Source organism: Scyliorhinus canicula, chromosome 17 (assembly GCF_902713615.1).
Source record: "Scyliorhinus canicula chromosome 17, sScyCan1.1, whole genome shotgun sequence".
In the NCBI taxonomy this organism is placed as follows: Eukaryota; Metazoa; Chordata; class Chondrichthyes; order Carcharhiniformes; family Scyliorhinidae; genus Scyliorhinus; species Scyliorhinus canicula.
In genome coordinates this window covers 120,074,792-120,218,970 of record NC_052162.1, presented here as the reverse complement: position 1 = coordinate 120,218,970, position 144,179 = coordinate 120,074,792, and the positions used below count along the sequence as shown (strand labels likewise).

Genomic DNA, 144,179 nt, shown 5'->3' with positions numbered 1-144,179 from the left:
GGTAAACTTTTTAGGACTAAGATGGAGAGAAATTTCTTCATCCAGCGAGTGGCGGGATGAAGCTATTGGGTTGGGTGATCAGCCATGTTCACAGAGCTGGCTGAAGGGCCGAATGGCCTGCACCTGCTTCTACTTTCTATGTTTCTATTAATCACAACAACTCATTTTGAAACAGATAATTTCCCGATATACTGTGTTTGGATTTTCACAGGGGACTGGGAAATGGAATGAAACACATTGTTGTTACACAAAATCACAAAGGCACCGTCTTTATTCCTGATATTCATCAGCATATCAAGTGTGATCTATCCAAGTTTAGGGACTATTTCTAAAAATAAATTACATTTCTGTAGCACCTTTCATGGCCACAGGATCTCCTGAAGCATTTTACATCCAGTGAAGTATTTTTGAAATGTAGTCACTGTTGTAATGTCAGACATTCTGGGTATGCTTCGTCATAAGGTTTAGTTTTTAAATCAATCACTTGTCCATCTTCACTGTTGGAGGTAAGAAGGTGAAGGAAGCCATGTTAAACTCTAATATGTGATGCGATCTTTATTTCAGAAATTAATACTGTGTAAACGTGAATCTTCAACACTGCTGAGTGAGCATTAATTGTTGAAACAAAGAAATTCTTCAATAATTTTGACAAGAAAGAGAAAATTAAATTGTGCCAATGTCTGGCTCAACCACAAGGCTGTTTGTTGAATCCAATCAAGATGAGTAAGAAATAAAGCTATTGTCTTTCACAAATTGTCTTTTTGAACCAGTGTACCTGGAATAACTAAATGTATTAATTAAAGATTACTGTTTTATTTAGCCAATCAGTAACAGATGATTGATCCTTAGTTCAGTTACAATGAATGAATCAATAATGAATCAGTAGGATTCGACTTCCGGGTGGCGAGCGAGGAGGTCGCAGGGAGAGGGGCTCCCGCAAGCGCCAGACAAGGAACCCCCCCGACAGGCCGGACGGCGGAGGAGAAGGAGCGAGCGGAGGAGAAGGAGCGAGCGGAGGAGAAGCGGCAGCGGAGGAGAAGCGGCAGCGGAGGAGAAGGAGCGAGCGGAGGAGAAGGAGCGAGCGGAGGAGAAGCGGCAGCGGAGGAGGAGCGGCGGCGACACCCCCAGCCCAACAGCGGCAGGTCCAACCCCTCTCCCTCCCCCCCCCTCACGCGGGCCGGGAGCAGTGCGGCAGCGGCGGGCCCTCTTCTCTCCCCCCCCCCCCCCCCCCCCGACGCGGGCCGGGAGCAGTGCGGCAGCGGCGGGCCCTCTTTTCTCCCCCCCCCCCCAACCAGCAGCGGGGACCCCCCCCCCCCAACCAGCAGCGGGGACCTCCCCCCCCCAACCAGCAGCGGGGACCCCCCCCAACCAGCAGCGGGGACCCCCCCCCCCCCAGACGCGGGCCGGGAGCAGTGCGGCAGCGGCGGGCCCTCTTTCTCCCCCCCCCCAACCAGCAGCGGGGACCCCCCCCCCAACCAGCAGCGGGGACCCCCCCCCAACCAGCAGCGGGGACCCCCCCCCAACCAGCAGCAGGGACCCCCCCCAACCAGCAGCGGGGACCCCCCCCCAACCAGCAGCGGGGACCCCCCCCCAACCAGCAGCGGGGACCCCCCGCCCCCCCCCAACCAACCAGCAGCGGGGACCCCCCCCCAACCAGCAGCGGGGACACCCCCCCCAACCAGCAGCGGGGACACCCCCCCCAACCAGCAGCGGGGACACCCCCCCCAACCAGCAGCGGGGACACCCCCCCCCCAACCAGCAGCGGGGACACCCCCCCCCAACCAGCAGCGGGGACACCCCCCCCCAACCAGCAGCGGGGACACCCCCCCCCCCAAATAGCAGCGGGGACACCCCCCCCCAACCAGCAGCGGGGACACCCCCCCCCCAACCAGCAGCGGGGACCCCCCCCCCAACCAGCAGCGGGGACACCCCCCCCCCAACCAGCAGCGGGGACACCCCCCCCCCCAACCAGCAGCGGGGACACCCCCCCCCAACCAGCAGCGGGGACACCCCCCCCCCCAACCAGCAGCAGCGGGGACACCCCCCCCCCAACCAGCAGCGGGGACACCCCCCCCCCAACCAGCAGCGGGGACCCCCCCCCCCCCAACCAGCAGCGGGGACACCCCCCCCCCCAACCAGCAGCGGGGACACCCCCCCCCCCTTACCGGCAGCGACCACCGGCCCACTCGCCCCTCCCCCCCAACTGCAGTGACCACCACGTGGCAAGGACAAAGGGACTCTCTCTCTCTCTCTCTCTCCTGGGCGAGTGGGGAGAGAAAACAAAAGAAAAAAAAGAGACTTATATTTCTGTTTTTAAAAAAAAAACCCCAAAAGAAAACTGGTAAAGAGAAAAGGGGTAAAATAAAGGGGTAAAGGAAAGAAGGGGGGAAATAAATTTTTATTTAAAAAAAAAAAAATTATATATATATAAAATAATAAATAAAATAAAAATAGGGTGCGGAAAAGGGGGAAAAGAAGAACAAGGAGAGAAGAAAAGATGAAGGGGAAGGGGGAGAAAAAAATGCCAGAAGGGAGCCAAGAGAAAGGGGGCACCGGAAGTAGACGGGGCAAAGGGCAAACCAGCTTGGGCGAACGAGTCAACACGCGAAGCAGCGGGAAGGATGTATCGCCGCATCCAAAAGAGCTGGACGGGCGGGCAACCTCTCCCCTGGGGTTAGAGGGGGGCGTGAATTGGAAGGAAGCCATTGCCGAGGTGGTAAGGGAGCAGCTGCAGGCAATCAAGGCAGAGTTAAAAGCAGACGCAGAGGCCGCAGCACAGGCAGCAGTGACCAGGGCCATGTCAGGGGTGCAGCAGACTCTGACCAGATTGGAGGAGAAAGTGGATGCCCAAGGGAAGATACTGGAAGCCCAGGGGGCAACCATTAAAGAGCTGGAGAAGGCAGCGACTGACGTGAGCGACCGGGTCATGTCCCTGGAGAGGGAAATGGCGAAACTGAGTGCAACACAGGGGAGCCTGAAGGGCAGGGTAGACGATCAGGAGAACAGCTCGAGAAGGCAAAATATTAGGATAGTGGGCCTGCCAGAGGGGATCGAGGGTAGAAATCCCACAACATTCGTGGCTGCGATGCTGGGCTCCTTAGTGGGGCGGGAAACTTTTCCCACCCCACCGGAAATGGACAGAGCTCATCGGTCACTGCGCCCGAAGCCCAAGGAAGGGGAAAAACCGAGAGCAGTTATAACCAAACTGCACCGGTACCGGGATAGGGAGACAATCCTGCGCTGGGCCAAGGAGAATAGAGCCTGTGAATGGAACGGGCACGCCATCCGAATCTACGAGGATCTTGGAGCGGGCATAGCTAAGAGACGGGCGGAGTTCAACAGAGCGAAAGCAGCTCTCTACAAGAACAAAGTACGTTTTGGTATGCTGTACCCAGCAAAACTCTGGGTCACATACCAAAACAAGGAATATTTCTTTACAGCCCCTGCCGAGGCGAATAGATTCGTCGAGGAGCACGGGCTGGAAAAACGCCATGGGAAGTAGGGACGAGGGGCCCATGGCAAGGAGAAACGTCATGCCGATGGGGGGGTGGGGAGAGGCGAGGCAAAGCCAGCCCCCTCCCCCCTGGCAGGAACACCCAGAACGAAAAACAACCCAATGCCCACGGGCCCGCTCCAGGTGGGAGGCCAGGCCCCGGCACGAGGGAATGGGAGTACTGGAGAGGGGAGAGGAGAAGCGGGACAGCAACCTCCGAGAGGGGAGCCACCGTGCTAGCAGGAAAGCTAGCGACGGGGGCGCGCAACAGAGCAGGGCCGCAGCGCACCCCCAACAGGGGGGAAGGCGCCAGGCAGGGGAGGGGGGGGGATCACCCATCAAAGGTGGGAGAGCAAAAGGGGACAGGAATGGGGGAGAGAGGGGCAATGGAGGGGTATACAGGGGAGGGGGGAAAAGGGATAGAGCGGTGGGGGGGGGGCACTCGGGGGGCGAGAGACCAGGGAGGGGAAATGCAGGGACGAAGGGACAAAAGAGGCCAGAAAGGGAATAGGGCCACAAAGTGCCACGGACAAGGGCCCGAAACAGGGAACCGCTGCAAGCACCCACCCAGTACGGTCTGTGGGTGAAGGGGCCCCCCGGAGTGCAGGGGACTACCCGCGTGGCGGACACACAGTGGACGGCCATGGCGGGTGTCCCCGGGACAAGGGGGAACCCCGGAGCGCAGGGACCCGACCGCATGGGGAGAGCAGTGATAGTGGACATCCTGGGCGGCCCCCTAACAAAGGGAAACCCCAGAGGGCAGGGGCGCGTCCACCGGACAAATATGGTTAACCCCACAGGAGCAAGGGGGCAGAAGCCCCCCACCAGAATAGTCACCTGGAACGTAAGGGGACTTAACGGCCCAGTGAAGAGATCTAGAGTCCTCACCCACCTTAGAAACATGAGGGCCGACATAGTCTTCCTCCAAGAGACGCACCTGAGGGAGCAGGACCAACTGCGGGTAAGAAAGGGCTGGGTGGGACAAACCTATCATTCCTGTTATGGGGCAAGGGCCAGGGGGGTGGCGATCCTGATTGGCAAGAGGACAATGTTTAGGGCGACAAAGACGGTTACGGACCCAGGGGGACGGTATGTCATGGTCAGCGGGGCCCTGGATGGGGCGCCGGTAGTTCTAGTTAACGTGTACGCGCCCAACTGGGACGACACGAGCTTCATCCAAAAGACCATGGCAGAAATCCCGGACATAGCGACGCACCGACTAATCATGAGGGGGGACTTCAACTGTGTACAGGACCCAAAGACGGACAGATCAAACCCCAGAACGGGGAAAACTTCAAACATGGCAAGGGAACTCAGTCACTATATGGAGCAGATGGGAGCAGTGGACCCCTGGAGATTCGCCCACCCGGGGGAGAAAGAATTCTCTTTCTTCTCCCCAGTACACAATGTGTACACCAGAATTGACTTCTTTGTGGTGGGGAAAACGGTGCTTCCAGGGATAGACAAGGTGGAATATTCCGCAATTGTGATATCAGACCACGCCCCACACTACATGGACGTGCGGCTGGAGACGGGAAGGGCCCAGCGCCCCACATGGAGGCTGGACGGTGCCTTACTAGCTGACAAGGCCTTCAGCGAAAGGATAGCGCGGGCCATAGCGGAATACACGGAGAACAACCAAAACGGGGAGGTCTCATCCTCCACGTTCTGGGAAGCGCTTAAGGCCGTACTAAGAGGGGAAATCATTGCCTACAAAGCGCAAAGAGATAGGGAGGAAAGGGTGGCTAGGCAGAAGCTGGTCGACTCCATACTGGAGGTAGACCGTAAATACTCCGAGGCCCCGACCATAGAGCTCCTGGCGGAGAGAAAAGAATTACAAAGGAACTTTGACCTGCTCTCCACCAGGAAAGCAGTACACCAACTCCGCCAGGCACGCGGGGCCCTGTACGAACACGGAGACAAAGCCAGCCGCCTGTTGGCACACCAGCTGAGAAAGCAGGCAGCCAGCAGGGAAATCGCGCAAATCAGAGGTACCAGAGGCACGTGGGAAACAGAACCAGAGAGGATTAACGAAACCTTCAAGGCCTTCTACCAAGAGCTATACACCTCGGAGCCCCCAACGGGGAAGGCTGGGATGAACCGGTTTCTTGATGGACTGGACATACCAGTCGTGGGAGAGGGCAGAAAACGGGATCTGGAAGCACCACTAGCACTGGGAGAGATCATGGAGAGCATTAGCTCCATGCAGACGGGGAAGGCGCCGGGACCGGACGGATTCCCGGCGGACTTCTACAAAAAATTCGCGACAGCGCTGGCCCCGCACCTGCGGGAGATGTTCACAGACTCGCTAGCTAGGGGCACACTGCCACCCACGTTAGCACAGGCCTCAATCTCGCTGATACCTAAGAAAGACAAAGACCCAACGGAATGTGGGTCATACAGACCCATATCTCTGCTGAACGCAGACGCCAAAATACTGCCCAAAATCCTAGCCAAAAGGCTAGAAGACTGTGTACCTGAGGTGGTCACAGAGGACCAGACGGGCTTCGTCAAAGGTAGACAGCTTACCGCGAACATCAGGCGCCTGCTGAACGTGATAATGACCCCCTCCGGGGAGAGAACACAAGAGGTGATCGTCTCCCTGGACGCAGAAAAGGCCTTCGACAGAGTCGAATGGAAATACCTCATAGAGGTACTGGAGCGGTTCGGGCTTGGAACAGGGTTCACCGCTTGGGTAAAGCTCCTATACAACGCCCCCATGGCGAGTGTACGGACCAACAATACCAACTCCCAATACTTCCAGCTGCACAGGGGCACCAGACAAGGATGCCCACTGTCCCCGCTGCTGTTCGCACTAGCAATCGAACCGCTAGCAATCGCGCTCAGGGCAGCAAAAAATTGGAGGGGGATCCGAAGGGGAGGTAGAGAGCACAGAGTCTCACTCTATGCGGATGATCTGCTCCTCTATATCTCGGACCCACAAAGCAGCATGGACGGAATCATAGCGCTCCTGAAAGAGTTTGGAGCCTTCTCGGGCTACAAACTCAACATGAGCAAAAGTGAGATCTTCCCAGTACACCCGCAAGGGGGGGGGGGGGGGGCAGCACTAAAGGGCCTGCCGTTCAAACAAGCCCGAAATAAATTCCGCTACCTGGGGATCCAAATAGCCCATGACTGGAAAGGGATCCACAAATGGAACCTCACCAGCCTGACGGAGGAAGTAAAAAAGGACCTGCAAAGATGGAACACACTCCCACTCTCCCTCGCGGGGAGAGTCCAGACGATCAAAATGAACGTACTGCCCAGGTTCCTTTTCCTGTTTAGATCCATTCCGATCTACATCCCCAAGGCCTTTTTCAAAGCGCTGGACAAACATATCATGGCGTTCGTATGGGGGGGTAAAAATGCTAGGATCCCAAAGAAGGTCATACAAAAAACAAAATCCAGGGGGGGGCTAGCCCTCCCGAATCTACAATTCTACCACTGGGCGGCAACAGCCGAGCGAGTAAGGGGATGGATCCAGGAGCCAGAAGCCGAGTGGGTGCGTGCGGAGGAGGCCTCCTGCATGGGAACCTCCCTCCGGGCCCTCGCCACGGCAGCACTCCCATCCCCACCCAAAAAACACTCCACCAGCCCAGTGGTGACGGCCACCCTCCAATCCTGGAACCAACTGCGGCAGCAATTTGGCCTGTACAAAATGTCGGACAAGGCTCCCATCTGCAACAACCATAGGTTCACACCAGCACTGACTGACGCCACCTTCAAAAGGTGGAGGCAGGACGGGGGGACACTGACAGTCAAGGACCTATACACGGACGACAGGATCGCAACACTGGACGAACTGACAGAGAAATTTCAGCTAGCTGGGGGGAACGAGCTACGGTACCTGCAGCTCAATAACTTCCTACGAAAGGAGACAAGGACATACCCACAACCGCCACGACAGACACTACTGGAAGACCTACTGGACGCAAGTATCCTACAGAAAGGGAACTGTAGTGACATGTATGACCGACTGGTAGATAGGGACGACACCGTACTGGACGCAACAAGAAGGAAATGGGAGGACGACCTGGGGATGGAGATAGGGTGGGGACTCTGGAGCGAAGCACTGCATAGGGTCAACTCCACCTCCACGTGCGCAAGGCTCAGCCTGACGCAACTAAAAGTGGTACATAGAGCCCACTTAACGAGAAACCGTATGAGTAGGTTCTTCCCGGAGGTGGAGGACAAATGTGAGCGGTGCCAGAGAGGCCCGGCCAACCACGCCCACATGTTCTGGCCTTGCCCCAGACTTGTGGAGTACTGGACAGCCTTCTTCGAGGCTATGTCCAAAGTGGTGGGGGTGAGGGTGGAGCCATGCCCGATAGTGGCGGTCTTCGGGGTTTCAGACCAGCCAGATCTATTCCTGGGGAGGAGGGCGGACGCCCTTGCCTTTGCCTCCCTGATTGCCCGCCGTAGAATCCTGTTTGGCTGGCGGTCAGCAGCACCACCCAGAGCTGCAGACTGGCTGTCCGACCTCTCGGAATCTCTCCAAATGGAGAAAATCAAATTCGCCATCCGAGGGTCGGACGACGGCTTCCACAGAACGTGGGAGCCATTCATGCAACTGTTCCGGGACCTGTTTGTGGCCAACGTACAGGAGGAAGAATAGTCGGGTGGCCAAGAACCAGGGGAAAATGGACGGGAATCGGGGGAAGGTAGCCGGGGGGAGGGAGGGGGGGGGGGGGGCTATGGGCTCGGTATGGGGGTTTGATGGCAAGCCAAGGCCCAAAACCAAACTATAAATAAATGCCTATAAACATGTGTTTGCACATTCTCCCCAGGTTCGCGTGGGTTTCGTTCCACAACCCAAAGATGTGCAGGGTAGGTGGATTGGCCACACTAAATTGCCCCTTTATTGGAAAAAAATGAATTGGGTACTCTAAATTTCTTAAAAAGCTTAATTGTATATGTAAATGTTTTGGGCTGTATGGTTGTGCAGTGGTTAGCACTGCCACCTCACGGCGCCGAGAACCCGGGTTAGATTCCGGCCCAGGGTCACTGTCCGTGTGGAGTTTACACATTCTCCCCGTGTCTGCGTGTGTCACACTTCCACAACCAAACAGATATGCAGGATAGATGGAATGGCCAAGCCAAATTGCCTCATAAATGGAGAAAAATAATTGGGTTGTCTAAATTTTAAAAAAGGAATGTGTAATGAAGATAAATGTACTGGCAAGCGAGGCAGTCAAGGTCAGATTAACCTCATCATTTGAAGTTGTAAAATAAGGGATTCTATAGAAGCAGATAAAGGGATAGAAATGAAATGAAAATAAACAGTTCTATTGTATTCCTGCCTAAATTAATGAGAGAAGGTGGTGTCAGTAATTGGGGATCCAGTTCAATTAATCTAGTGACCAAATTGACCAATGGTCATGTTACAACAGGCCCAACTCTGACGTGAGGTAATGGTCACTTTGGGAATAAAAGTAGAGGTTTCGAAGGTTTTCCTTGCTGGCCAAGTACTGTAAGACCCCTGGGGCCAAGTTCCAAGGAAATTACTGTCAAATAAGGAGATAGACTCCTGAGGCTGAATTTCACAAGAATTACTGTCAAAGATGGAGCCAGAGAGGGTTATGCTTCTACAGACTGATCACCTGCATGAAGTTGGAAAAGTCAATGCCTTAAAGTTCATTAAATCTTTTTCTTTCCATAAACTTATTTTTGAATTTACTATCCAGAGAATTCTGCCTTTCTCTTAATTGATTCAAGTCCTGTCCAAACCAAAGTGAATTTATTAAATGGTAAGTTGGGGGTAGCTGAAATCAATGACGTTCTCGAAAACAAGATCAGCATCTTCAATTAAAAACCTTGCATTTCAATCGCACCTTTCACAACAACAGGGCATCCTAAAGTGCTTTACAGCCAATGAAGTACTTTTGAAGTGTCATCACGTTTGTAATGTAGGCAACACGGCACTCAATTTACACACAGCAAGATCCCACACACAGCAATGTGATAATGAGCAGATGAACACCAGGTTAAAGTCCAACAGGTTTGTTTCAAACACGAGCTATCGGAGCACTGCTCCTTCCTCATTTCACCTAAGGAGCAGTGCTCCGAAAGCTTGTGTTTGAAACAAACCTGTTGGACTTTAACCTGGTGTTGTATGACTTCTTACTGTGCTCACCCCAGTCCAACGCCGGCATCTCCACATCATGGCTACGATCTGTTTTTAGTGATGTTGACTGAGGGATAAATATTGACCAGAGCAGCACGGTAGCACAAGTGGATAGCACTGTGGCTTCGCAGCGCCACAGTCCCAGGTTCGATTCCCCGCTGGGTCACTGTCTGTGCGGAGTCTGCACGTTCTCCCCGTGTCTGCGTGGGTTTCCTCCGGGCACTCCAGTTTCCTCCCACAGTCCAAAGACGTGCAGGTTAGGTGGATTGGCCATGATAATTTGCCCTTAGTGACCAAAAAGGTTAGGAGGGGTTATTGGGTTATAGGGATAGGGTGGAAGTGAGAGCTTAAGTAGGTCGGTGCATACTCGATGGGCCGAATGGCCTCCTTCTGCACTGTATTTTCTATGTTCTAATAGGACACCAGGGATAACTCCCCTGCTCTTCTTCAAAATAGTGGCTGTGGGATTTTTAACATCCACCTGAGAGGGTCAGGGTCCCAGGTTCGATTCCCCGCTGGGTCACTGTCTGTGTGGAGTCTGCACGTTCTCCCCATGTCTGCGTGGGTTTCCTCCGGGCACTCCAGTTTCCTCCCACAGTCCAAAGACGTACAGGTTAGGTGGATTAGCCATGATAAACAGGGCCTCAGTTTAACATCTTATTTGAAAGAAGGCTGTTTTAACAGGGCAACACTCCCTCAGTGCTGAGGAGGAATGTTGGATGTAATTTTTGTCTTCTAGTCCCTGGACTGGGTCTTGAACCCACAACCATCTGACTCTGAGGTGAGAGAGCTGCCCACTGAGCCAGGACTAATACTATAGACAATACAAAGTTAGAAAGTGAAAGTCATCCTTTAAACCCCCCACCCTTTGGCTTCAGTGCCTAAATATAACATTTAGTATAAATACTACTATAAATAACATGGATTTGACTGACAAATGTTCGTTTCGAGTTACAAGTTTTGTCTTCCCATTTGAGCCTCGGGCACCTTTCTGTCTATCGCTCATGCTAATGACAGGCAGGAGATGGAGGCGAGGGCTGAGTTTAGCTGTAAATAATGCTCCTTAAATGTCACACAATTTATGTAAAGGGCTAAATCGAGATTTAGAGAAGACATTTTTAATCGGTAAAGGGTTGAAGTGTTATGGAGAACTCTCAAGAAGCCAGGATGAGATCAGCCATGATCGAATGGTGGAGCAGACCCGATGGGCCAAATGGCCTAACTCTGCTCCTTTATCTGATGACCTTCTGAAAGGGGGAGACATTGATTTGCTCCCAGATGTTGCCCAGAGGAAGTTTTAGTCTGAAACTCATTGTCCAACCTCCACATTGTGACATCACAAAGGAGCTCATCCTCTAAATCAGCCAATAGGAATAAATCCGTTCCGCGGTGACGTCACTGCATTTGAGCGCACCTGCCCGGCACGAGGACACGGGAGCCCCACCCCCGTACATTGTTCCCTCTCCACCAGACAAGGTTTCCAGGCAACCGGCTGACAGTTCCGTATATTTTAATGTGATCACAACTGAATAGTTACAAAAGACAAATACATGGCACAAAGGCCTGAACACATTTCAAAGTAACAAACTCAATCTCATAACACAACATGAACAGTCGCGGGGCACAAGGCCTCGATACAATACGACCGTTTCAGAGCCAAGTAACCACAAGGCACAAAGGCCTAGATACATGTTTTAACAGTAACGTGCCAAATATAGAAACTATCACAGGGCACGAAGGCCTCAATACACCTTTAAAATTCACAAATTGAAATCAATCACAAGGCATAGAGGCATAACATAATATTACAATAATATGGCAAAAGGAAACAGTGACAATACAATAACAACAAAAGTTCATCAACATTTAAATAGAGAAACACAGAAAGAGAACGAATCGAAGGAAAATTCAGCTAAATGCAAACAGCTGCTCATGTTCGCACTCAGCACCCTCTGTCCGTCACCCCCCCGAAAGGGGGGACCCCAGTTTACCCAGACATCGGTCCCAAGCCACTAGCCAGAAAAGCGGCTACCATTCGTACCCCTCCCCTCCCTGTCCCCCCCTCTCGGCAGACATTACATCGGAGGAAAGGCTCCTCCCGCAAGGAGCACAGACCGCCGGAAAGAGTCACCTCCGGGCGTGGTAGAGGAGAGAGGGTGTCTCCATCATGGAACCATGGAAAACCTACTCAACTGGCAAGGGGCTAATGATAACAGGCCAGCTCACTGTATTCATTAGTAAAAGTAACAGCACAGTCACAAACAACAATGTAATATCAAAGACACCAACTAAACACAAAAAACATCGGGAATTATGTATAATCACCCCGTTTCTCAATCAAACAGAAACAACCATCCTGAACCACTTGCCAGAAATCCAGCAAGCAGCCAGTTCATTCATCACCCGCCCACCCCCCTCCACCCAGCCTAGCAGTCTACACACCGGAGGAAAGGCCCCCCCTCGCTGGGAGCATAGACCAACGGAGAGAGTCACATCCGGGCGTGGCAGGGGAGAGAGGGTTCCTCCATCATGGAACCCGCCGAAAGGCACGGGACCATCAGGAGGCAGAGCAATTTAACATTGTAAAACAAAACAGTAAGGAAGCAAAAAACCACGGGAAGTGAAGTTGTCTGTCGTAGGCAAAAAAGAAAATTCTAATCCAACACCAAAACTCATAATCACACCGTGCAGTATTCAAAGAAAAGTTCACTAAAAGTCCACATTTCATAACGTGAGCTTTGGCCACGAAACTTAACAGCCGAAGCTCACGAAAAATCCACAAAATCCACAAAGTCCACAAATGTCGACGGCTCGGAGAAAACCCCAGGTAGTCCCTCCAAAGTAGGCAACAGTCAGTAAAAGGCACGAAAGTCCCAGAGTCAATCCCGACGGTCCAAGGGGCCATAAGAATTCCAACCAGGACCCGAATCCGACCTGCGACCTCTGGGAACGTATCCAGCTGACCTCCTTCCTCCATTCCGCAAGCCACGACCATCGAGCCTGCCTTCCGAGAGCTTGCGTTTGATGGAACAGCGCAGAGGGAGCCCCACTCCTCTCTCTCTCTCACGGGGTCAGTGCTCCGACAGGCTTTGCAGTTCAATGAAGCGTCCATGAAACGCCGCCCGAACCGCACCCCTTCCTCCGTACTGCCTGATTTGGAAGAAGGAAAGTGGGAGGAAATGCCGGCTGGGAGGCAGGGGCTCCAGTTTAAACAGTCTCCGGCACCGAGCGCTCGGCACAGCAGCTTCCCCAGGAAAGGTGCACCCTCGGGGCCGGTCCTCTCCCCTTCCCTCGGGGACCGGGAGCGATGGGGACCGAGCCGCCACTCCACCCCATCCAGAGGTTTCCAGGCAACCGGCTGACAGCTCCGGCCAGAGCGAGAAGCCGCTCGGTGATCTCCCCTCCCCCGGTCCGGGACTGCGCATGTCCAAGAGAGAGGAGAGGCTGTGCATGTGCAAGGGAAAGCCCACCCCCTGACCTTCCTGCTGAGGTGTGGACCAATGGGAAGACTTAGGACCAGAAGGACTCTGGTCCTCCATCCAATCAACGCGGGTTTTGTGTGGATGAAGATTCAGCTTCACACAGACTGAAACTTCCTTCTGTCTCCAACATCTGGGAATAAAACACTTTCTTTTCCTTTCCTCATTCTCACCTTCAATTGGTCACTTGCAGCAACTGAAGGGAAAGGAAGTGAATCCAGGGAGGGTGCAGACTCTGGAAAGCTTGGCCCAGCTCTCTCTCCCTCTCTGAAAGACATTGACATAATTTGCTCCCTCAGCTTGACACATTTATTTGTCTGGCTAAAGGAATGGTCTCTTTCATAATATCCACAATCCCACTATCCCCTGACGCTCTCAGTGCCATCACCAACGGTTCTATAGCCAGGGAAAACAGCAGTGGGGAGAGTGGGTGCCCGTGCCTCGTCCCCCAGTGCAACCTGAACTCAACCGGGTTGTCCGTATAAATGCCACCGGTGCCTGGTATAACACCCGGACCCAGTCCACAAAACCTGCCCAAATCCAAACCGCCCCAGGACCTCCCACAAATAGTCGCACTCCACTCGATCAAAAGCCTTCTCTGCATCCATTGCAACCACTACCTCTACCTATCGTCCCTCTGGAGGTATCATGATCACATTGAGTAGCCTCCTGATGTTGGCCGCCAAATGTCCGCCTTCAAAAACCCCGTCTCGTCCTCCCCTATCACTCCTGGGATACAATCCTCTATTCTCGAGGCCAAGATCTTAGCCAACATTTAGCAGGGAGATCGGTCTCTAAGACCCACATTGTTCCGGGTCCTTTTCCTACTTCACAAATGAGGGATATCGAATCCTGCGTCAAAGTCGGGGGGCCACTGCCCGCTCCCTTGCCTCGTTAAAATCCCTTGCGTCAATACCCCAATACCCCCGAGAATTTCCTATAAAATTCCACCGGGTACCTGTCCGGACCCTTGCCCAATTGCATCGCCTCCAGCCCCTCCACCGCTTCTGCAGCCCAATTGGGTCCCCAGGGCCTTCACCAGCTCCTTATCCACCTTTAGGAACTCCAACCCCTCTATAAACCGCCTCATCGCCTCCGCCCTGCAGGGGGTTCCGACTCGTACAGCTTGCTATAGAAGTCCCTAAACAACCCATTCACCCCCGCCAGGTCCAAGATCATATTCCCTCCTGCGTCCTTCACTTTCCCGATCTCCCTCGCAGCCTCCTGTTTCCTCAACTGGTGCGCTCGCATCCTGCTTGCCTTCTCCCCCATACTCATACACCGCCCCTCTCACCCTTATCAACTGCCCCGCCGCCGCTGTTCTGTTCCAGGGACAGGGTCTCTCTCTGATTAAAGGGACAGGATCTGTGTTCTATTCCAGGGACAGGGTCTCTCTCTAATTAAAGGGACAGGATCTCTATTCTGTTCCAGGGACCGGGTCACTTTCTGATTAAAGGGACAGGATCTCTGTTCTGTTCCAGGGACAGGGTCTCTCTCTGATTAAAGGGACAGGATCTCTGTTCTGTTCCAGGGACAGGGTCACTTTCTGATTAAAGGGACAGGATCTCTGTTCTGTTCCAGGGACAGGGTCACTTTCTGATTAAAGGGACAGGATCTCTGTTCTGTTCCAGGGACAGGGTCACTTTCTGATTAAAGGGACAGGATCTCTGTTCTGTTCCAGGGACAGGATCACTTTCTGATTAAAGGGACAGGATCTCTGTTCTGTTCCAGGGACAGGGTCACTTTCTGATTAAAGGGACAGGATCTCTGTTCTGTTCCAGGGACAGGGTCACTTTCTGATTAAAGGGACAGGATCTCTGTTCTGGCGAGGGTGTGACCAGGGGGGGGGGAACAGACCCGGCCATTTATTTTATAGAGACCGGGGGTTTTACGTGGCGTGGCAGCCAACCCCTCAGCGGTCGCAACATCGGTGAGGGGGCTGCGCCGATTTTTTTTCCATGTAAAACTGCACAGATCCTCCGCACTCAGCCTCGGAATTGGAGAATTTGGCTCAGGATCTCTCACTGATTAAAGGGACAGGGGGCGGGATTCTCCTCTTGCCGACGGCAATTTTGTAATCAGCGATCAGGCAGAGAATTCCATTTTCCGACCGAATCGGGGGTGGCACCTGTTTTTGGACGATCCGCACCCTCCAAAACGGCATCATTGAGGAGTACGGCGCATGCCATTGGGACGGCCTCAGGATGTTAGCTGAAGGCCCTCCCCCGATGCTCCGCCCCTGATGGGCCGAGTGCCCGACCGCGCAGTTGACGTGTGGGCCCAGCCGTGCGGGAACCCGCGTGGCGGCTGCGGACTGTGTCCTGCGGCTCCACAGTCGGCGAGGGGGGGGGGTTCAGCGAGGGCCCAGGGGTGGCGAGGGGAGGTCCAGAGGGGCACTATCTGGCAGGTCATATTTACTTGCTATAAATATGGCACCTAATAAGGTTGCCTTTCTTAATCTGAATATGAATAGGATATGCTTTCAGAGTCGCCGGGCATCAAATGATACCGCCACAAGGTTCAACCGGATATCGATCAAAGAACCAAACAACCAGTTTGTTAGTTCAAGATCAATAATACTTTATTTACACACAAGATTAACTTACACATGCAACATAAACACTACGAGCTAAATTACATCCATCACCATGACAACCTATACTTAACTTCAGGCACCCGGCTTATGTCAGAGGAACAGTGGCCTTTGTTCGAATCTGAATCTGCTGGGTCTGGAGAAGTAACTGTGGTTCAGCTGGGCTCACCCGTTGGTAGCGAGCGTTGAACTTGAACTTGCTTCTGGTCGTGGTGCTGAAGATGGAGTCAGACGTTGATGGAGAGCCAGGTCCAACAGAGACCGAACACATGGCAGTGTCTCTCTTTATCCTTGGGGGGGGGGGTTTCACGCTCTTTTGGGCGGTCCTTGGGTTTGGACCCAATAGTTGGGCAGTCCTCGATCACTGCCTTCGATCTGAGCCAATAAAGGGGCGGGTGCCATGATGGCTGGGCGTGTCCTAAGCGGTCATTGACCTTGGTTGTTTATGCTTCCTGAGTAAAGGGAGTGGCGCCGATGTGTCTGGAATTGTATCGGATACCTGAGTACCAGTTCCGTTGTCTGAGGAAAATAGGTCATTAGCATCCAAATCGGCTGGGGGTTTCCATCCTGTCTGGTTCTGCTACAAATATCCATTTAGGCTGTGAGCCTGCCTGAATCTCACATAGGCCATATTTCCATTGAGGTTTTGCAAATGTCCATGTTTCTTTGTAAGTTGCCATCCCAGGTGGCGACACCACCAAACACCCTTTCGCTCTGTGATCCTCGTGAAAGTTGAAGCCGGGAATTCACAACATGGCTCAATGATCATCAGCCCACTGGAGGCACATTTGTGAGACCAACCAGTCCAGCAGGAAGAAACCCTGCGCCCATCCCTATTGATCAACTGACAGAATTAACAAAATGCAGTCCTGGATGCAATTGAGAGCAGAACAACGGAATCCAACCCATGTAATCAATTGTGAACTTGGTGTGTGAGCATTTGCGATGAAACACAAAATCTCTCCCACACGGAGAGCAGGTGAACAGCCTCTCCCCAGTGAGTACCCGGCAGTGTCTCAATAGTTGGGATGGATCACTGAATATCTCACTTACTCAGAGCAGGTGAACGGCCTCTCTCCAGTGTGAACTCGCTGGTGTGTCCGCAGGTTGGATAACCAAGCAAATCTCTTCCCACACTGAGAGCAGGTGAATGGCCTCTCCCCAGTATGAACTCGCTGGTGTGTCCGCAGGTTGGATAACCAAGCAAATCTCTTCCCACACTGAGAGCAGGTGAATGGCCTCTCCCCAGTGTGAACTCGCTGGTGGCTCCGCAGGTGGGATAACTGAGTGAATCCCTTCCTACACTGAGAGCAGGTGTACGGCCTCTCCCCAGTGTGAACTCGCTGGTGGCTCCACAGGTGGGATAACTGAGCAAATGCCTTCTCACACTGAGAGCAGGTGAATGGCCTCTCCCCAGTGTGAACTCGCTGGTGGCTCCACAGGTGGGATAACTGAGCAAATGCCTTCTCACACTGAGAGCAGGTGAATGGCCTCTCCCCAGTGTGAAGACGCTGGTGTTTCTGCAGGCCGGATAACCGAGTGAATCCCTACCCACACTGAGAGCAGGTGAACGGCCTTTCCCCAGTGTGAACTCGCTGGTGTGTCTGCAGGCTGGATAACCGAGTGAATCCCTTTCCACACTGAGAGCAGGTGAACGGCCTCTCCCCAGTGTGAACTTGCCGATGTTTCTGCAGGCCGGATGAATGTTTGAATCCCTTCCCACACTGAGGGCAAGTGAACGGTCTTTCCCCAGTGTGAACTCGCTGGTGTGCCTGCAGTTCGGACAACTGAGTGAATCTCTTCCCACATTGAGAGCAGGTGAATGGCTTCTCCCCAGTGTGAACTCTCTGGTGTGTCTTCAGGGTAGATGAATGACTGAAACTCTTCCCACACTGAGAGCAGGTGAATGGCTTCTCCCCAGTGTGAACTCTCTGGTGTGTCCGCAGGGTGGATAACCGAGTGAATCCCTTCCCACACTGAGAGCAGATGAACAGCCTCTCCCCAATATGAACTCGCTGGTGTCTCTGCAGGTCAGATAATTGAGTGAATCCTTTTGCACACTGAGAGCAGGTGAACGGCCTCTCCCCAGTGTGAATGCGCCGATGAATTTCCAGCACAGACGGTGCTGTGAATCCCCTCCCACAGTCCTCACATTTCCATGGTTTCTCCATGTTTTGGGTCTCCTCGTATCTGTCCAGTTCGGACAATCAGTTAAGGCTTCGTCCACACACAGAACATGTGTACTTGTAAATAGGGCAATGTTGTTTCAGGCTGTGTAACTGGTTGAAGCTCTTTCCACAGTCAGTGCTCTGGAACACTCTCACTCGGGTGTTTTTCCAGTCACAATGATGTTTAAAATCTTTTGAAGTTGACAGATCAGGCAAACATTTCTCCTTTACATTCGAAGGCCAATGATATTCCAAGGAATTGAGGGACTGTCAGATCCAGACGACATGTATTAGATTTCTGCCTGTAATTTGTCCTCTTCGAATCTCCTGTTATATCAATTTACAAAAGACATCACTGTCAGTACTGGATAGAAATTCAGAACAAACCATTCTAGTTTCTTTTTTTTTAATAAACAATTTTATTGAGGTAGTTTTTGGCTTTATAAACAGTTACAGACATCATCAGAAAGGAAGCAAAAAAGGCAAAAATGTGCAAACATCCATGTACTTTCAATACTTCCATCATAACATATTGCACAAGCCCGCTCCTCTCCCACCGGTACTACCCGTCATATTTTCTCTCCAACTCTACTCTTTCCCCCCCCCCCCCCCAACACCCCTGCTGACGCTCACTCTCCCGTAAAGAAGTCAATAAATGGTTGCCACCTCCGGGTGAACCCCTGCACAGATCCCCTCAAGGCAAACTTAATTTTTTCCATCCCCAGGAAACTTGACATTTCCGCAAGCCACCACTCAGTCTTCGGGGGCTTTGAGTCCCTCCACGCCAATAATATTCGTCGCCGGGCTATCAGGGAAGCAAAGGCCAACACATCGGCCTCTTTCTCCCCCTGGACGCCCGGGTCTTCCGAAACCCCAAAGATTGGCACCCCTGGTCTCATCACCACCCTTGTTTTTAGCACCTGGGACATGACTCCCGCAAATCCCTCCCAGTACCCCCTCAGCTCAGGGCATGCCCAAAACATGTGAACATGATTCGCTGGTCCTCCCGCGCACCTAGCGCATTTGTCCTCTATCCCGAAAAATTTGCTCATCCTAGCCACCGTCATATGGGCCCGGTGAACGACCTTAAATTGGATCAGCCCGAGCCTAGCACATGTCACGGTCGAATTTACCCGACTCAGGGCCTCTGCCCACAGCCCATCCTCCATTTCCCCGCCTAGCTCCTCCTCCCATTTAAGTTTCAGTTCCTCTATCTGGGACCCTTCCTCCCTCATGAGCACCTTATATATACCCGAGACTCTGCCCTCCCCTTCTTCCCTCCCAGAGACTATTCTGTCGAGGATCCCCATTGGCGGGAGGCGTGGGAAAGATGGGACCTGTCTACGAACCAAGTCCCACAACTGTAGGTATCTAAAATCATTTCTCCTTACCAACCCAAATTTCTCCTCCAAGCTCCTCAAACTCGCGAAGCTCCCTTCCAGGACCATTCTAGTTTCTATGGAACTTTCTTTTCTCTTGCATTCCGCAACATCTGTAAGTCTCCTTCCCACACACTCTCCCTCCATTCTCACTCTGCTGTAACTAATATTCACCCTCCCAATTCTCCTGAAGGTGCTGATTCAGGCTGATTGACAGATCCCTGCTCACTGCTTCCTGTCCTGGACACAGGGACCATAACAAATTGGAGCTGCAGTCGGCCATTCAAACCTTCTCAACCATTCAATGGGATCATTGGCTGATCTACCTCAGCACCATTTTCCAACACTATTCCCCATATCCCTCAATACCTTCACTCCCTTGAAACGTTATCAATCTCTGCCTTGAAAATACTTGATGACTTAAGTTCCACAGTCCTCTGGGGTAGAGAATTCCAAATGCTGACAGGGGGAGTGAGGGGAAGATGTGTTTGGTGGTGGAATCATGCTGGAATTGGCAGAACTGGCGGAGGATGATTTCTTCAATGCGGAGGCTGGTGGGGTGAAAAGTGAGGACAGTGGGGATTCTATCCTGGTTCTGGGAGAGAGGAGTGAGGGGGAGGGCAGAGGTGTGGGAGATGGGTCGGACACGGTTGAGAGCCCCGTCGACCACAGTGGGTGGGAAGCCACGGTTAAGGAAGAATGAAGACATGTCAGCAGCACCGTTTTGGAAAGTGGCATCATCAGAACAGATGCAACGGAGGTGAAGGAACTGAGAGAATGGGATGGAGTCCTTACAGGATGTAGGGTGTGAAGTGCTGTAGTCGACGTAGCTGTGGGAGTCGGTAGGTTTGTAATGGATATTAGTGAACTGTCTATCTCAGAAATTGAAATAGAAAGGTCAATGAAGGAAAGGGAAGTGTTGGAGATAGACCATGTGGAGGTGATAGAGGGGTGCAAACCGGAAGCAAAATTAATATATTTTTCCAGGCTTTGCAGAACACCTCCGGTCCATCCGCAAGCAGTTCCCAGACCTTCCTGTCGCTTGCCATTTCAACTCAGCATCCTGCTCTCAGTCCACATGTCCGTCCTTGGCCTGCTGCAATGTTCAGGTGAAGCCCAGCGCAAACTGGAGGAACAGCACCTCATCTTCCGATTAGGCATGTTACACCCTTCCGGACTTAACATTGAGTTCAACAACCTAAGACTCTCCGCCACCTTTACCCCATTTTTATCTATCAATTTATTTTTGTTTCAATTTCTTCCATTGATCATTTTTTCCCCCATCACCATTTTTCTCCTCCCATCCCCCCATTCCAACTATTTCAAGTTGCCATTTACACACTGTTCACCCTTATTCTGCCATTCACACATTCTAACCTTTTTATGTATCACTATCAGCACCCTTCTTAGCCTTAATTACCACCATTTGCATTCCTTTTATCTTCGGGAACCCTCCCTGGATTCACTTCCTTTCCCTTCAGTTGCTGCAAGTGACCAATTGAAGGTGAGAATGAGAAAAGAAATGGAAAGTGGGAGAAAAGAAAGTGTTTTACTCACACATGTTGGAGACAGGGGGCGGTTTCCCTCCAAGTTCCGCTTTGTGACGTCCAAATGAAGCCCCGACTGAAACAGCCAATAGAAATCAGCTTCTCCCCGGTGACGTCTCTGGGTTCCAGTTCACAGGCCCTTCACTTCCTCCAGACAAGGTTTCCAGGCAGCCGGCTGACGGGTCCAGCCAGAGCTGGAAGCCGCTCGGTGATCGCCCCCAGCCCGGGATTGCGCAAGTCCAATTGAGAGGGGAAGCTGCGCATGTGCGAAGGAGAGCCCGCCTCCTGACCTGCCTGCTGAGGTGTTGACCAATGGGAAGAGTGGGAGGACCGGAAGGACTCGTCCTCCAGCCAATCCGGTCATTGTGTGACTCAAGATTGAGCTTCACAAAAACTGAACCTTCCTCCTGTCTCCAACATCTGTGAGTAAAACACTTTCTTTTCTCCCCCTTTCTATTTATTTTCTCATTCTCACCTTCAATTGGTCACTTGCAGCAACTGAAGGGAAAATAAGTGAATCCAGGGAGGGTGCAGACTCTGGAAAGCTTGGCCCAGGTCTCTCTCTCTCTGAAAGACATTGGCATCCTTTGCTCCCTCAGCTTGACACATTTGTTTGTCTTGATCCTCGCTGAAGCTCAAATACGATGACCATAAACCATCCCTGAGCCCTGCCCCTGGCCAGCCTGTAATATAACAGCTCAGTTGGCTGGACAGCTGGTTTGTGATGCAGAGCGAGGGCAGCAGTGAGGCTTCAATTTCTGGCTGAGGTTATTCATAAAGGCACCACCTTCTCAACCTTGTCCCTCACCTGAGATGTGTTGATCCCTGGGTTAAATCACCACCAGTCAGCTCTGCCCCTCAAAAGGGGAAAGCAGCCTGTGGTCATCTGGGACGCTGGGGACTTTACCTTTAACATAACAATTGAATCTATTTGGTATAATCCTCACCCAATCCAAAGCCTCGCACCATGTTGTCATGGGAGTGTCCCTTTAAGAAATGTTTTTGTCTTGTCACATGGCTTCAGTGATGTAATTGTGTGGGTGGAGCTGGGCTGTGGCTCTGACTTTTACTTTCGCTTTTAGTTTGAACTGGTTTGTACAGCACAGTTTGAAAAACTGTTTAAAAGCTGTTTCCAAGACTGCTTGATAACTTGAAAAGAAATTACTGTTTTCTGGAAGGAATTCAAACCTGCTAATTTGGAAAGCACACAAGAGCATCCATACCAGGTCTTGAGTGCTGTGTGCTGGGCCACACATTTGAGAAAGGTTTCTGGTTTATGGAATCTTGTTACTAAATTGGAACAGTTAAAGGGGGAATTTATTAAGGGTTATACATAGATTACTGTAGCTGTGTGGGGTATTTATGTTTGTAATTTATAAAAATGCTTACTGTGTGTGTTCATAAAAATGTTAACTAAATTCGTAGAATAAAGCTTGTTTTGATTAAAAGTGCTTAAGGCCTCTGTTGCATAACACCTGAAAGACAGGCCCTTGTGCTCATCATAACCAAAATCAATAAACAGTTGTAGGTCAGGTGAACTCCATGATATACTTTGGAGTTTTCTAAACCCTGGCCTATAACAGTATACACCAGATAATTTGACTCGAGCAAAAGCTTTCTCTCATCGAAAGAGATCACCAGCCCATCCAATGCATATTTCTGAAAAGCCTGAATCACTTTCAGCGATCTTCCAACATTGTTACTGGAAAATCTTCCCCTTATAAACCCAGTCTAGTCCTCTCACACAATTGATGGAAGGATGTCCTCCAGCCTTTTCGCCAAAACTTTAGATAGCAGTTTCAAATCAAGATTCAAAAGAGAGTTTGGCCAGGAAGAGGCCCACTCTTCTGGAGTCTTGACCACCTTCAGAATCAAAGAGATATTAGCCTCACAAAGAGTCGGGGCAGCATCCTCAAGTCAAAAGAATGACAACAATAAATCCTCAAACCCCCGATAAAACTCACACCTACAGTAAAACTCACACCTACAGACATCCGATCCTGGGACTTTAACCGGCTGCAGCTCCTTCATGGCCTTTGACACCTCTGCCCTAGAAAGGAGAACTTTAAGAGCCTCACACTGGCTTTCTGAGACCTCCAGAAACTTCAAGGAAGAGAATAAATACTCCATATCCACCAGACCATCATCAGAATTCTCAGACTTGTATAATCCTGCAGAGAATTCCCCAAATCCCTGTTTATCTCCTCTGTCCTCACAACACTTTTCCCTCCCCCAAGACACACAAAGGGAATCACTCCAAGTTAACCTTTTTCTTTGTCAAGCAGGCCAAGTATTTGCTCGGTTTATTCCCAAACTCATACAGCCTCTACCTTGCAAACTGTTCACAGTCTGCTGAGTCAATAGGGAGTCCAAAGTCACTCTTGCCGCGTTAACATCTTTCAGCAAAAGCTTACTCGAGACCTCCTTATAATTCTGCTTGGCCTTTGCAAAACAAACCCCAAGACGCTACTGGTTCTTCAGAATCCTGTGCTTTTTATTAGCAGTGTAAGAAATTATCATCGCCAAAGCAGAAACTTTACATGTCTCCCATAAAATGGAGCAGGAAATACCAGGGGCTGAGTTAATCAAAAGGAATAACTCAAACTCTTTCTTAAAATGTGTAGTAAATGAAGTATCTCTTCTCAGGGAGGCATCAAACCTTCATGTTCCCGACCTGGGGGTGAGCCCTCGAGTAGAAATTCCAGAGAAACAAGGGATGGTCCACAATCGATGTTCACTATGGTGCAAGAGGACACCAGGTGTAGGATCGTCCTTGACACAAAAAAGTTGTGCAAAGTTCTCCAAACATCCACATAACCCACCTCCTCATAAGCCAAGGCCAACGCCCTTTGTTTTCAGCGTGGGGGGTTCCTGGTAACCGGGAGCGTATCTACCAGAGGATTTAAGTGGCAGTTGAAGTCACCAACCACAAAAGAGTTAGTTGAAGCTAACTCTGCAAAATCCAGAAACACCTTCATAATGAACTTCAGGGAGTAACTCGGGATCCATAAACATTCATTATTGAAACAACATCGCCATGCACCGAACCTCTAATGATCACATATCTACCTCCTGTGTCCTTGATAGACATTTAAATCTTAAAAGGGATATTTTATCAATATTTATTGTCACACCCCTGCTACTTGATGAAAAGGAGGAGGAAAAAACTTATTAACTCAATTTAAAGTATTCCTCATCATCCAGATGGGTTTCCTGTAAGAAAGCTATGTCGACTTTCTCCTTAAGAAGGGAGAGGATCTTTTTCCTTCTGATAGGGTGATGGATGCCCCATACATTCCCTGAGAAAATTTGCAGATTAACTGCCGCCATTAGTTAGGTGACAGAGAGAACAGGAACAGATTTTCACACCACAATCGGGCGTGCGCCATTACCCCCTTCCTCCAACTCACTTTACATCAGAGGCACCAAAGTTTCCCCAAACTGCTCCTTTCACAGTAAAAGCCCCGTCTGTACCAGAGTAGGATAAAGTCAACAACACATAATAACAAAAATACAGAAGAATCACCACCACAATAGATCCAAGGGGACAGTCCTCAATAAGACTAAGGACCCGAAAGATTAACCCCATGGCCAGACTGTCGTTACCCTCAGGATACCTTCTCCAAAATGGGGAGAAGAAGAGAAGGGCCAACAAGGGAATGGGGATCGAATGTCCCTCCCACATTTTAGACCCACCCGTGAAGACCTGCATCCACCACCACCCACCCTTCGGCAATGGCGCCACTCGGTTCTGCCATTATTAACGCTCAGATAATAGAAGAAAGACAACAGATAATAGGCACTCGGCACATCTACCATAACTGAGATAAGATAATACGAGTCCCTGGAACACCCGAGGAGAAGAAGACATTCAATCGGTACTCACAAAATAACAACTCCCTTCAACAGGATAAAATATAACAAACGAAAGGGAAAACGCTGGAAAATCTCAGCAAGTCTGGCAGCATCTGTAGGGAGAGAAAAGAGCTAACGTTTCGAGTCCGATGACTCTTTGTCAAAGCTGGACATCGGACTCGAAACATTAGCTCCTTTCTCTCCCTACAGATGCTGCCAGACTTGCTGAGATTTTCCAGCATTTTCCCTTTCATTTCAGATTCCAGCATCCGCAGTAATTTGCTTTTAAAATATAACGAATTCAGACAACAACACCATGATAGGGAAAGAGTCCACATTAGAGCCTGAGTTAGCCTGAGCTGTAAGCCATCCCTCCAAATCCTTGCCCTTCATAGATTTAGCGAAGGCCAAGGCAGATGTCGGATTATCGAAAGACTTGACGGAATTGTCGGATACAATTTTCAGGGTCACAGGGTAAAGCGACATAATTCACTCCCACAACCCTGAGTTCCCTTCGAACTTCATCGAAGCCTCGATGCTTCATTTTCTTCGCTGCTGAAAAGTCCTGGAGGAAGGAAATCCTCACTCCCTCATGGAGCCAGGTCCCACCTCACCTTACCCGTGTCCAGGACCTTCTGCTGATCTTTCAAGTTGTGGAAGTGAATGATTACAGGCCTGGGATGAAAACTATCCCTCAGCCTCAAAGACAGGATCCGATGCCCTTTCTGATTTGAAACGCCCAGGCTTCACATCCAGCTTGAGAAAACATGGCAGCCGGTCCTCCAGGAACCTAACGGGAGCCTTACCCTCCACACCTTCCTGGCAGGCTGACAACTCCGATGTTCTTTCTCTGACTCTCGGTTCTCCAAGTCCTCCGGGACTTCTGCCACTGGCCAGTTTTCCAAGGATTGAATTCTTGCCTCCGTCGAGGAGTCATTTTGCTCAATGTTCAGGATCATCGAATCTCTTCATGGCGTTTTGCAGCTCAGCCTCATAAGTTCACAAATGTTGAGTCAGCACACTCAGCTTCTGGTCAATAACACGGCTTATAGTAATAATAATCTTTATTGCCACAAGTAGGCTTACATTAACACTGCAATTAAGTTAATGTGAAAATCCGCTAGTCGCCACACTCCGGCACCTGTTCGTGTACACAGAGGGCAGAATTCAGTATGTCCAAATTACCTAATAGCACGTCTTTCGGGACTTGTGGGAGTAAATAGGAGCACCCAGAGGAAACCTACGCAGACACAGGGAGAACGAGCAGACTCCGCACAGTCACTGACCCAATCTGGGAATCGAACCCGGATCCTTGGCGTTGTGAAGCAACAGTGCTAAACACTGTGCTACATTGCCTCAGTCGTCAATTATTTTCAGGACCAACATCTATACATTTCTTGATATTGAAGATATCGAGGGCTAAGGGGATTAGTTTGCGAAAATGGTGCTGAGGTAGATCGTCCATTGAGCTCATTGAATGGTTGAGCAGGTTCGATGGGCTGAATGGCCGACTGCACAGCCGACTGGGGCAGCACGGTAGCATGGTGGTTAGCATAAATGCTTCACAGCTCCAGGGTCCCAGGTTCGATTCCCGGCTGGGTCACTGTCTGTGCGGAGTCTGCACGTCCTCCCCGTGTGTGCGTGGGTTTCCTCCGGGTGCTCTGGTTTCCTCCCACAGTCCAAAGATGTGCGGGTTAGGTGGATTGGCCATGCTAAATTGCCCGTAGTGTCGTAAAAAGTAAGGTTGGCGGGGGGGGGGGGGGGTTGTTGGGTTACGGGTATAGGGTGGATACGTGGGTTTGAGTAGGGTGATCATGGCTCGGCACAACATCGAGGGCCGAAGGGCCTGTTCTGTGCTGTACTGTTCTATGTTCTATGCAGCTGCTATTTGTTATTGTCTCTGTATCCAGGACAGGAAGCAGTGAGCATGGATCCATCAATTAGCATGAATCAGCACCTTCAGGAGAATTGGGAGGGTGAATATTAGATACAGCAGAGTGAGAATGGAGGGAGAGTGTGTGGGATGGAGATTTACAGCTTTTGGGGAATGAGAGAGGGAAGAATGTTCCAGAGAAACTACAATTGTCTGTTCTGAATTGCTATCCTGTGCTGACCGTGATGTGTTTTGTAAATTGTTTTACAGGATATTAGAAAAGGAGGAATTACAGACAGAAATTTCAATGATCATATTCCAATCTCACAGAATCAGTCAATTTATTGGGGCCTGAATATCATCGGCCTTTGAATTTAGAAGGAGAAATGTTTCCCTGATCTGTCCATTTTAAAAGATTTTAAACATCAGTGTGACTGGAGTGAGAGTGAGAGTGTTCCAGAGCACTAACTGTGGAAAGAGCTTTAACCAGTTACACAGCACTGAAAACACATCACACCATTCACAGCGGGGAGAGACCATACACGTGTTCTGTGTGTGGACAAGGCTTCAACTGATCGTCAAAGCTGGAGAGACACGAAGAGACACAAAACATGGAGAAACCATGGAAATGTGGGGACAGTGGGAAGGGATACAAGGCCCATATAAGCTGGAAATTGATCGACGCATTCACACTGGGGAGAGACCATTCACCTGCCCTCCATGTGAGAAGGGATTCACTCAATTATCCAGCATGCGACGTCACCAGCGAGTTCACACTGGAGAGAAGTAATTTGGCTGCTTTCATTGTGGGAAGGGATTTGCTCAGTTATCGAACCTGCTGACACACCAACAAGTTCACAAGTGATTACAGGGGTTGGATTCTGCTGTTATTGCTGCTGTGAATCACATCCAGGACTGAACCACATTCATTCTGACATTTGGTGAAGTGCGAGGGTGAGAGGGTTTCTTTCTGCTGGACTGGCCGGTCTCACAACTTTGCTTCCAGTGGGCTGATGCTCTTTGAGCCTGGGAGAGCACATTTCCACTGGAATGATCCACAAAAGCTGATGAAGGACATTCATGTTATCCTGGACGACAAATGGTGGTCTTACCACTACTACAGATAGATCTAAAGTAAAAACAGGAAGTGCTGACAAATGGGATTAGGTAGGCAGGTCAGGTGTTTTCCATGTGTTGGTGCAGACACGATGGGCTGAAGGGCCTCTTCTGCTCTGTATTATTCTGTGATTCTGAGGTGGTAGAAACACCATCTTTACTTCCAGATGAGGCTCCAGCACCGGATGCATCCAGAGATACTGAGGGAAGTGAGTGAAAATTACACAAACACCAGTGATCATTTTCCAGTCTTCCTTAGACACAAGGCTGGGGCCAGAGGACAAGAGAATTATGAAAGTCACACCCTTGTTCAGAAAGGGATGTGAGGATAAAGCTGGCAACTACAGACCAGTCAGTCTGACTTCAGGGCAGCACAGTAGCACAAGTGGATAGCACTGTGGCTTCACAGCGCCAGGGTCCCAGGTTCGATTCCCCACTGGGTCACTGTCTGTGCGGAGTCTGCACATTCTCCCCGTGTCTGCATGGGTTTCCTCCATGTGCTCAGGTTTCCTCCCACAGTCCAAAGATGTGCAGGTTAGGTGGATTGTAAATGATATATTGTCCCTTCGTGTCCAAAAGGTTAGGAGGGGTCATTGGGTTACGGGGATAGGGTGGAATTCAGGGCTTAAGTGGGTTGGTGCAGACTCGATGGGCTGAATGGCCTCCTTCTGCACTGTATGTATGTTCTATGAAACTTCTGTAAACTATAGTTTGGGGCTGAATCAATAGTCATTTAAACAAGTGTAGGATAATTAAGGAAAACCAGACTGGATTCATTCGGAGAAAATTCTGTTTAATTAACTTGCTGGAGTGTTTTGAGAAGGTAGCAGAGAAGGTTGATAAGGGCAGCATTGTTGATTGGTGTATACAATTCTCAAATGACATTTGACACAGAATCACACAGCAGACTTGTTAGAGAATATCTAATTCATGGAATGAAATGGAAAGTTGGCACTTGGAGAGGGAATTGGCTGAGTGACAGGAACAGAGAGTAGTGATAAATGGTTGTGTTTCAGACTGGAGGAAGGTTTGTAGTGGAATTCCCCAGGGGTCCGTGTTGGGACCCTTGCTCTTCCTGATATATATTCATGACCCAGACTGTGGTGTTCAGGGTTTGGTGGTAAAATTTGCCAATGATACGAAGATTGGAAACACTGTCAACTGTGATGAGGATAGTCATGAACTTCAAAGGGACATTGACAGGTTTATGGATTTGGCAGACAGGTGGAAGATGAAGTTCAGTACACAGAAGTGTGAGAGGTGATTTATTTTGGCAGGAAGAATATGGAGAGACAGTATAAAATAAAGGGAAAAACTTTAAAGGAGGTGCAGGAACAAAGCGACCTCGGTGTATATGTACATAAGTCATTAAAGGTGGTAAGGCATGTTGAGAGAGCAGTTAATAAAGCAGATAGCATCTTAGACTTTATTAATTGGAGAGGCGGTGGCATAATGGTATTGTCACTGGATGAGTAATCCAGAGACCCAGGGTGATGATCTGGGAACTCGGGTTCGAATCCCACTACCTGGTGCTGGATTTAAACTCAATAAAATGTCTGGAATTAAAAGTCTAATGATGACCATGATGCCATTGCCGATTGTCATTAAAAGCCATCTGATTCACTAAGGTTAGCACTGTTGCTTCATAGTGCTAGGGTGCCTCCAGGTTCGATTCCCAGCTTGGGTCACTGTCTGTGCGGAGTCTGCACGTTCTCCCTGTGTCTGCGGTGTTTCCTTCGGGTGCTTCAGTTTCGTCCCACAAGTCCCGAAAGATGTGCTGTTCGGTAAATTGGAAATTCTGAATTCTCCCTCTGAGTACCCGAACAGGCGCCGGAATGTGGTGATGAGGGACTTTTCACAGTAACTTCACTGCAGTGCTAATGTTAGCCTACTTGTGACAATAAAGATTATTATTATAAGATTGATTTCTCCCTTCATACGTTGGAATAAAACTTTGAAACCTGATCCTGAGTCTCTCCTGGTGAGGACTGGGTTGTCCCACATCATCATTCTCAGCCTCAGGAGATTATGTTTGATGAGTTATTCGAAAAACACGATTCTTTTGCTGGGAACAATTCATTACATAATGATACTGAGAATCAATGTTGAAAACACCGATTAATCACCCTGTGTATTTCCGGGGTTCAAGTGCCTACAGTTACCATCCAAGACCCATATTATCATTTTCACATCACTTGTCAGCAGACATACCTTTGCTGTGGTATCTGCCCCTAATATTTAGTCTATTTGAAACTTGGTACAATGGAATCCTTTGCCTCACTGTGAGTTGTCTGTATTTGATACGGAAGTACCTGAAATTAGTGTTTTCCGCAATATTCAAATCATCCTTGACCGAGTCTGAAAATACTGATAACCTTGCATTTTGCTGTTAATGATAAAGCCATACCTAGCTTCTTTCAGGGGAAGGAAGTAACCTGTGTCCACATCAGCTTCACTGTTACATTTCTGATATTGTTCTCCCTCCGAGAAAATTGATGGATAATCAATGCCTGAGATGTTGCAATGTCGTCTGCCATTCTGTACCTAAAATTGGCAGCAGCAATGTGCTTCTTCTCAGAGAGTATAGAGAATAAAACTTCTTACAGAAGGAACCAAAGTTTCTGCCAACATGCTGCCATGTTAATTCTAAATTATGTCTGCAGACGAAGCATCGGTCTCAAGCTGAACTGTACCTTCAACACGTTTATTTCCAAATCCAACAAAGGAAACACAGTCTCCCAGTTTCTCGAATACCCCCAACCCCATTCCCACCCCTCAGTGCCCAATTCTCCTCCTCTGAAGGTGCTGACTCTTGGGTTCAGGTTCACACTCACCTATTGCCCTCCCCAATATGTCACCCAGGTGTCTAAATCTTTACACCTGAAGTTAACACACTGTTTTGTTAAGAGGGACGTCACAATTCAATCCAGTGACCACCCAGATCTACTTTGTGTCAGGCTGACGTTACTCCTCCCTCCCCATTTTCCATCCCAGTGCCAGGAGTTTGGAGACTGGGCTCCGGATGGGTAATGGCGGCCGCAGCTCCCACAGTTCCGTGCGCGTTGGAGAAACCGCTCTATCCGCTCAGCGGGTATGGTGGCCGCGGACTGCGCATGCCCGAGGTAGAGGGAAGTCTGCGCATGTGCGAGCTAGAGCCCGCCTGAACCTTCCGAATGCAGTGTGGACCAATGGGAAGGTCGGAGGACCGGAAGGACTCTGGTCCACCAGCCAATCAGAGCGCGGTCTTTGTGCGAATGAAGACTTAAGCTTCCTCCTGTCTCTAACATCTGTGAGTAAAACACTTTCTTTTCTTCCCCTTTCTTTTCTCACCCTTTCCATTTCTTTTCTCATTCTCATCTTCAATTGGTCACTTGCAGCAACTGAAGGGAAAGGAAGTGAATCCAGGGAGGGTGCAGACTCTGGAAAGCTTGGCCCAGCTCTCTCTCTCTCTTAAACCTCGCCATTCACCTGAGGAAGGAGCTGCGCTCCGAAAGCTCGTGTTTGAAACAAACCTGTTGGACTTTAACCTGGTGTTGTAAGACTTCTTACTGTGCTCTCTCTTAAAGACATTGACATCCTTTGCTCTCTCAGCTTGACACATTTATTTGTCTGGCTAAAAGGATGGTCTCTTTCCTAATGTTCACAATTAAAGGGCTGGTTTCCCCAGGAGATGGCTGATATTTAAGGGGACAGTAAATTAATATCAGACTTAGTGTTATATGGTAAAGATTTGATATATTATTGATGGTTCTGTAATAAATACATTTTTATTATTTCTAGTCTTGTAATATAGTACTGTAGCTACATTATGTATTTCCAGTTATAGAGCCATTATGGCACAGAAGGAGTCCATTCGGTCACTCGACTCCATGCCGACTCTGTGGAACAATCCATCAGTCTCATCTTTCATTCTCACTCCACAGTATCAATATTTCCCACTTTCTCTATCTTAGCTTTGACAAAGAGTCATTGGACTCGAAACGTTGGCTCTTTTCTCTCCCTACAGATGCTGCCAGACCTGCTGAGATTTTCCAGCATTTTCTCTTTAGTCTCATTCTTCCTCGATATTAGATACAGCAGAGTGGGAATGAAGGGCGAGTGTGTTGGATGGTCATTTCCAGGCTTTGGAGAATGAGAGAAAAATAATGTTCCGTCGGAAACTAGAATTTCTGTTCTGAATTTTTATTCTGTACAGACAGTTGAGTTTTAACTCCTTTTACAGGATTTAGAAGAGGAGAATTTACAGACGGTAATCTCAAACCAAACCTCACGCCAAGATCCGACAGAGTCACTTCATTCATCATGACCTGAATATTGTTGGTTTTTGAATCTAGAATAAGAAATGCTCGTCTGCTTTTTAAAAAATAAATTTAGAGTACCCCAATTATAGTTTTCCAATTAAGGGGCAACTTAGTGTGGCCAATCCACCTAACCTGCGCATCTTTGGGTTGTGGGGTGAAACCCACGCAGACATGTGGAGAATCTCCAAATTCCACAGACAGTGACCCGGGGCCGGGATCGAACCCGGGTCCTCAGTGCCGTGGGCAGCAGTGCTAACCACAGCGCCACCAGTGCAGCCCATTTTAAAAATCAGTATCACTGGAACAGCTTCAATACCCACACACCCGAGTGAGAGTTTTCCAGTGCAGTGACTGTCGAAGGATCTTTATCCAACTGCACTTCCAAAAGGTGTCACATCATTCACAGCGAGAACCCTTACACGTGTTCTTCAACTGATTGTGAAACCTAGAGAGACACAAGGACAGAGGGCAACATGGAGAAACCATGGAAATGTGGGGACTGTGGGAAGGGATTCAGACGCCCATCTCAGCTGGAAATTCATCGACACAGTCACACTGGGGATAGGCCGTTCATCTGCTCTGAGTGTGAGAAGGGATTCAGGAATTCATCCAACTTAGCATCACACAAGCTAGTTCACTCCGGAGAGAAACCATTCAGCTGCTCTGAGTGTGAGAAAGGATTCAGATCCTCATCTAAACTGGCGATTCACCAACGCATTCACACTGGGGAGAAGCCGTTCACCTGCGCTGAATGTAAGAAGAGATTCACTCAGTTATCAAACCTGCAGACACACCAGCGAGTTCACACCGGGGCGAGGCCATTCACCTGCTCTGTGTGTGGGAAGGGATTTCGTGAGTCATCTGCTCAGCGGAAACACCAGCGAGTTCACACCGGGGAGAGGCCATTCACCTGCTTGACGTGTGGGAAGCGATTCAGTGATTCATCTGCCCTGTTGACACACCAGCGAGTTCACACCGGGAAGAGACCATTCACCTGCTCTGTGTGTGGGAAGGGTTTCACTCAGTCATCTAACCTGCTGAGACACCAGCGAGTTCACAAGTGATTACAGGGGTTGGATTCTGCTGTTATTGCTGCTGCTAATCACATCCAGGACTGGCTGGATTTGCGACTTTGCTTCCAGTGGGCTGATGCTTTTTGAGCCTCGGCAGGAGCATTTCCACCGAAATGATCCACAAAAGCTGATGAAGGACATTTATTTCACCCTAGATAGTAAATAGTGTTTTTCCCCCACTACTGGTAGATATAAAATAAATACATTTGTCTCTGTTCCATTGAGTCTACAGCACAGGGCCAGGCCAGACGGCTCAATTGGTCTCTGTCAGTGTTAATGCTCCACATGAGCATCCACCCACCCCTCTTAATCTCCACCATCAGCATATCCTTCTATTCCTTTCTCCCTCATGTATGTATCTAGCTTCCCCTTCAATGTATTCATGCTGTTCACCTCAACCACTCGCTGTGGGAGTGAGTTCCACATTCTCACCACTCGCTGGGTAAAGAGGTTTCTCGTGAAATTGCTATTGGATTATTGAACCCCTTCATCATCTTAAAGACTTCCATCAGGTCACCCTTCAGTCTAGGGCGGCACAGTGGCGCAGTGGTTAGCACTGCTGCCTCACGACGCTGAGGACCCGGGTTCGATCCCAGCTCCGGGTCACTGTCCATGTGCCATGTGGAGTTTGCACATTCTCCCCATGTTTGCATAGTTCTCACACCCTCACAACCCAAAGATGTGCAGGGTAGGTGAATTGGCCACGTTAAATTGCCCCTTAATTGGAAAAACAATTGGATACTCTAAATTTAAGAAAGAAAATTAAAAACATTTGTTTGAAATATATGTTGAAAAAGATTACCCTTCAATCTTTTCTCTGGAGAAAAGCAGCCCCAGCCTTTCCTGAGGGTGAAATGCTCTCAGGTCTGGTATTGTTCTTGTGAATCTTCGTTGCATCTTCTCCAGTTCCTCAATTTCCTTTTTCTAAATGGAGATCACAAATGTTGACAGTGCTCCCAGTGTAGTCTAACCCTGGCTCGAAACAAGTTGAACATAACCTCCCTGCTTTTCAATTCTATCCCTCTAGAATAGAATCCTATATATGGACCCCACACTTTAGGAAATATGTGAAGTTCTCCGAGAGGGTGCAGAGGAGATTTACGAGAATGGCACCAGGGATGAGGGAGTTATGAGTTGGGGAGACTGGAGCAGCTGAAATGTCTCTCTTTAGATCATAGTCATTACGGCAGGCAAGGAGGCCAATCAGCTCATTGAATCCATGAGTAAAACTTTAAATGTGTTCCCCCTTTCATTCGTCTACCATCAGCTAATGGGAACAGCTTTTCTTTAACCGCCATATCTAAACCTGTTGCAATCACATCCACCTCTATCAAACCTCCCCTCAACCTCCTTTGCACCAAGGAGAACAACCCCAGCTTCTCCAGCCGAACCTCGTGGTTAAAATCCCTCATTCCTGGAACCATTCTGATAAATCTCCTCTCCACCTTCTCGAGGAGCCTCACATCCTCCCTAAAGTGTGGTGACCCAGAACTGGACTCAATACTCTAGTTGTGGCCTAACCAGAGCTTTAGAAAGGTTCAACATAACTTCCCTGCTTTTGTTCTCAATCCCTCTCTTTCTGAAGTCCAAGATCCCATTTTCTCCAAACAGGAATATCAGAACCTTTTGTGCTGGAACATAAAAAGCATTTGAATGACCTTCTTAAAGTTGCTGAAGAAGATTTTGACCAATGAAGGAAGGAGTTGTTGACACAGAAAGAAGCCATTTTGAACTTGCTGTCTCCAAAAGAGAATCCAAAATGTTGGAGTCTGGGAAATGAACTGAGAAATGAAGCTCCACTGACAACTGAGCCAGAAGAAGAGAGTTTAAATGTGGGATTGACCGGGACATTCCCTTTGGATTGAAACAATGGGCAAACTACAAACAGTGAAGAAGATAAAGTTCAAAAGGTGAACTCTGAACAGACTGTTTTCAAAACTGAACTGGAAAACTCATGTCTGAACAGCAATGAGGACTCTTCTCTCGCAGAAGGAACTTTGGACGATAATTATCGGAAGAAGGAAAGTTTCAGAAAACACAGCAAGCAGTAACGTTTTCCATCTTCAGTGGACTGTGATTCCTGGACATGGAATTCAGCAGTGTGCTGATAGCAAGATAGACTGGTGAAAGTGAAGGGGACAATAGAGGGATTATTCTGCCTATTGCAGGTTATCAGATATTTAAACACAGGAAAACTTGCAATGTTTAAATTAGGAGCAGGAGTCGGCCATTCAGCCCTTCGAGCCTGCTCCACCATTCACTAAGATCATGGCTGTTGTGAATATATAAGCGCGTTGTAAGTTGTAATATTCTAAATAGGATATTACGAGGGTGATACATTTTTATTTTTGCTGGGAAAATGTTGCAAATACCTCATTTCTTAATTCATGTTTCAGAAATAAAACTTTTAGTTTGGGAATTAGATTTTTTTTAAAAGGAAGATAAATGGAAAATTTGGGTTGAGAATCTTACAGAAACCCTCTCGGGGAATTCACGTTCTCAAAGTGTGGCCCATGTTGACTTGAAGTCAAAGCTGGAAGGGTAAGATCTGTAAAAGGGCAGCTGGGCTCTATTAGCTGGAGACCTGGAGACATCGGATCTGACAATTACTGTCCTGTCTTTGTTACAGAGGTGAATTCTTCATGCAGACCTCAGGGTCAGGTTTGGTTTTGAAGCTCAAAGTCCATTAATTTAAGCATCTGTTGGACATCCCAATGAGTCTGTGTTACCATGGGGATAAGTGATTCAGGGTGGGACCTTGGTTGGAATTCTGGGTGTTTCTCACAGAAGCAGGCAGTCCGCAGTTAGCTTGGAAGCAGTCAGCAGTGGGAGCAGGAGCTGTGAACCAGCAGCGGGAGCAGGAGCTGTGAACCAGCTGTGGGACCAGGAGCTGGGAACCAGCTGTGGGACCAGGAGCTGTGAACCAGCTGTGGGAGCAGGAGCTGGGAACCAGCTGCGGGAGCAGGAGCTGTGAACCAGCTGCGGGAGCAGGAGCTGGGAACCAGCTGTGGGAGCAGGAGCTGGGAACCAGCTGTGGGAGCAGGAGCTGTGAACCAGCTGCGGGAGCAGGAGCTGTGAACCAGCTGTGGGAGCAGGAGCTGGGAACCAGCTGTGGGAGCAGGAGCTGTGTACCAGCTGTGGGAGCAGGAGCTGGGAACCAGCTGTGGGAGCAGGAGCTGTGAACCAGCTGCGGGAGCAGGAGCTGGGAACCAGCTGTGGGAGCAGGAGCTGGGAACCAGCTGCGGGAGCAGGAGCTGTGAACCAGCTGCGGGAGCAGGAGCTGGGAACCGGCTGCGGGAGCAGGAGCTGGGAACCAGCTGCGGGAGCAGGAGCTGTGAACCGGCTGCGGGTCCAGGAGCTGTGAACCGGCTGTGGGAGCAGGAGCTGGGAACCAGCTGTGGGTCCAGGAGCTGTGAACCAGCTGTGGGTCCAGGAACTGCGACCCGGCTGGGGGAGCAGGAGCTGTGAACCAGCTGTGGGAGCAGGAGCTGTGAACCAGCTGTGGGAGCAGGAGCTGGGAACCAGCTGTGGGAGCAGGAGCTGTGAACCAGCTGCGGGAGCAGGAGCTGTGAACCAGCTGTGGGAGCAGGAGCTGGGAACCGGCTGTGGGAGCAGGAGCTGGGAACCAGCTGTGGGAGCAGGAGCTGGGAACCAGCTGTGGGAACAGGAGCTGGGAACCAGCTGTGGGAGCAGGAGCTGGGAACCAGCTGTGGGAGCAGGAGCTGGGAACCAGCTGCGGGAGCAGCAGCTGTGAACCAGCTGGGGGAGCAGGAACCTAGAGGGTCATGAGGAACCCGGGGTGTTTCTAATGTTTAAATCCCTCAGGAGGAAGGCAGTGAAGCTCACGCTCGGACTGAGGAGTCAATAATTTTGAGGTCTTGAAGGAAAGTTGGAGGGTTGTTCAGCCAAAAGCTAATGGACGGATCCCCATCAAATCTTGGAGCTTGGGGAATAGCTGGAATACTGAGGGGAATTAAAGGGAATTGTGTGAAACTGAGGTTACAGCAGGAATCTTTATAAACTACAGTGTGAAGTTCATAGTGCTGGTTTTTAATTTTTTGTTTGATATATATGCTTTGAAGTTTATTTTTGTTTAAAAATATGAAATCCTGCGATGTAATTCTTTCACTGGGAATTTGAAATTCTTTGGAGATGTTACTGATTTTTACAGAAATCTTAACAGATGTTTCGGGCACAAGTTTCGGCTTCCTATCTCAGCCTTGGACATTTCCCTGTCTCTCTGTTGCTCGTGTCAGTGACAGCCAGGCGATGGAGCTGAGGGCCTGTGCCCCAGTTGGGAAACTGGCCTGTGCATCCCACTAGAGACAGGAAGGTGATTGAGGAATGAATGGGAAATGAGCCGCCAACCAATCGGTGCCCAGGCGGGGAGACACCGGTGCTGATGGTGACATGATCCCCGGAGCTCAGTTTCCCCGTGTCCAAAGCGGGGAGGCACGGAAACAGGGCACAGAGGAGCAGCAGAGAAACCATTTGTGTCCAGAACATTGTGAACATCCTTTTACTCTGGTTGTCTTTGATTAGCAAGTTATTTTCTGTTTTTTTAAAACCATCTTCTGTTTCATCAATAAAACTTTATCAGTAAAATTATTAGATTTTTCTGGACTTTTCATGATTGATTAAAGTTTTTTTTTAAGAGTACCCAATTCTTTTTCCAATTAAGGGGCAATTTGGCTTGGCCAATCCACCTACTCTGTACATCTTTGGGTTGTGGGGGCGAAACCCATGCAGACACGCGGAGAATGTGCAAACTCCACACGGACAGTGACCCAGGGCCGTGATTGAACCCGGGGCCTCAGCGCCATGAGACAGCAGTGCTAACCACTGTGTCACTCCCTTTTCATGTTACATTGATGTACTTTAGGGAAAGTGGGTGAGAGGAGTTGACAGGTTCTGTAACAGAAAGTGAGTCCCTCTGAGGTAATTGGCAAAGGAACCAGAGGGGGAGATGAGATTTTATTTTATTTTTGACACAGTGAGTTGTTCTGATCTGCCTGAAAACAGATTCAATGGTATCATTCCAAATAGTAATTACATGAAAGGGAAGAATTTGCAGGGATGTGGGGAAAGAGCAGAGCAGTTGGATGAATGGGAGAGTCCTCTCAAAGAGATAGCAGGGACACAATGGACCAAATGGTCTCCTCCTGCAACCTGTGAATCTGAGCCTCCTGCTTTTGTGCAGGTTTAAAGGGACAGATTTCATTGCAGCCTCTTCCCAGTATATGTATTTAAAGAGACGGGTTTCTCTTTAGCTCTGAGTGACCAATATAACAATTGGCTGGAGACCCATTTCCCAGTCAGTCCTCCAGCACCTTCCTGTTTCTCTATTAGTGCGATGCCCATGGCAGTTTCCCAACTGGGGCCCAGACCCCGTTATTCTCAGCTAAATTCAGCCTCAGCTCTGTCTCCTGGCTGTCACTGACACCAGCAACAGAGACAGAAAGGTGCCCGAGGCTCAAATGGGAAGCCAAAACTTGTGGCTCTAAACCAAGACTTCAACCTTTGTCAATGTTGCCAAATCCATATTATTTATACTGGGGTTTCTATTATTACCGTGCCACCCCTTTTCATGTTACATTGATGTACTTTAGGGAAAGTGGGTGAGAAGGAAGACAAAGGGTGGGAGTTTTAACGGGTAACTTTCCCTTTCTAACTTTGCATTGTCGATAGTGTCAGCCGTGGCTCAGTGGGCAGCTCCCTCACCTCTGAGTCAGAAGATTGTGGATTCAAATCCCAGTCCAGGGACCCGAGAACAAGAATCATGTCCAACTTTCCTGGTCCCACCACTGAGGGAATGCTGCACTGTCAGAACAGCCTTCTTTCAAATAAGATGTTAAACTGAGGCCCTGTCTGCCCTTCTCAGGTGGGTGTAAAAGTTCCCACAGCCACTATTTTGAAGAAGAGCAGGGGAGTTATCCCCAGTATCCTGGTCAATATTTATCCCTCAATCAACATCACTAAAAACAGATCATCTGCTCATTATCACATTGCTGTGTGTGGGATCTTGCTGTGTGTAAATTGGCTGCTGTTTTTCCTACATTCAACAGTGACTACACTTCAAAGGTACTTCATTGGTTGAAAAACACTTTGGGACGTCCTGTGGTTGTGAAAGGCGCTATAGAAATGCAAGTTTTTAAATTGAAGATTTAGGTTTTCTGATCTTGTTTTCTGGAACTTTGTTGATTTTAGCCACCCCCAACTTACCATTTAATAAATTCACTTTGGTTCAGACAAGGCAATAAAGACAAAGACAGAATTATCTTAAAAGTTTATTCAAAGAAACTTTAAGACATTGACTTTTCCAACTTCATGCAGGTGATCAGTCTGTAGAAGCGTACCCCTCTCTGGCTCCTTTTTTGACAGTAATTCTTGTGGAATTCAGCCTCGGGAGTCTGGCTCCTTCTTTGGCAGTAATTTCCTTGGAACTCGGCCTTGGGAATCTTCAGTACTTGGCCAGCAAGGAAGATCTTCAGAACCTCTGCTTTTATCCCCAAAGTGACCATTACCTCACGTCAGAGTTGGGTCTGTTGTAACATGACAATTGGTCAATTTGGTCACTGGATTAATTTAATTGGATCCCCAATTACTGACACCACCTTCTCTCATTATCTCAGACAGGAATACAATAGAACTGTTTCATACTATCCCTTTATCTGATTCTGCATAATCCCTTATTTATACAGTTTCAAATGTTGAGGCTAATCAGAGCTTGAAGGTCTCTCTTGCCAGAACATTTATCCTCATCACATTCTTTACATACACAACAATTAAGCTTTTACATTTTTACAGCAAATAAAACTCAGTCTCTTACTGTAACTACTGATTCATTGTTGATTATTTAATTGTCACAATTAAGGCTCATTATTTATTCAGCCATCTGTTACTGACTGGTAGCTCATTAATACAGTAATCTTTAATTAATATATTTGGTTAATACAATATCCACTGGTTGAAAAAGATTGTTTTATGGAAGACAATCACTTTCTTACTGACTTTGATTGGATTGAACAATGAGTCTTAGACTTGAGCCAGACTTTGGCAGGATATGATACCCTGTAGCTTTCCAAAATTCTGGAACAATTTGTTACTTTAAATAATTTCACCTCTTTCAGCAGTTTCTAGAAAGTTTGGTTTATACAGAATGAATTTTTAAAATAAAGGTCCAGTCACGTTTCAGAGTTTAACATGACTTCCTTAACCTTGTTACTTATAACGGTGAAGATGACGAGTGATTGATTTTTCTAAAGAAATATTATTAATGAGGCAGACCCAGAATTTCCGACATTACAACAGTGACTACACTTCAAAAGTACTTCAAAGGCTGTAAAAAGCTTTAGGAGATTGTGTGGTCATGAAAGGTGTTATAGAAATAGATATAGAATCCCTCGAGTGCAGAAGGAGGCCATTCAGCCCATCGAGTCGGCACCAACCCTTCAAAAGAGCACTCTACCCATAGCCACTCACCCGTAACCCCATAACCTAACCTGCACATCCCTGGACACTGAGGGGCAATTTATCAGGGCCAATCCCCCTAACCCTTACATCTTAGGACTGTGGGAGGAAACCAGGGCACTCAGTGGAAACCCACACAGACACGGGGAGAACGTACAAACCCCACACAGACAGTGACCAAGGCCAGAATTGAACATGGATCCCTGGTGCTGTGAGGCAACAGTGCTAACTGCTAATCCATTGTGCCGCTCAAATAAATGTAATTTATTTTTAGAACTAGTCCCCAAACTTGGATATATCACACTCGGCCCACTCACCAAGATCACTCATAAAGACTGAGACTTGATTTTATGTAACAACCATGTCTTTCACTGCATTTCAAATACTCCTGTGAAAATCTAAACACAGTATCTCATGAAAGTATTTGATTTAAAACAGAATGACTTGTTGTGATTTGGGATTCACTGCCTGACAATGGTGCAGGAAGTAAATTCTACTGTAACTTTCAAAAGGGAACTGGACAGATTCTGCAGGAAAATAAACTTGCAGGGTGATGGGACCAATTAGATTGTTCATTCAAAGAGCTAGCATGGGAATGGTGGGCTTAATGGCCTCCTTCTTTGCCCCATGATTCTCGTTTACATTTGAAGAAAATCTTAGACTTGAACCAGAGTTTGGCAGTATTTAGGAAATACCTGAAATCCACTTCCTACGAGGGGGGTAGAAGCGGAGATGATGAAATGTTTCCAAAAGGAAATTGGGTGGGCTTTTGAGGGAAATAAACGGACAGGGAATACGGGAATAGAACAGGGCAATCATTTGATCAATAGAAATCTACAAGTTGTGAATCTTTGGAATTCTCTATCCCAGAGGGATGTGGAAGCTCAGTCATTGAGTGTGTTTAAAGCAGAGACTGACAGATTTCTAAATACCAATAACACAAAGGGATATGGGGATAGTGTGGGGAAAAAGGCATTGACGTGGATGATCAGCCATGATTGTATTGAATGGTGGAGCAGGCTCGACGGGCTGAATGGCCAACTCCTGCTCCTCTGTTCTAATGGTACAAAGATGCGAGAAACACCCAGATAAATTAGACAAAAGAACCCTGTAACCACCATAGCCCATCTTCATGGCAATGTGGCTGCTTTGGGAACTAAATATCTTCCAACATGCAAACACCTTTTCATTCTGTGCCCCTCGTCAAACTTGGAACCAGGTAATCGCAACGAGGCTCAAAAATGGTCAGCCCACCGGAGGGAGAGGTGTTAGACCGGCCAGTCCAGCAGAAAGAAACCCTCCAATCATCACCATTCACCAGATGTCAGAATGAACAAAATGCAGTCCTGGATGTCAGTGAGAGCAGAAACAATAACAACGGAGCCAACATCTGGAATTTGTGAACTTGTTGGAGTCACAACAGGTGTGATAAATCACAAAACTCCGCCCCACATTGAGAGCAGATGAATGGTCTCTTCCCAGAATTAACTCGCTAGTGCCTCCGGATCATTGAATGTCTCCCGTGGTCAGAGCAGGTGAATGGCTTCTTCCATGTGTGAACTCGCTAGTGTTCCTGCAGGGTGTATAGATATCTGAATCCCTTCTCTCACCGAGCAGGTTAACGGCTTCTCCACTGTGTGAGCTCGCTGGTGTCTCTGCAGGTGGGAGAACCGAGTGAATCCCTTCCCACACTGAGAGCAGGTGAAAGGCTTCTCCCCAGTGTGAACTCGCTGGTGTATCCGCAGTTCGGATGATTGAGTGAATCCCTTCTCACACTGAGAACAGGTGAATGGCCTCTCCCCAGTGTGAACTAGCTGGTGTCTCCGCAGGCTCGATGAAGTAGTGAATCCCTTCTCACACTGAGAGCAGGTGAACGGCCTCGTCCCAGTGTGAACTCGCTGGTGTGACTGCAGGGCGGATAACTGAGCGAATCCCTTCTCACACTGAGAGCAAATGAACGGCCTCTCCCCAGTGTGAAGTCGCTGGTGTGTCCGCAGATCAGATGATTGAGTGAATCCCTTCTCACACTGAGAGCAGGTGAACGGCTTCTCCCCAGTGTGAGCTAGCTGATGTCTCCGCAGTCTCCTTAAAGTAGTGAATCCCTTTTCACACTCAGAGCAGATGAACGGCCTCTCCCCAGTGTGAACCCGCTGGTGTGTGCGCAGGTCGGATGATTGAATGAATCCCTTCCCACACACAGAGCAAGTGAACGGCCTCTCCCCTGTGTGAACTCGCTGGTGTGTCCGCAGGTGGGATGATTGAGTGAATCTCTTCTCACACTGAGAGCAGGTGAACGGCCTCTCCCCAGTGTGAACTCGCTGGTGTTTCTGCAGGGCAGATAACTGAATGAATCCCTTCCGACACACAGAGCAGGTGAACGGCCTCTCCCCAGTGTGAATGCGCCAATGAGCTTCCAGTGAAGATGGAACCCTGAATCCCTTCCCACAGTCCTCACATTTCCACCGTTTCTCCAGGGTGGGGGTGTCCTCGTGTCTCTCCAGGTTTGTCGATCAGTTGAAGCCTCGTCCACACAAAGAACACGTGTGCAGTCTCTCCCCACTGTGAATGGTGCGATGTTTTTTCAGGCTGTGTAACTGGTTCAAACTCTTTCCACAGTCAGTGCTCTGGAACACTCTCACTCTGGTGTCTGTGTCTCGGTGCTTTTCCAGTCACACTGATGTTTTGAAGCCAACAGAAAAGACAAACATTTCTCCTTCTAGATTCAAAGTCCGGTGATATTCAGTGCCAAGGAACTGAGAGACTCAGTCAGATTGAGACGTGACGTTTGAGATTTCTGTCTGTAATTCCTCCTCTTCTAATTTCCTGTAAAAACAATTTACAAAAGTTACTTTTCTTCTCCTCATTTTGGAGAAGGTATCCTGAGGGTAACGACAGTCTGGCCGTGGGGTTAATCCTCCGGGTCCTCAGTTTTATTGAGGAATGTCCCCTTGGACCTATTGTGGTGGTGATTCTTTTGTATTTTTTTATTATGGGAGGGTTTATGTGTTGTTGACTTTATCCTACTCTGGTACAGACGGGGCTTTTATCCGTGAAAGGAGCAGTTTGGGGAAACTTTGGTGCCTCTGGTGTAAAGTGAGTTGGAGGAGGGGGTAATGGCGCACGCCCGATTGTGGTGTGAAAATCTGTTCCTGTTCTCTCGGTCACCTAACTAATGGCGCCAGTTAATCGGCACATTTTCTCAGGGAATGTACGAGGCATCCATCACCCTATCAGAAGGAAAAAGATCCTCTCCTTTCTTAAGGAGAAAGTCGACATGGCTTTATTACAGGAAACCCATCTGGATGATGAGGAACACTTTAAATTGAAGCGGGATTGCGTGGGGCAGTTTGTCTCAGCTCTTTTTCATCCAGTCGCAGGGTTGTGGCGATGCTTATTATACACTATCCAAGCAGTCAGGGTAACCCTGCCGATTACAATGTGCATGTCAATTTCCTTTGTGCCAGTCCCCCCATCTCCCTCCCCTCCGCCCCCTTTCACTTGTCGTTTCTGTGTCCTTTCCTGGGCCCTTCACTGTACAATGGGAGTTATCTGTTATTTACAAGTGGACGGTGCCTGGGTGGTCCGATACCCCGAAGACTGCCATTTGTGGGCACGGCCCGACCCTCATAACCATGGACACTGCCTCTAAATAGGCTGTGCAGAATTCAACAAGTCTGGGGCATACCCAGAACATGTGGGCATGGTTTGCCAGGCCCCGCTGGCACCATTCACATTTGCCCTCCATGTTCGGGAAGAACCTGTTCATTCGGGTTCTTGTCAGGTGCGCTCTATGCACAACATTCAGCTGCATGAAGCTTAGCCTTGTGTAGGAGAAGGTGGAGTTGGTCCCGTTCAGTGCTTCGCTCCAGATTCCCCACCCTATTCCCGTCCCTCGCTCTTCCTCCCATTTTTCCTGGGTTTCGTCAAGTAAGGAGCGCATCCTTATTAAGAGTTGTCCATACAGGTCCCCACAGTTTCCCTTCCCCAGACTGTCTGTGCCCAGTAACTCCTCTTGCATTGTGCTTTTCAGGGTTCCTGGGTATGATGGTGTCTCCTTGTGGATAAAGTTTTTGACCTGGAGCTCATCCCGGTTTGGTTGGTCCAGTCTCTCCGTCAGCTCCTCTAAGGTCGCTAGTCTATTTCCTGTGTAAATGTCCCTGACCATCAGTGTTCCCCCGTCCTGTCTCCACCCCTTGAAGGTGGCGTCGAGAATGGCTGGTGCAAACCTATGGTTGCCACAGATGGGGGCCATGATGGACACATCGGTCAGACTGAAATGCTGCCACATCTGGTTCCAGGTTCTCAGGGTAGCTACCACCACTGGACTGGAGTGTTTTGCTGCCGGGGATGGGAGTGCTGCCGTGACGAGGGCCCGGAGGGTCGTTCCCGTACATGAGGACTCGTCCATCATCACCCATTCCGTGTCTGGGTCCTTTACCCATCTCCTCACTCTTTCGGCCGTGGCTGCCCAGTGATCGAATTGCAAATTCGGGAGGGCCGGGCCTCCCATGTTTCTTCTCCAATGTAGTACTGGTTTAGGGATTCCTGGATTCTTGCCCTCCGCACAAATGCCATAATCATCTGATCATTTAATGGAAAAAGGCTTTGGGGATGTCGGTCCATAAGGATCTAAACAGGAAGAGGAACCTGGGCAGTACGTTCATCTTGATCATCTGCATCCTCCCCGCCAGGGGGAAAGCAGGAGTTCATCCCATCTCTGTGGGTCGTTTCTGACTTCCTCCGCCAGACTGGTCAGCTTCCACTTGTGGATCCGTGTCCACTCGTGGGAAACCTGGATCTCCAGGTAGCGGAATTTGTTTCGGGCTATTTCAACTGGGAGGCCATCCATCTCTGCCCCTCCCGCTCACAGGGAAATCTTTGTTTTTGCCCAGGTTGCGTTTGTAGCCCAAGAAGATACCAAACTCTACTGTCTGTGTGGAGTCTGCACATTCTCTCCTTGTCTGCGCGGGTTTCCTCCGGGAGCTCCAGTTTCCTCCCACAAGTCGCGAAAGGCACACTGTTAGGTGAATTGGACATTCTGAATTCTCCCTCAGTGTACCCGAACAGGCACTGGAGTGTGGTGACTGGGGGATTTTCACAGTAACTTCATTGCAGTATTAATGTAAGCCTACATGTGACAATAATAAAGATTATTATTATACCAGTCTGCCTCTGTTATCCTTTACCTGGGCTATTTCCCTCGTGGCTGCCTTCTTTCTCAGCTGGTGAGCCAGTAGGCGGCTAACCCTCTCCGTGCTCATAAAAGATCCCCCGTGTCTGGTGGAGTTGGTGCACTGCCTTCCTGGTGGATAGCAGGTGACAGTTCTTTTGCAGCTTCTTCCTCTCCAGCAGAAGCTCTATGGTCAGGGCCTCGGAGTATCGTCTGTCAACCTCCAGAATGGAGTTGATCAGTTGCTGCCTAACCGCTCTCTCTTCCCTATCTCTACCAGCCCTTTGGCGATTATTTCTCCCCTAATCACAGCTTTCAGTGCCTCCCAGAACGTGGAAGGTGAGACTTCCCCGTTCTGGTTGTTAGTGATGTACTTGCCGATGGCCGGTGATGTTTTCTGGCAGAAGACCTTGTCGGCCAAGAGGGTCGTGTCCAACCTCCATGTGGGGCATTGGGCTTGGCCCGTCTCCAACCTCACAGCCATGTAATGTGGAGCGTGGTCTGAGATTACAATCATGGATTATTCCGCTCTGACTATTTCTGGGGAACCGATTTCCCCACAACAAAGAAGCCGATGCGAGTGTAGACCTTGTGTACTGGTGAGAATGAGAATTCCTTCTCATCCAGGTGTAAGAATCGCCAGGGATCCACTGCCCCGTCTGCTCCATGAATCACTAGGAATCCACTGCCCCATCTGCTCCATGAACCGCCAGGGATCCACTGCAACCGTCTGCTCCATAAACGGCCAGGGGTCCACTGCCCCCGTCTGCTCCATGAACCACCAGGGATCCACTGCCCCGTCTGCTCCATGAACCGCCAGGGATCCACTGCCCCCGTCAGCTCCATAAACGGCCAGGGATCCACTGCCCCGTCTGCTCCATGAACCGCCAGGGATCCACTGCCCCCGTCAGCTCCATAAACGGCCAGGGATCCACTGCCCCGTCTGCTCCATGAACCGCCAGGGATCCACTGCCCCATCTGCTCCATAAACCACCAGGGATCCACTGCCCCCGTCTGCTCCATGAACCGCCAGGGATCCACTGCCCCGTCTGCTCCATGAACCGCCAGGGATCCACTGCCCCGTCTGCTCCATGAATGTTCCCAGTTCCCTCGTCATGCCTGTCATTGTTCTGGGATTGATCTGTCAGTCAATGGATCCTGTTAACAGTTGTGAAGTTCCCCCTCTCATGATCAGGCCATATCCCCCCCTTGTCTATTCTCCCCCCCACCCCACAATATCCCCCCTCTTCTATTCTCCCCCCACCCCACCGTCTCCCCCCTCTTCTATTCGGTATCCGGTAAATTTCTCGAAATCAATTGCTCGAAAGCTAATTGCTCAAAGTCAGTTGATCGAAAAATTATTTCTCGAACTATCAATTGATCGAATGATAGATTGCTCGAAAAGCAGTACTTCAAAAAAGGTGTACCCAAGATGAACATGGTTCATTACATAAAAAAGCAACTAATAAAAAAACAATTAATTGGTTCAATAAATAATACCAACAATTACAATTCATAATTTTATTAGTCTTTATAATTTATAAAAAGTTTAAAAGATTTTAGTAAGAAAAAAATAAAGTTAAAATTCAGGATTGCCAATATATGTTGGCTACTCCATTAGTATGCAATATTGTGTGCAACACTTCTTAAATATTCTTCTACATTTCCCGTTTCGTTATATTTTGATACAATATCCTGTAATCGTTGTGCGCAGTCACGGTATTTTTTTATGCTCACAGCTGTACTCACACCTCCCACAAATTGTTCGATTTAGCAACTCGTGTAAACTTTGCTCTCGCTTTAAGCCATCTATAAACTTCCAAATCGACGGATGACAAGCACTTAGTTGATGTTGGAAACTGTTGTGCCATCCCTCAATAGAATTGTTCATTTTCGGCAATCCTTCTTTGACGTAATCGAAACAGTTCCACATTTCATGTTTAAATATAGGAGTACGTCTACGGTTGCGTCTATACGGCCGACCAATCCACGTATCTTCAAAGTAATCCACTACTCCTTGAAGTTCATCTGGAAAAATCTCATTTTCAGTTAAAGATTCAAATGTTGCCACAACATTGGGTATCGGTATAAATGCCAATGCAGATAAGAGACGAGCTTTAAAAGCAAATTCGGCATTGGTGTCGTATATAAGCTTTAGGCCACTTCCTTGAATTTTTCTGTAAAGGGTTTGACAAAAATGAAAAAAACACCCACGACATTTAGACATTGGAAATTCTTGTTCTATGGCCTTAACCATGGCCATTTCAAAATCAATCATTATTGTCAATGGCTGGAATATAGGGATTTTTTCTTTTAAAGCCATCAGGAACTTCCTATACGTTTCTTCAGTCTTGTTAGGTAGCAGTGCATATACAAGGGGTATAACATTACCTGATTTCACACCATGTATTGTATACAATTGAGCAAAAATCGAGGGCAGTTTTAAATGTTCCATCAGCATACCAGTGCTTCGAACGTACTAAGATATCGAGATTCTTTTGGGTTGCAAAAATTAATATACGACCATTTGTGGGACCAGAGTCATAAATAAGGAATAAATCTCCTTTGCTGGTTTTTGTAAACTCTTCAGGGATATCAAGATTGAGGTAACTAGTAGGCAAAGCATGTCCAACATTCTTTCTTGCGCGTGTATTGCGTATGGTTCGTTTCATATTTTCTACTGAAGGGAGCTTCACAGCTGCAGCACCACTTACCTCTATTGAGGCACATGATACAATATATTGCGGTGTATCTCGACTATTCATCGCATGTTCTTTCACTTTCTCCATTGCTTTAGTAGCTTCAATTCCAGCAGCGTCTCCTGCATGATTGTGATTCCCACTTTGTTTCGTGATACTATCATCAATTGTGATAACACGCGCACAACATTTTCTTGTTTTGGACATTTCACATTTCCAATATATCTTATTGTTCACCGCTTTGTCCTTAATATATAGGTGACCATCCAAACACAATTTCTGCTTTCCTTTTTCGCTCGCTATGAAACTTATATCCATCTTGAGGGTTCGAGGTTTTCAGAATTAATAGTATTTAGCAGTGGTGTTTAACGGTTAATTATTTATTAGTTATCGTTTAAAGAGTGAATTGCTTTGAAAGAATTGGTAATTAACGTTTAAATATTTATTAGTGATCGTTTAAAGAATGAATGTCGGCTTTCGAGCAATCTGTCTTTCGATCAATTGATAGTTCGAGAAATGATTTTACGAGCAATTAACTTCGACCAATTAGCTTTCGAGCAATTGATTTCGAGAAATTTACCGGGAACCCTTCTATTCTCCCCCCACCCTACCGTGTCCCCCTCCTCTATCTGCACCCCCCCATCCCTCCCAGACGCTCTCTTCCCAGTGTGGGCCACGTAGTCGATTGTGTCCCTGCCCTCGATCCCGTTTGGCAGGCCCACTATCCAAATGTTCTGCCTCCCTGACCGATTCTACTGGTCCTCGACCTTTTCCAGCTCTCCAACTGTGCTCCCCTGGGCTTCCAGTTTCCTCCGCATGCCATTGAGCACCTTCTGCATGGCGGCTAGCACCTCCGCCAGCTTGACCGTCACCCTTATCTCAGCCTTAATGTCATCCTTCATTGCGTTTAGTTCCTTGGTTAGGAACATCCTCCATCCATCGCCTGGTCGGGGAGAGGGGGTTGGGCTTGTTTTCTGGGTCGCCGGTCTCCCTCTCTCGGGAAGGCTGGAGACCTCTCGCCTCGCGGGCCCGCCGACCTGCTTGCTCGCCGCTCCTGTCCCTTGCTGCAGTTTCTGTGACCCTGCAGCCATTCCAGCTGTTGCTTCCTGGCATTTTGTTGTCCGCACTATTGCTGAGGGTGAGGGGATGTTTAAGTTTGATTTTGTGGCTAAATTCGGCCGACAGTGCCTATTTTTCTGTTGGATGGAAAAGAGCCACCTGATGTGTGACTACTCAGCACATCCCCATCACAAGTTCCCTCTCTTTTGAATGTTGACTTGAAACTGTGACCTTATGTTTTGGCGATAATCCTTCCGACAATCGTGCGGGAGGACCAGACTGGGTTTATATGGGGAAGATTTTCCAGGAACAATGTTGGAAGGTTAGTGAATGTGATTCAGGCTTTTCAAAAATATCCACTGGCGGACAGCACGGTGGCATAGTGGTTAGCATTGCTGTCTACGGCACTGAGGACCCAGGTTCGAATCCCGGCCCTGGGTCACTGTCTGTGTGAGTTTGCACATTCTCCCCGTGTCTGCGTGGGTTTCACCCCCAAAACCCAAAGATGTGCAGGATAGGCGGATTGGCCACACTAAATTGCCCCTTAATTCGAAAAAATAATTGGGTACTCTAAATTTAAAAAAAAAAGAAATATCCATTGGATGAGCTGCTGGTCACCTTCGATGCAGAGAAAGCTTTTGCTCGAGTTGAGTGGAATTATCTGGTGTATCCGCTGCGAGGCTTTCGGGTTGGGTGAGGATTATATTGAGTGGATTCAATTGTTACATCACAGACCGGCAGCGGCGGTGCTCACCAATGGTTTAAGGGTGTTGAATTTTCAGCTTCAGAGAGGGACTAGAAAGGGCTGCCCTCTGTCCCCCTGGCTGTTTGCGTTGGCCACTGAGCCTTGCCAGAGGATATTAGATCGGATCCTCTGATATCGGGACTGGAGGGTGGGGTGAGGCAGCACAAGATCACTCTGTGTGCAGATGACGGGCTGCAGTTTGTGTTGAACCCAGTGTTTCCTGGAGTAGTGGATGGATTTTTAAAAAGTATTTTCATTCAGATTTTAACATTTACAACACATAACATTACAATGTAAAACCAACACAAAACCCCTAAACCCACCCCCAACTCCCAAACCAACCTCCGCACCTCACTCCCTTCCTTCCCACCGAGCAGTTGAACGTAACCAGCTCCTTGAGATTTTAGAACATAGAATCCCTACGGTGCAGAAGGAGGCCATTCAGCCCATCCAGTCTGCACCGGCTCTTTGAAAGAGCACCCGACATAAGCCCATGTCTCCACCCTATCCCTGTAACCCATTAACCCCACCTACCCTTTAATGTAAGCCTACAAAGCCTCCGTCACCCTGCTCGAACCCCAGACCTACTCTGTGTTTACCGCCCAATAATAGTATAACTGGTTCAGCAGGGCCCAGCCCCCTGACTGTCGCCCTCTCTGAATCACCGCCTTCCTAATCCTTGCCACCTTATGAATCGAACCTGGGACCCTGGAGCTGTGAAGCATGTATGCTAACCACCATGCTACCCTGCTGCCCTAAACAATCTGCCCAAACAAACGATTAAACCAATCTATCCACCCCCAGAAAGAACTATTTTGGCAAAAAGACCATTCGGCACTGAGATAAAAATAAAAACCACAGCAAAATGTTCATCTTAACCAGCTGCACCCGATTGTGGATAGATTTAGTGACTTCTCTGGTTAGAAGATGAATTTTACTCAATCAGAGGCCATGCTGGTGGGGGGAGGGGGTGTTGAAGGGTAAGCCCCTCCTCTTGCTAAGTTCCCAATCAGATGCTCTCCCCTTGGGATTTAAATATCTGGGAATGTCAATGGCCCCCCACTTTCAGACAGCTATATGGGGCTAACATTCCACAGCTGATGGTGACTATTAGGTGGGATCTTGCCCGGTGGTCGGCTCTTCTGATTTCATGCTGAGGGAGGATCACCTTCATTAAAATGCATGTATTGCCCAGACTGTTGTACCCTCTGCAGATGCTGCCTATACTGCTGTCAACCAGAGTCATTAAGGAAATTAATGCAATGATTAGTACATTTATCTGGAACAAAAATAAACCTCACCTCAAGTTTGTTAAGCTCTAATCACCAGGAGCTAAGGGAGGGTTGGATCTCCCGAATATCTGGCTTTATCAATTGGCCTCTCATCTTAGGTTCATATAGAATTTGGTCAGGATAGGCCCAACATCCATCAGGCTCGATACGGAAGCAGGCCAGCCAGTTCTCCCTCTATCCAAAACTGGCATAGGCTGATTACGGAATCTATCCCATTGGGATTTTTAATGCCTGTACTTCATTCTATGTCTGATGCATTTGTTAAATTATGAGACCCCTGTCTCAAATACATGTGTTCCAATTTGACTGACTTGCTCCTCCAGGGCTTTCCATCAGTGAATTCAATTCAACTGAGCCCAGAGTGGGGCACAGTGGGGCACAATGGTTAGCACTGCTGCCACACAGAGCCAGGGACCCAGGTTTGATTCCTTGAGTGGCTGTCTGTGTGGAGATGCGCATTCTCCCTGTGTCTGCGCCGGTTTCCTCCCACAGCCCAAAGATGTGCAGGTTAAGTGGATTGGTCATACTAAATTGCCCCTTAGTGTCCAAAGGTGTTAGGTGGGTTGACGATGATCAATGCACCGGATTATGGGGAGAGGGTGGGGAGTGTGCCTCGGTGAGTGCTTTTTCTAAGGGTCAGTGCAGACATGAAGAAGTGAATGGCCTCCTTCTGCACTATAGAGATTCTGTGTCATCTATGTTATTTTAATTTGACGATGCTGTTAGTCTGTTTTGTAATATTTTGTGGTGTGCATTGTTATCCTTCTGTTTTTATATAATCTTACCCTCTTTCCCCACTCACTATGTTAACCTGTTAACTGGTTGTTCAATTGATCTGGCATTTCATATAGCGGCTCTGGTCCCTAAAATATCCTGCTGCAAATTAATTCTGCAATCTGTTGCTTGTATTTTGCTGGCAATATCTCTTGTTCCGCTCTGTGCCCATTTTCCACCATTTTTTCTGTTACTCTGTTGCATTAATTGTTTTAAAAAATAGTAAAAAAAGGAAATATTAAAAAAATTAAAAATCTGTCCAACTCATCCTTGAATATATTCAGTGAAACCCCCCCTCCCCTCGCCGACTCCACTGGTTCCTGTGATGAGAAATCAATAGACGAACAACCCTCTGTGGGAAGAGGTGACTGGAAATAGCGACAGGACAATATTAGACAAGCAGAAATAATAATAAATGTATTTTATTACAGAACCATAAATATATCTAATCTGTACCATTTAAAAATACCGGTCATATCTCTGTCTGATATTAATTTACTGTCCCTTAAATGTCAACCATCTCCTGGGGAAACCAGCCCTTTAATTGTGAACATTAGGAGAGAGACCATCCTTTTAGCCAGACAAATAAATGTGTCAAGCTGAGGGAGCAAAGGATGTCAATGTCTTTAAGAGAGAGAGAGAGAGAGACCTGGGTCAAGCTTTGCAGAGTCTGCACCCTCCCTGGAATCACTTCCTTTCCCTTCAGTTGCTGCAAGTGACCAATTGAAGGTGAGAATGAGGAAAGAAATGGAGAGGAGGAGAAAAGAAAGTGTTTTACTCACAGATGTTGGAGACAGGAGTTTTTTTTCCTTCACTTCCGCTGTGACATCACAATGGAGCCCTGCCTGAATCAGCCAATAGGAATTACTGTATTCCGCGCTGTCGTCACCGGGTTCCAGTGCGCAGGTCCGGCGCTCACCGCCCCCACCCGTTGTTACTCCCGCCCCCTGAACAAGGCAGAAAAAAACCCGACAACAGAACCTCCTCGAGACAAGGTTTCCAGGCAACCGGCTGACGGCCAGAGCGAGAAGCCAATCGACGATCTCCCCTTGCCCACGACTGCGCATGTCCAAGGGAGAGGGGAAGCTGCGCATGTGCAAAGGATAGTCCCGCCTCCTGACCTTTTTTCCTGAGCTATTGACCAATGGGAAGGGTTGGAGGACCGGAAGGACTCTGGTCCTCCAGCTAATCAGCGCGCGCTTTGTGTGACTGCTGGATTAACTTCACAAGTTCCTCCTGTCTCCAACTTCTGTGAGTAAAACACTTTCTTTTCTCCCCCTTTCCATTTCTTTTCTCATTCTCACCTTCAATTGGTCACTTGCAGCAACTGAAGGGAAAGGAAGTGAATTCGTACTTGACACAAAAAGTCATCGATTCTACTCTAGTATGACATTCATGTAGGGCTGGAAAGAAGTTTAAATCTCCGCCCCTCGGGTGCAAAGTTCTCCAAACATCCACATAACCCACCTCCTCACAAGCTGAGGCCAACGCCCGAGCTTGAAGCGTTGTTGGGGGGTGGGGGGTGTTCCTGGTAACTGCGAGTTTATCTCACAGAGGATTTAAGTGGCAGTTGAAGTCGCCAACCACAAAAATGTTAGTTGAAGCTAACTTTGCGAAATCCACAAAAGCCTTCGTCATTAACTCCAGGAGCAATTCGGGGATCCATAAACATTCATTATTGAAACATCTCCATGCACCGAACCTCTAATGATCACATATCCACCTCCTTTGTCCTAGTGCAGGTTTCAACTTTATAAAATATATTTTTATTAATAAAGATTGCCACACCTCTGCTACTCGATTGGAAAAAAAAGGCAAAAAAAAACCTGCCTCACCCAATCCTGCCACAATTTTCAGTATTCCTCATCACAGAATCCCTGCAGTGCAGAGGGAGGCCATTCGGCCCATCAAGTCTGCACCTGTCTTTGAAAGAGCACTCTACTTAAACCCATGCCTCCAGCCTATCTGAATCACCGAGTATTCCTACCCAACCTTTTTGAACACGATCGGGGCAATTTAGCATGCCAAATCCACCTAATCTGCACATCTTCCTCAGGAAACTAAGGAAATTCGGCATGTCCACATTAACCCTTACCAACTTTTACAGATGCACTATAGAGAGCATCCTATCGGGCTGCATCACAGCCTGGTATGGCAACTGCTCGGCTCAGGATCGCAAGGGACTTCAGAGAGTCGTGAATACTGCCCAGTCCATCACATGAACCTGCCTCCCATCCATTGATTCCATCTACACCTCCCGCTGCCGGGGGAAAGCGGGCAGCATAATCAAGGATCCCTCCCACCCGGCTTACTCACTTTTCCAACTTCTTCCATCGGGCAGGAGATTACAGAAGTCTGAGAACACGCACGAACAGACTCAAAAACAGCTTCTTCCCCACTGTCACCAGACTCCTAAATGACCCCCTTATGGACTGACCTCATTAACACTACACCCTGTATGTTTCAACCAATGCCAATGCTTATGTAGTTATATTGTATATCTGGTGTTGTCCTATTATGTATTCTCATGTATTTTCTTGAATTCTGTTTAATTCCCTTTTCTTCCCATGTACTGAATGGTCTGTTGAGCTGCTTGCAGAAAAATACTTTTCACTGTACCTCGGTACACGTGACAATAAACAAATCCAATCCAATCCAATCTTTGGACTGTGGGAGGAAACCGGAGATCCCGTAGGAAACCCACACAGACACTGGGAGAAGGTGCAAACTCCACACAGCCAGTCACCCGAGGCTGGAATTGAACGTGGGTCCCTGGAGTTGTGAGGCAGTAGTGCGAACTACCGTGCTACCGTTTCGACCCCAGTTGAGTTTAATCTAGATGCGTTTCCTGGAATAAAGCTATGTCGACTTTCTCCTTAAGAAAGGAGACAATCATTTTCCTTCTGATAGGGTGATGGATGCCCCGTACATTCCCTGAGAAAATTTGAAGATTAACTGCCGCCATTAGTTAGGCGACAGAGAGAACAGGAACAGATTTTCACACCACAATCAGGTGTGCGCCATTACCCCCTCCTCCAACTCACTTTACACCAGAGGCACCAAAGTTTCCCCAAACTGCTCCTTTCACGGATAAAAGCCCCGTCTGTACCAGAGTAGGATAAAGTCAACAACACATAAACCCTCCCATAATAACAAAAATACAAAAGAATCCCCACCACAATAGATCCAAGGGGACATTCCTCAATAAGACTGAGAACCCTGAGGATTAACCCCATGGCCAGACTGTCGTTACCCTCAGGATACCTTCTCCAAAATGAGAAGAAAAGAAGGGCCAACAAGGGAATGGAGATCGAACGTCCCTCCCACATTTTAGACCCACCCGTGAAGACCTGCATCCACCACCATCCACCCTTCGGCAATGGCACCACTCGGTTCTGCCATGATTAACGCTCGGATAATAGAAGAAAGATGATGGATAATAAGCAAACGGTATATCTACCATAACTGAGATAAGATAATACGAGTCCCTGTAACACTCAAGGAGAAGAAGACATTCAATCGGTGCTCACAGAATAACAACTCCCTTCAACAGGATAAAAGATAAAATATTCAGACAACAACACCATGATAGGGAAAGAGTCCAGATTAGAGCCTGAGTTAGTCTGAGCTGCAAACCATCCCTCCAAATCCTTGCCCTTCATGGATTTAACAAAGGCCAAGGCAGTAGTTGGATTATTGAAAGACTAGACGGACTTGTCAGGTACAATCTTCGGGTCACAGGATAAAGTGTGACATAATTCACTCCCTCAGCCTTGAGTTCCCTTTGAACTTCACCCAGGCTTCACATCCAGCTTGAGAAAATGTGGCAGCCGGTCCTCGAAGAACCTAACGGGAGCCTTCCTCTCCACACCTTCTGGCAGGGCGATGACTCGGATGTTCTTTCTCTGACCCTTGGTTCTCCAAGTTCTCCAGGACCTCCCCACGCCACTCAAGGTTTTAATTCTTGCCTCCGCCGAGGAGGCATCTTGCTCAGTGTTCAGGATTCTCTCCTCCGGATCATTGAACCCCTTCATGGTGTTTTACGGCTCGGCCTCATGAGCTCACAGATATTGAGTCAGCACACTCAGCCTCTGGTCAATAACACAGAGAATGTCGGTGAGATAGATCGGCCAATGATCCCACAGAATAGACGTGCAGGCTCGATGGGCCGAATGGCCAACTGCAGCTCGTATTTATTATGTTCTCTGTGTCCAGGACAGGACGCAGTGAGCAGGGATCTGTCAATCAGCCTGAATCAGCACCTTCAGGGGAATTAGGAGGGTGAATATTAGATACAGCAGAATGAGAATGGAGAGAGAGTGTGTGGGATAGAGATTTACAGCTTTTGGGGAATGAGAGAGGAAAGAATGTTCCAGAGAAACTGCAATTGTCTGTTCTGAATTTCTATCCTGTACTGACAGCGATGTCTATTGTAAATTGTTTTCACAGGATATTAGAAGAGGAGAAATTACAGACAGAAATTTCAACCGTCACGTCTCAATCTGACTGAGTCTCTCAATTCCTTCGAACTGAATATCATCAGACTTTGATTCGAGAAGGAGAAATGTTTGTCTGTTCTGTCGGCTTCAAAAGATTTTAAACATCAGGGTGACTGGAAAAGCATCGAGAGACACACACCCGAGTGAGAGTGTTCCAGAGCACTGACTGTGGAAAGAGCTTTAACCAGTTACACAGCCTGAAAAATCATCCCACCATTCACAGCGGGGAGAGACCGTACACGTGTTCTGTGTGTGGACAAGACTTCAACTGATCGGCAAACCTGGAGAGACACAAGGACACCCCCACCCTGGAGAAACCATGGAAATGTGGGGACTGTGGGAAGCGACTACAGGGCTCCATCTCAGCTGGAAGCTCATCGGCGCAGTCACACTGGGGAGAGGCCGTTCACCTGCTCTAAGTGTGGGAAGGGATTCACTCAGTTATCCCAGCCTGCAGAATCACCAGCGAGTTCACACTGGGGAGAGGCCGTTCACCTGCGCTCATTGTGAGAAGGGATTCGCTCGGTTATCCAACCTGCGGATACACCAACGAGTTCACACTGGGGAGAGGCCGTTCACCTGCTCTCAGTGTGAGAAGGGATTCGCTCAATTATCCACCCTGCGGATACACCAGCGAGTTCACACTGGGGAAAGGCCATTCACCTGCTCTAAGTGTGGGAAGGGATTCACTCAGTTATCCCAGCCTGCAGGATACACCAGCGAGGTCACACTGGGGAGAGGCCGTTCACCTGCTCTCATTGCGAGAAGGGATTCGCTCAATTATCCACCCTGCGGATACACCAACGAGTTCACACTGGGGAGAGGCCGTTCACCTGCTCTCAGTGTGGGAAGGGATTCACTCAGTTACCCAGCCTACAGAAACACCAGCGAGTTCACACTGGGGAGAGGCCGTTCATCTGCTCTCATTGTGGGAAGGGATTCGCTCGGTTATCCAACCTGGGGATACACCAGCGAGTTCACACTGGGGAGAGGCCGTTCACCTGCTCTAAGTGTGGGAAGGGATTCACTCAGTTACCCAGCCTGCAGAAACACCAGCGAGTTCACACGGGGGAGAGGCCGTTCACCTGCTCTCAGTGTGAGAAGGGATTCAGTCAGTTATCCAGCCTCCGGTCACACCAGCGAGTTCACACTGGGGAGAGGCCGTTCACCTGCTCTCCGTGTGGGAAGGGATTCGCTCGGTTATCCAACCTGCGGATACACCAGCGAGTTCACACTGGGGAGAGGCCGTTTACCTGCTCTCAGTGTGGGAAGGGATTCACTCAGTTATCCAGCCTGCAGACACACCAGCGAGTTCACACTGGGGAGAAGCCGTTCACATGCTCACAGTGCGAGAAGGGATTCACTCAGTTATCCAGCCTGCAGAAACACCAGCGTGTTCACACTGGGGAGAGGCTGTTCACCTGCTCTCAGTGTGGGAAAGGATTCACTCAGTTATCCAGCCTGCAGACACACCAGCAAGTTCACACTGGGGGAAAAGCCGTTCACTTGCTCTCAGTGTGAGAAAGGATTTACTTACTTATCCAACCTGCGGAGACACCAGCGAGTTCACACTGGGGAGAGGCCGTTTTACCTGCTCCCAGTGTGGGAAGGGATTCTGTGTTTCCTCGTCCCTGCAAAGACACCAACAAGTTCACAGTTGATCACAGTGGTCAATCTGCTGTTATTATTTCTGCTTCAATTACATCCAGGACTGCATTTCGTTCTCTCTTCTCTTTCTCTCTCAGGGAATCTGAAACAGGAAAAGTGATGCAACCGTGGCGAACAAGAAAATTAAAAATCCATTAGATCAAAGGAAGAGGCTCATGAAGTGGCAAAAGTAAGTGTAAGCTTAAGGATTGGCAACTTGTTTTCGAATTCAGCAAAGAAGGATCAATAAACTGATCAAGAGAAAATAGAATATGAGAGCAAACTGGTGAGAAACATAAAAAACAACTGGAATAGCTCCTACAGGAATGCGAAAAGGAAAAGATTAGCAAAGGGCCCATTCCAGACAGAGACAGGAGAGTTTATAATGGGGAATAAGGAAATGGCAGAGAAACTAAACAAGGTGTGTCTGTCTTCATGGAGGAAGATACAGAAATTGCCCCAAAAATACTAGAGAACCAAGGGACCAGTGAGCACGAGGGACTGAAAGAGATTCGTATTAGTGAAAATGCAGCACTGGAGAAATTAATGTGGTTGAAAATTATGTATTAATAAGTCCCCAAAAGCTGCTGCTCTACATCCCAGAGTGTTGAAAGAGGCGGCTGTAGAGATAGTGGATACATTGGTGATCATCTTTCAAAATTCTATAGATTCTGGAATGGTTCCTGCAGATTGGAAGGTGATAAATGTAACCCCACTATTTAAGGAGGGAGAGAGAAAACGGGTAACCACAGACCCATTATCCTGACATCAGTAGGAGGGAAAATTCTACAATCTATTATAAAGGATGTGATAATATACGAATTAGGAGCAGGAGTAGGCCACTCGGCCCCTCGAGCCTACTCCACGATTCAATAAGTTCACGGCTGAACTGATTGTAACCTCAACTCCACACAGGCCCGTTTGAAAATAAATCTGGTTGCAAGAGCCTTTCAACATCCCAATGATACTAAAGAACAGGGGGGGAGGAATTAAATACCATCACTGGAGAAGTAGCATTAGACAAACTAATGGGCCTAAAGGCAGATAAATCCACTGGCCCTGGTGGTTTGCTTCCTAGGATCCTAAAAGAAATGGCTGCAGAGACAGTGGGTGCATTGATTGTAACTTTCCAAAATCCTTGGTTTCTGGAGAAATACTGGAGGATTGGATAACTGCCAATGTAACACCCCTATTCAAAAAGGGAGGGAGGCAATTAAGGCAGTAATAGCATATTTAGCAAATTATAATCTGATCAAGTAGAGTCAGCATGGTTTCATGAAAGGGCTAGTTTTTAGATGAAGTCTCAACCAGAGTGGATAGAGGGGGACCAGTAGATGTGTTGTATTTAAACTTCCAGAAGGCCTTTGACAAGGTCCTCACAAAAAGGTGAACATGAGATAAGAACCCATGAAGTTGGAGGTAGTATATTGACATGGATAGAGAATTGGCTAATGAGCAGGAAACAGCGAGTGGGGAGAAGGGGTTCTCTTTCAGGTTGGTGACCTGTAACCAGTGAGGTTCCACAGGAATCAGTGCTGGGATCGCAAATGTGTACAATTTATATTAATGACTTGGAGGAAGGAAGCAAACTTACTGCCCAAATTTGCAGACAACACAAAATAGGTGGAAATTGTGAGGTGGATACAAACAGTTTGCAAAGAGACATTAATAGGTTAAGTAACTGGACAAAACGTTTGCAAATGGAGTATAATGTGAGAAAATGTGAAGTTGTTCATTTTGGAAGGGAGAACAAAAGAACAGTATTATTTAAATGGAGAAAAGCTGCAGAAAGCTGCAACACAAAGGGACTCGGGGGAACTTGTGCAGGAAACACAGGAAGCTGGCAGCCAGGTGCAGCAGGTAATCAGGAAGGCTAATGGAATGTTGGCCCTGATTCCAAGGGGGTTGGAGTATAAGAGTCAGGAAGTCTTGCTGCAGCTGGACAAGGTGCTGGTGACACCACATCTGGAGAACTGAGAGCAGTTTTGATCCCCTTATTTAAGGAAATATATGATTTCATTGGAGGAGGTTTAGAGAAGGTTCACTGTGTTGATCCCAGGTATGGAGGGATTGTCTTTGGAGCAAAGGTTAAACAGGTTGGGACTCTACTCATTGGAATTTAGAACAATGAGAAGTGATCTCATTGAAACAGACAGGATTCTTAAGGAGCTTCACAGGGTAAATGCTGAGAGGATGTTCCCCCTCATGGGAGGGTCTCGGACCACAGGGCATCGTCTCAGAATAAACCGGTACCAATTTAAGACTGAGATGAGGAGGAATTTCTTCTGTGTGTTGTGGGTTTTTCAAACTGTGGTGAGAGCGTCCGTGAGTATATTTAAGGTGGAGATAGATTCTTGATCAGTGAAAGAATAAAGCACTATGGGGAAAGGGCCGGAAAGTGGACATGAGGAATGTTGGATCACCCGGGATTGAATGGCAGGGCAGACCCGAAGGGCCGAACGACTGACTCCTGTTCCTATTCCTCATGGTCTTATTCCCACTGACCCCCCAATAACCCTTCATCCCCTTGCCTAACAAGAATCTATCCAATTCTACCTTAAAAATATTCAAACACTCTGCTTCCACTGCCCTTTGAGGAAGAGACTCTCAATCCTTTGAGAAAAAATGTTCTCCTTTAGCTTAAATGGGCAAGTTATTACTATTAAAGTGACTCTAATTTCTAGATTCTCCCACCAGAGGAAACATCCTTTCCATATCCACCCTGTCAATAAATATTTGATGGAACATCTAGGTAACAGTGATCATAGGGAAGTTCTTGTTTGTCATTGATTCTGTGATAACTGAATATAATGAAACCAAAGTGTATGAATCAATTCACTCAATACGGTATTGCACTATGTGAGTCTCGAACTCAGGTGCACTCCTCCTTGGCAAGTGATTTGTGCCATATTGTCTTACGCCACAGGACTAATGCTGAATGAGAATCTCTGTTACATTTTCTGACAGGATTAGGGGATGCATGTGATGTTTCTTGTAGTTTAATTGTGTGTGTCAGTGCTGGAGAAATGTCTCAAATTGTATTCACTTAACTTAAAAGCAAAATAGTCACTTTCCTTCAAAGTATACACAGATTTTCCCAATGGTATGGGGGGCTGGTTTAGCACAGTGGGCTAATTAGCTGGCTTGTAATGCAAAACAATGCCAGCAGCGCGGGTTCAATTCCCGTACCGGCCTCCCCAAACAGGCGACAGAATGTGGCGACGAGGGGCTTTTCACAGTAACTTCATTGAAGCCGACTTGTGACAATAAGCGACTGTTGTTATTATTATTATTAGTTTCTGTAATGGTGTTGTAGTTATGTAGTTTGTGACTTTCATTTCGTAGAAACATGTAATTTATAAATAGAAAATGGTATTTTGTAATGTATATCTTGCTACATGAACTTCAGAAGACCAATCACCTTTATGGGTTTATTTTTTCGTATTCTGTCGTAATTGTTGTATTAGTTTAAGTTTGTGTATCTCTTATACCTTTAGTATTTGTATTTAAGTAACTTGCATCAGCAGTCACTAAGAAGTTACATATAACCCCTGAGATGTATCAGTTAGGATGATGAGCCTGACGAACATCAATCATGAGGAAGTGACACCACATATCCTCTTATTACAAGTACGTAGACATTCAAATTACCTGTGTTACCTTGTTGTCTTAGTGCAAAAGCTAGAAACTTAATAAAACAGCATGGAACAGCCACAAAGAAAATGATGTAACTACAACTGACCGAGATCCAGGGTAACCAATCAGGAGTTAAGGGGAAATTACATCGACAGGATGACCAACGTCCTTCAGAGAGCAATCAGATATTGATTGTGTCCCATTTAACCAATCAGAGACTGATCATGGGCTTCTTGGGCCAATCAGAACTACAGGTTGCTACCGACCCTGAATAGAAAGGGTTAATGAGCTACAATTCTCTGGAGCTCGGTTCACAACACAACATGAAGGAAGAGGATAGACTTCAGTCAACAGAACAAGAGACATCGCCACAGTCACCCAGAAGTCGAGAGCTGGTGACTCAGAGTGAGCGGACTGATCCACTGCCTTTGTTAATTATTGTGATTTTGTACTTATTATAATTAACTTAATAAATTCTGTGACAAAATTCTTGTATCCGGAATGGTCTGTAACTAGTCAGGAACTTCAGTATTTTTTAGGTAACTTTCACAACTTATTCTGACGCGTAATTGATTTGAGGATTACAATTGAGATTGGAGCCAAACCCAGATCTTACAATAGGATCGAATTTCACATTCCGTTTGTGTAACCTGCACTAACAGTGATGGCTTTTGTAAACTCATTTTACAGGATATTAGAAGGGGAGGATTTACAGAGAGAAATTTCACACCATACATCATGTCAAGATTTGACAATCACTCAATTCATGGGAACTGAATATCATCAACCTTCAAATCTAGAAGGAGAAATGTTTGTCTGCTCTCCTGCTGAGATGTTTAAACATCACTGAGTGTTTAGACACTGACATGTTCATGCAAGTGAGGCATCACTAAAAACAATCCATTTTATATTCTTCAGCTCACCCAAAGATGGAAATTTCAGCACACATTTCTCCACCTTGTATTTTTTAATATTTTGTTCGCCCGTTAAATGTCCTCGACCATTGGACATTTCATTACAGAACTCAGCTTGAAGACATCAAAACTTCTATCCGGCCTTGCCTGTGTCACCCCGGTATCTGCTGTCCACGGGGACTTTCCTTTAATCAGAGCTGTCAGTGGACCCTGTTCCTGACACCAGGTTGTTGTGGGACAAATGTGACTCGGAGTCCAGAGTTGGTTCAAGTTTGGGAATCTTTATTACAAGCATACAGGGGAATGCTTCAGCGAACCGAAGCATCTCAAGGAGTAGTTACAATAACACACATTTATACACTACAGTTACAGCTGTTTTGTCTGCAAGTTAGTGGGAAAGTACAGGACGTAAAGGAAACAACTCGAAAACAGCTCACTTATCGGCTATAGTGACTTCATCTCTCACAAAACACATCTGGGAAAACAATAGCCAGACCAGTCATCCAGAGACCCAGGGTAATGCAATAGGGATCCAGGTTCAGCAGATGGTGAAATTTAAATTAATTAAAAATCTGGAATTAAAAGTCATCGATGACCATGAAAGCATTGTCGACAGTTGTAAAAACCCATCTGGTTTCTTTTAGATCCACCTGTAGTGGGGGAAAAACACTATTCACTATCCAGGATAAAATAAATGTACTTCAGCCTGTGTGGATCATTTCAGTGGAAATGTGCTCTCCCAGGCTCAAAGAGCATCAGCCCACTGGAAGCAAAGTGATGAGACCGGCCAGTCCAGCAGAAAGAAACCCTCCGACCCTCCCACTTCATCGAGTGTCAGAATGAGCAAAGTTTGATTTGATTACATTTATTCACGTGCACCGAGGTATAGTGAAACGTATTGTTCTGTGTATAATACAGACAGATTATTATATACATGAAAAAACAAAGGACATATGATAAATACACAATTTAAATACGTAGACATCGGATGAAGCATACGGAGTGTAGTGCTACTCAGTAGAGAAGATGTATGGCGAGATCAGTTCAGTCCATAAGAGGGTCATTCAGGAGTCTGGTAACAGCGGGAAATAAGCTGTTTTGAATCTGTTATTGCTGTTCTCAGACTTTTGTACCTCCTGCCCAATTGAAGAGATTGGAAAAGAGAATAACCTCGGTGGGAGGGGTCTTTGATTTTGCTGCCCGCTTTCCCAGAGCAGCGGGAGGTGTGGACAGAGTCAATGGATGAGAGGCCAGTTTGTGTGAGGGACTGGGCTGTGTTCACAACTCTCTGTAGTTTCTTACAGTCTTGGGCTGAGCAGCTGCCAGACCAAGTGTCATGGGAGTGTCCCTTTAAGAAATGTTTTTGTCTCATCACATGGCTTCAGTGATGTCATTGTGTGGGTGGAGCTGGGCTGTGGCTCTGGGAGTTGGTTTTACTTTCGCATTGGTTTGGGGCTGTTTTGTGGCTCTGAGTTTTTTGCTTTCGTTTTCACATTTTTGGCTGCTGTACTCAGAAAGAGGAGTATTTTGGCCCGTCTCTCGATCTTCATTTCAAAAGCTGTTTCTAGGCTGCTTGCTAACTTGAAAAGAAATAATTGCTTTCTGGAAGGAATTCAAACCTGCTGTTTTGGAAAGGAAACGAGCATCCAAACCAGGTCTTGAGTGCTGTGTGCTGGGCCATACCTTTGAAAAGGAGGTACTGGTTTATGGGATCTTGTTATTAAATTGGAACAGTTAAAGGGGGGAATTTATTAAGGGTTATACATAGATTACTGTAGCTGTGTGGGGTAATTTGTAATTTATAAAAGTGTTTACTGTGTGTGTTTATAAAAATGTTAACTAAATTCATAGAATAAAGCTTGTTTTGATTAAAAGTGCTTGAGGCCTCTGTTGAATAACACCTGAAAGGCAGGCCCTTGTGCTCATCGTAACCAAAATCAAGAAACAGTTGTAGGTCAGGTGATCTCCATGATACAATTTGGAGTTTTCTAAACCCTGGCCCATAACACAAGCTGTGATGCAGCCAGATAAGATGTTTTCCATGGTGCATCTGTAAAAATTGGGAAAAGTCAATGATAATAATCTTTATAATTGTCACAAGTAGGCTTACATTAACACTGCAATGAAGTTATTGTGAAAATCCACCAGTCACCACACTCTGGCGCCTGTTCGGGTTCACTGAGGGAGAATTCAGAATGTCCAATTCACCTAACAAGCACGTCTTTTGGGATTTGTGGGAGGAAACCGGAGCACCCGGAGGAAATCCACGCAGACACGGGGAGAACATGCATACTCCGCACAGACAGTGACCCAAGCCGGGAATCAAACCTGCGACTCTGGCGCTGTGAAGCAACAATGCTAACCACTGTGCTCCCATGCCACCCATGTGGCAATCAATGTGGACATGCTGAAGTTCCATAGTTTCCTGAGGAAGTATATGTTTCTTGGTCGTAGCGTTGATGTGGGTAGACCAGGACAGAATGTTGGTGATGTGCGCACCTCGGAATTTGAAGCTGCTGACCATCTCCACCTCGGCCCCATTCATGCAGACAGGGGTGGGTACGATACTTCGCTTCCTGATGTCAATGACCAGCTCCTTAGTTTTGCTGACATTGAGTGAGAAATTGTTGTCATTACACCATGCCACTAGGTTCTCATATCTCCCTCCTGTAGTCTTGACTCATCGTTGTTTGATATCCAACCTATTACGGTCGTGTCATCAGCAAATTTGTAGATGGAGCGGGAGCCAAAGTGTGTGTATAATGAGTGTAATAGGGGGCTAAGTACGCAGCCTTGTGGGGCCCCGATATTGAGGACTATCATGAAGGAGGTGTTGTTGTTTATCCTTACTGATTGTGGCCTATGTACCAGGAAGTCGAGGATCCTGTTGCAGAGGGAGGAGCCAAGCCCAGGATTTTGGAGTTTTGATATGAGCTTGGCTGGGATTATGGTGTTGAAGGTTGAACTGTAGTCAATGAATAGGAGTTGACGTAGGAGTCCTTGTCGAGATGATCCAGGGGAGAGTATAGGGCCAGGGAGATGGTGTCTGCTGTGGACTGGTTGTGGCAGTACACGAATTGCAGTGGATGAAGGAATGCTGGGAGTATGGGGTTGATGTGTCCAGCATCTCGAAGCACTTCATAATTAGAACAGTACAGCACAGAACAGTACAGCACAGAACAGGCCCTTCGGCCCTCAATGTTGTGCCGAGCAATGATCACCCTACCCAAGCCCACGCATCCACCCTATACCAGTAACCCAACAACCCCCATTAACATTATTTTTTAGGACACTAAAGGCAATTTAGCCTGGCCAATCCACCTAACCCGCACATCTTTGGACTGATGGAGGAAACCGGAGCATCCGGAGGAAACCCACGCACACACGGGGAGGATGTGCAGACTCCACACAGACAGTGCCCCAGCCGGGAATCGAACCTGGGACCCTGGAGCTGTGAAGCATTGATGCTAACCACCATGCTACCATGCTGCCCATAATCATCGGATGGTAGTCATTGAAGCACATTATCTGGTTCTTCTTTGACACCGGTATGATGGTTGTCTTCTTGAAATAAGTGGGAATCTCAGAACGGAGTAGGGACAGGATGAGGATGTCCGGAAACACACCCGCCAGTTGGTCTGTGCAGGATCTGGGTGTACGACCAGGGATCTCATCAGGACCCATCACTTTTCCAGGGTTCACTTTCAAGAAGGCCAATCTGACTTTGGAGGCTGTGACGGTGGGTATAGGTGTGCCCAAGGCTGCTGGGGCAGATGACAAAGGTTTGTTGGTTTCCTGCTTGAAATAAGCATCGAATGAATTGAGTTCATCGGGGAGGGCTGCGCTGTTACCATAGATTCTACTCGGCTTTGATTTTTTAGGTCATTATGTTGTTTAAGCCTTGCCACAATTGATGAGAGTCCATGATTTTAGCTTAGTCTGCGATTGTCTCTTGGCATCCCTGTTGGCTTTGCAGAGGTCGTACCTAGATTTTTTTGTCTAGGTCAGGATCGCCTCTCAAACTCCTCAGACGTGGCCTTCTGTAGGGAGTGAATCTTCCGATTAAACCATGGTTTCTGGTTGGGTAACGTACCTTCTTTGACACACAATCTTCTACACACTTGCTGATGAAGTCTTTGATGGTGCTGGCAAACTCGTTTAGGTTGGCTGCCGAATTCTTGAATATGGACCAGTCCACTGATTCCAAGCAGTCGCGTAGGAGCACTTCTGTAGCCTCAGACCAGCATTTCTACGACCTTCTTAAATGGATTCTCCCGCTTAAGTTTCTGCCTGTATGCCAGGAGGAGGAGCACCGTCTTGTGGTCCTATTTTCCGAAGTGCAATCGGGATGGATCGAGAAGTGTCCTTGATGTTTGTGTAGCAGTGATCAAGGATGTTGGGGTCCCTGTTGGGACGGAGATGTGTTGGTGGAATTTTGGCAGTACACTCGAGGTTGGCCTGGTTGAAGTCCCCGGCCACGATGAACAAGGCCTCCGGGTATTCTGCTTCATTGTTATTTATAGCGGTTACAATTAATCAAGCGCCTTCTTCACTTCCGCCTGGGGTGGGATGTAGACCGCTGTGATGATGGCAGAAGTGAACTCCGTGGAAGGTAGTATGGACGGTACATCACAGTCGGGTATTCCAGGTCCAGGGAGCAGTAGTTCGCCAGGGTCACCACATCCGAGCACCAGGACGAGTTGATGAGAAGACAAAGCCCTCCACCCACTCCAGGTTCAGTCCTGGATGTGATTAACAGCAGGAATAACAGCAGAATCCAACCAGTCATCACTTGTGAACCCTTTGGTGTCTCAGCATGTTGGATGACTGAGTGAATCCCTCCCCACAATGAGAGTAGGTGAATGGCTTCTTTCCAGTGTGAACTCGCTGGTGTGTCAACAGGGCAGATGAATCACAAAATCTACTCCCACAATCAGAGCAGATAAATCAAGTGTAAACTCAGTGGTGTCTCCGCAACGTGGATGACGTTCTAAACCTCTTGGTACAGTGAGAGCAGCTGAACAGTTTCTCCACAGTGTGAATGCGCTAGTGTTCCATCAGTACCTGAGAGCTTTTAAACCCACTCCCACAGTCAGAGTATTTAAAGGGTCTCTCATTGCTGTGAGTGACATTGTGTTTCAGCAAGTGATGACCGAGTTAATCTTTTCCCAGTTGGAGAGGTGAACGGGCTCTCCCCGGTGTGACCTCGCTCGTGTTTCATCAGGTTGGAGGAGGTTCTAAAGCTCTTTCTGCAGTGAGAGCAGCTGAACGGTCTCTCCTCAGAGTGAACGCGCTGGTGGGACATCAGTAGCTGAGAGCTTTTGAAACCCCTCCTGCAGTCAGAGCATTTAAAGGGCCTGCTCTTGGTGTGAGTGACAGTGTTTCAGCAGGCTGGATAATTGAGTGAATCCCATATCACACACAGTGCAGATGAATGGCTTCTCCCCGGTGTGAAGTCGATGGTGTGCCTGTAGGTGGGGTAATCGAGTGAATCCCTTATCACACACAGTGCAGATGAACGGCTTCTCCCCGGTGTGAACTTGCTGGTGTGTCTGCAAGTGGGGTAACTGAGTGAATCCCTTATCACACACAATGCAGATGAACGGCTTCTCCCCAGTGTGAACTCGCTGGTGTGTCTGCAGAAGTGATAACCGAGTGAATCCCTTATCACACACAGTGCAGATGAACGGCCTCTCCCCGGTGTGAACTCGTTCGTGTTTCCGCAGGCTGCCAATGTCAGTGAATCCCTTTTCACACTGAGAGCAGGTGAAAGGCCTCTCTCCAGTGTGAACCCGTTCGTGTCTCCGCAGGCTGCTAATGTCAGTGAATCTCTTTTCACACTGAGAGCAGGTGAATGGCCTCTCCCCAGTGTGAACTCGTTCGTGTTTCCGCAGGCTGCCAATGTCAGTGAATCCCATTTCACACTGAGAGCAGGTGAAAGGCCTCTCTCCAGTGTGAACTCGCTGGTGTGTCTGCAGGTGGGATAACCGAGTGAATCCCTTATCACACACAGTGCAGATGAACGGCTTCTCCCCGGTGTGAATTCGCTTGTGGTTCTGCAGGTGGTGTAACTGAGTGAATCCCTTATTACACACAGTGCAGATGAATGGCCTCTCCCCGGTGTGAACTTGTTCGTGTTTCCGCAGGCTGCCAATGTCACTGAATCCCTTTTCACACTGAGAGCAGGTGAATGGCCTCTCCCCAGTGTGAACTCGTTCGTGTCTCCGCAGGCTGCTAACGTCAGTGAATCCCTTTTCACACTGAGAGCAGGTGTAAGGCCTCTCTCCAGTGTGAACTCGTTCATGTTTCCGCAGGTTGCCAATGTCAGTGAATCCCTTTTCACACTGAGTGCAGGCGAAAGGCCTCTCCCCAGTGTGAACACGCTGGTGTGTCTGCAGGTGGGATAACCGAGTGAATCCCTTCCCACAATCAGAGCAAGTGAACGGCCTCTCCCCAGTGTGACCTCGTTCGTGTCTACGCAGGCTGCCAATGTCAGTGAATCCCTTTTCACACTGACAGCAGGTGAACGGCCTCTCTCCAGTGTGACTACGTTGATGTCTTTCCAGCTCATGCGGGGCTATGAATCCCTTCCCACACACAGAGCAGGTGAACGGCCTCTCTCCATTGTGACTACGTTGATGCCTTTCCAGCCCGTACGGGCCTTTGAATCCCTTCCCACAGTCCTCACATTTCCATGGTTTCTCCATGGTCCAGGTGATCTTGCGTCGCACCACGTTGGACAATGAGCTGAAGCCTCGTCCACACACAGAACACCTATACAGTCTCTTCCTGCTGTGACTGGTGTAGTATTTTTTCAGGCTGTGTAACTGGTTAAAGCTTTTTCCACAGTCAGTGCTCTTGAACACTCTCACTCGGGTGTGTGTGTGTCTCGGTGCTTTTCCAGTCACACTGATGTTTAAAATCTCTTGAAGCAGACAGAATAGACAAACTTTTTTCCTTGTAGATTCAAAGGCCGATGATCCCAAGAATTGAGTGACTCATCCAGTTCTTGACGTGATATTTAGTTTGCGATATCGGCCTCAAACTCCTCTCGTTCAAACTTCCTGCAAACAGATTTTACAATAGTAATCATTGTCAGTACAGGATAGAAACTCAGAACAGACAATTCTAGTTTCTATCTAACGTTCTTTCCTCTCTCATTCCCCAAAACACTAAATCTCCATCCCACACACTCTCCCTCCATTCTCACTCTGCTATGTCTAATATTCACCCTCCCAATTCTCCTGAAGGTGCTGATTCAGGCTGATTGACAGATCCAAGCTCACAGAGACCTGAAAATCTTCATGCAGCTGCCAGACAGATTTATGTCTATATTACTGAATGAAAAATGTGTGTAATATACAGACTGTATTCACTTTCTTTCCCTCCCAATTTTCCTGAAGGTACTGATCAACAAATCTAAACTCACTAAAACCTGTACAAGAGGAGAGAATCTCCATATAAGGACATTTACTGATTAGAGATAGGGAAATTCTGAGGAAGAATTTTATTTAGTCATGGAGTGGACATGACAGGGAACTCACTGCCCACAAGGGATGTGGAAGTCCAGATGATCAATAATTTAAAATAAAATAGGATGGTCACTTGAAGAAAATAAACTTGCAGGGGAACAGGGATATCGATGGGGAATGGGACTGACTGGATTACTGTACAGAGAGTCAGCATTGACTTGAGATACCAAATGGATTCTGTCAGTGCTGCAATGACTGTATGACTGGAAATATATAATGTGGGTACAGTACTATATTACAAAACTAGAACTAATAATACATGTATTTTATTACAGAACCATCAATAATATATAATTCATACCATATAACAACACTAGACATATCTCTGTCCGATATTAAATTTTTAAAAATTAATTTACGGGATGTGGACAATGCTGGTTAGGCCAGCATTTATTGCCCATCCCCAGTTACCCTTCCGAAGTAGTGGTGAGTTGCCTTTTGAACTGCTGCAGTCCTTGAGGTGTAGGTACATCCCCTGTGCTGTTTTTTTTTTTAAATTTGTTTTTTATAAATTTAAAGTACCCAATTAATTTTTTCCAATTAAGGGGCAATTTAGCATGGCCAATCCACCTACCCTGCACATCTTTGGGGTGTGGGGGTGAAACCCACGCAAACACGGGGAGAATGTGCAAACTACACACGGACAGTAACCCAGAGCCGGAATCGAACCTGAGACCTCGGCACCGTGAGGCAGTAGCGCTAACCACTGCCCCACCATGCTGCCCTACATCCCCTGTGCTGTTAGGGAGGGTATTCCAGGATGTTGCCCCAGGGACAGTGAAGGAACGACAAGATATTTCCAAGTCACAGTGGTGTGTAACTTGGATGCGAACCTCCAGGTGGTGAGGTTCCCAGGTATCTGCTGCTCTTGTCCTTCTAGATAGTAGTGGCTGTGGGTTTGGACGGTGCTGTCTGAGGAACCTTTGTGAGTTACTGCAGTGTATCTGGTAGATGGTATACACAGCTGCTACTATTTGTCGGTGGTGGAAGGTTTGAATGTTTGTGGAAGGCGGCGCAATCAATCAGGCTGCTTTGTCCTGGATAGTGTCGAGCTTCTTGAGTGTTGTTGGAGCTGCACTCATCCAGCAAAGTGGAGTGTATTCCATACATTCCTGACTTGTGCTTGTCGATGTCTGGTGGACAAGCTTTAGTGTGCTAATCGCTGTAGGATTCCCAGAATTTGACCTACCCCGGTAGCTACAGTATTAACATGGCTAGTCCAGTTCAGTTTTTGATCAATGGTAACCCCCAGGATGTTGGTTTAGATTTAGAACAGTACAGCACAGAACAGGCCCTTCAGCCCTCGATGTTGTGCCGAGCAATGATCACCCTACTCAAACTCACGTATCCACCCTATACCCGTAACCCAACAACCCCTCCTTAACCTTACTTTTTAGGACACTACGGGCAATTTAGCATGGCCAATCCACCTAACCCCGCACATCTTTGGACTGTGGGAGGAAACCGGAGCACCCGGAGGAAACCCACGCACACACGGGGAGGACGTGCAGACTCCACACAGACAGTGACCCAGCCGGGAATCGAACCTGGGACCCTGGAGCTGTGAAGCATTGATGCTAACCACTATGCTACCATGCTGTGGGGGATTCAGCGATGGCAGTGCCACTGAATGTGAAGGGGTGTTGGTTAGATCTTCTCTTGTAGGAGATGGTCATTGCCTGGCACTAGTGTAGCACAAATATAACTTGCCACTTATTAGGCCAAGCCTGGACATTGTCCAGGTCTTAGCGAATTTGGACATGGACTGCTTCATTATCTGAGGAGTCGAGAATGGTGCTGAACATTGTGCAGTCATCCGCAAACATCACCACTTCTCACCTTATGATGGAAGGGAGATCATTGATGAAGCAGCTGAAGATGGTTGGGACTAGGATACTGCCCTGAGGAACTCGTGCAGTGATGTCCTGGAGCTGAGATGATTGACCTCCAATCAACACAACCATCTTCCTTTGTGTCAGGTATGACTCCAACCAGTGGAGAGTTATCCCCCGATTCCCATTGACTCTAGTTTAGCTGCGGCTCCTTGATGCCATACTCGGTCAAATGCTGCCTTGATGTCAAGGGCAGTCACTCGCATCTCACTGCTGGCATTCAGCTCTTTCGTCCAAGTTTGAACTAAGGCTGTAATGAGGTCAGGGGCTGAGTGACCCTGGCGGAACCCAAACTGAGCGTCCAGGAGCAGGTTATTGCAGAATAAGTGCCACTTAATAGCAACTTTCATGACTCCTTCCATCACTTTTCTGATGATGGACAGTAGACCTACAGAGAAGTAATTGCCTGAGTTGGATTTGCCCTGTTTACTGTCCCCTTAAATGTCAGCCATCTCCTGGGGAAACCAGCCCTTTAATTGTGAACATTAGGAAAGAGACCATCCTTTTAGCCAGACAAATAAATGTGTCAAGCTGAGGGAGCAAAGGATGTCAATGTCTTTAAGAGAGAGAGAGAGAGAGAGACCTGAGCCAAGCTTTCCAGAGTCTGCACCCTCTCTGGATTCACTTCTTTTCCCTTCAGTTGCTGCAAGTGACCAATTGAAGGTCAGAATGAGAAAAGAAATGGAAAGGGGGAGAAAAGAAAGTGCTTTACTCACAGATGTTGAAGACAGGAGTCTGTGTGCAGCTCAAGCTCATTCAGGGTTGGGAGAACAACAGCTTTGCTCGGCACAAACCTCCATGTCCAGCTTCCGCATTGAGACAATGGGGGAGCTCTGATTGGCGGAGGAGCAGAGTCCTTCCGGTCCTCCAATCTTCCCATTGGGCACCGCGGGATTGAGCTCACCCTGCACATGCGCAGATTCCCCTATCCCTGAGACATTCGCAGTCCTGGGTTGGGGGGTGGGGCTTCTCGCTCTGGCCGGAGATGTCAACCGGTTGCCTGGAAACCGTCATGACGATGTACTGGGGGAGAGGGTACCAAGGGTGGGGACGGGTCTTCTGTGCACTCGCGCACAAATGTAGTGACGTCACCGCGGAATGGTTTTATTCCTATTGGCTGATTTAGAGGACGAGCTCCTTTGTGATGTCACAATGTGGAGGTTGGACAATGAGTTTCAGACTAAAACTTCCTCCTCTGGGCAACATCTGGGAGAAAATCAATGTCTCCCCCTTTCAGAAGGTCATAAGAAAAAGGAGCAGAATTAGGCCATTTAGCCCATCGAGTCTGCTCTGCCATTCTGTCATGGCTGTACTTATCCTGGATTTAATTCCACCGTACTGCCAGTTCTCCATTGCCCTTCAACCCATTACCAATTAAAATCTGTCTTCTCGAAATCTGGATTTAGCCCTTTACATAAATTGTGTGACGTTCATGGAAGTTTGCTAACTGGAGGGTTATTCTCATTAAATTCAGCCCTCAGCTCCGTCGCTGACTGTCATTGACATGAGCAATAGAGACACAGAAAGGTGCCCGAGGCTCAAATGGGAAGTCAAAACTTGTGACTCGAAACCAACACCTCAACATTTGTCAGTCAAATCCGTGTTATTTATACTGGGGTTTTTATTATTAAATTTAGGCACTGGAGGCAAAGGGTGGGGGTTTTAAAGGGTAACTTTCACTTTCTAACTTTGTATTGTTTATAGTGTCAGCCGTGGCTCAGTGGGCAGTTCTCGCACCTATGAACCTGAAGATTATGGGTTCAAGTCCCAGTCCTCCTCGCAGCACTGAGGGAGTGCTGCACTGTCAGAACAGCCTTCTTTCAAATAAGATGTTAAACTGTCCCTATCAAGTGGATGTTAAAGATCCCACAGCCATTATTTTGAAGAAGAGCAGGGGAGTTACCCCAGTGTCCTGGTCAATATTTATCCCTCAGTCAACATCACTAAAAACAGATCATCTGATCATTATCACATTGCTGTGTGTAAACTGATTGCCGCATTTCCTACATTACAAAAGTGGTGACACTTCAAAAGTACTTAATTGGCTGTGAAGCACTTTGGGATGCCCTGTGGTTGTGAAAGGTGCGATAGAAATGCAAGGTTTTCAATTGAAGATACTGATCTTGTAATTGAGAATGTAATTGATTTCAGCTACCTCCAACTTACATAGAACATAGAACAGTACAGCACAGAACAGGCCCTTCGGCCCTCGATGTTGTGCCGAGCCACAATCACCCTACTCAAACCCACGTATCCACCCTATACCCGTAACCCAACAACCCCCCCCCCCTTAACCTTACATTTTAGGACACTACGGGCAATTTAGCATGGCCAATCCACCTAACCTGCACATCTTTGGACTGTGGGAGGAAACAGGAGCACCCGGAGGAAACCCACGCACACATGGGGAGGACGTGCAGACTCCACACAGACAGTGACCCAGCCGGGAATCGAACCTGGGACCCTGGAGCTGTGAAGCATTTATGCTAACCACCATGCTACCGTGCTGCCCATAGGAATCCATTTAATAAATTCATTTTAGGTTGGACAGCACTTGAATCAATTAAGACAAAGGCAGAATTCTCTGGATAGTAAATTCAAAAATAGGTTTATGAAAAGAAAAAGGTTTACTGAACTTTAAGGCATTGACTTTTCCAACTTCATGCGGGTGATCAGTCTGTGGAAGCGTAACCCTCTCTGGCTCCATCTTTGACAGTAATTCTTGTGGAATTCAGCCTCGGGAGTCTGGCTCCTTCTTTGACAATAATTTCCTTGGAACTCGGCCTCAGGAGTCTTCAGTACTTGGCCAGCAAGGAAGACGTTCAGAACCTCTACTTTTATCCCCAAAGTGACCATTACCTCATAACATGACAATTGGTCAATTTGGTCACCAGATTAATTGAATTGGATCCCCAATTACTGACACCACCTTCTCTCATTAACTTAGGCAGAAACACAATAGAACTGTTTCATACTATCCTTTTATCTGCTTCGAAAGAATCCCTTATTTTACAACATCAAATGATGAGTTTAATCTGACCTTGAAGGTCTCTCTTGCCAGTACATTTATCTTCATTACACAGCCCTTTTTAAAAAATGTATAAATTTAGACTACCCAACTAGTTTTCTCCAATTAAGGGCAATTTTGCGTGGCCAATCAACCTATCCTGCACAATATTTTTGGACTATAGGGGTGTGACCACACGCAGACACGGGTAGAATGTGTAAATTCCACATGGACAGTGACCCTGGGCCGGGATTTAACCCGGGTTCTCGGCGGCGTGAGGCAGCAGTGCTAACCACTGCACCACCATGCAGCACAAAACATTCTTTACATATACAGCAATTAAGCTTTTTAAGTAATTTAGAGTACCCAATTAATTTTTTTCCAATAAAGGGGCAATTTAGCGGGGCCAATCCACCTACCCTGCACATCTTAGGGTTGTGGGAGCGAAACCCACACGAACATGGGGAAAATGTGCAAACTGCACACGGACAGTGACCCAGAGCTGGGATTGAACCTGGGACCTCGGCACCATGAGGCAGCAGTGCTAACCACTGTGCCACTCTGCTGCCCTGCTTTTACATTTTTACAGCAAATAAAAATCAGTCTTTTACAAGAACTACTGATTCATTATTGATTCATTCATTGTAACTGAATTAAGGATCAATCATCTGTTACTGATTGGTGGCTAAATAAAACAGTAATCTGTTTTATCCACGGTAAACTGGTTCAAAAAGACAGTTTTGGAAAGACAATAGCTTTACTTCTTACTCATCTTGATTGGATTCAATAAACAGCCTTGTTGAGCCAGACATTGGCACAATTTAATGTTCTCTTTCTTGTCAAAATTATTGAAGAATTTATTTGTTTCAACAATTAATGCTTGTTAAGTAATGGGTTAAGAGACATTGCAATTAGTTGTCTCATTTATGTTAAGTGTTCAATGATTGTCTCATTTATGTTAAGTGTTCAATGATTGACACTGATATGTAAAGGGGCTTCAGGTGGACTCTGGAGCTTGTGATGATCTGTAGAGTTCTGTGCAGAGTGAGTTTGAACCATTAAAGGTGTGCTGGTGGAAAAGGAGCTGAACTGTTGCCTCTTCGTACCACAGAATCTAGTACATTTTACAATGCTCACTCAGCAGCGTCGCAGCATTCACGTTTATACAGTATTAATTTCTGAAATAAAGATCTCGTCATATGTTAGAGCTTAACATGGCTTCTCTAGAAACCAACTATTTTCTAATACACCCGATCGGTAAAAGATAGCTATTTAGCGTAAATATTAAGCCCCAGTTTTAAATACCCATTTTCAATTAAGGATTTCAACACTTGTAACCTCAGGTCATCTCAAAACATATAGCTTCAACAGAACAGAGACACAATACAGCATAACACAGCATAATTCCATTATAGATTAAAACAGCACTTTTACTGAGCTCCATTGTTCTGACAAATACATTTGCAAGACAGTGTGACATTAAAACACAAGCTATACCAGATATCATTCCAAGGACAGGGCAGGCACCACAGAAACATTAAGGCACTAATGTCCACAATGTGGAAAATAGCGAAGTCAGCAGAAGTCTAGTTTAAACTGGTTGTGATAATAGCACAGAATCACATTCCATAACATACACAAGTATTCAGATATGAAACATTTAAAGCTAATGTTGCACATTGAAGATTGACAGCTAACCGTCAAATCAAACTAATTTGATTCTAACCTAAACCAATTGGGCTTACACAGGGATGTAGATAGATGGCTAAAGACTGATATGATTTTGTATAACCTTGAGGGTCCATACGGCCATCTTTATTCATTAATCATCTATACTTTAATCTAAACTATTCGCTGTCTCTATATTTTCCCTTTTCCACTCTAACTCTTGAAGTAAATGCAAGCTGTTTTGCCGTAAGCAAGAAACCATTTCTATATTATTTGAAAGTTAAATTGTGTGCCAGTTGCTTCTCTTTAAGTCCTTTTTGCCAGCTGGACTTATTAGGAAATAAGATTTAAGTGATTCTCAATTGTAAACAAATAGAAGCAATAAACAATTCTTGTTTGCACCCGAGAAGGTTTAACTCAAATTTCTACTGACTTTTAGTGTTGCAAGTACCACTAAATCCATATGGTAGATCTCTGCAGCTGGCATAGTTTGGCAAAAGGGGGTAGCCAGCCAGGAAGAAATCAGAAGACTGAAGAAAGACCAGAAGGACGGAAGACCCAAAGAAAAACGGCTAGATTGCGGTAAGAAATATATTTTTCACCCATTAAAAGTCTTAAAGCCACCTCAAGCAGTGCTTCGATCCCTAGAAAGGACCTTTTTACAGACTGTTAATTCAATCGGGTGCTGGTCGTTGAAACTAAAATAAAACGGGACTGAAAGAATAGTCTCGCTCGTGTATACAGATACACAAACATAGTTGGCGACCAAAAAATTGGACGTAAGGCTGAGTTTATGGCGGACATGACTCCTAAAATAGATTCAGGACCTTCAAATGGTAGAGAACTACTTCCCACAAAGTCCAAGGGAGGTCGCGCTGTACCGGATGTCTCTATTGACGATATATTTGGTGATCTTAGCTCTTTGATTTGTAGATAATTTGGACTGTCTGAAGTTGCAAGAAAGATTGAATCAAAATATGATATTCTCAAAGGACAGTGGTCCCTTGATAATATCAAGACGGCAGGGGGAAAACCACACGCTTAAATAGAGGAAACCGTATGAAATGGTCTTTTGCAGCAATGGCACAGCTCCAAAAACATCAAGAGACAATCGCAAAAACTAAATTCGATCATGACCTTAAGTTCACTAAAGACCAACTAGCAACAGTTGTTGGAGAATTACGAGATGCAAAATCTAAACTTGAACAATGTGATCAGATTAAAACATTATTGGAAAATGAAACTTTTAAAGTTCAACCACAATCATTTCAAATTGATGAACTCCAAAAGAAAGATACTGACTCAGAATCCAAACTTCAACAGTTAATATCAGAAAATGATGGTCTGAAAAGTCAAAATTGCCAGTTACTTGAGGAAAAATGTATTTTGGAAAGTGACATGGACACCATGAAATGTCATAACAAATTACTGACAGACAAATTAACAGCTCAAAAGCCTTCAAATCTGTCTTTAATAAATCAGCTAAACTCTCCAAAGCAAACAGCGCCACCAACGGGAAGAGTTGAAATGATTTTAACTAAGGCCCAAGATATACCAGTGATATCTAAACCAAATCCTACATTATTGCAAGCTGCTACTGACATGAAAACAATGAATACACTGATCGAAGTTCCACAGGGGGAGTCTGGCAAAATGAACAATCTGCCAAGGACACTTTTACCCCAGAACAAACCGTTTTCTTACTCTGAGACCGACCACGAAATGCTGCTTGCCCCAATCCAAAAGCCTCTCAGGGCTGCTTTAATAGACTGTGAGATTTTTAAACAAGAAAAACCTGTTCGGTTAAGCAACGAGCCTCATGGCAAACAAAGTGTAATACAAATTAACCCATTAAGCACCAAACAGCTTGGAGTTGAAGTGATGAAGAAAAAAGCCTGGGTTTTAAACCATTTAAAAGATCTATCAAAAACCCATTTTGTCACTGGTTTAAAACCAGAAGTGCCTGCAGCTTTAAACTTGATCCTACCCAGACCTCAGTCCGAAACCGTTTCTCCTCCTCCGTTACCGACAAATCTGTCCAGAAGAGATATGAAATTCATTTCTCGTGTTGAAGACGGCCATTTTGCGAGTTTCAGATTTCACGATTACAAACTGGTCTCCTCCGATGAAGGCCTGCCTCCTGGCTACAGGGATATGCCCCAAGTCACGTATCGCTAAAAGTTGCCAAGAACTGTTAATTTGGGAAAACTGTCATTATTTTGAATGTTGCTTTATTAATTTTAAGAAATTAACAAATCTTGCCAGCTGTGTTTCCTTCAACAGAATCGACAAATTTATCTACAGAAAACCAAGTTCATTGAGCACAAGATTGGTTCAGTCATATATTCAATGGGTTGTTGTGTTTGATATTTTAAAATAAATGTTTTAAATTAGCTTGAAAATTAAAACTTCAGACAATGTGGAAGCTGTTTTAAGGAAATTAACTCTGATTAAAAGCAAATCCATGGGGAGAACACATCGTTCTAAGACACTTGAAAACGGGAATTTGGCAGCAATCCAACTTTTACTCCCAGTCCATTTGAGTGACATATATAAAAAACAATTAAAGATGCAAATGGCATCATTCCAAGTTATCCACCCACTATACACCCATTTTTGTTTCTGCAGGAACATTAACCCTTTCAACAAGCTTTTGTGCATAATCCAGAAGATGTCAAAGACTTGACAACTCACATTGAATACAAAGTGAAAAAATTTCTTTTTTTAATAAACGTTTTATTGAGGTATTTCTTTGGCATTTCAACAACAAAATCAACAATATACATAACAAGAAAAATATAAACATAGTGCAAATTCCACCTTCCTCTCCCACAGGTCTTGCTATTACTTACCCCCCTAACCTACGCGAACCTAACCCCCTCCCTCCGCTGACGATTAGTTCTCTGCGAGGAAATCGATGAATGTTTGCCACCTCCGGGCGAACACCAGCAGAGACCCTCTCATGGCGAACTTAATTTTCTCCAGGTAGAGAAAGCCAACCATGTCTGAAAGCCAGGTCTCTGATTTTGGGGGATTTGAGTCCCTCCATGCCAACAATATCCGCTTCCGGGCTACCAGGGAAGCAAAGGCCAGAACATCCGCCTCTCTCTCCTCCTGGATTCCCGGATCCTGCGACACCCCAAAAATCACCACCTCTGTACTCATTGCCACCCTCATATTTAATACTGTGGACATGGCATCTGCAAACCCCTGCCAAAATCCCCTCAGTTTAGACATGCCCAGAACATATGGACATGATTCGCTGGCCCCCCCGGCGCATTTCGCACACCTGTCCTCCACCCCATCCAGGCCACTGTCATGTGAGCCCGATGAACAACCTTCAATTGGATAAGGCCAAGCCTGGCACATGTTGCAGTACTATTGACCCTTCCTAATGCGTCCACCCAGAGGCCCTCCTCTATCTCACCCCCCAGCTCCACCTCCCACTTTTGCTTCAGCTCCTCGGTTTGCATCTCCTCCGAACCCATAAGCTCTTTATATGTGTCTGAGACGCTCCCCTCCCCTATCCATCCTCTAGAGACCACCCTATCCTGAATCCACCTTAGTGGCAGGAGTGGGAAGGTTGGTACCTGCTTCCGCAAAAAGTCCCGTACCTGTAAATATCGGAAGTCATTTCCCCCCGCCAATGCAAACTTCTCCTCCAGCGCCCTCATACTCGGGAAGCTACCTTCCAAGAACAAGTCCCCCGTCCTCTCAATCCCCTCTCTCCGCCAAATTCAGAACCCCCCGTCCGTCCACCCTGGGGAAAACCGATTGTTGTCGCAGATTGGGGACCACACCGATGCCCCCTCTGCTCCCACATGTCTCCTCCACTGCCCCCAGACTCTCAGAGCCGCCACCACCACTGGCCTGATGGAGTACCGCGCCGGCGGGAACGGAAGGGCGCCGTTACTAGCGCCCCCAGACTTGTGCCCTTAAATGAAGCCGCCTCCATGCGCACCCACACAGGCTCACCCCCACCACCCACCTCCTCACCATGGATAGTTTAGCCACCCAGTTGTAATTGCTGAAATTCGGCAGCCCCAGCCCACCATCCCCCCGACTCCGCTCGAGCATTGCCCTCTTCACTCGCGGGGGCTTGCCCTCCCACACAAAGCCCACGATAATCTTAATGATCCGCTTTAAAAAGGACCGCGGGATGAAGATGGGGAGGCACTGGAAAACAAAAAGGAACCTCGGGAAGACCATCATTTTTACCGACCACCCTACCCACCAGAGACAACGTGAGCGTGTCCCATCTCCGGAAATCCTCCTTCATCCGGTCCACCAACCGTGCCAGGTTCAATTTGTGTAGCCTGTCCCAATCCCTCGCCACTTGAATACCCAAGTACCTAAAACTGTCCCCGACCACTCTAAATGGGAGTTCCCCCAGTCGCCTGCCCTGACCTCTCGCCTGAACCACAAACAACTCGCTCTTCCCCATATTAAGCTTGTACCCCGAAAACCGGCCGAATTCCCCTAAGATTCCCATAATTTCCCCCATCCCCTCCATTGGGTCTGAGACATACAGCAGTAGGTCATCCGCATACAGCGAGACTCTGTGCTCCACACCCCCCCCCCCCCCCGACCAGCCCCTTCCAGCCGCTTGAGGCCCTCAGAGCAATTGCCAGCGGCTCTATCGCCAGCGCAAACAGCAGTGGGGAGAGGGGACATCCCGGTCTCGTCCCCCGGTGCAGCCTGAAATATTCTGAAGTCATCCTGTTTGTCCATACACTAGCTACCGGAGCCCGGTACAGCAACCTAACCCAGACAACAAAGCCCCTTTCAAACCCGAACCGCTCCAGCACCTCCCATAAGTAATCCCACTCGACCCGGTCGAAGGCTTTTTCCGCGTCCATCGCAACCACCACTTTAACTTCCCTACCTTCCGGGACTTGTGGGAGGGAACGGGAGTGTCCGTAGGAAACCGACACAGACTCAGGGGAACATGCAGACTCGGCACAGACAGTAACCCAAGCGGGAATCGAACCCTGTTGAACAGGGCTGGTTTCAACAGACATTGTGTCCCAGGAGCAGGTAGGGTTTGTACTGCTGGGGTAGAGATTGTGAGGGGTTTGATGGGGGTGTCTGGGGCATAACTTTGGGAGTTGGGGTGATTGCAGAGGGTTAAAGACAGATCGGTGACAGAGATGGGAAGGTGGTGGGGATGTGTGGTGGTGATCATCAAAAAGGGGTCAGTGATTGAGAAAGGAGAGTCAGTGATCATGTAGGTAGGGGTGGTCATACCATGGGAGCTTCCTGCTAAGGAGGTTCTGTTGCGGCAGGGGCCCAGTCACAAGGTGAGAGAAACAGGTTATCTGGGGGTTTGTGAGAAAGCACTCCGGCTCCTCAAGGCCCATGAGGTGTACTGGAAGGACAAAGCAGTCCTCGCCTACTTTTAGCTGGTGGCTTTTCAAGGCCCGAGAAACTTATTTGGCCAAGTTTAAATTTTAAATGAAGCCAGAATATGAGTCTGCAGCCTCATTAATAAATAAAAATGAGTAACTCACCTCCTAGAACAGATTGGTTAACTTTCACAGAGTTAAAGAGTCATAATTGCACAGCAAGAAGTTATTCAGCCCATCAAATCCTTGCTGGGTCTTTGTGGAACAATCCAATAAGTCCCAATGTACCTGTTCTATTCCCATAGCCCTGCAAGTTTATTTCCCTTAAATACTGATCCAAAATCCTGTTGAAGTTATTTGTTGTTTCCACTTCTGCCGCATTGCTGAGCAGAGAGTTCCAGGTCATTATGACTCGTTGTGAAAAAAAAGGTTCTTCCTCACATCCCACCCGCCGATAGATTCTGCCTTAAGGGCAGAATTTTGCTGTCCAAAACGTGGTGAGAACAGAGGATGCATCTATTAAAACTGAAAATGGGTATATTTGAGGTGGTTTGGTTTGGGTTTGAGATATTTTAAATTTCCACATCCCACTCAACCCAGACCCATCCATTTGTTTTTTTTTAGATAAAATTTGCCTCAAAAGATTTGATTGCCATTTGTCTGCTATGGCTGACCTTAACTTCTTTTTCACAATAGCATTGCTAATAGCGCCTTCTGCAATGGTAGTTGTTATTGCAATTAAACATCAAATCAAACACAGGACATAAATAAGTTTAAAACTTTGAGTTAACTGACCTGCCCGAAAAGCTTGATAAGCTCTTATTCAATCCATCTTTAGCCTGATACATCAATATCTGCAGCACATTGTCCATTTTGCACAATTAGATGGACAATCTCCAACTTTTGTGACCTACTTTGGGAGCACATCATTGAAGATGTATAGCTCTTGAGCAATCATAGAAAAGTTAAGGTTGTAATGATTACACAAGACATGGACATCAGACTCAATGACTGTCTTTTCATTTCTTGACAGACATATATTAGGGTTTTGAAATACAAACTTTCAAGTTAGGTCACAATATACAAAATCTGATAAGATCGAGCTTGTTTGTTGACTTCCCCGACTTAAATACTCTCTTTTCCATGCAGTTGTGAATCTTTGCTGTCGGTGTCTTCATCAGCCTGCATTGGTTCCTCATTGTCGGATCCAAGAAGATTATGGGTATCTCCTTGAGACTGACAAAAAGCATTGCTGTTGTGATCACAGTTATATACTGTTGCAGCTTCTTGCTTGATAACATTGCTAAGAGCTCAAAGTTATGCCAGTAAGACTCAAACTGCTACAAATGTTGCTGCTGCTGGTTGTAAATCTGAAAATGGCAACACTTTGAGTTTGTCACATCTGAATGCTTGGAGATTTTCAATGGGTTATCATCGTTTTCAATTTGGTTTTAAAAGGCACTTGCCGAATGGTTTTTCCAAAACCATTTATCACAAGGAGGTAAATTCCATTTGCTCTTTCAAATTTTGGCTAAATATGCTGAGCACTGATATTTGAGTAGTGTTTCGCCGGGTTGTTATTGAGGTCAGGGATTTTAAATAGCCGGGTGTCAAACATTGGGGAGGTTTGATGCTGTCGTTGTCCCACGCCTGCATAAAACCCATTCGCAAGTAACCATGTTTCTCATCCATGATGTTTGGCTGTTGGGTACAAGGGAATGGTTCCGGGGATGACATATCCTCAACGTGCCAGGTCAAGGGCTAGCTCTGAAACTGGTGATGCTCTGCCCGATGGTACAATATCTAACTTTCCGGCTCATGTTATGTCATTCTGGGGGAGGGTAGAGTTGGGTGGGCCAGATGTGTATTCTCTGGGGAATGCCGACCACAGTTGTGCCTATTTACTGATGTGTAAGGGTTGTCTTCTGGGTGGCCAGAAGGGCAATAAACAACTACTAATGGCTCTTGCATGTTGAAACCAGACAGAAGAGACTGTCATGCTGGAGCCCAGGATCCAATATGCAGCAGTCTTAAACGCTCACGACTTTTAGTATAACTCAGACATCTGACACCAAGAGTTCTATAGAGATATCCTGAAGTAACCGTACGCTTCATTGTAGATCAGTTCTGTAAACTACACAAATATAGGTAATGGACTCTCGCACCACCCACAAGATCCAGCAGGTTGTCTGGCACATAATCTAATGACTTTGGGAAACATTATTTGCACTCTGCAGCTGAGTCCAGGCTCCTACTTATTCTCTGCCACCACCACCATCTAGTTCTCTCATTCATGTTCCGTGCAAAGCCCAGTGCATCATCCTCAAACTGACTTTGGGGATGGATGTAAATCCGCTGGTGATAGAGAAGTAGTGAATGATGCAGGGTGCTGTGAGGTGCGATCATTAATTTTGGGGTTCACTGTAATAGCTTAAAAAGAGGAACACATGTTTGCATGATAACTGCAACAAAACACTTTCAAACTAATGCTCCATAGCTAATGACATGACAATAGGAGTGTGTGTGTGTGTGTGACATGGCAATGGGAGTGTGTGCGTGTGTGTGTCTCTGATGCACCAGGCAGGAGGCCATTCGGCCCATTGGGCCTGGGCAGGCTCCTTGAAAGACCGACTCATGTCCGACTGCCCTGATCTTTCCCCACAGTCATTTCTTTCCAACACAAGTATTTATCCAATTCCCCCCTCCTGAGATTTATTATTAAATCTGCTTCCACCGCTCTTTCAGCCAATCCAGATCCATTTTTTCTTCATGTCACCTCTGATTCTTTTCCCAAACACCTTCAGATGGGATAGTGAGCGGAACAAGGAGAACAGGAATAGGATGATTCTGACCAGTAACGTGGGGAAGACGTTAAGCTTCACCCTGGCCGACTGCCTCTATTGATTTCAGGTGCAAGTCAAAGGGGAAGTTTGTCAGAATGGGGAGGTGGGAGACTGAAGGAAGGTGGGGAAACCACAAGAGAGGAGGGGGGAGGTAAAATAAAAGAAGAACACAGCTGATCCAAAGGAGGGAGGAAGCCGGGGGGGGGGGGGGGGGGGACAACGGGGAAGGGGGAGGAACTATAGACTGATCCAGAGGGCAGCAAAATGTACAAAGAGTCAGTTACACAAAGGACAAAATAAACCTCTCTCTACAATGAAGTAAATTAGCACGGGAAAGAATAATGTGATGTATACACACAACTCTTTATAAATATGATAAATGCCAATAAAAAGTTTGTTTTAAAAAGAATGGATTCAGACAGGGTTGTTTTCAGGCTTACCTTTTTCCATCCTGCAATGCATCATCTTTTGCAGAGTCTGAGTCATAAAGCTGAGGTATTGGATATTTGAAAAGCACAGAAGAATGAGATGCAAAATATCCACCCTACACATCAGCCCGGAGTGCGATGGAATACTCTCCACTTACCTGGATGAGTGCTGCTCCAACAACACTCAAAAAGCTTGACACCATCTAGGACAAAGTAGTCCACTTGATTGGCACCTCATTCACCACCTTGAATATTCACTCCCTCTACAATCGACATACAGTGGGAGCAGCGTGTGCCACATACAAGATGCACTGCAGCAACTCGGCCAGGTTTCTTCAACAGCATCTTCCAAACCCCCAACCTCTGCCACTTGGAAGGAAAAGGGCAGTAAATGCATGGGGGCACCACTGCCTGGAAGTTCCCCTCCAAGCCACACACCATCCTGACTTGGAACTATATCGCAAGACATCCCTCATCACAATGCAGAGAACCTTATTGTCTGATGTTGCATTCCAGGTGTTTTTCACATCCAACAAACTCTTTCTTCCTCAGCAGCCATATGCTGCTTTGTCCATTACCTCTTGTGGGAGGGTTTTTACAGACCCAAAATAGGGGGCGAAATTCTCCCCCCCCCCCCCCCCCCCCCCACGACGGGTGGGAGAATAGGGGGAGGGCCTTCCCGACTTTTTTGACGCTCTCCCGTTATTCTCCCCCCCCCCCGCCGAAATCCCGACAAGAATCGCTGCCGCCGTTTTTTTACGGCCGGCAGCAATTCTCAGCTGTTAGAAGGGCCGAAGTCCCAGCCCTTTACGACCTTTTTACGAACGGCAAACACACCTGGTCCTGCCGTTCGTAAAAATGTCGTGACAAACTCGCAAAAAATAACCATGGCACCGATTGGCACGGCAGTACCACGGCCGTGCCAAGGGTGCCATGGGCCCGCGATCGGTGGGCACCGATCGCGGGCAGCGGGCCCGATGCCCGCGCACTATTTGTCCTTCCGCCGCCCCGCAGTATCAATACGCGGGGCGGCTGAGGGGCAACCCGGCCCGCGCATGCGCGGGGTTCGCGCAAAAACGCGATGACGTCACCCGCGCATGCGCGGGTGGAGTCTTCCCACCTGCGCATGCGCGGCTGACGTCATATGACGCGTCAGCCGGCGCTAACTCCGGCAAGCGGGCTTAACGATTTTCGTTAAGCCCGACTTGTCGGAGCCTCCGACGTCGGGCTGCTAGCCCTGACGGGGGACCAGAATCGGTCCCCCGTCGGGAAGGGGCACGCTGCCGTAAAACCCGCCCGGGTTTTACGGCAGTTTTACGATTTCTCCCGTTTTGGGAGAATTTCGCCCAGGGAACCCACCTTGATGATCTTTTTACATAAACACCTCTAATTCATCATCAGACAATGAAGGTGCTCCGCATTGTGATGAGGCATGTCTAGTTCTATGCCCGCCAAGAGTTAGGAGATCCCCTTAAATACTCACTACAGTCTTTAAAAGCTGTAACAGTCAATGATTTCCTGTACCAGTGATCTCGACTAACAGTATGCTGTACATCAGGGGTGGGCAAACTTTTCCGTGCAAGGGCCACATTCAGAAATTCACAATTTTAAAGGGCCGCATAGTATATTAAGTAAAATAATGAATATTTTAAATAGCCAAAAAAAAGGTCTTTAAAGAAAAAAAAGCACATTTATTTGAAAAATAAAGTAACTCAGTAAGTAACAGAACAATGTCAATGAGAATGATGCATCTGACTGCAGTCATTTACCAGTTTGTTGAAATCAGGTGTCAAGTTGCTTGTGCTGATCCTTAACACTGACAGAAGCACAGCCTAGCCGAGTCAACGATAAAAACGTGCGTAGTGGGGTGGATGAGTGGGGCTGCCTTATTGGTCGGTTTAGTTGGGTGTGCGACCAATAGGAGTCCAGGTTACAAACAATAATAAGGCTTATTGTTTGTAACCTGGACTCCTATTGGTCGCACACCCAACTAAACTAAGGGCAGCACGGTAGCATTGTGGATAGCACAATCGCTTCACAGCTCCAGGGTCCCAGGTTTGATTCCGGCTTGGGTCACTGTCTGTGCGGAGTCTGCACATCCTCCCCGTGTCTGCGTGGGTTTCCTCCGGGTGCTCCGGTTTCCTCCCACAGTCCAAAGATGTGCAGGTTAGGTGGATTGGCCATGATAAATTGCCCTTAGTGTCCAAATTTGCCCTTAGTGTTGGGTGGGGTTACTGGGTTATGGGGATAGGGTGGAGGTGTTGACCTTGGTAGGGGTAGGGTGCTCTTTCCAAGAGCCGGTGCAGACTTGATGGGCCGAATGGCCTCCTTCTGCACTGTAAATTCTATGTAATTCTATGTAAACCGACCAATGAGACAGCCCCACTCATCCACCCCACTACGCGCGTTTTTATGCGGCCCACCAATGAGGTGCCCGGAATCATAACCGGCATTTTTGAAAAGCCGCCGGGGTAAAGCCGCTGAAGTAAATGCGCTTATTCAATAAGCGCATTTACTTCAGCGGCTTTTCCCCGGCGGCTTTTCAAAAATGCCGGTTATGATTCCGGGCACCTCATTGACGGGCCGCATAAAAACCTTTGTCGGGCCGCATGCGGCCCCCGGGCCGTAGTTTGCCCACCCCTGCTGTACATAATTAACATTGGAAGGGATTGGAAAGCCAATGGTGGGCTGCCTCTGCCACCGCAAAACACCCGCGGGGGGAGCAGAAAATCCCACCCGCTGTGTCCATAGCTGGAAAATATAGATAGACACTGACCACTCAGTCCCGAGTTACTGACCATGATCCGATCATGGCCTCTGCCACCTCCGCTCAGGCCCGGTTGACATCTGTGGATGACAACCTCCTTCCCACCTCAGGGAACAGCATGCCCCACCTCTCCTCCATGGCATCCAGTAAAAGCTCGAGCTCTGTATCCTTGAATCTCGGGGCCTGCTTTGGAATTGCACTAGTGCCACGTGGTGTGAGTGCTGCCACATTAGCATGTCCTAAATGGCTCCGGCAGTCACACCCCCATCAGGACCGGGGAACACCTCCCATTCAGTCCTGGTGTCTACACTTAGCCTCTCAAACAGAGAATTCTGCCCCTTGTTCTTTGCTTCCTGACTTGATTCTCTAAATTGGGGAATTGTGGTCCCTGTGACATCACACTGTCGGCTATGATGCTATTGTGACAGAGTTCCGTGTTGTCACGGTACCCACCATGTTTGTTTACATCATCCCACATCACCCGTTTCCATAGTTATCCAGTTTAACTCGCTGTTGACAGAATCTTTCCCATTGTTTTGGTGGTCTACCTGCCAATTGCTCAGACAGTAAACGATTGCTAAGAGTGAACATTATATCCAGGCATTCAGAACAATGATCGTGACTATGTGGATTATATATTGTTGGGCAAATGGTAAAATACACGGAGCAGTTCGTTCTGTTTCTGTCGCAAAGATTGATGAAGTGAATACTGTAGAAATTGAAGAAATTATCCCCGGTGGAGATCAGGCACAACGTGTCAATGGTCGAAATACCTCAGCTGCTGTTGTGTCTGCAGAGGAGATCGAAGTTGGAACCGAACGAGGAGCTTTCGATACCTGGGGATCAAGGTAGCTAGGAGCTGGGGGGCCCTGCATAAGCTCAATTTGACACGGTTGGTGGAACAGATGGAGGGTGCAGTAGGTCAAGATGACGGTCCTCCCGAGGTTCCTATTTGTGTTCCAGTGCCTGCCCATCCTAATCCCCAAGGTTTTTTTAAAAATGGGTGAGCAGGAGCATCATGGGATTCGTATGGGCGAATAAGACTCTGAGGGTGAAGAGGGCGTTTTTGGAGTGTAGCAGGGACAGAGGGGGGCTGGCGCTGCCGAATGTATGTGGCTATTATTGGGCAGCTCATCTGGCGATGATCCGTAAGTGGGTAATGGAGGGGGAGAGGGCGGCGTGGAAGAGGCTAGAGGTGGCGTCTTGTGTGGGTATGAGTCTGGGGACGTTGGTGACTGCACCGTTGCCGCTCCTGCCAACAAGGTACACCACGGGTCCGGTGGTGGCAGCGTCTCTGATGATCTGGGGGCAGTGGAGGAAACATAGGGGCGAGATGGGGGCCTCGGTCTGGTCCCCGATATGAGAGAACCACAGGTTTGTCCCGGATAGGATGGATGGGGGGTTTCTGAGCTGGCATCGGGCAGGGATTTTAAAAATGGGGGACCTATTCATCGATGTGCCTTTTGCGAGCCTAGGGGCACTAGAGGAGAAATTTGGGTTACTTCCCGGGGATGCTTTTAGGTACATGCAAGTGAGGGCGTTTGTGAGCCGGCAGGTGAGGCAATTTCCATGCTCCCAGCATGAAGGATTGAGGACAGGGTGATTTCGGGCCTATGGATTGGAGAAGGCAAGGTCTCGGCGATCTATAAGGAAGTGGAAGAGGCCTCGGTGCAGGAGTTAAAGGGCAAGTGGGAGGAGGAGCTCGGGGAGGAGCTGGATGAGGATCTGTGGGCTGATGCCCTGAGTCGGGTTAATTCCTCCTCCTCTTGTGCCAGGCTCAGCCTAATACAGTTCAAAGTTGTTCATAGGGTGCATATGACAGGGGCGAGGATGAGTATGTTTTTTGGGGTGGAGGACAGGTGTGTGAGGTGCTCAGGGAGCCCAGCAAATCACACCCATACGTTCTGGACGTGCCCGGCGCTGGAGGTGTTCTGGAGGGGCTTTGCGAGGACTGTGTCCAAAGTGGTGAACACCCGGGTCAAGCCGATCTGGGGAATAGCATTATTCGGGGTATGGGACGAGCCGAGAGTGCAGGAGCCGAAAGAGGCCGGTGTTCTGGCCTTTGTGTCCCTGGTAGCCCGGGGGAGGATCCTACTAATGTGGAGGGATGCGAAGCCCCCAAGCTTGGAAGCTTGGATTAATGATATGGCAGGGTTCATCAAGCTGGAAAAGATAAAGTTTGCCTTGCGATGGTCTGTTCAGGGGTTCTCCAGGCGGTGGCAACCGTTCCTAGACTTTCTCGCGGAACGTTGCCCGGGGGATGGGGGGGTTGGTTTTTCCTTTTTTTTTCTCTTTTGTTTAGGTTAGAGTGGGGCGTTTTCCTTACTGGCATGTTTATTTGTTAAATGGGCGTTATTGTGTTTTGTTGGAAATGCCATGTATAATTTTTGCTTGTTTTGTGCTTTATCTCTTTCTCTGTTTGGAGTGTCTGGTTGAAAATCGTTGAAAATTTGAATAAATATATTTGAAAACAAAAACTCTGGGTACGATCTACCAGCTGTGTTGCGCCCGAACAGGAGCACCGTGCAGCCGGTAGATGTAGCTTCCCCCAGGCTTCCAGGCAGGTGATACACCTCATTAGATCTAACCCGGTCTCGCACGGCGTCACGATCAGGATCTCACCCACAATGGGTGGGATTGAGCCTCGAACACTTAACTGGGTTTAAAACCCAGGATCTATCGGCTCCTGGCATCTACCGGCCTCACCAGGGAAACCCCAGCCAGGTGCCGTTCAGTACTGGTCCACACAGACATGGGAAGCCCTGAGAAAGGGGGGTCATCAGTGACCCCATAGCCCATGGGGAGTTGTGGGATAACGCCATGTGTGTGAGGAGTGAGATTGCTCGTGGGTGGGGGAGCCTCAAGCTGACTTATAGAAATTGGGGCACCCTTTCCAAACGGTGGGCCGATCTGTGAGAAGCCGGTCTGGCCGGCGACTTCAGCTCCCCAGTGATGAAGATGATTCTCAGTGTGGGCTTGACCGGGGAGAATTCCCCAGGGCCCAGAAAAGTGACAAAATGTGGTTAAATTGCGGCGGAGAACTTGCCGACAGAGTCAGGGAGAAATTCACAACAAACCTGCCACAAATAAGGGGCCTCACGGTAGCATGGTGGTTAGCATCAATGCTTCACAGCTCCAGGGTCCCAGGTTCGATTCCCGGCTGGGTCACTGTCTGTGTGGAGTCTGCACGTCCTCCCCGTGTGTGCGTGGGTTTCCTCCGGGTGCTCCGGTTTCCTCCCACAGTCCAAAGATGTGCGGGTTAGGTGGATTGGCCATGCTAAATTGCCCGTAGTGTAAGGTTAATGGGGGGATTGTTGGCTTACGGGTATGTGGGTTTAAGTGGGGTGATCATTGTTCGGCACAACATCGAGGGCCGAAGGGCCTGTTCTGTGCTGTACTGTTCTATGTTCTATGTTCTATACTCTAAATAACACTTTGAAACAGGGGCTGTTTAGCACAGGGCTAAATCGCTGGCTTTGAAAACAGACCAAGCAGGCCAGCAGCACGGTTCGATTCCTGTAACAGCCTCCCCCAACAGGCGCCGGAATGTGGCGACTAGGGGCTTTTCAGAGTAACTTCATTTTGAAGCCTACTCGTGACAATAAGCGATTTTCATTTCATTCATTTCATTTCATGCCCTCTCCTTCTCTTTCCACAGATGCTGCCGGACCTGCTCAATTTTTCCAGTTCTTTCTGTATCTATGTTAAATTTGTCTGTGGTGGCGGAACACTATTTACTAACCAGGATAAAATAAATGTCCTTCATCAGCCTCTGTGGGTCATTTCAGTGGAAATGTGCTCTCCCAGGCTCAAAGAGCTTCAGCCCACTGGAAGCAAAGTCGTGAGACCGGCCAGTCCAGCAGAAAGAAACCCTCCGACCCTCCCACTTCACCAAGTGTCAGAATGAACATGGTTCAGTCCTGGATGTGATTAACAGCAGCAACTGTAGCAGAATCCAACTCCTTCAATGACTTGAGAACTCGTTGGTGTCTCAGCAGGCTGGATAACTGAGTGAATCCCTTTCCACACTGAGAGCAGGTGAATGGCATCTCTCCGGTGTGAACTCGGTTCAGCACACTGGCTAAATCACTGGCTTTTAAAGCAGACCAAGGCAGGCCAGCAGCACAGTTCAATTCCCGTACCAGCCTCCTGAACAGGCGCCGGAATATGGCGACTAGGGGCTTTTCACAGTAACTTCAGTGACAATAAGTGATTTACATTTCAGTGTAGGTCATGTTCTAAACCTCTGTGTGCAGAGAGCAGCTGAATGGTCTCTCCCCAGTGTGAACTCGCTGGTATCTCAGCAGTTGGGATGAATGACTGAATACCTTACCACACAGAGGGCAGGTCAATGGCTTCTCACCTGTATGAACTCACTGATGTCTCAGCAGGATGGATGGCTAAGTGAATCCCCTCCCACACACACTGCAGGTGAGCGGCCTTTCCCCGGAGTGAACTCTCTGGTGTGTCAGCAGGTTGGTTAATTGAGAGAATCTCTTCCCTCACAGAGCAGGTGAACGGTCTCACCCCAGAGTGAACTCGCTGGTGTGTCAGCAGTTGGGGTGAATGACTGAATCCCTAACCACACTCAGAACAGATAGAACATAGAACAGGCCCTTCGGCCCTCGATGTTGTGCCGAGCAATGATCACCCTATTCAAACCCATGTATCCACCCTACACCCGTAACCCAACAACCCCCCCCCCCCCCCCAACCTTATTTTTTAGGACACTACGGGCAATTTAGCATGGCCAATCCACCTAACCCGCACATCTTTGGACTGTGGGAGGAAACTGGAGCACCCGTAGGAAACCCACGCACACACGGGGAGGACGTGCAGACTCCGCAGACAGTGACCCAGCCGGGAACCGAACCTGGGACCCTGGAGCTGTTATGCTAACCACCATGCTACCGTGCTGCCCAAATGAATGTTCTCTCCCCAGTGTGAACACGTTGATGTGTTTCCAGCACCGATGGGGAGCAGAATCCCTTCCCACAGTCCCCACATTTCCATGGTTTCTTCATGGTGGCTCTCCAGGTTCGATGATCAGCTGAGTTATCCACACTGAACGTGAGTACGGTTTCTCCCCGCTGTGAATGGTGCGATGTGTTTTCAGGCTGTGTAACTGGTTAAAGCTCTTTCCACAGTCAGTGAACTGGAACACTCTCACTCAGATGCCTGGGGCTTGGTAGATTTTTCAGCTCAGACTGATGTTTAAAGCCTTTTGAAGAAGACAGAACAGTAAAATTATTTTTCCTTCTTGATTGAAAGGCCGATGATAATCATGTCCTGATGAATCAAGTGACTGTCAGATCTTCATCTGAGATTTAATTTGAGATTTCTGTCTGCAAATCCTCACATTCTGATGTCCTGTAAAATGAGTTTACAAAAGTCATCACTGTCAGCACAGTATAGAAATTAAGAACAGACAACTCTAGTTTCTCTGGAATATTCAGTCCTCTTTCATTCCTCAAAAACTGCAAATCTCCATCCCACACACTCACCCTCCATTCTCACACTGCTGTATCTAATATTCACCATTCTCCTGAAAGTCTTTCTGCAGCTATGATAGCATAGTGGTTAGCACAGTTGCTTCACAGCTCCAGGGTCCCAGGTTCGATTCCTAGCTTGGGTCACTGTCTATGCGGAGTCTGCACGTTCTTCCCGTGTCTGCGTAGGTTTCCTCCAGGTGCTCCGGTTTCCTACCACAGTCCAAAGAAGTGCAGGTTAGGTGGATTGGCCATGTTAAATTGGCCTTAGTGTTCAAAAAGGTTGGGTGGGGTTACTGGGTTACAGGGAGGGTGGAGGTGTGGGCTTGGGTATGGTGCTCTTTCCAAGGACTGGTGCAGACTCGATGGGCTGAATGGCCTCCTTCTGCACTGTAAATTCTATGATTCTATGATATGTCTACATTACTGGACTAAAATTTTGGGTAATGTACATAACTGTATGATTTGATTAGATATTTAGAGATGTTTGTGTGGTGGTGGTGGGGGGGGGGGCGTGGTGGTGGTGGGGGGGGGGGGGGGCGGTGGAGGGGTGGTGGGAGGGGGAGGGGGGGTTTAAGACTGCATGGGGTTGCTTCAAGTAAGAACTTTATTTTGGAGGAAGAGCTCTCGAACCTCCTGCCTCTGAAGTTGGTGGTAGCAGAGATGATTAAGAATTTTGAAATGAAATTAAATGGGTACATGAAGGAAATAAACTTTCAGGGGAACAGGGACTGGTTGTTTAGCTGTACAGAGTAGGAACGGACAAGCTATTAAATTGATTTGTTCTGTGCCATAATGGCTCTATGTCTGGAAATATGTACGTAGCTTTAGTATTATATTACAAGACTAGAAATATTAGTTAATATACCTTATTACAGAACCAAAAATAATACATCTAATCTGTACCATATAACAACACTGGGCATATCTCGCCCATATTAACTTACTGTCCCCTTAAATGTCAGCCATCTCCAGGGGAATCCAGCCCCTTATCTGTGAACATTAGGAAAGAGACCATCCTTTTAGCCAGACAAATAAATGTGGGGCTGATTTAGCACAGGGCTAAATTGCTGGCTTTGAGGCAGGCCAGCTGCACGGTTCAATTCCTGTACCAGCCTCCCTGAACAGGGGCTGGAATGTGGCGACATTACAGTAACTTCATTTGAAGCCTACTTGTGACAATAAGTGATTTCCATTTCATTTTTTCATGTGTCAAGCTGAGGGACCAAAGGATGTCAATGTCTTTAAGAGAGAGAGAGTGACCTGGGCCAAGCTTTCCAGAGTCTGCACCCTCCCTGGATTCACTTCCATTCCCTTCAGTTGAGGTCAGAATGAGACAATAAATGGAAAGGGAAGAAAAGAAAGTGTTTTACTCACAGAGGTTGAAAACAGGAGGAAGGTTTAGTCTGTGTGAAGCTCAATTATCACTCACACAAAGCCCGCGCTCTGATTGGCTGGAGAACCAGAGTACCTCCCATTCTCAAACTTTTTTCATTGGTCAACATCTCAGCAGGGCGGTCAGGAGGCGGGCTCTTTCCCGCATGTTCTCATCTACCCCCCCCCCCCCCCCCCCCCACCAAAACACCCACCTAGGTACATGCGCAGTCCCGGGCCGCCCGCCCGCGCGGCGGATAGAGAGCGGTTTCACCAGCGCGGGGGACCCTGGGAGCTACGGACGCCATTACTCATCCGGGGACCAGTCACCAAACCATGGGATTGGGATGAAAAGTTGGGTGGGGAGCGCACTCACCCCACCCTGACACAAAGTACATGTCGGCAGTCACTGGATTTGATTGTGACCCCCCCCCCCCCCTTAGCAAAATTTTTTTAAACTTCAGGTGGAAACATTTAGGCACTGGGTGACATTGGGGAGAGAAATAGGTGAGAGTGAAACTGTACCCCAGAGTCAGCACCTTCAGGGAAGGAGAATTGGGGGAAAAGCAGGAGGAATGCAAGAGGGAGGATTGCGAGTGCGAGTGCACACCAATGCGAAGGCAAATGTACACCGAGCGTGAGGGTCCCGGTCCACCTCCTCCTCCACAATCCTGGCTAAGACCGCGAACTCTCCTGCCCAGAATCTTCCCAATTTTTTGCAATCACAAAACATGTACACCTAATTCGCTGGCCCCCACCCACACCTCTCACACTGATCTGCTACCCCCTGGAAGAAGCCACTCATTCTCGCCTGAGTCATATGCACCCTGTGCACCACCTTAAACTGTTCAGGCTCAACCTTGCACAAGAGGGGGTCCCGTTTATCCTACGCAGTGCCTCATTCCATTCTCACCAATTGATCTCCCCTCCCAACTCTGCTTCCCATTTCTCCTTGATCTTCACCACCCACTCGCCTCTCTGCTCCCCCAGCCACTTGTATATATATCCCAAATTCTTCACACCCCTTCCGCATCCTGAAGCAACAGCCACTCCAGCAGGGTGACCTGTGTTTGTGGCTGCTCCTTGTTTGGGGGCAATACAGGGTGCTGATGTTTTTCTTTTGAACTGATGTTAGTCTCTGTGTAACTGGTGAGGAATTGTATGTTTGCTATCGTCTTATTGTTTTTTCCCCAGCGGCTGTGTGCTTACCAAATATGGCCCTCATGCTTGTTGCCTGGGGGTGTGGTCAGCTCGCAGTGCTGGGGAGGGGGAGGGGTGTCCCCTCTCACTCCTCAGCCATGCTCCATGGAGCCGTGCAAGAAATAATCTCATTCAAAACTTGTGGAAGTGTAAATGTCACAACGCTGTGAAATGACATATTGTGCTAATGTTTAACAGCAAATCGGAATGAGGAAGCTTTGCCTCATAGTTACAGATGAGTACGTTTTAATGTTCCTGCCAGTATGAAACAGGGGAGTTTGTGTATGTTCAGCAAACATGATAGTTTCACTTCCGAAACAGATCAACAAAAATTGGAAACTATTGAAATTTTGATCAAAACGTAATTGCGAAAACCAATGTATTTAACAATTGAAATGAGTTCTTACTAATTACTGATAATGTCCGCCGGATGTTGCGTTGTAAGTTTCACAGGAGCCACAGTGAGAAGGTTGGTGGGTTTTGTAAGTTGGAAGTGACACATGAGCAGCTTGTTGGGCTGTTTCGTCTCACTGTCGATTTCATGTTCCAGGTAACAGCAATCGGTGTTGTGACTGGCTGATGATGTCACTTGTGTTCATTCTGAACATGTAATTTTGTATCTTTCGAATGAAAACATGGACATGAAAATTAAAGGTGAATGATATACTGTCAGGTGGTTTAACTTTTGCTTGTCAGTTTCCCTGGTGGTCTAGTAGTTAGGATTTGGCGCTTTCACTGCCACGGCCCGGGTTCGATTCCCGGTCAGGGAATGATAAATTATTGTTGTCCACAAAACAGTTCAACGAAGCTGTATCGCAATTTCACAGAAAAGAGCTCTTCTGGAATCAGTTAATTGACATTTGTAGTTTTGCGTGAGAGCTGGCAAAGTTACAAGTGCACAGGTCAACAACAAACACAGAGGCAGGAACAAATGGGCCGTGATTGTCTGGAAACGAAGAGAGATTATAAAGCAGCAGAAATCTGGCCGGTGTTGAGTCAGCTTTTATTGCCCACACAGACAAAATTATCTCCCAGATCTGGTTCCAAATCTTGGGTGTGATGACAAGAAAACTTCTAATTGAAATTATTCAGTCCATTGAGGTCACAGGAGCTGAATAAAACAGAAGAAGCTCAAAGGTAGTGCCACTCACTGAGGAATTGTGGAAATGTTGCTGGGAGGTTAAGTGAGCTGGATATAATCTACCTGCATGTTTCTGAGCCTGTACTCGGTGTATTGGGAGGTTTGCTCCTGGTTGGAGTGTCCCCGGGATGGGCAGTAACCAGCTGATTGAAGCTGCAGTCTCCGCGTTCTGCTGGCAGCGGGTAAATGGAGAGTTTGGGTAAAATCCTGCTGCTTGCCCCTCACTCACCCACTGTGGAGCCGGGCAAGAATTAATCTCATTCAAAACTTGTGGAAGTGTAAATTTCACAAGGCTGTGAGATGACGTAGTGTGCTAATCTTTAACAACAAATTGGAACGAGGAAGCTTTGCCTCATAGATACAGATGAGTACGTTTTAATGTTCTACACAGTATGACACAGGGGAGTTTGTGTGTGTTCAGCAAACGTGATAGTATCACTTCGGTAAAAGATCAACAAAAATTGGGAACTATTCAAATTTTGATCAAAACGTAATTGCGAAAAACAATGTATTTAACAATTGAAATGAGTTCTTACTAATTACTGATAATGTCCGCCGGATGTTGCGTTGTAAGTTTCACAGGAGCCACAGTGAGAAGGTTGGTGGGTTTTGTAAATTGGAAGTGACACATGAGCAGCTTGTTGGGCTGTTTCGTCTCACTGTCAATTTCATGTTCCAGCAAACGGCAATCGGTGTTCTGATTGGCTGAAGATTTTTCTTATGTTCATTCTAAACATTGAAGTTTGTATATCTCTAATGAAAACTCGGACATGAATATAAAAGGTGAATGATATAGTGTCAGGCGGTATAACTTTTGCGTGTCAGTTTCCCTGGTGGTCTAGTGGTTAGGATTTGGCGCTTTCACCGCCGTGGCCCGGGTTTGATTCCTGGTTAGGGAATGATAAATTATTGTTGTCCACAAAACTGTTCAACAAAGCTGTATTGCAGTTTCACTGAAAGGAGCTCTGCTAGAATCAGTTAATTGACATTTGTAGTTTCGCGTGAGAGCTGGCAAAGTTACAAATGCACAGGTCAACAATAAACACAGAGACAGGAAGAAATGGGCCGTGATTGGCTGCAAACAAAGAGAGATTATGAAGCAGCAGAAATCTGGCCGGTATTGAGCCAGCTTTTATTGCTCACATAAACAAAATTATCTCCCAGATCTGGTTCCAAATCTTGGGTGTGATGACAAGAAAACTTCTAACTGAAATTATTCAGTCCATTGAGGTCACAGGAGCTGAATAAAACAGAAGAAGCTCAAAGGTAGTGCCACTCACTGAGGTTTTGTGGAATGTTGCTGGGAGGTTAAGTGAGCTGAATATAAGCTACCTGCATGTTTCTGAGCCTGTGCTCGGTGTATTGGGATGTTTGCCCTGGTTAGAGTGTCCCTGGGATGGGCAGTAACCAGCAGATTGAAGCTGCAGTCTCCGCGTTCTGCTGGCAGCGAGTGAATGGAGAGTTTGGGTAAAATCCTGCTGCTTGCCCCTCACTCACCCACTGTGGAGCCGGGCAAGAATTAATCTCATTCAAAACATGTGGAAGTGTAAATTTCACAAGGCTGTGAGATGACGTATTGTGCTAATGTTTAACAACAAATCGGAATGAGGAAGCTTTGCCTCATAGTTGCAGATGAGTACGTTTTGATGTTGTGCCCAGTATGAAGCAGGAGAGTTTGTGTATGTTGAGCAAACGTGATAGTTTCACTTCGGAAAAAGATCAACAAAAATTGGAAACTATTCAAATTTTGATCAAACCGTAATTGCGAGAAACAATGTATTTAACAATTGAAATGAGTTCTTACTAATTACTGATGAATGTCCGCCGGATGTTGCGTTGTACGTTTCACAGGAGCCACAGTGAGAAGGTTGGTGGGTTTTGTAAGTTGGAAGTGACACATGAGCAGCTTGTTGGGCTGTTTCATCTCACTGTCGATTTCATGTTGCAGCAAACAGCAATCGGTGTTGTGATTGGCTGAAGATGTCACTTGTGTTCATTGTAAACATGGAAGTTTGTATATTTCTAATGAAAACTCGGACATGAACATAAAAGGTGAATGATATAGTGTCAGATGGTTTTTACTTTTGCTTTTCAGTTTCCCTGGTGGTCTAGTGGTTAGAATTCGGTGCTTTCACCGCCACGGCCTGGTTTCCCGGCCAGGGAATGATGAATTATTGTTGTCCACCAAACTGTTCAACGAAGCTGTATCACAGTTTCACAGAAAAGAGCTCTGCTAGAATCAGTTAAGTGACATGTGTAGTTTCACGCGAGAGCTGATATAATGTCAGCCGGGTTAAAATTCTACTTGTCAGTTTCCATGGTGGTCTAGTGGTTCACATTCGGCGCTCTCACCGCTGCGGCCCGGGTTCGATTCTCGGTCAGGGAATTATGATTTATTGTTGTCCACCGAACCGTTCAACTAAGCTAAATCACAATTTCATAGGAAAGAGCTCTGCCTCAAAGAGTTAAGCGACCTTTGTCATTTCACGTCAGGGCTGGAAAAGTTACAAGTGCAGCAGGTCAACAATAAACACAGAGGCAGGAAGAAATGGACTGTGATTGGCTGCAAAGGAAGAGAGATTATGAAGCAGCGAAAATCTGGGTGGTGTTGGGCCAGCTTTTATTGCTCATTATCTGGCTGAATGATTCAGTGAATCCCTGTCCACATGCAGAGCAGGTGAATGGCTTCTCCCCAGTGTGAGCCCTTTGATGTGTCAGCAGGTGGGATGACTGAGTGAATCCCTTCCCACACACAGAGCAGGTGAGTGGCCTCTCCCCAGTGTGACAACATTGATGAGTTTCCAGCACAGATGGGGATCTGAATCCTTTCCCACAGTGCCCACATTTTCAGGGTTCCTCCATGGTGCAGGCATCCTTGGGACTCACCAGTTTTCATAATCAGTTGAAGCCTCGTCCACAGCAAAAACGTGCAGGATTTCTCTCCACTCTGAATGGTGCGATGTTTTTTCAGGCTGTGTAAGTGGGTAACACCAGGGCAGCACGGTGGTGCAGTGGTTAGCACTGGTTCAATCCCGGCCCCGTGTCTGTGTAGAGTTGCACATTCTCCACATGTCTGCGTGGGTCTCACCCCTACAACCCAAAGATGTGCAGGTTAGGTGGATTAGCCGCACTAAATTGCCCCTTAATTGGACAAAATAATTGGGTATTCTAAATTTATAAAACAAAGTAATTGGTTGATGCTTTTTCCAATCAGTTCCTTGAAACGCAATTACCCAGGTGTGCGTGTGTCTTGGTGCTTTAAAATCTCTTGAGACAGACAAACATTTCTACTTCTAGATTCAAAGTCTGATGAAATTCAGGTCACAAGGAATCAAGTGACTGTCAGACTCAGATGCAACATTTACTTTCAGATTACTGTCTGTAAATCCTCACTTTCTAATATACTGTAAAAGATTATAAATATCATACTGTCAAATAAAATAGAAATTCAGAAGACATTTCTAGTTTTGCTGGAATATTTTTCTTCCCTCATTCCCCTAAAGCTATAAATTTCCATCCCACACACTCTCCCTCCATTTTCACTCTGCTGTATCTAATATTCACCCATGATTGGACATATGGGGCAGTAGGGGAGAACTTTATTTCAGTAGTGAGTGCTGATGACTTGGAACTCACTACCTAGTGGTGCAAATTGCGATGATAAGATTATTTGAAACTGAACGTAGAAGGGTACCTGAAGGAAATAAACTTGCAGAGGTATCGTGATATCGAGGGGAAATGGGACAGCCTGAATTGTTCTGCAGAGTCGGCATGGACTCAAGTGACTGAATGGACTCCTTCTGTGCTGTAACAAAATAGAGAACTTATTCACAGAACTATATCAGAAGACAAGAAATAATAATAAATGGCTTAACCCCTTTAATGTGAACATTAGGAAATAGACCATTCTTTTAGCCAGACAAATAAATGTGTCAAGCTGAGGGAGCAAAGGATGTCAATGTCTTTAAGGGAGAGAGAGACCTGGGCCAAGCTTTCCAGAGTCTGCACCCTCCCTGGATTCACTTCCTTTCCCTTCAGTTGCTGTAAGAACCCAATGCCCCCCCAGAATGAGAAAGGAAATGGAAAGGGGGAAACACTGAGCTCCCAGATGAGGAGGAAATTTTGGTCTGAAACTCATTGTCCAAGCTCCGAATTGTGACGTCACAATAGAGCCCTGCCTGAATCAACCAATAACAAATCACTCTGCTCCATGGTCACGTCTGTGGGTTCCAGTGCGCAGTCCCGTCCCCATTGTTCCCCCTCCCCCGTCACCTCCTCCAGACAAGGTTTCCAGGCAACCGGCTGACGGCTCCCGCCAGAGCGAGAAGCCGCTCAGTGATCTCCTCCCAGGTCCGGTACTGGGCATGTTCAAAGGACGGGGTAGGTGCGCATGTGCAGGGAGTCCCCGCCCCCTTGACCCACATGTCGAGGTATTGACCAATGGCAAACTGGGAGGACCGGAAGGACTCTTCTCCGCCAGCCAATCAGAGTTCCACCATTGTCTGCCTGCGGAGTTTGGAAATTGCGCTTGTTGACCTGCTCATTCCTGCCCAGCAAAGCTGCTGCTCCTCACTCTGAATGAGCTTGAGCATCACACCTCCTGTCTCCAACATCTGTGAGTAAAACGCTTTCTTTTCTCCCCCTTTCCATTTATTTTCTCATTCTCACCTTCAGTTGATCACTTGCAGCAACTGAAGGGAAAGGAAGTGAATCAGGGAGGGTGCAGACTCTCAAAGCTTGGCCCAGGTCTCTCTCTCTTAAAGACATTGACATCCTTTGCTCCCTCAGCTTGACACATTTCTTTGTCTGGCTAAAAGGATGGTCTCTTTCCCAATGCTCACAGCTCTGATTCTCCGCCCCTCCGAATCCACTCCTGAAGACGACATCTGGGGTAGTGTTTGGAGACTAGGCATTGGGGAATGAGAGAGGAAAAAATGTTCCATAGAAACGAGAATTGTCCATTCTGAAATTCTATCCTCCACTTTTGTAAACTCATTTTGTAAACTCTTTTTATAGGATCTTAGAAGAGGAGGAATTACAGACCGAAAACTCAAACGTAATTCTCGATGTGATGGAGTCACTCTATTCCTTGGGACCTGAATATCATTGGCCTTTGAATCTAGAAGGAGAAATGTTTATCTGTTCTGTCAGCTTCAAAATATTTTAATCATCAGTGTGACTGGAAAAGCACCGAGACACACACACCCGAGTGAGAGTGTTCCAGAACACTGACTGTGCAAAGAGCTTTAACCAGTTACACAGCCTGAAAAAAACATCACACGATTAACAGCGGAGAGAGACCGTACATGTGTTCTGTGTGTGGACAAGACTTCAACTGATTGTCCGACCTGGAGAGACAGAAGGAGACCCAAAACATGGAGAACCCGTGGAAATGTGGGGACTGTGGGAAGGGATTCAGATCCCCATCTGTGCTGGAAGATCATCGACGCATTCACACTGGGGAGAGGCCATTCACCTATTCTGTGTGTGGGAAGGGATTTGCTGTGTTATCCAACCTGCGGGCACACCAGCGAATTCACACCGGCGATAAGCCATTCGCATGCTCTCAATGTGGGAAGGGATTCTGTGATTCATCCAACTTGCGGAATCATCAGCTAATTCACACTGGGGAGCGACTGTTCACCTGCTCTCAGTGTGGGAAGACATTCACTCAGATATCCCAGCTGAAGAGCCACCAACGGGTTCACACTGGCGAGAAGCCATTCACCTGCTCTCAGTGTGGGAAGGGATTCACTGAGTTATCCAGCCTGAAGAAACATCAGCGAGTTCACACTGGGGAGAGGCCGTTCACCTGCTCTCAGTGTGGGAAGGGATTCCGTGTTTCATCCGTACTAGTGAAACACCACCGGATTCACAGCAGAGAGAGGCCATTCACCTGCTCTGCTTGTGGGAAGGGATTTACTGAGCTATCCATATTGAAGAAACACCAGCGAGTTCACACTGGGGAGAGGCCATACACCTGCTCTCAGTGTGGGAAGAGATTCACTCGGTCAGACACCCTGCAGTCACATCAGCGAGTTCACACTGGGGAGAGGTCGTTCACCTGCTCTCAGTGTGGGAAAGGATTTATTCACTCATCCAGCCTGTGGACACACCAACGACTTCACACTGGATAGAGGCCACTCGTGCTCTCAGCCTGGGAAGGAAATATGTGATTCATTGCACCTGCTGAGACACCAACAAGTTCACAATTGATTACAGGAGTTGGATTCTGTTATTGTTTCTGCTCTCAATTACACCCAGGACTGCATTTTGTTCATTCTGACAGTTGATCAATGGGTACGATCAGACGGTTTTTTTCTACTGGACTGGCTGGTCTCATGACGTTGCCTCCAGTCTCATTGAGACTTGTTGCAATTGCCTGGTTCTAAATGTCACGAGAATCACAGAGCGAAAGAGTGTTTGTAAGTTTGAAGATATTTAGTTCCCATTTCTATTTGGAACCTCCAAAGCATGCCACCTTGCCATGGAGATGGGCTGTGGTGGTTATATGTTTTTTTTCTGTTTGATTTATTTGGGTGTTCCTCAGAAGAAAACTATGAGGGTATGAGGGGCAAGTTGTTTGAAGTGGATAGGGACACTGATGGGAAACAGGGAATAGCTAATATTAAAGGAAATATTACATATTTACAAGGTGGTCAGTTAGCTCAGTTGGCTGGTTCATGATGCGGAGCGACGCCAACAGCATAGGTTCGATTCCCATACAGAGAGGTTATCCATCAAGACCCTGCCTTCTCAACATTGCCCCTCACCTGAAGTGTGGTGACCCTCAAGTTAAGTCATCACCAGTAAGCTCTCTCTCTCTCAAAGGGGAGAGCAGCCTATGGTTCTTTGGGACTTTGGTGACTTTCATTTTACAGAATACAACAAAAATATATTCCTTTAAGGAACAGAAATCAAAGTTCAAGATCCCATTAAATCAAAGGAAGCGGCTCTTGAAGTGACCAAAATAGAAATAAGCCTGAGGATTGGGAACTTGTTTGGAATTCAGCAAAGGAGGACCAAGAAACTGATTTTAAAAAATAGAACACGAGAGCAAACTGGGGAGAAACATAAAAACCGACTGGAAAAGCTCTGATAGGGATGTGAAAAGGAAAAGATTAGTAAAGATCAATGTGGGTCCATTCCAGACAGAGACAGGAGAGTTTATAATGGGGAATAAGGAAATGACAGAGAAACTAAACAATGTGTGTCTGTCTTCACGGAGGAAGATACAGAAATTGTCCTAAAAACGCACGGTAGCATTGTGGATAGCACAATCGCTTCACAGCTCCAGGGTCCCAGGTTCGATTCCGGCTTGGGTCACTGTCTGTGCGGAGTCTGCACATCCTCGCCATGTGTGCGTGGGTTTCCTCCGGGTGCTCCGGTTTCCTCCCACAGTCCAAAGATGTGCAGGTTAGGTAGATTGGCCATGATAAATTGCCCTTAGTGCCCAAAATTGCCCTTAGTGTTGGGTGGGGTTGCTGTGTTGTGGGGATATGGTGGAGGTGCAGGCTTGGGTAGGGTGCTCTTTTCAAGAGCCGGTGCAGACCCGATGGGCCGAATGGCCTCCTTCTGCACTGTAAATTCTATGAAACACCAGAGAACCAAGGGACCAGTGAGCACGAGGAACTGAAAGAGATTCGTATTAGTGAAAAAGTAGTACTGGAGAAATTAATGTGGTTGAAAGTTAACAAATCCCCAAAAGCTGATGCGCTACATCCCAGAGTGTTGAAAGAGGTGGCTGTAGAGATAGTGGATACATTGGTGATCATCTTTCAGTATTCTGTAGATTGTGGAATGGTTCCTGAAGATTGGAAGGTGGTAAATGTAACCCCACTATTTAAGGAGAGAGAGAGAGAAAACAGGGAACCACAGACCCATTAGCCTGACATCAGTAGGAGGAAAATTGCTACAATCTATTATAAAGGATGTGATAACATACAAATTAGGAGCAGGAGTAGGCCACTCGGCCCCTCGAGCCTGCTCCACCATTCAATATGTTCACAGCTGATCTGATTGTAACCTCAAATCCACACTCCCGCCGACTGCCCAACAACCTTTCACCCCCTTGCTTCCCAAAAATCTATCAGCTCTGCCTTCAAAATATTCAAAGACTCTGTTTCCACTGCCCTTTTGAGGAAGAGAGTTCCAAAGACTCCCAACCCTCTGAGAGAAAAAAGTTCTCCTCTGCCTTAAATGGACAAGTTATTATTTTTCAAGTGACTCCAATTTCTAAATTCTCCCAGAAGTGGAATCATCCTTTCCACATCCACCCTGTCGAGGCCCCTCAGGATCTTATACGGTTCAATCAAGTCACCTAAACTCCATCGGACACAAGCCCAGCCTGTTCAATCATTCCTCATAAGACCAGCCTCCAATTCCAGGTATGAGTCCAGTAAACCTTCTCTGAACTGCTTCCAACACATTGACATCATTCCTTAAATGAGAATAATACTATACACAGTGCTCCAAATGTGGTCTCACCAATGTCCTGTATAACTGAAGCATAACCTCCCTACTTTTGTATTCAATTCCCCTCACAATAAACAATAACATTCTATTAGCTTTCCTAATTACTTGCTGTACCTGTATACTCACCTTTTGTCATTCAGGCTCTTGGACACCCAGATCCCGCTGAGTCTCCGAGCTCTACAATCTCTCACCGTTTAGATAATAAGCATGTTTTATTCTTTCGACCCAGATGGACAATTACACCTTTTCCCACATGATTCTCCATTTGACAGATTTTTTTCCCCACTCACTTAACCTACCTATATCACTTTAGTCTCCTTATGTCCTCTTCACAATTTACTTTCCTTCCTATCTTTGTATAATTGGAACATAGGAGCAGGACTTAGCCATTCAGCCCGTCGAGTCTGCTCCACCATTCAATACGATCATGGCTGATCATCCACTTCCATGCTTTTCCCCCACACTATCCCCATATCCCTTTGTGTTATTGGTATTTCGAAATCTGTGAGTCTCTACTTTAAACACACTCAATGACAGCTTCCACAGCCCTCTGGGGTAGAGAATTCCAAAGATTCTCAACACAACCCTCTGAGTAAAGAAATGTCTCCTCGAGACCGGCCCTAAGTGGCTTCTCCCTTATTTTGAAATTGTGTCCACTGGTTCCAGACTCCCCAACCAGGGGAAACATCTCATCTGCATCTGTCACCAATTATTTTTGGCTCTCCTCAACAGACACAGAATACAAAGCAGCTGATAAATGTGAAGAACAGATGATGAATGCTGCAGCATCGATAGCAACCTGTCTTACCATCAAGTGAAGAATTCTGCAGTCAGAGCCAGGCAACTACATATCACTGAATTGTTGAAGATTTTCTTGTGTAATCTTGGAGGCCGCCCCGGTCTTTGGAAATCTAGGAGTTGGTAAATTTATGCTTGTGACTGTGACATGTGAGAAGACTAAAATGGACTATACTTACTACACTCGCATGTATGTTTGATTGTTGAAACATGTAAAATGATATTACAGAGTATAAGTTGCATGTAATCATAAGAAATGTTTCAAATGAAAAATATTTTTAGAAAAACAAAGCCACCTGCGTAAATAGCTGGTTCATTTTTTTAAAAGGGCGGGGGGGGGGGGGGAGGGGGGATGATTGGAAGATTTTAGGAAAATTCGATTATAAGTGTATTACATAGAACATAGAACAGTACAGCACAGAACAGGCCCTTCGGCCCTCAATGTTGTGCCGAGCCATGATCACCCTACTCAAACCCACGTATCCACCCTATACCCGTAGCCCAAAGAGTATTGGGCAATGTAAAGGTTAAAAGCGTGGGGTTAGAGTGTGATTCACTGCAGTGGTCCTTTTTTTATTTTAAGAAGGATCCTGTTTTGCAGGACCTGGGTGTTTTTAGTGGCCAGAAGGTGAAATTGTTAAAGGGATGTGTTTTTCAGTCTGGGCTAATGGACTGTGAAAGTACTTGTGGAATTAATGTTCTTTGCAGCCGGCAGAGATCATTTGTTTTCCAGCTTGGGGAGATGAGGTCATTGCTGGGTGGAACCAAGGAAGGCAGAAAGACATTTTAAAAATCTTTAGAGAGCAGTTTTTGGAGAAAGATTTGGAGAGAGGAGTTGAATTCTGGGTCCACAATTCTCACACAGTAAGATAGATTGAGAGCTGTATCTTTCTTTTCCTGTTGTTTAATGGGAGATTGAGTAGTGATGTTTAAATGGGTGATTGTAAGCTGTTGTTTTTGGGGCTGAAGTTAAAATGTTTAATATTGTAGCCACAATAAAGTTTTATTTTAAAAATAACCAAGCTCTATTTCTTCATGCGATCGCTCCTGGAGCGAATCATTCTTTCCGCAGTCTGACAAATAAGCTGAAACATTTGGGGGTTTGGTCCAGTATCCCAGCCTCTGGTCTGGAATCGGAATAGTGACCGATGTATCAATTGGTTGGAGGTCCATTTCCCAGTCAGTCCTCCAGCACCTTCCTGTCTCTCTATTAGTGCGACGCCCATGGCAGTTTCCCAACTCGGGCCCAGGCCCCGTTATTCTCAGCTAAATACAGCCTCAGCTTCATCGTCTGGCTGTCATTGACATGAGCAATAGAGACAGAAAGATGCCCAAGGAGCAAGTGGGAAGTCAAAACTTGTGGCTCTAAATCAACGCTTCAAAAATTGTCAGTCAAATATGTTATTTATACTGTTTTTTTAATTATTAGATTTAGGCATCGGAGGCAAAGGATAGAGGGTTTTATGGTATAACTTTTCCTTTCTAGCTAATGTGCGCCATGGCTCAGTCGGCAGCTCTCTCACCTCTGAATCAGAAGGTTAAGACCCAGTCAGAGAGCTGTGGACAAAAACCAGTTCCAACATTCCTGGTCCCAGCACTGAGTGCTGCACTGTCAGAACAGCCTTCTTTCAAATAAGATGTTAAACTGAGGCCCTGTCTGCCCCTCTCAGGTGGGTGTAAAAGTTCCCACAGCCACTATTTTGAAGAAGATCAGGGGAGTTATCCCCGGTGTCCTGGTCAATATTTATTCCTCAATCAGCATCACTAAAAACAGATCATCTGCTCATTATCCCATTGCTGTTTGTGGGATCTTGCTGTCTGTAAATTGGCTGCTGCCTTTCCTACATTACAACAGTGACTACATTTCAAAAGTACTTCATTGGCTGTAAAGCACTTTGTGACGTCCTGTGGTTGTGAAAGGTGCTATAGAAATGCAAGTTTTTAAGTTGAAGATTTCTGTTATCTGATCTTGTTATCTGGAACTTAATTGAGCCGCCCCCAACTTACCATTTAATAAAATCTCTTTGGTTCAGACAAGGCAATTAAGAAAAAGGCAGAATTCTCTTGATATTAAATTTAAAAAGTTTATTCAAAGAAACTTTTAAGACATTGACTTTTACAACTTTATGCGGGTGATCAGTCTGTAGAAGCGTAACCCTCTCTGGCTTCTTTGACAGTAATTTCCTTGGAACTCGGCCTCGGGAGTCTTCAGTACTTGGCCAACAAGGAAGACCTTCAGAACCTCTACTTTTATCCCCAAAGTAACCATTACCTCCCGTCAGAGTTGGGCCTGTTGTAACATGACAATTGGTCAATTTGGTCACTGGATTAATTTAATTGGATCCCCAATTACTGACTCCACCTTCTCTCATTATCTCAGACAGAATACAATAGAACTGTTTCATACTATCCCTTTATCTGATTCTATACAATCCCTTATTCATACAGTTTCAAATGTTGAGGCTAATCAGATGCTTGAAGGTCTCTCTTGCCAGTACATTTATCCTCATCACATTCTTTACATACATAAGCTTTTACATTTTTACAGCAAATAAAACCCAGTCTCTTACTATAACTACTGATTCATTATTGATTATTTAATTGTCACTCAATTAAGGCTCATTATTTATTCAGCCATCTGTTACTGACTGGCAGCTAATTAATACAGTAATCTTTAATTAATACATTTGGTTAATACAATATCCACTGGTTGAAAAAGACTTTTAAGGAAGACAATCACTTTCTTTCTTACTAACTTTGATTGGATTGAACAATGAGTCTTAGACTTGAGCCAGGCTTTGGCAGGATATGATACCCTGTAGCTTCACAAAATTCTGGAACAATTTGTTACTTTAAACAATTTCGCCTTATTCATCAGTTTCTAGAAGCAGTTTGGTTTATACAGAACAAATTTTTAAAATAAAGGTCCAGTCAGGTTTCAGAGTTTAACTTGGCTTCCTTAACCTGGTTACTTATAACAATGAAGTTGACGAGTGATTGATTTTTGAAAAAGAAATATCATTAATGAGGCAGACCCAGAATTTCCGACATTACAACAGTGACTACACTTCAAAAGTACTTAAAAGGCTGTAAAAAGCTTTTGGAGATTGTGTGGTCATGAAAGGTGTTATAGAAATAGATATAGAATCCCTTGAGTGCAGAAGGAGGCCATTCAGTCGATCGAGTCGGCACAGACCCTTCCAAAGAGCACTCTACCCATATCCACTCACCCGTAACGAAAGAGAAAATGTTGGGAAATCTCAGCAGGTCTGGCAGCATCTGTAGGGAGAGAAAAGAGCCAACGTTTCGAGTCCAATGACTCTTTGTCAAAGTTAACAATCAGAGAATGTGGGGAATATTTATACTGTAGGAGTAAGAATGAAAGATGAGTCATAGCCACAGAAACCCAGGGAAACGAGGTAATATTCCCCACATTCTCTGTCTGTTAGCTTTGACAAAGAATCATTGGACCCGAAACGTTAGCTCGTTTCTCTCCTTACAGATGCTGCCAGATCTGCTGAGATTTTCCAGCATTTTCTCTTTCATTTCAGATCCCAGCATCCGCAGTAATTTGCTTTTATCCACTCGCCCATAACCCCATTATCTAACCTGCACATCCCTGGACACTGAGGGGCAATTTATCAGGGCCAATCCCCCTAAACCATACATCTTAGGACTGTGGGAGGTAACCAGAGCACTCAGTGGAAGCCCATAGACATGGGAGAACGGACAAACACCACACAGTGACCAAGGCCAGAATTGAACATGGGTCCCTGGTCCTGTAAGGCAACAATGCTAACTACTATGCCATTGTGCCACTCAAATAAATGTAATTTATTTTTAAAACTAGTCCCCAAACCTGGATATTTCACACTCGGTCCACTCACAAAGATCACTCATGAAGACTGAGACTTGATTTTATGTAACAACCATGTCTTTCACTTCATTTCAAATACCCTATGAAAATCCAAACACAGTATCTCATGAAAGTATTTGATTTAAAACAGAATGACTTGTTGTGATTTGGGATTTACTACCTGACAATGGTGCAGGAAGTAAATTCTACTGTAACTTTCAAAATGGAACTGGACAGATTCTGCAGAAAAATAAACTTGCAGGGTGATGGGACCAATTAGATTGTTCATTCAAAGAGCTAGCATGGGAATGGTGGGCTTAATGGCCTCCTTCTTTGCCCTTTGATTCTTGTTAACATTTGAAGAAAATCCTAGACTCGAAGCAGAGTTTGGCAGTATTTGAGAAATACCCGAAATCCACTTCCTATGAGGGGGGTAGAAGTGGAGTTGATGGAATGTTTCCAAAAGTAAATTGGATGGGCTTTTGAGAGAAATAAACTGACAGGGATACGGGAATAGAACAGGGCAATCATTTGATCAATAGAAATCTACAGGTTGTGAATCTTTGGAATTCTCTACCCCAGAGGGCTGTGGGAGCTCAGTCATCGAGTGTGTTTAAAGCAGAGGCTGACAGATTTCTAAATCCCAATAACACAAAGGGATATGGGGATAGTGTGGGGAAAAGGCATTGAAGTGGATGAACAGCCATGATCGTATTGAATGGTGGAGCAGGCTCAACGGGCTGAATGGCCAAGTCCTGCTCCTATGTTCCAATGATACAAAGATAGGGAGGAAAGTAAATTGTGAAGAGGACATAAGGAGGTTACAAAGGGATATATGATAGGTTACGTGAGAGGGAAAAGATCTGTAAAATTTAGTATTATGTGACAAAATGTGACCTTGTCCATTTTGGCAGGAAAATTAAAAAAGCTTATTATCAAAATGGTGAGAGATTGCAGAGCTCTGAGACTCAGAGGGATCTGGGTGTCCAAGAGCATGAATCACAAAAGGCGAGTATACAGGTACACAGCAAGTAATTAGGAAAGCTAATAGAATGTTATTGTTTATTGTGAGGGGAATTGAATACAAAAGTAGGAAGGTTATGCTTCAGTTATACAGGACATTGGTGAGACCACATCTGGAGCACTGTGTACAGTATTGCTCTCATTTAAGGAATGATGTCAATGTGTTGGAAGCAGTTCAGAGAAGGTTTACTGGACTCATACCTGGAATTGGAGGCTGGTCTTCTGAGGAATGATTGGACAGGCTGGACTTGTGTCCGATGGAGTTTGGGTGACTTGATTGAACTGTATAAGATGCTGAGGGGCCTTGACAGGGTGGATGTGGAAAGGATGTTTCCTCTTGTGGAAGAATCTAGAAATGGAGTCACTTTAAAAGTAATAGCTTGCCCGGTTAAGGCAGAGGAGAACTTTTTCTCTCTGAGGGTTGCGAGTCTTTGGATCTCTCTTCCTCAAAGGGCAGTGCAAGCAGAGTTGTGAATATTTTTTAGGGAGAGCTGGATAGATTCTTGCCAAGCAAGGGGGTGAAAGGTTAATGGGAATGGTGGGCTTAGTGGCCTCCTTCTTTGCCCTTTGATTCTCGTTTCATTTGAAGAAAATGTGGTTTTGAGGTTATAATCAGATCAGCTGTGAACTTATTGAATGGTGGAGCAGGCTCAAGAGGCCGAGAGGCTTTACTCCTGCTCCTAATTCTTACGTTATTACATCCTTTATAATATAGTAGCATTTTCTCTCCGACGGATGTCTGTGACTGAAGGGTCTGTGGTTCCCTGTTTTCTCTCTCTCTGCTTAAATAGTGGGGTTACATTTACCACCTTCCAATCTGCAGGAACCATTCCAGAATTTATAGAATTGTGAAAGATGATCACCAATGTATCCACTATCTCTACAGCCGCCTCCTTCCACACTCTGGGATGTAGAGCATCAGCGTTTGGGGATTTATTAACTTTCAACCACATTAATTTCTCCAGTGCTAATTTTAAACTAATAGTAATCTCTTTCAGTCCCTCGTGCTCACTAGTCCCTTGGTTCTCTGGTGTTTTTAGGACAATTTCTGTATCTTCCTCCGTGAAGACAGACACACATTGTTTAGTTTCTCTGTCATTTCCTTATTCCCCATTATAAACTCTCCTGTCTCTGCCTGGAATGGACCCACATTGGTCTTTGCTAATCTTTTCCTTTTCACATTTCCATAGGGGATTTTCCAGTCAGTTTTTATGTTTCTCAACAGTTTTCTCTCATATTCTATTTTCTTTTGATCAGTTTATTCTTTGCTGAATTCTAAAACAAGTTCCCAATCCTCAGGCTCACTACTATTTTGGCCACTTTATGAGCCTCTTCCTTTCATCAAATGAATCTTTAATATTTCTTGTTTGCCACGTTTCATCACGTTTCCTGTCTCAGATTCCCTGAGAGAGAAAGAGGAGAACGAAATGCAGTCCTGGATGTAATTGAAGCAGAAACAATAACAGCAGAATCCAACACTGTAATCAATTGTGAACTTGTTGGTGTCAAGCAGGGACGAGGAAACACAGAATCCCTTCCCACACTGAGAGCAGGTGTACGGTTTCTCCCCAGCATGAACAAACTTGTGTCTCCGCAGGTTGGATAAATTAGTTAATCCCTTCCCACACTGAGAGCAGGTGAACGGCCTCTCCCCAGTGTGAACTCGCTGGTGTCTATTCAGGATGGATAACTCAGTGAACCCCTTCCCACACTGAGAGCAGGTGTATGACCACTCCCCGGTGTGAACTTGCTGGTGTCTCTTCAGGCTGGATAACTCAGTGAATCCCTTCTCACACTGAGAGCAGGTGAATGGCCTCTCCTCTGTGTGAATGCGTCGATGAATCTCCAGCTCTGATGGGAATCTGTATCCCTTCCCGCAGTCCCCACATTTCCACCGTTTCTCCATATTTTGGGTCTCCTCGAGTCTCTCCAGGTTGGACTGTCAGTTGAAGCTTTGACCACACACAGAACACGTGTATGGTTTCTCCCCGCTATTAAAGGTGCGATGTGTTTTCAAGCTGTGTAACTGGTTAAAGCTCTTTCCGCAGTCAGTGCGTGTGTCTCGGTGCTTTTCCAGTCACAATGACGTTTAAAATCTTTCGAAGCCAATAGGTTGGGCAAACATTACTCCTTCTTGATAATGGCCGATGAATCGAGTGACTGTCAGAACCAGACGTGATGTTTGAGATTTCTGTCTGTAAATCCCATCCTTTTAACATCCTGTAAAAGGAGTTTACAAAAGACATGACAGTCAGTACAGGATAGAAATTCAGAACAGATTATTTTAAATTCTCTGAAACATTCTTTCCTCTCTCATTTCCCAAAAGCTGTAAATCTCCATCCCACACACTCTCCCTCCATTCTCACTCTGCTGCATCTAATATTCACCCTCCAAATTCTCCTGAAGGTGCTGATTCAGGCTGATTGACAGATCCCTGCTCACTGCTTCCTGTCCTGGACACAGATCATAACAAACATGAGCTGCAGTTGGCCAGTCAGCCCATCGAGTTTGCACAACCATTCAATGGGATCAGTGGCCGATCTACCTCAGCACCACTTTCCCACACTATCCCCCATCTCCCTCACTATCTTCAATATCCAGAAACATGTCAATCTCTGTCTTGAAAATACTTGATGACTGAGGCTCCACAGTCCTCTGGGGTAGATAATTCCAAAGCTTCACTACATTGTCTTTAAATTCATTGAAGATCCCGGCCCCGTGTCACTGTCCATGTGGAGTCTGCACATTCTCCCCGTGTCTGCATGGGTCTCACCCCCACAACGTAAAACGATGTGCAGGGCCAGTGAACTGGCCATGCTAAATTGCCTCTTAATTGGAAAAAAGAATTGGGTCTTCTAAATTTTTTTTAAAATAAATTAATTTAAGGGATTTGGGCATCGCTGGTTAGGCCAGTATTTGTTGCCCATCCCGAGTTCCCCTTCAGAAAGTGGTGGTAAGTGGTCTCCTTGCACACCCACTGTGCTGTTAGCGAGGGAGTTCCAGGATGTTGACCCAGCGACAGTGAAGGAACGGCGATATATTTCCAAGTCGGAACAGCATATCATCTTCTGGTTAGGAACACTACGGCCTTTCAGTCTCAACATCAAATTCAACAACTTCAGATGATTAGCTCTACCCCACCTCAACCCCTTTAGTTTTGTTCCATTTCATTTGAACTGTCTATTACCTTTTATTTCTTTCTTGTCTTTCTTTATATATATATATATTTCCCCCTCACTCTTTCCCCCTATCTTATACCCCCTTTCTTTACCCATTGTCCCCTTTGCTTCCCGCTTCCCTCATTTTACCTCCCTCCCAACCATGTCCCCCTCCCCCCACATCTTCATCTGTCACAGCTTACCCTCTGCTTTTAGTTTCTCTGCTGTTTGGTCTTTCTCACTTTTTATAATTACATTATAATCTTTATTTTATTAATATTCTTTATTGTCACAAATAGAATTACATTAACACTGCAATTAAGTTACTGTGAAAAGCCCCTAGTTGCCACATTCCGGCACGTGTTCGGGTACACCGAGGGAGAATTCAGAATGTCCAAATTACCTAATAGCACATCTTTCGGGACTTTTGGGAAGGAACCGGAGAACCTGGAGAAAACCCACACAGACACGGGGAGAACGTGCAGACTCCACAGTGATCCAAGCCGGGAATTGAACCTGGGACCCTGGCGCTGTGAAACGACAGTGCTAACCACTGTGCTACTGTGCTGCCCTTTAGCACTCTTTTTCCTTTGTTTCTGTGATTCTGACTCATCTTTCTTTTCCTCGCCTTACAGTGTAAATACCTCCCACTTTCTATCCTTTTTAGCTTTGACAAAGGGTTACCTGGACTTGAAAACATGAGCTCTTTTCTCTCCTTACAGATGCTGCCAGACTGTCTGAGGTTTTCCAGCATTTTCTCTTCTGACAAAATATAATGTAGCTCTACAGTACTATATTACACAACTAGAAATAATAATAAATGTGCTTTGTAACAGAACCAATAATATATCTAATCTGTACGATATAACAACACTACACATATTTCAATCCGACATTAATTTACTGTGCCCTTAAATGTCAGCCGTCTCCTGGGGAAATCAGCCCTTTAGTTGTGAACACAACAAAAGAGACCATCATGGGCAGCAAGGTAGCACAGTGGTTAGCACTGTTGCTTCACAGCTCCAGGGTCCCAGGTTCGATTCCCGGCTTGGTTCACTGTCTGTGCGGTGTCAGCATGTTCTCCACGTGTCTGTGTGGGTTTCCTCCAGTTGCTCCGGTTTCCTCCGAGAGTGCAAAGATGTGCAAGTTCGGTGGATTGGCCATTATAAATTGCCCTTAGTGTGCAACATGTTTAGGTGGGGTTGCTGTGGATGGGGTGGGGTGGTCTTTCCAAGGGCCAGTGCAGACTCAATGGGACAATTGGCCTCCTTCTGCACTGTAAATTCAATGAATCCTTTCAGTCAGACAAATAAATGTGTCAAGCTGAGGGAACAAAGGATGTCTACGTCTTTAAGAGAGAGAGAGACCTGGGCCAATCTTTGCAGCGTCTGCACCCTCCCTGGATTCACTTCCTTTCCCTTCATTTGCTGCAAGTGACCAATTGAAGGTGAGAATGAGAAAAGAAATGGAAAAGGGGAGAAATGAAAGTGTTTTACTCACAGATGTTGGGCACAGCAGGATGTTTCAGTCTGCATGAAGCTGAAACATCATTAACACAAAGTCCGCGCTCTGATGGGCTGCAGGACCAGAGTCCTTCCGGTCCTCCAACACTTCCCATTGGTTGCTGGCCGACTGGAGTTGGGGGGAAGAGAGAAAAAAAGCATTGAATGTCACGTGCCCAAGGATGCCTTTTGACGTCAATGGAAATAACCGTTAGTGCGCATGCGTATCTTTTCCTCTCCTTTGGACATGCGCAGTCCCTGTCCGTCCTTCCCCCCACCCCCAGCCTTCCGCTGGATAGAGCGGTTTTCCCGGCGCAGGGGAGTATGGGAGATTCAGTCGCCAGTATCCATCTGGAGCCCAGTTTCCAAACACCTGGGACTGGGATAAAAGTGGGAGTGGGGGTGCAGTGACCCCATTCCGGACACAATGTACATGTGGGTAGTCACTGGGTTTCATTGTGACGTCCCTCTTAACAAAACAGATTTTTAACTTCAGGTGTAAAGATTTAGACACCTGGGTGACACATGGGGGGGGGGGGGGGCAATAGGTGAGAGTGAAACTGAACCCGAGAGTCAGCACCTTCAGGGGAGGAGAATTGGGGAAAAGCAGGAGGATAGTGAGATGAATTAGTGTTACAATCAATAGGGAGGGAGTGTGTGGAGGCAGTCAGAGAGAAGGAGTATTTTCTGTCACATGATCATGAGCTTGGACAATTTTATCAAATAATTTGTGAACCCTGGATTTACAATGTCCCTGTGAAACACCTTGGGAAATGTAATTACATTAAATGTGCTGTATAAATGCAAATTACTGTGTTATTGAAGACTGACACTTGAGCTCCTCCACTACCCAGAACACCAAGTCCCTGATCATGGACAGTCTGATTAACCAGCTTATTCACACAGATCAGCCCAGCCCACCCATTCTCAGTGAATCTGCTGTTCTCAGGCTCCCTTGTAACTCCATCACTTCCCTCACTGTGCTGAGCTCAAGTGTGAACAAAGCATTTTTGTCTTCAGATTTTTAGTGTGAGAGGTTAAACCTATCAGGAGACGATGAATAGGCCGGGTCACTCCCTCTCATCAAAATACAAGGCTGAGGGCTAATGGAGGGCTGTAAATTCTGAAAGATTGTGATACACATGGAGAATGTTTTCACTTGTAAAGGTAAGAGCAAAACTAGGAGCTATGAATGTGAGATAATTTAATCAGGAATTCAGGAGAAACTTCTTCCGCAGAGAGTGGTGGGAATGTGGAACTCGCTACCACAGGGATTGGTGGAGGTGAATAACATCGATATATTTATGGGAAAGCTGGATGAACATGAGGGAGAAATGAACAGACAGATACACTGATCGAGTCAGATGGGAAAGCATGAGAGGAGGCTCAAGTGAAGTATAAATACTGGCATGGATTGGTTGGCTGTTTCTGTGCTGTATATTCAATGTAATTTAGCCTGGTATTGCCTTTAATTCTCACATAGTCGATTCTGGGTAAAAGAGAAACAGTTTCACTCCCAGAAAAACATTTCAGCTCATTGTTTCCAGCTATTGTCCAATCAGTGCCTCTTGTCAGCCAGGTGTCCGTGTGAGGAGTCAAGGTATTCAATTCAACTACAAAGATTTCATGTAATCTGTACCAATATATCTTTGAAGAACAGATCTTTTTTTCAAATGGACTGGATTATTAAAATTTATTAGGTTTTAATCAATTCTTTAAAGTGCTCGATTATCAGACAGTCTGATTCAAATCGGAGAGTTTGTTTTATACAGGACAAAGTAGGCACGTGATCAGCACCCCATTCACCATCTCCACCATTGATACCCAGTGGCAGCAGTGTGTCGCATCTACAAGCGGCACAGTAGCACAATGGTTAGCACCATTACTTCACATCGCCAGGGAACGAGGTTTGATTCCCGGCTTGGGTCACTGTCTGTGAGGAGTCTGCACATTCTCCCTGTGTCTGCGTGGGTTTCCTCCGGGTGCTCCGGTTTCCTCTCAGAAGTCCTGAAAGATGTGCTGTTAGGTGAATTGGACATTCTGAATTCTCCCTCAGTGTAACTGAACAGGAGCCGTTGTGTGGCAACAAGGGGATTTTCACAGTAACTTCACTGCAGTGTTAATGTGAGCCTACATCTGACATTAATAAAGTTTATTATTGTTAAGTAGGTCTGCATCGACTTTTCAATCATCCTTTAACATTTCTTTTCTTTTTAAAAAAAAAATAATTTTTATTCAAATTTTCACATTTTCACAAAAAAGCAAACAATAACAGAAAATTCTAAGAACAAAAAAAAGCAGATCCCCCCCGTAAATACAAATTAATGCCCGTCGTTGGCAAAAAACAGATATTCAACCCAAAACAAAAACAAAGAGACAACGCCCCCCCCCCCCCCCCCCCGCCCCCTCACCCCGGGTTGCTGCTGCTGCTGACCTTTTGTTTTTACCGTTCTGCCAGATCTAGGAATGATTGCCATCTCCTGAAAAACCCCTGCACTGACCCCCTTAGGGCAAATTTCACCCTCTCCAATTTAATAAACCCCGCCATATCGTTGACCCAGTCCTCCACGCTTGGGGGCCTCGCATCCTTCCACTGAAGAAGAATCCTCCACCATGCTACTAGGGACACAAAGGCCAGAACACCGGCCTCTTTCGCCACCTGCACTCCCGGCTCCACAGTAAATCCAAATATTGCGAGTCCCCAGCCTGGATTGACCCTGGATCCTACCACACTCGATACCGTCCTTGTTACACCCTTCCAAAATTCCCCCAGCGCTGGGCATGCCCAGAACATGTGGACATGGTTTGCTGGGCTCCCTGAGCACCTAATACACCTGTTCTCGGTCCCAAAAAATCAGCTCATCCTTGTCCTGGTCATATGAGCCCTATGCAGTACCTTAAACTGTATGAGGCTAAGCCTCACACACAAAGAGGAGGAGTTCACCCTTTCTAGGGCATCCGCCCATGTCCCCTCCTCAATCTCCTCACCCAGCTCCTCCTCCCATTTATCTTTCAGCTCCTCCACTGAGGCCTTGTCTACCTCCTACATCACCTGGTACACTTCCGAGATCCTCCCCTCTCCAACCCATACCCCCAAGAGCACCCTGTCCTGGACCCCACGCGGCGGCAGCAGGGGGAACCCCACCACCTGACAAATGCCCTTACTTGCATGTACCTAATGGTGTTCCCGGGGGGAGCCCAAACTTCCCTTCCAGCTCACCCAGGCTCACAAACTTCCCATCTATGAACAGGTCCCCAGCCTCCTGACACCTGCCCTGTGCCAACTCAGGAACCCGCCATCAATTGTCCCCGGAACAAACCGGTGGTTCCCCCATATCGGGGACCCCATCGAGGCCCCCACCTCCCCCCTGTGCCACCTCCATTGCCCCCAATAATGAGATGATAAGGGATAGGGAACATGCAGTCGGGGAAGGCGCCGGGGCCGGATGGGTTCCCGGTTGAATTTTACAAGGCGTATGCAGACCTGCTGGGCCCCCTGTTGGTTAGGACCTTCAACGAGGCGAGGGAGGGGGTGCTTTGCCCCTGACTGCACCCTACACGCCAAAGACAGCGGCAGCATATCCCACCTCTTAAACTCCTCCTTCATTTGCTCCACCAGCCTTGTGAGGTTTAGCTTATGCAAGACCCCCCAGCTCCTGGCCACCTGAACCCCCAAGTACCTGAAACTCCTCTCCGCCCTTTTCAGTGGGAGCCTCCCAATCCCCCCACTCCTGGTCCCCCGGGTGTACTACAAACAGCTCGCTTTTCCCAAAGTTAAGCTGAGAAATCCCCAAATTCCCGGAGAATCCCCATCACCACCGGCATTCCCCCCACCGGGTCCGCCACATACAACAATAGGTCATCCGCATAGAGCGACACTCGGTGCTCCTCCCCACCCCGGACCAGCCCCCTCCAATCCCCGACTCCCTCAGCGCCATAGCCAGGGGTTCAATTGCCAGCGCAAAAAGTAGGGGGGACAGGGGACATCCCTGCCTCGTCCCTCGGTACAGTCGAAAATACTCCGACCTCCTCTTATTCGTGGCCACACTTGCCATCGGGGCCTCATACAACAGCCTCACCCAACTGACAAACCCCTCCCCAAACCTAAACCTTTCCAGCACCTCCCACAAGTACCCCCACTCAACCCGATCAAAGGCCTTCTCCGCATGTAGCGCCACCACTATCTCCGCCTCCCCTTCCACCGCCGGCATCATAATGACGTTCAAGAGCCTCCATATATTAGTGTTCAGCTGCCTCCCCTTCACAAACCCCGTTTGATCCTCGTGGATAACCTGCGGCACACAATCTTCTATCCTCGTGGCTAAGATCTTTGCCAACAACTTGGCGTCCACATTCAGGAGTGAGATCGGCCTGTATGACCCACACTGCAGGGGATCCCTGTCTCGCTTAAGGATCAAGGAGATCAGCGCCCGAGACATTGTCGAGGGCAAAGCCCCCCCCCCCCCCTTGCCTCGTTGAAGGTCCTAACCAACAGGGGGGCCAGCAGGTCTGCATACGCCTTGTAAAATTCAATCGGGAACCCATCCGGCCCCGGCGCCTTCCCCGACTGCATGTTCCCTATCCCTTTAACCAGCTCCTCAAGCTCAACTGGCACCCCCAGACCCTCCACCCGTCCCTCCTCCACCGTCGGGAACCTCAGCCAGTCCAAAAAGCGCCCCATCCCCCCCTTCTCCGCCGGAGGTTCAGACCGATATAGTCTCTCATAAAAGTCCGAAGACCCCATTAATGTCCACCCCCCCTCCGCACCACATTTCCTCCCCGGTCCTTAACTCCACCAATCTCCCTAGCCACATCCTGCTTACGGAGCTGGTGAGCCAGCATCCTACTCGCCTTCTCCCCATACTCGTACACCGCACCCTGAGCCTTTCTCTACTGAGCCTCCGCCTTTCTGGTGGTCAACAAGTCGAACTCAGCACGACGGCTGCGCCACTCCCTCAGCAATCCCTCCGCCGGGGCCTCTGCGTACCTCCTGTCCCCCCTCACCATCTCCCCCGCCAATCTCTCCCTTTCTCTCTGCTCCCCTCTCTCCGTGGGCCCGAATGGAGATCAACTCCCCCGAACTACTGCCTTCAGCGCCTCCCAGACCATCCCCACTCGGCCCTCCCCATTATCGTTGGCCTCCAGGTACCTCTCGAAGCATCCTCGAACCCGCCCCCTCACATCCTCGTCCGCCAGCAGCCCCACCTCCAAGCGCCACAATGGGCGCTGGTCCCTCTCCTCCCCCAGTCGAGGTCCACCCAATGCGGGGCATGGTCAGAAATGGCTATCGCCGAGTACTCAGCGTCCACTACCCCCGCAATCAGCGCCCTACTCAAAACAAAGAAGTCGATCCGGTAATAGGCCTTATGCAAATGGGAGAAGTATGAAAATTCCCTGGCCCTCGCGAGGCGCGAACCTCCAAGGATCCACCCCTCCCATCTGGTCCATAAACCCCCTCAGCCCCTTAGCCACCACAGGCCTCCTACCCGTCCTGGAACTGGATCGATCCAGTGGCGGATCCAGCACCGTGTTGAAATCCCCCCCCCCCCCCATTATCAGGCCCCCCACCTCCAAATCTGGAATCCGGCCCAACATGCGCCGCATGAAACCCTCATCATCCCAATTCGGGGCATATACATTGACCAGCACCACCCGCTCCCCTTGTAGCTTGCCGCTCACCATCACGTACCTCCCGCTGCTCTCTGCCACCACACCCGACGCCTCAAACGACCCACTCTTCCCCACCAGGATCGCCCCCCCACCCCCCGGTTTTTTGCATCCAGCCCCGAATGAAACACTTGGCCCACCCACCCCTTCCTCAACCTTCGCCACCTTCAGGTGCGTCTCCTGAAGCATGGCCACGTCCGCCTTCAGCCCCCTCAGGTGCGCAAACACGCGGGACCATTTGACCGGCCCATTCAGTCCCCTCACATTCCAGGTGATCAGCCGGATCGGAGGGCCACCTGCCCCCCTCCCCCGTCGACTAGCCATCACCCTTCCGTAGTCCGCTACTTGCCCACGCCCCCCCGACAGACCGCCATCCTGATCCCCTCTGCACGCTCCAGCTCCTTCTTGGCCATTCCAGCAGCAACCCGGTATCCCCCCTCTTCCCCCCCCCCCCCCACCACCCCCCCCCCCCCCCCCACCCCCCCCCCCCACACCCCCCCCCCCCCCCCCACCCCCCCCCACCCCCCCACCCCCCCCCCCCCCCCCCCACAGCTAGGGCCCCACTAGCTGCGTAACTCAGGTCATTCTACTTCCGTAAGTCAGCCGACTCCTGCTGACCCCGGCTATTCCCGCCACCCCAATTACCCTCCCCAGTGTCCCCCAACCATTCCCCCAATGACGACCCCACCTCCTGCTTCTCCAGCGCAGGAGAGAGGCCCGCGCCCCCCATCCCAAGCCCCACTCCCCTACCCAAAACGCGGGAAGACGGGCACATGATCCAACAGGGGCGCGAACCCCACCCAAACCCATAACCAGTGAAATAATAAAAATCCCAATATGATATGATAAAACACCCAAGTAAACAGATAACAGTCCCGAAAGGCAGAAAAGAAAAGGCAAGACAGCAAAAAAAAAAACAGTCCAATAGAACCAAAAAAAGCGAAAGGATATCAAGGAGGACAAAGCCTCCGGGCTGCATACAACGTTTCCCAGCCCCCGGTCCTCAGTTCAAGGCCAGCTTCTCTGCCTGGACAACGGTCCAGGCCTCCTCCGGGGACTCAACGTAAAGTTGGCGGTCTTTATAAGTGACCCACAGGCGTGCCAGCTGTAACAGGCCAAACTTGACCCCCTTCTTGTGGAGCACTGCCTTCGCCCGGTTAAACCCAGCCCTTCTCTTTGCCACCTCCGCACTGCAGTCCTGGTAGATCCTGAACTCCGTATTCTCCCACTTACTACTCCTCTCCCTCTTCGCCCAACGAAGCACACACTCACGGTCGACCAAGCGTTGAAAGCGGACCAGCACCGCCCTGGGCGGCTCGTTCGGCCTGGGCTTCCGCAGCAGCAACCCGATGGGCACTCTCCAGCTCCAGGGGTCCCCAGAACGAACCCGCGCCCATCAGCGAGTTCAGCAACAGGACCACGTAGGCCCCCAAATCAGAACCTTCCAGCCCCTCCGGGAGGCCCAAAATCCGCAGATTCGTCCGGAGGGAGCGGTTCTCCATCTCCTCCATCCTTGCCAACCATTTCTTCTGAAGCGCCTCGTGCGACTCCACCTTCATCGCCAGGCCGAGGAGTTTGTCATCGTTTTCCGAAGCCTTTTGCTGCAGCTCCCGAATCTCTGCAGCCTGAGCCGTCTGAGTCACCCCGAGCCTGTCCAGCGATGCCCTCAACAGCTCCAGGATCTCAGCCTTTAGTTCCAGGAAGGAGCGCAGCAGCAGCTCCTGCTGCTCCCTCGCCCACTGCTGCCACGCTGCTGGTTCCCCGCCCGCCACCATCTAGTCCTTTTTGCCTCGCACCTTCTTCTGCTGCAAAGTTGATTTTCTGGTCGCTCCATTTCTAGTCCAGCCCATCCACCGGCCGCCAAGCACCGAGGCTGCGTTCCCGCCTGGGGAAAAATCAAATCAGCGCCGTTGCGGGCCCTTAAAAGAGCCCTTGGTGAGATCTTTACCAGTTGTTCCCTCTGCTGCTAGAATCCAGCTTTCACAAGGGTTCTCAGGTCAGCTTGAAGCCTCTAACACAGCCCTTCCCCCGCCTGCATGCTGAATAGGCTTTTGTCTCTCTGCTGCAGCCCCAGCCAAATCCTACACTCTTTCTGCGGGACTGGAAACCAAGAAACATATCATTCCTGGGGGAAAGTACTCCTCCAACATTCACCTATATTTTTTCATAAAAATTCCACTCCATATTGCTTAAAAAAGAGCTCTTTTCTGTGATCGTAGCAGGAACTCCCGTGTGTGTGACCACTCACTCTATGGTGCACACCGGAAGTCCCCAACATTTATTTTCTAAGGGCCTCTGTGGAGTTGAGGTTACAATCAGATCAACCGGGAACTTATTGAATGGTGGAGCAGGCTCGAGGGGCCGAGTGGCCTACTCCTGCTCCTAATTCCGAGGTTATCACATCCTTTATAATAGATTGGGGCATTTTCCCTCCTACTGATGTCAGGCTAATGGGTCTGTAGTTCCCCATTTACTCTCTCCCTCCTTAAATAGTGGGGTTACATTTACCACCTTCCAATCTGCAGGAACCATTCCAGAATCTATAGAATTTTGAAAGATGATCACCAATGTATCCACTATCTCTACAGCCGACTCTTTCAACTCTCTGGGATGTGGAGCAGCAACGTTTGGGGATTTATTAACTTTCAACCACATTCATTTCTCCAGTGCTACTTTTTCACTGATATTAATCTCTTTCAGTTCCTCGTGCTCACCGGTCCCTTGGTTCTCTAGTGTTTTTGGGACAATTTCTGTATCTTCCTCTGTGAAGACAGACACACATTGTTTAGTTTCTCTGCCATTTCCTTATTCCCCATTATAAACTCTCCTGTCTCTGCCTGGAATGGACCCACATTGGTCTTTGCTAATCTTTTCCTTTTCACATCCCTATAGGAGCTTTTCCAGTTCTCCCCAGTTTGCTCTCATATTCTGTTTTCTCTTTATCAGTTTCTTGGACCTCCTTTGCTGAATTCTAAAACAAGTTCCCAATCCTCAGGCTCACTACTATTTGGACCACTTTATGAGTCTCCTCCATTGATCTAATGGAATCTTTAACTTTTCTTGTTAGCCACAATAGCTTCACTTTGCTGTTTAAGTTTTGCTTCTTAAAGGAATCTATATTTTATGTAAATAAAATGCGAGCGGTTCCCTGTCTAAACACCCAGATAAATTAGGCAAAAGAACCCTGTAACCACCATAGCCCATCTTCATGGCAACATGGCTGCTTTGGGAACTAAATATCTTCCAACGTGTAAACACCTTTTCATTCTGTGCTCCTCGTCAAACTTGGAACCAGGTAATCGCAACGAGACTCAAAAATGGTCAGCCCCCCGGAGGCAGAGGTGTTAGACCGGCCAGTCCAGCAGAAAGAAACCCTCCAATCATCACCATTCACCAGATGTCAGAATGAACAAAATGCAGTCCTGGATGTCAGTGAGAGCAGAAACAGTAACAACGAAGCCAACATCTGGAATTTATTGTGAACTTGTTGGAGTCACAACAGGTGGGATGAATCACAAAACCCGCCCCACATTGAGAGCAGATGAATGGCCTCTCCCCAGAATTAATTCGCTCGTGTTGTCGTAGTTGGGGCGGGTCATTGAATGTCTCCCTGCTCAGAGCAGGTGAATGGCTGCTACCAGGTGTGAACTCGCTAGTGTTCCTGCAGGGTGTATGGATATCTGATTCCCTTCTCTCACTAAGAGCAGGTTAACGGCTTCTCCCCAGTGTGAACTCGCTGGTGTGTCTGCAGGTGGGATAACCGAGCGAATCCCTTCTTACACTGAGAACAGGTGAATGGCCTCTCCCCAGTGTGAATTCGTTGGTGTGTCCGCAGGTTCGATGAAGTAGTGAATCCCGTCCCACACTGAGAGCAGGTGAATGGCTTCTCCCCAGTGTGAATTCGCTGATGTATCCGCAGGTTGGTTAACTGAGTGAATCCCTTCTCACACTGAGAGCAGGTGAACGGCTTCTCCCCAGTGTGAACTCGCTGATGTATCTGCAGGTTCGATGAAGTTGTGAATCCCTTCCACACTGAGAGCAGGTGAATTGCCTCTCCGCAGTGTGAAGTCGCTGGTGTAGCCGGAGGCTCGGTAAAGTAGTGAATCCCTTCTCACACTGAGAGCAGATGAACGGCCTCTCCCCAATGTGAACTTGCTGGTGTGTCCGCAGGTTCGATGACGTAGTGAATCCCTTCTCACACTGAGAGCAGGTGAACAGCTTCTCCCCAGTGTGAACTCGCTGGTGTGTCCGCAGGTTCGATGAAGTAGTGAATCCCTTCCCACACTGAGAGCAGGTGAATGGCTTCTCCCCAGTGTGAAGTCGCTGATGTATCTGCAGGTTGGAAAACTGAGTGAATCCCTTCTCACACTGAGAGCAGGTGAACGGCTTCTCCCCAGTGTGAATTCGCTGGTGTGTCTGCAGGCTGGATAACACAGTGAATCCCTTCTCACACTGAGAGCAGGTGAATGGCCTCTCCCCAGTGTGAACTCGCTGGTGTCTCTGGAGTTGGGGTAACGCAGTGAATCCCTTCTTACACTGAGAACAGGTGAATGGCTTTTCCCCAGCGTGAAGTCGCTGATGTATCTGTAGGCTGGATAATCGAGTGAATCCCTTCCCACACTGAGAGCAGGTGAACGGCCTCTCCCCAGTGTGAACCCGTTGATGTCTCTGCAGATAGGATAACTTAGTGAATCCCTTCTCACAGTGAGAGCAAGTGAATGGCCTCTCTCCAGCGTGAAGTCGACGGTGTGACAGCAGGGCGGATAACTGAGCGAATCCCTCCTCACACTGAGAGCAGGTGAATGGCCTCTCTCCAGTGTGAACCCGCTGGTGTTGCTGCAGATCGGATAAAGTAGTGAATCCCTTCCCACACTGAGAGCAAGTGAACGGCCTCTCCGCAGTGTGAACTCGCTGGTGTCTTTGCAGGGTGCATAACACAGTGAATCCCTTCCCACACACAGAGCAGGTGAATGGCCTCTCCCCAGTGTGAATGCGACGATGAATGTCCAGCTGAGATGGAGCCATAAATCCCTTCCCACAGTCCATACATTTCCACCGTTCTTCTCCATGTTTGGGTCTCCTCGTGTCTCCCCAGGTTTGACGATCAGTTGAAGCCTGTAAAAGAAAAAAAATGGGAAATATGTCATTTGAAACATGGAGGTCTGGCAATACCTGAAATGAAAATGAAAATGAAAATCGCTTATTGTCACGAGTAGGCTTCAATGAAGTTACTGTGAAAAGCCCCTAGTCGCCACATTCCGGCGCCTGTTCGGGGAGGCTGGTACGGGAATAAGGTACATGAGAGAATGTAGGGAAAAATCCCACGAAGGGTTAACAGCCGCTGCAAAAGAAGTTTTGAAATGCAGATAGCCTTTATCAAACAGGCATTAAGAAAACAGCTTGTGACTATTCAAGCTGTAAAACTAATGTATGTCTTTTAAGTCACAGCAGATTGAACTTTTAGTTATATGGATAAAAACAATATTTCGCACCTTCTTTGAAGTTAATTATTTTAGTAAGCAGCTAAAAAAGAATTGCTAGGATTTTCAGTTGAAATGGGTGACAAATGTTTAGGTGTGAAATTCTGCTGACACCAGGTGAATATGGGAAGCTGGAGACAACGTGTCCACGGGAACACAGGTTAGCCCCAAATCGGAGTCAGAGTTCTGAGCTGGGGTCACTATTTGGTAATAAAGCAACTTTAGAAATTACAGAAACCAGATATAACACCTCTCTGGGATCAAAGTACTTTTGAACATCACAAAGGAAACAATATAATCAAGAGTTCGATGAGCAGAAGTCATGCTCAATATGAATACAGAGTCGTGTTAGAAATATTTCAGATTAAAGGTACCTTGTTCAATCACGAGTAAAATAAAGTTACTTTACGATGTCATATAAACGTAATAACTGCTAGAAGGAGAATATAAACCGTAAAAAAGGGGGACAGCCAGCAGAGAGTCAGCTCTCATAGCTCGGTCATGGGAAGGATATAGCATAGCAACCGAGCAGAACAGCAAATCCATCTGAGGAAGACCAAAAGCTAAAGAAGAGAGAATTGTCAAGGTGGACCTGAAGGTCTTTTTCAACCAAACCAGGAGAATCCAGAGCCAAGATCTTTTACTTTTTCTGTAAAGACAGTGATTGCATATTTTTAAAGAAAAAAATGTAATAATAAAATAACTTAAACGTTTTAACCTGAAACATTGGTTATTACAAAGTCTACTTTACTTACTAGCAACGTGGGTACCAGGGCTCGATGCTACTAAGTGGTAAGTAGATGAAATTCTTCGATGAAGATAATGGGTTATACTGGGGGAATAATTGAAACAATAGTTTGACCCGAATAGCACCCATCTAAGTCTGCAGAGGAGTCAGGGAGTGAGAATCCTGTTCACCATTTGAATGTCTTAATTGACATTTTTTGGTATGGGGGAATTCTAAGAATAGTGGTGAGTTTTTTTACTTCAAGCTCGTCCACACACAGAACACATGTACGGTCTCTCCCCGCTGTGAATGGTGCGATGTTTTTCAGGCTGTGTAACTGGTTAAAGCTCTTTCCACAGTCAGTGCTCTGGAACACTCTCACTCGGGTGTGTGGTGTCTCTGGTGCTTTTCCAGTCACACTGATGGGTTAAAATCTTTTGAAGCTGACAGAACAGACCAAACCTTTCTCCTTCTAGATTCAAACTTCGGTGATATTCAGTTCCAAGGAATTGAGAGACTCAGTCAGATTGAGACGTGACGTTTGAAATTTCTGTCTGTAATTCCTCCTCTTCTAATATCCTGTGAAAACAATTTACAAACGACATCACTGTCAGTACAGGATAGAAATTCAGAACAGACAATTCTAGTTTCTGGAGAACATTCTTTCCTCTCATTCCCCAAAAGGTGTAAATTCTCAATCCCACAACTCTCTGCCTCCATTCTCACTCTGCTGTATCTAATATTCACCCTCCCAATTCTCCTGAAGGTGCTGATTCAGGCTGATTGACAGATCCATGCTCACTGCTGCCTGTCCTGGATACAGAGACCATTACAAATAGGAGCTGCATTAGCCAATCGGCCCATCGAGCCTGCTCATCTATTCTGTGGGATCATTGACCGATCTATGTCAGCGACATTCTCCGTGTTATTGACCAGAGGATGAGTGTGGTGACTCAATATCTGTGAGCTCATGAGGCCGAGCTGTAAAACACCATGAAGAGGCTCGATGATCCGGAGAGAATTCTGAATATTGAGCAAGATGCCTCCTCGGGGGAGGTAATATTTAATCCTTGGAAAACCGACTGAGCGGCGTGGTGGTTGGGGGTGGGGGGGGGGGGGTGGGGGTGGGCCTGGAGGCACTTGGAGAACCAAGGATCAGAGAAAGAACATCCGAGTCGTCGGCCTGCCAGAAGGTGGGGAGGGTAGGCCTCCGTTAGGTGCTTCGAGGATCGGCTGCCACATTTTCTCAAGATGGATATGAAGTCTGGGTGGTTTCCAATTAGAAAGGGCAATCGGATCCTGTCTTTGAGGCCAAGGGATAGGTTTTCATCCCAGGCCTGGAATCATTCACTTACACAACTTGAAAGATCACCAGAGGGTCCTGGAGACGGGTAAGGTGAGGTGGGACCTGGCTCCATGAGGGAGTGAGGATTTCCTTCTTCCAGGACTTTTCGGCAGCCACACAACGAAGCGTCGAGGCTTCGATGAAATTTGAAGGGAAATCAAGGCTGCGGGAGTGAATTATGTCGCTTATCCTGCGACCCTGATAATTTTATCCGACAACTCCGTCAAGTCTTTCAATAATCCGACTACCTGCCTTGGCCATTGTTGAATCCCCGATGGGCAAGGATTTGGAGGGATGGTTTGCAGCTCAGTATAACTCAGGCTCTAAATCCGGACCTCTTTCCCTATCATGGTGTTGTGTCTGAATTTGTTATCTTTTATCCCGTTGAAGAGAGTTGTTATTCTGAGAGCGCCGATTGAATGTCTTCTTCTCCTTGAGCGTTACAGGGACTCGTATTATCTTATCTCAGTTATGGTATATGTGCCGTGTGCTTGTTATCCGTCATCTTTCTTCTATTATCAGAGCGTTAATCATGGCAGAACCGAGTGGTGCCATTGCCGAGGGGTGGGTGGTGGTGGATGCAGGTCTTCACGGGTGGGTCTAAAATGTGGGAGGGACATTTGATCCCCATTCCCTTGTTGGCCCTTCTTTTCTTCTTCTCATTTTGGAGAAGGTATCCTGAGGGTAACGACAGTCTGGCCGTGGGGTTAGTCCTCCTGGTCCTCAGTCTTATTGAGGAATGTCCCCATGGATCTATTGTGGTTGTGATTCTTCTGTATTTTTGTTATTATGGGAGGGTTCTGTGTTGTTGACTTTATCTACTCTGGTACAGACGGGCTATTATCTGTGAAAGGAGCAGTTTGGGGAAACTTTTGGTGCCTCTGGTGTAAAGTTGAGTTGGAGGGGGGGTAATGGCACACGCCCGATTGTGGCGTGAAAATCTGTTTCTGTTCTCTCTGTCGCCTCACTAATGGCGGCAGTTAATCTGCAGATTTTCTCAGGGAATGTACGGGGCATCCATCACCCTATCAGAAGGAAAAAGATCCTCTCCTTTCTTAAGGAGAAATTTGACATGGCTTTAATACAGGAAGGGGGGGGGGGGGGGGGGGTGGTTTCACCATCTTTTCATCAAGTAGCAGGGGTGTGGAAATCCTTATTAATAAAAATATCACTTTTAAGGTTGAAACCTGCACCAAGGACAAAGGAGGTGGATATGTGATCATTAGAGGTTCGGTGCATGGAGGTGTTGTTTCATTAATGAATGTTTATGGACCCCCGAATTACTCCCCGGAGATCATTACAAAGGTTTTTGTGGATTTAGTAGACTTCAATGGCCACTTAAATTCTCTGGTAGATAAGCCCCTGGTTACCAGGAACCAAACCCCCCCCTCATGCTGCAAGGTAGGGCGTTGGCCCTGGCTTGTAAGGAGTTGGGTTATGTGGAGAGCTTTGCATCAAAGGGTATGGATTTTACCGTATTTCCAGCCCCACATCAAAGTCATAATAGAATCAACGACTTTTTTCTGCTGAGGATGATCCCATACTTGGTGTCCACAGAAAACATCGTAATTGTGAACAATCTCCTCATTTCTCTGGAGATCCTACTCGAGGGCTCACCCCCAGGTTAAGAGTGGTGATTTGATGCTTCCCTGATAAGAGTTACGTCATTTCCGACACATTTTGAGGAAGAATTTGAATTATTCAGTTTCTTTAACTTGGCTCCTGGCATTTCGCCCTCCATTTCCCCCTGCAGACATCTATAGCTCCTGCCAGTGTGTGTATGCGTGTGTGTTTGGGGGGGGGGGGGGGGGCTGATCATTTCTTACGCTGCTAATAAAAGGTACAGGATGCTGGAGCACCAAAGACGCCTGGAGGTTTGTCTGGCAAAGGCCGAGGAGAATTATAAGAAGGATCCGAGGAAGCGATCGCTGAGGGAGGTTAACACGGCAGGAGTGGCTTTGGACTCCCTATTGACTCAGCAGGTCGGGAAAAGATTGTAGAAGTTTGGGAATAAACCGAGCAAATCCCTGCCATATAGCACAGTGGTTATCACAGTTGCTTCATAGCATCAGGGATCCGCATTCCATTCCTGGCTTGGGTCTCTGGTCTATGCAAAGTCTGCACGTTCTCCCCGTGTCTACGTGGGTTTCCTCCAGGTGCTCCAGATTCCTCCCACAAGTCCCGAAAGACATGCTGTTAGGTAGTTTGGACATTCTGAATTCTCCCTCATGGTACCCGAACAGGCGCCAGAGTGTGGCGATAGTGGATTTTCACAGTAACTTCATTGCAGTGTTAATGTCAGCCTAATTGCGACACTAATAAAGATTATTATTATAGCAGATTTGAGGATTTGTTGTCAGATCCATTGGTGGATATGTATTGTCACTCTTTTGACTCGGGGATGCTGCCAGCAACTCTCTGTGACGCTTATATATCTTTGATTCTGAAGACGGGCAAGGACACGGAGGAGTGGACCTCTTATTGGTCAATCCCTCTTTTGAATCTTCACTTCAAACTGCTATCTAAAGTTTTGGTGAGAAGGCTCGAGGACATCCTTCCGACAATTGTGCGGGAGGACCAGACTGGCTTTATCGGGGAAGATTTTCCAGTCACAACTTTGAAAGGTTGCTGAATGTGATTCAAGTTTTTCAGAAATATGCACAGGATGGACTGGTGATCTCTTGGATTGGATTTGTTGATTGTCACGTGTACCGAGGTACAGTGAAGAGTATTTTTCTGCAAGCAGCTCAACGGATCATTAAGTCAGGGGTGGATTAACCATTAAGCAAAATAAGCACGTGCTTAGGGCATCAAGGGAAGGGGGCACCACAGAAATTTTCCATAGCCGAATTTACCATGGTCCATGGGCCATATGGTGCAGTACTGCAAATGGTGCAGCTGAACCAGGATCCGCAAAAAGGGGCCCCCACATTAAATGAAAAAATTACATACAGATATATACAATAATAACAAGAGCACTCAGAGAGTGCAGACCTCCTCCAAGGGTTATGAAATCGAAGGGAAAAAAAATCCCCCCCCCCCCCACATAAATGAAAGCAGGGGAAACTTTGTATGCAGTCTGTGAAATTTGTATACAATCTGTACAACGTCAGTGGAAAAAAAAACAAACACACACATACTCCGACAAAAACAGAACCTCCTTGGTGGAAGTAAAAATAAAGATAATAGTAATGATAGAGGTTAATGATATACATTAATCTTGGGAATACAACAAAATTAGAATCTGGTAACTGCCCCACAGTCCACGGAGGCTCCCGTGATCGTTCTTGTCTTTTATTTCCTTTTATTTCCTTTTCTTTTCATGTACTTGTCTTTTATTTCCTTTTCTTTTCATGTACTTAATCATTAAGTACATGAAAAGAAAAGGAAATAAAAGAAAATACATAATACGGCAACACAAGGTACACAATGTAACTACATAAACACCGGCAACAGGTGAAGCCTACAGAAGTGTAGTGTTAATAAGGTCAGTCCATAAGAGTGTTGTTTAGGAGTCTGGTAAAAGCGGTGTACTGAAAGCATTTGCTCAAGTTGAGTGGATTTATCTGGTGTAAACACTGAGAGGCTTCGGGTTGGGTGAGGATTATATCAAGTTGATTCAATTATTATATTAAAGGTAAAGTCACCATAGTCCCAGATGACCAGCGGCTGCTTTCCCCTTTGAGGCGAGGGACAGGTTTGAGAAGGTGGGGCCTTCATGAATAATTTCAGCCGTTAGGGGAATTACACCAACGCTGCTGGTCTCGCTCTGCTTCTCTAACCAGCTGAGCTAAACCAGCCCTCTGTTATATTACAGGCTGGGCAGCAGCCGGGCTCATGGATGGTTTATATTTGTCGTATTTGAGCTTCAGAGAGTCTCGACAAATAAATGTGTCAAACTGAGGGAGCAAAGGATGAGAGAGAGAGAGAGAGAGGGAGAGACCTGGGCCAAGCTTTCCAGAGTCTGCACCCTCCCCAGTGGCGTGCAGAGGTCTGGTGATGCCCGGGGCAAATCTTGATTGTATGCCCCAAAGACTCAAGTATAAGGCCTAATATACTGAGAAATATTATGAGAAAGGAAACATTTTGAATATATAAACACAGATGAAACATGAAATAAACGCTTTATTCGATTTTAATATAAATCAATCAAATTTATTAAGTTCTTTTCCCCAAATGATACCTCCTGTCACAAAACACCTGAGTTACTTCACTTTTTACATCAGCTGTGAGAAATTCTTTTTCAATGCTTATTAAAGCCAGGTTGGTCAGTAGCTCCTGTGACATAGAAGACCTCAGATATGTTTTTATTAATTTCAGTTTTGAAAATGACCTTTCACAGCTTGCGACTGAAAATGCGATTGTAAGCAGTAATCTGTATGAAACACACAGCGTCGGAAAGACATCCCTCCCATACTGCAGTAAAGACTCCAGAGCATCTTTAGGATCAGGGGGAACTCTATTCCCTCCAGCTCGAAAGAGCATCACAAAATCAATAATTTTGTCATATAACTGAATTGCAACCACATCATTGTCATAATAATTTGCAAAGTCTGAACATTCCTTTTTTAATTTCTCTCTTTCTTGTTCATCTTCAATCACTCCTGAATTCAAGTTCAGAAGAAAGAAAATCGGTCACTGAGTCTTTGAAGACGGACACTGCGGTCTTCAATTTCAGTTTTTAATCTGTTCACAATCTCTACCATTACTCTATTCATTTCTTCTTGTGCCGTCAGTCCACTATCTCTTGCTGACTCTCCAGGCATTATTCTTCTTCTCCTTGTTCGTGCAATTGGTATTCCCCAATTTTGACAATATTCATTGGCTAAATCTATTCCATTGTGGATAATTTCGTCATTCTTCAAATTCAAGATATGAATAAGTCCTCTCAGATCACAAGAAGCTTCATGGAACCCCATTTTCGGATCCTGCAAACGTTTTGAGACTTTATCCACTGATGATAAAACTGAGTACCAAAAATTTAATAAAGCTATAAACGGGAACTGTTGAATAGAGTTCAGTAGCGATCCTGCATCAGATTTAGTTTCCCTTGAAAAATTCTCCTTCCAGCAGGTGTTGAAGGCTTGCAATAACGTTGTCACACTCTTCGTGGATTACTTGCACAGCATCATGGCTGGAACTCCATCTTGTGTCACACTGTCTTTTCACAGTCCGAGTGACAAATGATTTTAACACTTCCCAACGAGAAGTAGATGAAGAAAAAAAAAGTAAAGAGTTTTTCTAGAATGCCAAAAAATGTAACAACAGGTTGCACCTCACTTGCATGGACACAGGACAAATTGAGGCTGTGGTTCTCGCAGTTCACAAACACAGCTTTTGGGTTAACTTCAAGAATTTTTTGTTGAACACCTCCTCTCACTCCAGCCATAACTGCTGCGTTATCATATGCTTGACCACGACAGTCATTCATGGAAATTTTGTCTTCTTCCAATTTTTCCTGAATTTTATTTACCAGGCTGACTGCATCTTTCTTGTTGACTTGAAAAAATCCCAGAAATGTCTCCTTTATTTCTACTTTTCTGTTTTCATCAATATGAACGTAACGCAGAATTTCAGAAACCTGATCTTCATGGGTAATATCTGGAGTTGAATCCAGCATTATGCTAAGATATTTTGCGTCCTTAATTTCGGAAATTATATTTTTCTTGACAGTTTCACCAAGAAGATTGATTATTTCGTTTTGAATTCTGTTGGACAAGTAGGTGACACTTTTTGGTTTCTCTTTCCCTCTCTGCAAGTGTTTTGCTAAGATATTTGGCCAAAAGTCTGATTGTTGCTAGAAAGTTTCCTGTATTTTGACTGACTGTCTCCCCTGGCTCTGATAACCCAGATATTCCTTCTCCTCGATGTCCACGATAGGCCAGATTCTGTTTTGCCAGAAAGGATATAACCTCGACAATCCGTTCAGTTATAGCTTTCCATCTTTTCTTTTCAGCAGACAATTGCTGTTGAAGTTCAGCATCTATCGTAGTTGAATGATGGAGTCGAACTACGAGGTTCAGGTATTCCCTCATGTGAGCTCTATGAGAAGGGCTTTTTTCATGGTCAGGTATTGTTGGATTTAATTTTCTCCAAGTGGAGAAACCGTCTTCCTTTCCAAAGTTTAACACAGACGACAAATGCTCCTTTGAAAACAAAAAGCAAACAAAACAGTAGCATGCTTTCCGATATGGAGAGTATAACAACCATTTTCTCTCCACAATTTCTCCATTTGTGGAAACTTTATCAAACCGCTGTTTGGAAAATGATCTCCCATCCTTCTCAGCAAATGGACCACTTTTATTCTGATATCTTTCAGGGCCATGTTGTAATATTGTCATCTTCAAATGATCTGGAATCGGTTTCTTCAAACAGCCAAAATCGCTTCTTTGCAAAAATATGCAAAAATCTTCTTTATTTTCTTCACATGGATCATCATCCTGACAACGAGACTGAGGAGAGAGAGTATTATGTTCTGACCGAGCTGAATCCGTATCAGAAAAATTCTTCTCTGCACCCACATCATCTTTTACTTCTCCAGGTTCTCCTACTTCTTTACTTCTTTTTATCCATGCATCTAATGCCCCTCTTTGATGGGACTCTTCTTCGACTCTGGCCCTCTTTTTTTTCCTGTTCTGTGCTCCACTTGGTTGTACACGAAATACTCGTAACATTTCATTTTCTATCTCAAAAACCGTAAGACGCATGAGAAAATGGGAAGGAAATGGTAAACAATCGGTCAGTTGCAGACGGATAAACCATATTTCATTTCTTTGTTCCTTCGTATCAAATTATTTCACACTGATTCTCCACTGATAATTTTGTGCAATTTATATCATAGATTTGCAAATTAGTGGTATCTGTATTCGAATATTAGCATGTTAAGGAATAAATGTCTCCTATTCCGAGATTAAATGCCATAGCAGTCCTCTGATCATCCAGGCTTCACTCTTACTACATCCCACGTAAATATTTCATTAAATATCGCCAAAAAACCTATAAAAACCGTAGTTACACCTGTTCTAGAGCTATTCACTGACATGAGTAGGTAAAAGAACTAATCTAGATGCACAAAAGCAGAAGAAAAGACGAGTTATGACTCGAGGAAACGCAGGAACGAACAGCCATGGTCTGCTTGTTGCTTTTGATGGTTGCACCACGTACATCATCCGCATGCGTGTGGGGGGATGGGGAGAAGGACCATTTTCTCTAGACAGAAAGGGTACACCATGTTAAAGGAATAAAGGGCTAACAACTGCCTCTGCAGTGTGGTGAGCCTCCAAAAATTGATTTATCACCGCTGAAATTTTAAAATGACTATCTTATTTCCTTCTCTGGGGCAGCACAGTGGCCTAGTGGTTAGCACAACCGCCTCACGGAACTGAGGTCCCAGGTTCAATCCCGGCTCTGGGTCAATGTCCGTGTGGAGTTTGCACATTCTCCCCGTGTCTGCGTTGGTTTCGCCCCCACAACCCAAAAAATGTGCAGAGTAAGTGGATTGGCCACGCTAAATTGCCCCTTAATTGAAAAAAATAATTGGGTAATCTAAATTTTTTTTTAAAAATTTAAAAAAAAAAAAAAAAAATTTAAAAAAAAAAAAATTTTTTTTTTTTCCTTCTCTGATTGGATGCCCCCATCCAATGGATGCCCGGGGCCAATGCACCGTCGGCCCCCCCCTCTGCACGCCACTGACCCTCCCTGGATTCACTTCCTTTCCCTTCAGTTGCTGCAAGTGACCAATTGAAGGTGAGAATGAGATAAGAAATGGAAAGGGGGAGAAAAGAAAGTGCTTTACTCACAGATGTTGGAGAAAGGAAGAAGCTTCCGTCTCACTGAAGCTCAATCGTCACTCACACAAACCCCGCGCTCTGATTGGCTGGAGGACCAGAGACCTTCAGGTCCTCCAAAACTTCAATTGGTCAACACCAAAGCAGGAAAGATAGTGGGCGGGCTCTCGTTCACACATGCGCAGTCCCGGGGGGGGCCCGCGGAGATCACCGAGCGGTTCCTCGCTCTGGCCGGAGCCGTCAGATTTCCAGCAGGAACACGTGCAGGCAGAGGGCGAACAAAGGGTCGGGTCGGGCCTCCCGAGTCTGCGCCTGCGCACTGCAACCCGGAGACGACACCCGGAACAGCGTGATTCCTATTGGTTGATTGAGGCAGGGCGCCATTGTGATGTCACAAAGCGGAAGTTGGATGAAATCTCCCCCTGTCTCCAACATCTGTGAGTAAAACACTTTATTTTCTCCCGATTTCCATTTATTTTCTCATTCTCACCTTCAATTGGTCACTTGCAGCAACTGAAGAGAAAGGAAGTGATCCAGGGAGGGTTGCAGACTCTGCAAAGCTTGACCCAGGTCTCTCTCTCTCTCTCTTAAAGACGTTGACATCCTTTGCTCCCTCAGCTTGACACATTTATTTGTCTGGCTAAAAGGATGGTCTCTTTCCTAATGTTCACAATTAAAGGGCTGGTTTCCCCAGGAGATGGCTGACATTTAAGGGGACTACAAATAATATCGTCCCGCAATATGCCTGGTGTTATAAATTGCAGATTTTTTGATTATTGATAGTTGTGTAATCAAGTATATTTATTATTATTTCCAGTTGTGCAATATAGTTCTGTCACTACGTTATACATTTCAAGTCATCAGTTCCCTCAGAGGGTTGTTAGTCTCTGGATTTCTCTTACACAGGGACCAGTGGAGTCAGGGAGTCACTGAATATATTCACGGATGAGTTGGACAGATTTTTATTTTGTTATGGTTTTTAAACCATTTTTTAAATAATGAATGGAACAGAGTAACAGGAAAATTGGTGGGAAATGGGCACAGAAGAGAACAAGAGATATTGCCGCATAAATACAAGGAACACATTGCAGAATGAATTTGTACCAGGATATTTTAGGGATCAGAGACACTATGTGAAATGCCAGATCAATTGAACAACCAGCTAACAGGTTAACACAGTGAGTGGGGAAAGATTATACAAAAACAGATTATACAATGCACACCCCAAAATATTACAAAATAGACTAACAGCATAATCGAATTAAAATGAAGAACACAACATAGATGACATAGAATTCCGATAGTGCAGAAGGCCATTCACCCCTCAGGTGTGCACTGAGCCTCAGAAAAAGCACTCCACTGAGGCCCACTCCCCACCCTATCCCCGTAACCTCGTGCATCGATCATGGCCAACCCGCCTAACCTACATATCTTTGGATATTAGGGGCAATTTAGCATGACCAATCCACTTTAGCTACACATCTTTGGACTGTGGGAGAAATTCGGATCACCCGGAGGAAACATGGAGAATGTGCAAACGCCACACAGACAGCCGCTCAAGGAATCAAACCTGGGTCCCTGGCAGCAGTGCTAAATACTGTACCCCACTCCCGGCCTAAGTTGAATTTAATTTACTGATGGAAAGCCCAGGAGGAGTGAGTCTGCCGGTCAAAGTCAAAAATGGCCCACAGAGATGGGATGGACTCCCGCTTTCCCTGGCGGGAGGGTGCAGATGATCAAGGTACTGCCCAGGTTCCTCTTCCTATTTGGATCCTGACCGATCTACATCCCCAAGGCCTTTTTCAATTCAATAGATAAGATGATTATGGCGTGTGTGTGTCAGCGTCATGGAGAATGCATACAACAATCAAACCCACGCTCTCACCCCCTTGCCAGAGTCATAATTACATTCAGTCACTTCCTGATGTTACTGGAGAGCCATCTCCCCTTCACAAAACCCATTTGATCCTCAGAAACCATCACCGGCACACATCCCTCCTACCTACACGGCAACACTTTCACCAGGGCCTTCATGTCCATGTTTAACAGCGAAATGGGCCTGTAGGACCCACACTCTGGTGGGTACTTCTTTTCTGAGATCAATGTCTGCACCAACGTAGCCGACAGATCTCCCTCTTCCACCCCCTCACTAAACACACACAACAACTGGGGAGGGGCAACTCCGTCATAAACTGCTTAGAAAATTCCACCGGAAAGCAATCGCCTACCCTGCCTTCATCCTACCAATACACTCCATTACCTCCCTTAACCCCAATGGCACCTCCAGTGCTGGCCTCTACCCCTCCAACTCCAGGAACTCCATCCCATCCAGGAACTGCCCACACCCGCCACCTCCCCCACCGACTCGGCCTTATACAGCCCCTGGTAGAAGGCCTTCAACACCTCATTTATCCTTTTGGGTCCAATACCACCTCCCCCTTCGCCGCCTTCACCTGCAGAATTTCCCTTGATGCTGCCTGATACTGCAGCTGGTGGACCAGCCTACGCCTCGCCTTCTCCCCATGCTCACACTGCAGCCCCCTCACCCTCTGCAGCTGCCCACCGCCCTACCCATCGTCAGTTTGTCAAACTGCCCCTGCAACGTCTTCCTTCCTGTCAACAATTCCTTTGTGGGGTCCACCTCCACTACCTCATCCAGTAACCACCGGTGCTCCTCTCTTCTCAGCCTCTCCCTGTCGGCTTTAAATGAAGTGATTTCTCCCCGGATACCGGCCTCCCACAACATGGCATCCGACACCTCCCTGTTTAGGCTGAGCTCAGCTTAGTTCTTAATCGCTCCTCTCGCCTTCCCACAGAATTTCTTATCAGCCAAAAGCCGAGAATTCATCCTCCACCCCGGTCTCTGCACCTGTCCCGATCAAAGCCTCACACCTAACCAGTGCGGTGATGGTCCGAGATCATGATTCCAGTCCGACCATCGCCATCAGCACCGACCGGCTCACTACAAAAAAATCAATCCTGGAATACACCCTATACACATGCGAGAATAAGGAATATTCCCTCTCTCCCGGGTTCATGAACCTCCACCGATACACCATCCCCATCCTTTCCAGAACCTTCAGAGCTCTTTCATCATTCTCGACCTTCCCATCGACTTAGGGCTCGACCTCCCCGACCTCCATGACACAATCAAAATCCACTCCCATGATCAGCTGCAGAGAATCCAGGTCCGGAATCGCTCCCAGTAACTTCTTTACAAAACCAATATCATCCCAAATGGGCGCATACACGTTTACCAACACCACCGCCGTCCCCTCTCACGCCCCACTCACCGTCACAAACCTCCCCCCAGGTCCAACACCTCTCTGGCCCCCGTAAACCCTGTTGTCTTGCTCAACAAAATGGCCACCCCCTTGACTGTGAATCAAACCCCGAGTGAAACACTTGACCCATCCATCCCTTCCTCAGTCTTATCTGATCTTTCACCCTGAGATGAGTCCCTCTCTCAGACCCATAATCCACAGATTTTACCACCTGGACCTGTTCTCCTGCTCCTCCACCTTAGACCACAGCGACTTACACAACTCTCCCAGGATCGCCACCTTCGCCTCCAACGGCACAATACAGTCACTCTGATCGGTCCCCACCTTCTCCACTTCGCGGATCATCACCCTCTGCATCTCGAGGCACTTTCCCACCATTCCAGGGTCCCGCAAAGAGGTGCCACTGCCCCCTGAATCGCCTCGGCCAGTCGCTCTGCATTCCCTTCCTCTGCTGCCCAAACTCCTCTTTATTTAAAAATATTTCTTATTCTCCTTTTTCACATTTTCTCCAAAATTTGCATCCAACACTAAACAATAATCAGTAACGAATATCATGTCAAGCCCCATATCAATAACAACGATTCCATCCTCCCACCAAAGCCCAGACATTAGCCCGCATGCTATCATAAACAGATGACAAAGAGGAATCAGGAATCACCCATAGTCACCATTAACACCTACAGTCCTCCCCCCCTCCCCCAACCCTCCCAGCCCCCAATCCCCCCTAATGTTCAATGTGATCCAATTCTCGAAAGTGCATAATGAATAACGCCCATGAATTGTAGAACCCGTCCATCCTTCCCCTCAGTTCAAATTTGACCTTTTCAAGCGTTACGAATTCCAGCAGGTCCCCCCACGATGCCAGGGCTCAGGGTGGAGAGGTTGATCTCCACCCCAGCAGGATCCGCCTTTGGGCGATCAATGAGACAAAGGCTACAAGATCTGCCTCCGCACCCATTTACAACCTCGGCTGGTCCGACACCCCGAATATGGCCTCCCGAGGGCCCGGGTCCAGTTTCACGAGCATCACTTTATAGATTACCCTAAACACCTCCTTCCAGTAATCCTCCAGCTTTGGACAGGACCAAAACATATCAATGTGATTTGCGGGGCCCCCCTGCAACATTTGCCGAAACTCCTCTTTAATGAGGTTGCCAGTTAACTGCTCCATCTGCAGACCCTCCCCCCTCCTCCCTAATTGGCACAGCGCCAAAAGTCTCCCCAACTCTTTCACCAGCTCTTTACCTATCTTCAGTCGGGTCTGATAGCCCATAAACATGCCCATCCAGGGGAGAACGTCCTGCCCCGCACCCTCCGCTCCACTTTACTGCTGAATGTACCCGGAACTCAGGAAAAAAGGGACAAAGCCAACACCTTCGAGCAGGAGCCGCCCTGTGTGCGCCCACTCACTCCATGGCTGCTACTGGAAGTCCATGATGCGCACTTTTGAATTCAAAACACCCAGGATTCACATCCAGCTGGAGAAAACGTAGCAGCCGGTCCTCGAAGAACCTAATGGGAGCCTCACCCTCCACACCTTCTGGCAGGCCGACAACTCGGATGTTCTTTCTCTGACCTCGGTTCTCCAAATCCTCCAGGACCTCCGCCACGTCACTCGGCCGGTTTCCAAGAATTGAATTCTTGCCTCCGCCGAGGAAGCACCTTGCTCGACATTCAGGATTCTCTCCTCCGGATCATTGAGACACTTCATGGTGTTTTACAGCTCGGCCTCATGAGCTCACAGATATTGAGTCAGCTCACTCAGCCTCAGGTCAATAACACGGAGAATGTCGGCAGTCATCATTTTCACCGCCTCCGAGAGAGTCCCGGAGAGCGCGGGGTCGAGAGACTTCCTGAGGGTCAGGCTGTCATGTTGAAAAGGCGGCTCCATTTCCACTGAATCCGCCTGCACTCTTAGCGATGGATGTTTTGACGTTTTTCAGCATAATCCCACCAAACCCAATCCCGAAGCCTTCCAGGGACATGACAACAAATATTAATTGAAGGATGAGGTAGATGAGTGCCAGGCAATCAGGATAAATGACGGATTCTATGCGAATGGCACCAGAACCTGCGGAAAAGCAGCTACTCCCCCCACCCACCTCGCGTGGATCCCCCCAGACAGATTTCTGATTGATGAGGGAGTCGAGGGTTCTGGGGAACAGGCAGGAAAATGGAGATGAGGGAGGGATTTCTTCACACGAGGATGTGGAGGCTTTGGAATTCTTAGAATGTTAGAATTCCTACAGTGCAGAAGGAGGCCATTCGGCCCATCGAACCTGCATGGATCCATATCCCACCCTATCCCTGCAGCCCCACACTCTAACCTGCACATCCCTGGACACTAGGGGGCAATTTAGCACAGCCAATCCACTTACCCCGTACATCTGGGAGAACCCAGAGCACCCGGAGGAAACCCATGCAGACACGGGGAGAATGTACAAACTCCACACAGACATTGACCCAAGGCTGGAATTAAACCCAGGACCCTGGCATTGCGAGGCCGCAGTACTAACCACTGTGCTACCGTGCTGCCCCAATTCTCTACCCCAGAGGATTGTGGGGCCTCGGTCATCAAATATTTTCAAGACAGAGATTGACAGGTTTCTAGATATTGAAGATATCGAGGGATATGGGGGGATAGTGTGGGAAAATGGTGCTGAGGTAAGTTGGACAATGATCCCATTGAATGGTTGAGCAGGCTCGATGGGCTGAATGGCCGACTGCAACTCCTATTTGTTATGGTCTCTGTGCCCAGGAGTGAGAATGGAGGGAGAGTGTGTGGGATGGAGATTTACAGCTTTTGGGGAATGAGGGAGGAAAGAATGTTCCAGAGAAACTAGAATTGGCTGTTTATGAATTTCCATCCTGTACTGACAGTGATGATTCCTTTTCAGGAGATTAGAAGAGGAGGAATTACAGAGAGAAATCGCAAATGTCACGTCTGGGATCTGTCAGAGTCACTCGATTCCTTGGACCTGAATATTATCGGCCTTTGAATCTAGAAGGAGAAATGTTTGCCGGATCTGTCAGCATCAAAACATTTTAAACATCAGTGTGACTGGAAAAGCACCGAGACACACACACCCGAGTGAGAGTGTTCCAGAGCACTGACTGTGGAAAGAGCTTTAACCAGTTACACAGCCTGAAAACACATCACACCGTTCACAGCGGGGAGAGACCGTACACGTGTTCTGTGTGTGGGCAAAGCCTCAACTGATTGTCCAACCTGGAGAGACACGAGGAGTACCAAAATTTGGAGAAACCATGGAAATGTGGGGATTGTGGGAAGAGATACAGTTTCCCATCAAGGCTCGAAGTTCATCGACACATTCACACTGGGGAGAGGCCGTTCACCTGCTCTGTGTGTGGGAAGGGATTCGTTCAGTTATCCAACCTGAAGTCACATCAGCAAATTCACACTGGGGAGAAGCCATCCACCTGTCCTCAGTGTGGGAAGGGATTCACTCAGTTATCCAGCCTA

At 47.3% G+C, this 144,179-nt stretch overlaps 3 protein-coding genes, 1 long non-coding RNA gene, 2 other non-coding genes and 2 pseudogenes across 6 annotated transcripts in view; 4 read left to right on the top strand and 4 right to left on the bottom strand.

Moving 5' to 3' along the window:
* Positions 1-15,474: 15,474 nt before the first annotated feature.
* On the bottom strand, positions 15,475-21,021 carry LOC119951791 (annotated as a pseudogene).
* Positions 21,022-32,216: 11,195 nt separating this feature from the next.
* Positions 32,217-62,479, top strand: LOC119951565 (annotated as a pseudogene).
* Positions 62,480-66,427: 3,948 nt separating this feature from the next.
* On the bottom strand, positions 66,428-73,289 carry LOC119951787 (gastrula zinc finger protein XlCGF26.1-like). Its single transcript, XM_038775138.1, has 2 exons — positions 73,047-73,289; positions 66,428-69,970 (listed from the first exon to the last, which is right to left on the bottom strand). The coding sequence occupies exon 2, from the start codon at positions 69,611-69,613 to the stop codon at positions 68,255-68,257; it is 1,359 nt and encodes a 452-aa protein (XP_038631066.1). The 5' UTR covers positions 69,614-69,970; positions 73,047-73,289; the 3' UTR covers positions 66,428-68,254.
* Positions 73,290-89,012: 15,723 nt separating this feature from the next.
* LOC119951564 (gastrula zinc finger protein XlCGF7.1-like) lies at positions 89,013-104,457 on the top strand. The gene is made up of 2 exons (XM_038774753.1): positions 89,013-89,236; positions 103,063-104,457. Exons 1-2 carry the CDS (start codon positions 89,013-89,015, stop codon positions 103,727-103,729), a joined length of 891 nt encoding a protein of 296 aa, XP_038630681.1. The 3' UTR covers positions 103,730-104,457.
* On the top strand, positions 97,150-97,221 carry trnae-uuc. The gene has a single exon. It is a non-coding gene; the product is annotated as a tRNA-Glu (tRNA).
* trnae-uuc lies at positions 98,420-98,491 on the top strand. Its single transcript has one exon. It is a non-coding gene; the product is annotated as a tRNA-Glu (tRNA).
* Positions 104,458-125,715: 21,258 nt separating the features above from the next.
* The window catches only part of LOC119951771 (zinc finger protein 721-like), a gene marked incomplete at its 5' end in the record, with an annotated part of 158,164 nt that continues 139,700 nt past the window's right edge, over positions 125,716-144,179 (bottom strand). The window contains 2 exons of the mRNA XM_038775110.1: positions 125,716-126,104; positions 126,188-127,112. Of these exons, the coding sequence (XP_038631038.1) occupies positions 125,770-126,104; positions 126,188-127,112 (1,260 nt within the window). The remainder of the gene's footprint in view (positions 126,105-126,187; positions 127,113-144,179) is intronic.
* LOC119951878 lies at positions 127,148-137,847 on the bottom strand. Its single transcript, XR_005457701.1, has 3 exons — positions 137,424-137,847; positions 128,742-128,858; positions 127,148-127,187 (listed from the first exon to the last, which is right to left on the bottom strand). It is a non-coding gene; the product is annotated as an uncharacterized LOC119951878 (long non-coding RNA).

Excerpts from the sequence above, each read along its gene's own strand:
- LOC119951787 (XM_038775138.1), bottom strand. The coding sequence starts at position 69,613 with ATGGAGAAACCATGGAAATGTGAGGACTGTGGGAAGGGATTCAAAGGC.
- LOC119951564 (XM_038774753.1), top strand. The coding sequence starts at position 89,013 with ATGTGGATTATATATTGTTGGGCAAATGGTAAAATACACGGAGCAGTT. Across the intron at positions 89,237-103,062 it reads TTCGATACCTGGGGATCAAG|ATTCACCTATTCTGTGTGTG; the intron begins GTAGCTAGGAGC and ends TGGGGAGAGGCC.